Below are 144,179 nucleotides of genomic sequence, written 5' to 3' on the forward strand. Positions count from 1 at the left end.
CTGGAGGCCTCATTTTAGGAAGGATGTAGAGTTGCTTGAGCGTGTACAGAGAAGTACAAGATTGGTGACGGGAACGAAGGGGTCCTCTTACCAAGAAAGGCTTAGGTTCTGCAAATTGCAGCGCTGGAAACTAGGCACCTGCGAGGTGATCTGATTGAGTTGTATAAAGCCTTGAATAGGTTGAGTTGGCTCAATTCTGATGGGCTTCTTCCTCTTCCTCAGATTACGAACCTGAAGGGCATAAACTGAAATTAAAGAAAGACAGTTGTAAAACAGATGTGCGGAAATTTGCCTTTGGCCAGCGGTTAGTTGATTGCTGGAAGAAACTTTCATCTGTCATTATGGAAGTTGATAGCTTAAATAAATTCAAGGAAGAAGTGGACAAACTTTTGGAGCGAATGGTTGGGTGAAGTGGGAAGGATTATTTTATTTATTATTATTCTTTTTTGGCTGATGCTGTATAAACTTGTTTTCTTGCATCATATGCCTTTACTAATGCTATAATACTAACAGCGCCACATATTTCTTTAGACAATGTTATATCTGTAACCATGTTGGTGCAAAAATGTGAACAAAAATCGTGGCCAATATCCTTGGTAAGGAACAATAAAGTACAACTACAATTTGGTCAGAAGGCAAGTTTTCTAAATTAGGACTTTATGTATTTATTAATAATTTCTATATAACTATTCTGCGAATGACACTAATTATATTAAGGATGACACCAATGATTTCAAAAAAGAAATCAAATTGATACAAGTCACTTGTGATATCCTTCATACTTATTTCGAACAACACTTTTTATGACGCTTTTTGGAAGGAAAGGTTTAAATAAAGAAACAGATTTTAAAATGTGGAATGGTCGTCGGGGTCGTTATTTCCGATTAGTACCAAGGTAACTCGAGTCACTAAGCGTCAATGTAGTGTCTGTGAATTGAATGTCTCAAAGCAGATTTTTGTGTGTGGAAAGCAATATCTGGAAATACCTTAATTCCTGCGGATATATAAGCATCCCTAAACCAGTTAACATGATTACATGGTTTTTATGATGACCGAATCCAGAGTCAGAAGCAATCACAAGATAATTTAAAGAATTCTATTAAAAAAAAAAAAAGGATTAAAATTGTTAGATGGTACAGCAATACTAAGAAGACTATTGTTGCTGTTGTTGTTGTTTGAGAGTTTTAGGAGCATCAGAGACTAAGGCCATATTGCTTCGTGTAATATTGCCTGTAAATTGCGTGTGCGTCGAAGTCGAATTTCTGTTTGCTGGACGAAAAACCCATGCTACCCTCGCCTGAGGCCGACTAACTCAGCCACGTTGTGAAAAAGGCTCACAAAAATTCCTCCTGTCATCGACGAAATTCCAACTCGGGTTTTTTTGTTTCACCCTGTGTCGGGAGGACGGTGATTCTACCACTCACGAGGTACTAAGAAGTCCTATTCGTATAGGTTACTGAATAATAATTTGTGTTAAGTCATATTTAATAACACACAGTACAGCATGTAAAACAGACAGCCAGTATAACCAGAAAAGACAGCAAGCTTGAGCGATTGTTGGTTTCTTGGAGTCCTTAGCGCATCGACTACTTTCGTCATAGCGTGCTGTTTTTATAGTATTTTAAGATCATATGGTCTTAATTCTTAATTGTGTGCCATATCTGTACACGTGGGCGTTCACGGACAGATTTACATGCTGATGAGCTAAAAAAAAAAAAATTTACAATAATCGAGGTAAGAAAAGTACTCTGTTCGTCTGAGATCAGAGACCTTCAGCCTCCACCGAGGCCTTTAAGAATGCCGTCAGTCTTCGATGGGATTTGAATTCATATCTCTTCAGAGAAGTGACAAGTGGTGAGCGTACTACACTGCCACAGAACATAGTTGTAGAGTTATGAAAATTTTAAATTACAAAGAAAAATGATTATATTGTTAGCACAGTAACTGGAAAAAAAAATCAAGATTTAAGGAAAGGAAATCAAAGTTCCGAGTGATTTGTAGAGTTGGGAGAGCGATAAAGATAGCAAATAATTTCAATGGAACAAAGATTTTGAGGGAGGTATCTCATAAATATTAATAATGAGATAATGCAATGATAAGGTACTAACCTAGCTCATACACTAATTTATCATATGTAGCTCATTTGAGTTAAGCTGGAGTGTGTGATAATAAGATCACTTCTTGGGGACTTGAATACATCAGGTGATCACTTAATGCATGAATGATCTGTCGTCACGAGAAAGAAAACTTTCACATCGCCTGTGACGTCTAATGAATTGCGGTACTTTCTTTGACGCAGCTCCTAATGGTACTTCAGTGCCTCTTTTGTTCTTCGACGTAAGGAGTTTAATGTCCAAAGTTGATTCTTGAATATATTTCACACTTTTTTGAATATTTTATTTTTTATGGAGAGCGGAAGAACATGATGATTAATAGAAGAGCGTCTGAGATAATGTTTTATGAAATCCCAAGTATAATGATAACGGACATAAAATCCCTAGTGAGCCAGAAGCTACTTGATATCTTCTTCCATATCCTGTGTTTTGTGAAACAACAAAGCAATAAAGGGGAGGCTAAACTTTGTTCGCCGACCGGGCTAGCCAGGTGGGTAAAGTGCCTGCCTGGCAACCCAAAGGTCGCGGGTTCGATTCCCGCCTCGGGCTTGGATCAAAGTACTGCAAAAACCTTGGGAGGTGCATTATGGCCACAGAAGCCTATGCGCCAACAACTACCAAAAAAAAAAAAAAAAAAAACTTTGTTCCTTTTCATCTCAGTAAGTAATAGCGAGTAATCAGTCTTGTGTACAAAGCTGAAGCTGTATTGATTACGTTGATACACAATTTATGTATATCCTTAGACTTAACCCGATAATTATAAACTTAATTCGAGCTGAAGCGTGGAATTTTAAGGTGGGATACACCCACCATCTCAGTGAGCAACTAAACTCACATTATTTATCAAGGCTTTTGGCTACAAGCCCCCAAGAGTTAACGCCTTACAGCAACCCCTATGGCTTAGATTTAAAATGTAATTAACTAGCCATCAAAAATCATTTGCTAAAGTTATGCTAATCGTTTAACATAGCAAATAAATATTAATAAAGCTGAATCATACAAGCTCTAGTTGGTCTCTGGAGATGCCAACTAACTTGGCCTTTTCCACACAGCTTGAAAGATTAAACGACGTTTTTCACAGTGCTACGTGTAAGGATCATATCTATATAATATCCATAACCTGTAGGGGGCCATCCATATAATGTATCCATCCTTTGGATTTTTTTATTTTTTTGCGCTCTCTAAAAGTTGTACACTATTTTCTCAGCCTTCCTCATCTGTTTGGAGCTTTTCAAGGACGCAAAGGGTACGGTTATTACCCATTAAGTTTGTCCAATCTTCAATGAGTAATAAAGGTAAAGAAATGCACAAAACTTGGCAATAAAAATAAAAAAAAATTGAAGAACTCTCCGTTTTATAATAAAAAAAAAAAAACACGAATCAATGTTTTACTCAGAGTTGTGTTTCTTTTTTTTATCGTTAAAAAATAAAAGTCGGCTTCCTCGGCAGGATACATACTTTCCTACCAAAAATCATTGGATACCCTTTCTGAATGCAAGAACTTGTTTGTGATTAAGAAATATGAAAGTATAAAGTTCAGTGGTTAACCCAGAATTAATTTCAAAAGACTATGCCGAACGTTGTGCACAATGAAAGAGCTAACACAGTTTCAGATGGAAATGACAATTGGGCGCCATTTGGGGAATGTTTGTGAGTGCTACTGTTCAGGAATAATTGAAATGACACCAAGTGTATCAACAAAATGTTCGTTCAAAATATACGCTGTACGCGTGAATTCAAACACACGTCATGAGTAAATCTAATAGCACAGTAGCCATTGGATACTATATTGGAAGTGTTCGAGGCTGCAATGAGCGCAAGGAGTGACTAGATAGAAGAAAATACCATCTAAGAGAAGACGAAGTGCTTTGAGATAGCTGGTTACTTTATCTCGCAGTCAGATGTTGAGAATCCAAGTTTGCTGCTGCGAGCGGCTACAAGTAAACCTATAATTGTTTACACAGACTTTCAATATTTCGTTAAATTTATATCCACCACACACAGTTTTACTTGAAATTCTGTTGGAGCGCTGGCAATTCTTTGAAGGTACATGTCGTCGTATGTATGTTAAGCGCCAAAACAACTAAGGCTATGAGGCGTCAGCATATTGTATCTGAAAATATACACTATGGACAATTTGGCTGTAAGATGAATTAAAAACCAGCTTTTCAGGGAGATAAACATCATACAACTCTCGTCCAAGACCAACTAACTCAACTACGTTGAGGGGAAAAAAGCCCATAAAAGTTCTCATGCGATTGACGGCTATTCCAGTGTCCAAAGGTGAACTTCGTGAGTTCCAACTTTCAATTATTCCCCGAGATTTATATTTGTGCTTCACGGTTCTTATCTCATCTAGGAGGGAGAACAGCCCTCCTCATTCATTTTACTCAACCAGTTCAGCGCTTTATACACCTAAATCAGATCTCCCATTCGACATGTGTTGTGTGTTATGTAGGGCGGTTCCTAACAGTTAGTTCAGCTCTGCCATGGTTCTCTGTGATGACACACAACTTTGTAAAATCGCCAGAAATGAGTAGTGCTATGTTTGTTCAGAGAGAGAGAGAGAGAGAGAGAGAGAGAGAGAGAGAGAGAGAGTTGTTGTTGTTTGGTTTTTAGGAGCATTAGCAACTAAGGCCATATTTCTCTGGGAATATGCGGTGGTCATTCCCTGACCTTTCCGCATCCTCCGTATATGGTGGTGACGGGCTCGAACCCCGGTCTAATCAAGAAGCGTGTGCTTTGCACTGCTGCTCCTTCCCACCTGGCTACGGAGGTGGGTGTGTGTGCGCTGTTTAGTTGTTCTGGCCACTTTGTTACCAGTAAGGCTGCTAGTTCCCGTCCAAGGTGGCGGACTACAACCATACATGTACTATCCTAAATAGATCTCTCTTCGATGTATAATTGTTAAACGTTGCAGTCCACACCTTCTAAACCATTCTTCATATGCACATTACATTGCACTTACCACTAATCAGGTCTGCAGACCCGAATACAATGTTCTAAGTGCAGTCTAACCATCGTCTTGTATAAGGGACAATGACATCCTCCCTGCAGGCAAAGTTCCTATAAATCATGATAATATGTGCCTTCATAGCTGGCGCCTCCGTAACCAGGTGGGCAGGAGCAGCAGTGCGTAGCACACGCTTCTTGATTAGACCGGGGTTCGAACCCGTTACCACCAAATACGGAGTATGCGGAAAGGTCAGAGAATGACCACCGCATATACCCGGAGCAATATGGCCTTAGTTGCTAATGCTCCTAAAAACCAAATAACAAACAAACAACAGCCTTCATAGCTGCTTGGTTGCAGTGTATTGAAAATTACATCAGATTGAACCATAACACGGAACTCTTTTTCGTACTGAACCACTTTTAGCTCCTCCTGCTTAAACATGACTCTAGAATGTCTATTCACCAATGGCCTAGCCTCATGTTTAAAAGTATTAAAAAGAAAAAAAAGAAAAATAAACTGTCATAGAAGCACCCGAGAACAAAAACGGGCAAATCCCCCGGAAACTTGGGATGTAAAAACCCTTGTTATCCATGCCTGAGACAAACTAACTCAACCAGGGAGGAAGAAGTGGGGGGGTGAGAAAACTGATGGGGTTCTAACTCTGACCTAATCTACCAGGTGGGGGTGACGGTGATCATAACAACTGAGCTACACTCACAGATCACTTTAAAATATTAAACTGCAGGGAGATCTGATTGAGATACTTAAAGCATTGAATGAACTGAGTAAGCTGAATGTTCATTACATTCTTCCACTTGCTGACACTACGCACATGAGGGAGCATAAATTTAAGTTGAGGAAGGATGGTTGCAGGATAGATGTGCGGAAGTTTTCCTTCAGCTAGTGGGTAGCTGATTCCATCTATTGTGGAAGTGGATGGGTTAATAAATTAAAGGAAGATATATAAAAATTCTTGTAAGGTACGAATGGGTGTAGGGTTTTTTTTTTTTTTTTTGCCTGATGCAATATAAGCTTGCATCATTTGTCATTACTACTACGTCATTATTTACTCATGGAGCATTCTCTTACTGTTGTGCCCCGTAGCTAGCATAGGATTACGAGCACCTTTCTTCAATACCCTGTCAAAAAAAAAAAAAAAAAAAAAAGAGAACAACTTCGATTCCCTTCGTAAAAAAAGAGTACTTTTATGGGATTTTTTTCCACATCATAGTGAACTCAGTTCGTTTCGTGAGTAGGCAGCATAATTTCATTATCCACAAACTTGAGTTTTTCACCCAGCAAACAGGCAAACCAATCAAAGAGTGCACGCAATTTAGAGTATGCTGGGACTCGTGGCCTTAGCTGTCTTTCAGCTCGATCTAAAATGAAAACGTGCCCTATTCCTCTTATTAGCTTCAGGCATTTAGTCAGTGAAGGTAGCATCGCCGAAATAACTAGAAAATCTTAACACTTTTTCTGTGAAAGGACCAAAAATCATTCTTTGAATACACAAGAGAAATGCTCCTCGCTTTCTTCAGACCAAAATGAGGGTCTCTATTAACGTGTTAGAGCTAATAAAGAATCCAAAGAATTTACCCGTAGTGCCATACTATTGACCGAACTCTGCTCTGCGACACAAACATCTTGCGATGCACTGAATGATATTTACAGGTAACAGAACAAGATGTTATCTTGGCTGTTAGATCGCAGAACTTCCAATTACTTAAACCTAGTATAGATGAGGGAAGAATGCAAAGCACTGCACCACCACTTCAGCGAAATTTTCTCTGTAATCGTTTCTAGGCAACCAGTAGTTAGCTCTGTGGTTAGATCAAGCATTTAATTTGGATTAATGGCGTCTGGTGTCTTTGTTCAGAGAAAGAAACTGAACTGGTTTCGAGTATGCTTGCTTGCCTTGTCCTTTGTTCGTTATGATCGTACAGAGCTATAAACGTACGACAGTAAAAAAAGAAACGCGCAGCACCTTCATAATAAATTAATCCAAATAATCTTCGGAACAGTCGATTAAATGATTAATGAAAGTTATACCTTACAGCGTCTTCCGAGCTTAGCGAAACGCTGTAGGGTATAACTTTCATAAATTAACACATTTACTTTCTAAGAACAGTTTACAAGTTCTAAAGTACGTCACTGTACTTTGTGTGTGTGTGTCACGATAATGAATTGATAAATGAATCTGACGCGTGGAGTTTAAAAGCCTGCCAAAATTTTTCAGATTTGAATTTTAAATACTTGTTTGCTTTTACAAGGACACGAAATCAATAGATTAACGAAAAGATGATGGATGGTTAAGGATAGGCTTGAGTGAGGATTGTAGCTAAGCTACCTCTATTTAAACCCAGTGTGCTTCTAGAATACCTCTTTCATTTACTCACTCTGAGGAATGAAAAACCAAAGTTCCCAGGATTTAAAAAGTAGTAGGCACGTTAAAAACAACACATTTTCTTCAAAAACTGAGTGAACCTAAAAGAATAAAGTAACAGAGCTCAGATGCGTTGTATTTATTTAGAGAGCGTTCTGCAAACAGTAAATCTCAAGTTTGTTTATATTGTATACATGTCTGTAACGAGCCGTTCGGCCTCCGTGAGAACAGCCATACGATAGACATTTCTATTCCGTGCAGATTGTGTCAAATGGTTGACACTGGAATCGCATTTTACATATTTTTATTGAACTTTACCCCACTTGGCTGCAGTGCTATAATTCATATTTTCCTAAACAAGTTATTCATAGACACAGAAGTAACTGCCAGATGTTATTAGGCCACACACTGCAAAACCCGATAGAAAGTGCAATCTTCGAAAATGGAACAAATTTATCAGAACTCTTTTATGGATTACTGTAAATTTTACTTTTATATAACGCAATAGAAAGTCTTTTTCGGAAAGTATTCGGTTAAGATGAGGCAGAAACCTTTGCTTTCTTCTTCTCTTTTTTTTTTTTTTTTTTTTTAATCAGCCATCTGCAAATTTAAACGATGATTTGGGGGGAACATAAATAACGTGCTTCATTAAATTCATCTCGAATAGTGAAGCTGTTCCATTCCTTTTTACCAATTTATAATAACTTGGAAGAGTTTTTCTCTACCAAGGTGCTACCAGAACCTTAGCAGAAAAACTGTGTACAACAACACACACCTTTATTAGTGTGTGTGACAAAAGGATGAACATTTTCGTAGGTCTTTTTATTATTATCCCCTACTTTCTGTTTTCCTATCTTTCTTGTGAACTTATCTCTTCCCTAACACCGCAGCTATAAATTCCTTATAGATTGATTTTCTCTGGAGGAGAACATGAGTTAGTCTCATGTTCTCCTCCAGAGAAATATAATACTGTATTAATTATTATATTCTAGTCCTGTCACCGAAATCCGATCCAACAATGATCAATGTATAAATTAATCTTCGTTATTAAAAATCTAGTTATTGCCGCTACTGGATGTGCTGTATTATTATTATTATCTCAAATGATCAGTGTCTTGTAAAGTCCCTATCACTAAACAAATCGAGATAACTGACCTTTCAGAAAATGTAACAAAAATAGGAGCTACTGCTACTCAAGGCACAAAAATGGTAATTGATCTAATCTTTTAGGATTATAATCCACTCACTCCTCGCTTTTCCCTTTACTGGACGCGTTTTGTTCTGAAGAGAACAAAACTTCATTAACAAGACTGATGTTTACATGTACATCATAGCGGTTTTTGAGACAACTCAAAGGTAGCGACAAGTTAAAAGTGCCTCACACCCCATAGCCCAAGATATTCAAAGTGCCTGTGTTTTAGTGAGTGTATAAACGGAAAGATTCCAAACCCTCCGGGCGTCCCGTCCCCCCCCCAAATAGAGTGGAAAAGTGGCTAGAAGAGCAACAGAAAGACACGAGAGAGAGAGAGAGAGAGAGAGAGAGAGAGAGAGAGAAACAACAGAAGTTGGAGAGAAAAAAAAACGGGAGCATCCTTCCGACGAGCAAGAACGCAGACGACGTCCGCTACTGCAAGATTAAGATACACCAGCTTCCGCGCAACCGTGTCCCTCTCATCTAATATTCAATTGGTAAGCATACTTTTTTTAATTCAACGATAAGGGGGGAAAAATCAAGGGCGATATTAAACAATAACTCTGAATTAAAATTAAACATTGTTTTATCACGTATATACATATTACCGTAACTGCAGCAAGTGTTGTTTGCCAGAACTACTGTTACGTGTGGGCAAACAAAAATAAAAAGTAATTAATTAATTGCTAATAGAAAAATCTCATCGGTTAAGATAGGATATTAGGGCTGGAAAAGGAATTAGGAAATGTGAATTGGAATAGCATCGGTTTTGGCTGAAACAAGAAGAAGAAATAAATTATAAGTTTATCAAGTGGAAATCTGCTGTACACCAATGGAAACAGTGAAAGCAGTGAAGGTGAAGTTGGCTTTCTGGTCCATAAAGATATAAAAAACAACATTTTGGAATTCAAAAGGTACATCACCAAGGGTATCAAGACGACTACTACTCAGTATTTCTAAGAGGTACAAGCTAAAGGTTATAATGATTTATGCACAAACATCGAGTCATGATGATGAAGAGGTTGAAGAAATGTACACCGAAATTGAGTCTTCTAGATGAGCAGAAAAAACCAGCTACATATCATTATGGGGGACTTCAACGCTAAGGTTGAAAAGAGACAAAACAGTGCAGAAAGGGGAATTATAGGAAATTTTGAAACTGGTGAAAAATGAAAGACTTGTGGAATTTGCAGAATCTCGATGAATGTAAAATAAACACGTTTTTCAAGAAAAGGATGAACAGAAAGGGGGCATGAAAGAGCCCAAGTGGATTAAGAAATCGACTTCATCCTCACTAATGTAAGATATATCGTGAATGATGTTACGGTCCTGAACAAGGTAAATGTTGGAAGTGATCACAGAATGGTAAGATGCACACTTGATATAGTGTAAGAAAAGAAAGGAAAAAACTGACTCGAGTAAATAATAAGAAGGTCTTTGAGATAACAGAAGAGATGAAAAAACAGTATGTACTGGAACTTAACAAGTTTCAGCTTCTGCAGACGAAGAATACTACAACTTTCTGAAAGTGATAAAACCCAAGAAACATATGGGTAAAAAGAAATCCAAAGAAGAAAAAATTAGTCAAGAAACACTTGTCATGATGAACCGAAGACGGCAAATGAAGAGGAAGATAAATACTGACAAGAAGAAAAGTGAGTACACTGAGTTATGCAAAGCCATTAGAAAGAGACTCAGAGAGAACATAAGAAGATTTAACACAAGAAAAGTAGAACAAGCATTAAGGGAAAACAAAGCACTTAAATCTGTAGCCATGAGCAGTAAGATAGAAAGACAAATGATACTGAAACTGAAGAATAACGATGGTGTACTAATAAATAGCAGAGAAGGCGTAATTCAAATAGCAGAGATGCTATTTGAATTACTGGATGCTATTTAATTTATAAGAAAATGAAGAATCAGAAAGCCCCGGGGGAAGATGAAGTTACTGTAGAATTGTTAAAATTGGGAGGAAAAGACATAACACAAAAACTGGCAAACTCTTCACAAAATGCATTAGAAAAGGTGTGACGCCTAAGGAGTCGAATAATGCAATCAAATTTTCTGCATAAGAAAGGAGATAAATCAGAAATTATAAACCAATTAGCATGTTATCCCACATGTACAAGTTGTTCACAAGGGTCATTACTAACAGATTAGAAAGAATACTTGATGAGAATCAACCGAAAGAGCAAGCTGGCTTTAGGACATGATTGTCAACTATGGAATCACCTGAGCGTAATATCACAGCTAATGGAGAATGCAAATGAATATAAAACACCATTATGCCTGGAATTTGTGGATTATGAAAAGGCATTTGACTCCATATAGCACAAGGAAATGTTTCGGGCACTGGAAAGAGAAGGCACAGATATTCCATATATTATGATTTTGAAGAAAATATATGAGAACGCTACCTCCTTTATTAGACTAGACAAAGACAGTAGCAAATTTAAAATTGAAAAAGGAGTTCGACAAGGAGACACTATCTCCGAAGTTGTTTACTGCTACCCTTGAGGAAGCTTCCAGAAGATTAGACTGGTCGCAGAAAGGCGTCAATGTGAATGGAGAGTGCCTAAACCATTTACGATTTGCAGATGAGATTGTGATCATAAGCCATGATCCCAAAGAATTAGAGGAAAGTCTTAGTCAGTTTTGCAGAGTTACTAAGGACTTCGGACTAAAGTTAATATGGCTAAAACAAAAGTAATGATAAACAAGTATGCCACAGAAAGGAATGTAATCATTGAAGGAGCAGTAATTGAAAAGGTGGATTCATATACTTAATTGGGACAAATCATTAGTTGTAATAATGATAAATGGCTGGACGTCAAGAGAATAATAAATTTTGAATGGATAGCATTCAGGAAATATAGTCACACACTGAGGAGCAATATCCCGATTGCTCCTCAGTGTGTGACCAAAAAATGGAAGAGAAGCTGAGAACTACACAGCGAAGAATGAAACGAATTATATTAGAAATCAGACTGTTAGATAAGAAGAGAAACACATGAATTAGGCAGCAAACTCACGTAAAGGACATTCTTATCAAAACTAAAAAGATCTTGGGCAGGATACATAGCTCGAAGACATTATGACAAATGGACTACGAAAATAGCAGAATGATATCCAAGAGGAGCTAAAACAAAACCTGGAAGACAGACAACAACAGAGATGGACAGATGAAATTCACAAGTTCGTGGGTAGTAAATGGATGGCCATTGCACAAAACAGAAGGAACTGGAAAGTTGCTGGAGAGACCTTCATCCTGCAGTGGATTGAAAATGGCTGATGATGATGAATAGAAAAACCTACAATAAAGATATAAGAAATTATAAAATCGGAGAACCTACTATCACAACAGGTGTACTATTTTTAAGTTGTATTAAGCAGATCGCAAAATCTGCCTATCCCTGATCTACCATACATGTCATATGTGGTTGAATCCTCACAATCTTATTACATAAGAAATGCAGGGTCTTGGGTGTGCTCTTTATTGTATGTGTTTTTTGCACAAAGTATATTAGCCTGAATGTTACTGATGAGCTACTGGATGTATTTAACTACACTCCATGTCTTATTTAAACTACTAATTAGATGTGTAGTAACTGTAATCGTACGTGATGCAAGGTTCAATTGTTGTTTTGTTAAGATCATTCCTTACCTCATTAGTTTTTAATTAAATTTTTGTGCAGCGATCAATCTATCTGATGCGTCCGAAGAGAGCGAAGCCAGCGCTGCGATTTTGCAGGAATACCCTACTATTATTAACCTCATGTCTTTGGGGGCCATTTTTACTGCGACGATTTCCTGAGTACGATATGGCATAAGGTAAAAGGTTCTACCACACTAAATAAATTTTAAGATATTGAATTTTCTGCTTATACTCCGGGACGACCACAAAGTCGTAGGAGTTCCCAAGATAAAGAGATACATGAGCATTGCCGTATTTCATAGTCAGGTGAGCTTGAACTACGATTACTCAAACACGGCGTGTACTTATCAACCCTCTCGTTTGACCACTTGGCTATGTCGACGGTCTTATTTGACACTCTTAAGAGTTTGAGAAGAAGATAGCACCCTAAATTAATTACACAACCAATATCCTTTATTCTCTCCCCTCGCGCGGATGCTCTCGATTGCTAACCAGGTAACTAGTTTAGTTCTCCATTAACAGTTTGTTTGTTACAGGGATCGAAATTGAAAATTTTACTTAGAGGAAAGCTCGTTAATAAAATATCTTATTTTTAGTAATCAAGTATGTACATGTGCCTGTGACGAACTATTCAACTATGCAATAGTTCCGCTTCGTCACGCGCATTCCAAGCCCTGAATTGTCAACGAGCTGCCACTTATTGAAACAGTTTCTAACAAACACCATTCAATGAGAGCAGAATATCGCTATTTAATTTAAAAGAGCGTCACTGCTGTAATTCAGATAACTGTCTTTGACGAGGTAGCAATACTACTGAAACAACCGTTAGAGCAGATTGAATTGTCAGAAATGTGTGCCCTGGTGGTTAGCACAGTTCCTATAATCACCATCCTCCCCACTCCGGGTGAAACAGACCCGAGTTAAAATCATGTCAATGACGCGAGGAATTTTTATGGATCTTTTTTACAACGTGTCTGAATTAATCTCAGGAGAGGGCAGCATGGTTATTTTCCCCGGAAACTCGGGTTATTCGTCCAGCAAACAGATCACAGAACACACGCAATTTACAGACATTATATACGCAATATGGCCTAAGTTGCCTAAAACCCCACAACAATAACAATTGGAATGTGGAGTGAAACCTGGAGCGTATGGTTGGTTTATCCCCCCTTCATTTTTTATAACTATTTAACCATTTAAGAAATATTTTTGGGGTCTCTTCTGTGTCGGACACCAGGTGCACTGCATCCAGTGCGTCCCCCTTTTTCGTGGCCTTGTAGACACTTTCTTAGAAAGATATTAGAAACGTACCTAACAACAAGTTGGTCCTACACACCATAGCGAAACGATGAGTGCCAGTTCTGCGTCGCATGGGTTCAACTACGTGTGCACTGGTAGCCCCGCTGTTATTCATTTCCTCTTCAAGAAGTGACAATTAGATCCGTCTTATTCTGAGGCCAATCTCGAATGTAGCGTTCCGAAACACACACTTTGCAGTAACAACACGCCATTGTGAAGGAATGGACTGATGTGTCGCTGGTGAAGGCTCAAAGTCAGGAACATTTGATATAATATTGTAGTTCGCATACGTGGAGATCAGTTACTGAGTGTCTGTGAGGAAGAATGGGCCTGTGTGTCTAGATCATTTCGACTTCTAACGCGGAATGATTGTTTGGGGGTGGGAAAGACATTCCAGTATCTCGATAACGACTAAAATGCTAAGTGCTCCCGTTATGTCGCGTTACGAGTCAATCGTGATTGTCTCAACAGCGGTCCTACCAGCCAAAGGTAAGACAGCTACGTGTGGTCGACACCCACGGTGTCCCGTCTCGTAACACAGCAGCGACGCAGCACAGTGGCCCAATTAACTACAACGTAGGAACAGCAAGACCAATATCCACACGTTGACTATGCGCCCTGCATTCGCTCGTATAGGCTGTGGCAGTCGACGGCCATCACTGGTACCCATGCTCACTGCGAGACACAAGAAACTGCGCCTTGAATGGGCACGTCAGCCAACCACTAACTCCCCCACCGACTTGTGGAAATCTGTCGGCCAGTCTGATAAATCCAGTTTTCAACTTTATCATACTGATGGGCATCCACATTTGGAGAAAAAAAACATGAGGCTATAGTACCTGGATGCATTGTTGGTGTTTGGCAGACTGGAGGTGGTTATGATGTGCTGAGATGTTCCCGGATAAATATATATTTTTTAAATTTTATTATTTATGGTAGGACAGTTTATATCCCTTTTAATAACCTTTTTGATTATCAGTTATTTTATAATCACCATTTTAATATGTTCGCCAGTAATTGTAACCGTTATTACAATAATTTGCAATAATGGTTATTTTAACCATATTTTCTAAAATATAATACCGAACAGGATATTTTTAGCATTTATCATTCCAAATTAGCAGTTCTTGAACTAATAATAATCAATTATAATTGGATTGTATTTTAAATAAACATTATCTAGACGCTTGTAATATTGCGAAAATTCTTTCACAATATATGTTTATCATCTAGGCCTTTTCAATTTTACTTTAATGTGAACTTTTTAATTTCATTTTATTGGTGTATACATGCATTTACTTGTATAATTTTCGATCAATTATAGATTTATGGAACAATAAAAATAACATACTGCATCGGTATCGCTGGATACGTTGCGCTGCGTACTGTATTTTACTTCGGCTACGGGTAATCCGATAAATGATACAGTTCGCAGAAGCCGAGTGATCAGTCGAGAAGTGCACAAGTACACGTGCTTTGAGTGACCGTGGTTCGAGCTCGTATGACTGCTATATACAATGCTGTTTCTTGTATTCTCTCTCAAAAATTCCTCTGACCGTGTGGTCGTCCGAGTATAAACAGAAAATTTATTTATAATCATGGCCTATTAGCATTTAATGTTGTAAGTCAACTTTCTTTTGTGCACAGGTCTGCTTGGAGTCTGATGAGATATCAAACGAAGTAAACTTCATTCCATACATTACTGAGTTTAATTACTACGTCGATCGACTGGAAACCCTTAAGTTTAATACATGTGAGAAGAAAAATTGTAAAACTTGTTCATTTATGCATGCAAAGCACAGAAAATGATAGCCCGAATGAACATTTTTTTTTTTTTGTCACGTTAGCAATACCATTTATATGATTACTTCTATGATATATTAGGCAAAGCAAGTTGGGCAAATAGCTAATGAATTACACATTAAAATGAACTTACATCCCAAATTATGTTGTATTTATCTTATTTTATTTTCTTGACTTATTTGCCTATCTACATGCTTCGAAGAAATTTACCTCCTGTTGCAGCTTGTACTGTGTTGTCTATTGGCATATTTTGTAATACCCACAAGGAGCAGCAACGCCACAAAATAAACATATCTGTACAGTATCTCCAAACAGAAGTGTTCAGTTGTTCATATCCAATGCGTTACCTGATGAACCACAATGCTATTCGACTCCATTATTTGGTACGTTTCATCTTTAACTTAAAGTCTGATTGCATTACTCAATTTAAGAATCTTTTCAGTTACTTAAATATCCTTTCATATGTTCAAAATTGTTATATTTAACAAAGTTAAATAGCATTTATTTACTTGGAGTTTAACCAGACTGCGCTGATATTAATTCAGAATTTTAATCCTAACATGTAATTATCATTTCTATTTGTTTTCGTTTTAATCATTAAGGTTTTTCCACAAAGGATAAAACAAGCGTATCCTAAAATAATTTTACATTAAAATCTTTCCTTCTTGGTTTGTTGAGACACTCCATCTTTCCATCTTTAAATTTATCAAACATATCTGAACAACTTTTACCACTCAGATGTGGACCGTTCTCCATGGGGGACAGCTGAAACTATAAACCTCTCAAGTAAAGTGCTGGCATTGAATTTTTCATCTTTATTCAGATGACACATGCAATATATAATTCTTACTTGGTGCTTTCTCCGAAACAAATGATTTATTTCCACAACTGTATTTCAATGCAATTCAGAGCTCTTGTCCTTCACGCATTGTGGAGCTGTGAAAGAAAGAAAATTTCTTTTGTTGACTTAAATAAACGAGTACTTTCTTATGCTCAGCAGTCGCTAGAGAAATGAGAACAGGTGTAAGAGCTACTATTCAAACACACCGTTTGATCCGGGAAAAGCTCTGAATAATACATGGCGATGCATTTTTGTGGAAGCATTCACTGCAATATTTCTGGCAGATGCTGTAAGCGTGAAAGAAGGAAGTCAGTATGGATACCTACAAAGAATGTAACGTAATAAAGTGGCATTTGCAGTTTGTTGTTACGAGAGCAGAAAGCAAAGCCAGTTTGCTTAAAACAGAAAGAGAAGATGTGAAATTCGTTTGGGATTGTGTTTGTTGACCGTAAACTTGACACTCAGGTTCATATAAGCTAACCAGAGCGAGAAATGCATCAACTGGAAAAGAAAAAAATAAATAATTTATGTCCCTTCTAGTAGTGTGTATTTGGTGGGGCATCTTTCTAGGTGTGTTTCAAGGTAAGTCAGCGTTCTGTATGGGATTGAAAATAAACCACCTAAATAAAAATATGATAAAGTAATGGATCAATTCTGGAAAATAATACAGGTAAAAAGCTGATTTAGGAACTTTAAGTCATAGAAATGACGTTTTGAAACTTGACAATAATTGTATTTACTCTACTTACGACGCATATGAAGGTCACCGCTAGGGATAATATTAGAAGTGTAACAGTAGTCATTTTGTTAACCGTACCATACCGAAACACTCAGGCACAAACCGGAAACCCCTAAACGGCCTTGCAGCGATAAGACTCAGTGAAACTAGCTCGGCAACATAACCAAACATCGATGAGAAATACAACAGCTAAAATTTCTTAAAACAATATACGAGACAGTGGCGCAGCTACCATGTACGTAAGGCGCCTCCGTAGCCAGGTGGGAAGGAGCAGCAGTGCGTAGCACATGCTTCTTGATTAGACCGGGGTTCGAACCCGTCACCACCAAATACGGAGGATGCGGAAAGGTCAGGGAATGACCACCGCATATCCCGGAGCAATATGGCCTTAGTTGCTAATGCTCCTAAAATCCAAATAACAACAACAACCATGTACGTAGGCAAGGCAATTGCCTCCGGGCCTTTTAGGGGACCGGCGTCTTTGGCTGTCTCCTCTTTTTGGAATTTTCATTAATTAAGTAAGGGCCTCGAACCCTTTGCCCCCGGGCCTGAAAAATGGTAGCTATGCTACTGATACGAGATGACAATAAATGAATAGATTAACAACCAAAAAGGATTCCATAATGTTTTTTAAATGATGCTAAAAACTTGTTCGATGATGTATTCGTTTATTTTAAGTTTATTGCCGAACATTTATTTATTTATCAGTTTAGTACAAGATTTTCATCCTAGGACGACAATTTTACTAGAAGGCTGTTCATTCTCTAACAATTTTTCAGCAATATATTTTACATAAAAAAAAAATGTCCAAATAACATCATATTATCAATACATATATAGGTTGCTCTGTCTCTTCAAATATTGACAGTTCAACGTTTAGATAATCTCGTGACACAGAGTTTATTCAATCTAACAAGCTCTTAAGTTATAAATGGCAGAGTCGCTGAAAATGATCAACGGGAGGTATACAGTTGGATAAATTGATATATTTCCTGCAGTTTTCAATACATATATTGCCAAATTACCCCGGTATAAACAAGAATTAATAGGGATGACAAACCAAAAGCTAATAGTGCAATACCTCTTAATGTAGTGTGTGTTTACTCCATCATCCGAACATTTAAATATATTATTACCAAACAACGTAATGGAATATTTTAATTCTCTTCAAATTGATCCCGAGAGCTTTTGTTCCGACAGAAAATGGCGCCTCCGTAGCCAGGTGGGCAGGAGCAGCAGTGCGTAGCACACGCTTCTTGATTAGACCGGGGTTCGAGACCGTGACCACCAAATACGGAGGATGCGGAAAGGTCAGGAAACGACCACCGCATATCCCTGGAGCAATATGGCCTTAGTTGCTAATGCTCCTAAAAACCAAGTAACAACAAGTATCCTGTATTTTTTGTCGGTTACTTGGTTTTTAGGAGCATAGCAACTAAGGCCATATTGCTCCAGGGATATGCGGTGGTCGTTTCCTGACCTTTCCGCATCCTCCGTATTTGGTGGTCACGGTCTCGAACCCCGGTCTAATCAAGAAGCGTGTGCTACGCACTGCTGCTCCTGCCCACCTGGCTACGGAGGCGCCATTTTCTGTCGGAACAAAAGCTCTCGGGATCAATTTGAAGAGAATTAAAATATTCCATTACGTTGTTTGGTAATAATATATTTAAATGTTCGGATGATGGAGTAAACACACACTACATTAAGAGATACTGCACTAGTAGCTTTTGGTTTGTCATCCCTATTAATTCTTGTTTAAGGCTACAGTGTATAGCATAAAATTTGTTTTTTAGGTCATTGAAGTGATAAATAAAGTTGAGGTATTTGTCTCAGGTTACGCCCAGATCCTTATGCCAAATTACCTTGTGGATTTGCGCCAAGTTGATGAAGGCAAACTGCATTATACATTAGAAGGTTAATTTTCTACATGCTTCTTCGAGAACGTGAGTAGTGCCGATTTTTCTTTATTTAGGTGGAGTTCAATGGAATGTAGATCATTATTCAGGTCAAGCATTACTTTTTGGACCTCTAGGTTGATCTTTTGTACAAAGTCAGGAGTGTTGGAATGAACAAGGAGCTTAGGGTCATCAGCATATACCAAAAAATTAGGATTTTTCTAACAAGAACGGTTCAAGTGCTGCTGCAACGGTGTTGAGAACGAAACAGCCCTTCAGAACTCCTCTAGCTGCTCACCGCTCTGGTAAACCGGCAGAACCCAATTGCCTTGAACAGTTTGACAAACTGCATTATACTGTATATTAGAAGGTTAATTCTGAAATCAATGTATAGCCAGGAATGGAACCCCAGTTATCTCTTTTACCATTTGTGCCTTTTATCAATTTATAATTAAATGAATTGGTAAAATATAATTAAATTTATCTACCTTACTTCTGCATTTCGAAAGTAGCTCCAAGGCCTGGGGCAGATTTATCCAGGACTGTGTACGACAGAAGTAATTATTATTGCTGTTGATTGTTATTTTATTATTATTAGTAGTAGTAGTATTACTACTATCAATTTCTTATTGTATAAGAAATTAATAGCAGTTTTGCATGTCCAGCACTATGTACCTAGAATAAGAATGCGTTCTTGATTATGAAGGTTCTCGGAGTGCCAGCAAATTTTATCTGGGATGCAATTTCCCACATATAACTGCTCATTGCTTGGAAAATTGCTCTTTGGAGCAATTAATTCATCCCGTGATTAGTAATGATCTCATTGCTAATGCATAAACAGAAATAGTCTGAATAAGCGAAACATCTAATTAGAAAACGCAAATGTGGATTGGATAAATTTCACCGTGAAAGATAAAATGCTCTCTAAATAATATACTGCAATAGGTTCTCCTTCTGCTTATTAAGATGCACCAGAATTTTGCTATTAACTTTTCGTATAAAGAAGTATAACAGACAAAGTTCAATAAGTTTCACTATAGCAAAAAAAACTATTAGACATGACAAACTTTTTCCAGAATTCAGAATAAAAAAAATAAAAAAAAGACATTTAAAAATGAGGATGTGCGGCATATGCATCACTGGACGATGAAGAGCAACAAGTGCGATTCTCATTACTGACTGGCTAAAAATCTTGCTGAGCGCTTGTAGAAGTTCGGAAAATTTCTTGGATTAATAGTCCAGGAAGAACTGTCAAAATTTCGACAAAACCAACAACATTTCTACAACAAAATCGCGTGCTTACGTTCTCATTTCATACATTTTCCAGAAATGAAAAATTGTTATGTATGATAACAGAATGTTAAACAAGTTTTGCCTAGCAGTCCATTTAATTCAACAGAATTTAATCAAGCATTTCTGTGCAAACATCGTTCAAATATGAGCTAGCTCTCTCTCTCTCTCTCTCTCTCTCTCTCTCTCTAACACACACAGACAGACAGACACAGAGAGAGATAAATAATATTAGTACATTCCACAGTCTACCTAAGAAAAAAGCGAAACTTAATTACATGCACGCTCTCTTAATTCAGTTTGTAAAGAAAATTCAGTTTTCGGCCGTTTCTACTTACGTCACTGCTCTTTTCGAGATCTAGAAATCGACGTTCGTAACTGTATGGCAAAATTTTCAAGGAACCAATTACTGATAATTGATTCCATCGGAAAGGACCCAAAACTCGATGACGCCAGTGGTAGTTAAACGTTTGAAACACGATGCGTCGTAACAGTTCGGTAGTCTTTTGAACAAATAGTCTTCTAATTAAGATTGCAATTAAAAGAATTTAATTGGGAAAAAAAAAAAAAAAACCTCCGCGTACCTGAAGTTCGTCCAAAAATACTTTCCGTGAAACTCTTTAAGCCGACTTCTTGAAACTCTTTAGATAGGGAATTCATAGCAAGAAAAAGAGATCGAACTTGCAAACGTTCCGAAAGTACTTCATTGCCTTAATTTCAATAGTTAAAAAAAGGTTAACTTCAATCATTCCCTTTTTATTTAAAGAGGGAACGAATAAAATATACTAAGCAACATCTGAAATTTAACATTAGTACTGGCCATACGCGCAAATAAACCAGGCTTTTACTGAACCAACCAGGAGAGAGGGGAAAAAAAAATTACATATGTGATTCCCTCTTTCCATAGGTACCGATTCATTTGGTCGTTAAATTTCCCTAAGCTTTACTGTCCTCTCACATAGTCTTATAAGATCCTATCTAAAGTACGTAGTTATCAAAATATATCACATATTCCAAGTCTCTCCTCGTAGGGGTACCCTTTTGCCAACTCGCCTGGCGAGTTGCCGTATCCGGAGAGTTTCAATTTTTTTTTTATTTTTTTGTTTCCATACCTGACTACAGTATCCCAAGTATAATCTGATAATCTCCTTACACAATAGAATTATAACCTCCCTGTCTCTACGAACAATCGTAGAGATAGTTAAGAGGAAAAAACGAGCTCATCCTTGTCACTTGTCTACACTGCACAGAGAACGTCGTATATGCCTGGATTGCAATCTCCAAATCACCTTTCTCTTTTTAATTCAACCCCTCTATGTGTACTTTAGACAGAAAAGTAGAACGCAGAGAAGCGGTTATTATTTAATAAACCCTCCTTTTGTACAAGTTACTTTTTTAAATTATAGTATGAAGAAGAACTCTTTATTGCATACAAAACGCACATGCCGTACACAATACCCTTCACGGCTAAAAGCCAGGAGTTGTGGAACCACCAGTGCCGCATGACCGTATATACCCTTCAAGGCTAAAAGCCAGGGTATATACGGTCATGCGGCACTGGTGGTTCCACAACTCCGCGATCAGTTCTCTTATGTCGAATACTGTACCCCCTGTAAAGGTCAGATAGTGTGAGTGATATGTGGTTTATGTAATATAGTGTAGGGGTATGTTGTTCATCCGGCCTTTTAGCCTAGTTGCCCATGGAACACCACCGACCCCTAATTACCATACCACGCGCGGGGAGCTGGACCAGGTAGTAAGGATTAGATGCTCTGGCGGGACAGACCTTGGCCAGACCAGCTGAAACCAGTGTAAGCATCCCCCGCTTGAGAATTGGCACCAGCAGAACGCAGTGGGGAACTTCCTGGATAGGCTGACCCCCACTGCAGTCATGATCGGAGAGAGTACTTGTCTACTACGAAGACGTATCTCATTCACACTAATCAATCATACACCTATCCTACGTACACGCAGGACTTTTTTTAAGATAAAAAAAACACATATTACATATATTCAGGATTAAAATATATTATTGGGACTAAGGAGACAGTTACATTTATCTTCCTTTTATCCTCACTCACGCGTCTTCCGTACAGACTAGGCCACAGCACCCTGAATATGAACAACACATTTCTATTTTTTTTTTTTTTTTAAATCACAACATATCAGTCAACTGGTCACCGTACAGTTTACATATATGCCAAAAATATTCATATTGCAATTACCCTCATCTTAGCCTGCAATGATAACATATTTTTTTTCCTTTTTTTTTAATACTGTACATGTATATCATATTGCGGAGGGCAAATTTATAGTAACATTTCAACGTTTAATGGGGCAGTCCATTCGTTCTAATATTCGTTTTCACTCATCACAGCACTCCGAATATGAACGGCACACAGTTTTTTTTAAATTCCTCTTCTTTTTTTTTTTTTTTTTTGTGCAGGCTAAGGTTACTCAGATTCTGCATTCACACACAAGTAGATTCGCGCAGAGTAGGACTATGTTCCCGCTTATGAAATCCGAACAGTCACACAAAATTTTCGCACTTGTATGCTTGCCCCTCAGTCATTCATGCTAGCCTGACATGGGAACTAGAAGTAGGAAAGAAGGTATGGCCTGAATTTTGTATTTGTAGTCTTAGTCAGTGGCATAAGTTATCCCTATAATATATTTTTCAGCTTGTTCCACGTCCTCCTTAATCGAATCCGTACAAGGGCATCCCTCCGGTATAACCATAGATGAGTATAGAGCCGGAAGTAGACACTGGAAGTAGAGGAGAAATTTATGGGCACAGTCTGAATCAGCATCCGAAATCACCCCCTCATGGAATTTGGGTGCAGATTTCAGTTCCGTCGTGAGGTTCCTCTGACAACAAACTTGGCCAGTGGCATCCTTCTCGTTATCATAGGTTATTATGAAACCGGAAGTCGTAGAGACGAGCATCAGACTGAAAGTACTTCATTGCCTTAATTTAAATCGTTAAAAAAAGATAAACTTCGATCATTCCCTTTTTATTTAAAGAGGGAACGAATAAAATACACTTCGCGAATGATTTGGAATGATTCATTGAATAGAGGAGGTAAAGGTATACCAGTCCACAAGTTTTTGATCAGTTCCCATGTTCCTCTCATTTCAATTTAGGCCTAAAATCATTCCCCCCATCCTAGTGTTAGATCTATGGATAAAACTTGCAAGTCAAATTTGTATTTTTCTCCTAAACTAACTGCCCTACAGGCCAATGAAGGGCAACGTTACGTTCATCATTGCCTGTTACCCCTTTCTGGGATAATTTTAATTCATTTGGTCTAGTACCTTGCATTTTCCCCCAAAATAATTTCCTCCCCACCCAGATAGGTCCAGGCCCGATTGGAGGAGGGTATTTGGGGCCCCTAGCTTTTAAAGAGAATGTCCTAAGGAGAGGTAAAAGCACCTCCACATGATCGTCTTGAGCTGACTTTGGATTTGATATAGGTTCTGCTCATTTTAGTTAATCATTTGGAGAAATTCTTTAAACTCGATTTTAGCAATCCTAATGACTGCCATGGCTGGGGAGGGTGGACTCACATCCCCCACATGCGGGAAAAAACACGCAGACATAGGTTATTCACTCTGACTATCACACTACAGACGTACAAATTGCATCTAAGAAGACACTTGTTTAATCGAAACGGCCATGCTGACACATTCACAGAGCTCATCACACACTACTGGCAATATATTACTATTAGTCACACTCGCATTATGAGCAAGCAAACCACACGCGCGCACACACATAGAAGTCCCCTTAGATCGGTTCAGCATAATGTCATGTCGTTTGCTGAGTGTCGCATTTATTTGGTTGTCATTTCAGGTGTCACCCAAGGTGTTGTCATTTCACTGCCAACAAGCAAGCAAATGGAGGAAGAGGTTCGACTCCTTGATTATACCTTGCCGGAAGGACCGGTCCCAGAACAAATCCTATTTCTCAGAAATGAGCTTGAAAACTTGCTGAAGGAACAAAACAACCGAATTACTACATGGCTACGAGCAGATATTGTGTCCCTATGGACTAAGATGGAAATTATTCTCCTCACGTCTCATATCGAGTCCGAAAAGGCCAACGCTAAATTGGAAGCATTCCTTCAAGGCGGGGAAAATGAAATGCTACGAGGCTCCCCGACCTATTCTGAAGCGTTGAGGACAAATGCCTCCCGCCAGATAGCAGAGACAAACAGCCACTGAGAAAGACTTTATTCCCCAAAACACACTTAGTGGTGCTCAAGCCCACTACACCGGACACACACACAAATCAAGTGAAGATGTTAAGAAAGCTGTGATGGACTCTCTTACAGAAGACCTAAAGAGCACAAGAATAAAGTTCATTAGGAAAACCCGAAACACGGGAGTGATAACTGAAACTGTGACCAGCGATGACGCTAAACGCGTCTTAGAAAATATCAAAATACCCACCCTTGGATTGGTACCTCTAGCCACCAAGGCAGAAGAGCCGTTCCATCGTGGTGTATGACCTGGAAAATGACACAACATCAACCACCATTATAGAAGAGATTTACAGACGAAACGTGCAACATGACCTACCAGAGATTGACCCAGCAACAGAGGTACGGCCAAAATATCAGACAAAAAGCAGCAACGGTAGTGCCATAAATTGGGTGATTGAACTAACCCCGGTCGCCTGGAGAATCATAACGAGGCAGCCCCGAATATACATAAACTGGGGAGAACATCGATACTTTGGGACAATGTAGCGGTCCCAAAGTGCTTCCGCTGCTGCCGACTTGGGCATACAACACATGTGTTCGCCAAATTGTGACCCGCGGCCACTGCGAGGAGAAGGGACACAGTTTCAACTCCTGCCCAAACAAGGATAAAGACCCAGTTTATGTGAACTGCAGGGACCTGAAGATGCCGCATACATACTCCCTTCGCGATACAAACTGTCTCGCTTACCTGAAACACAAACTGTCACTTTCTTGGTGCCCTTGGCACCAGGAAAGAATCAATTATGGGAACTCTGAATAAAGGATATAACAAGAGCCTAAAATTTATGCAAACAAACGCCCAAAGAGCATATGCAGTCGCAGGCTAAATCACAAAAAAGGGAGAAGAAGAAAACTGCGATATTCTACTAATTCAGGAACCCTACACAGTTGCAAATAAAGTGCGGGGATATCTCTTAAGATACAAAATTGTACATGCAGATGGTGTAACCCCCTGGGCAGGCATCATTGTGCGGAACCCGGACCTAACAATCATCAAAGTCACTCACCTCTGTTCACCTTGGGCTGCCTGCACCCACACTGTGTCGCCTATGGGAGAGATGTTCCTTATCTCCCACTATTGTCGTCCGGGAAAAGACATACCAGCAATCCAGTACTTCAACCAAGCGCTAACCGAGCTCCCAACAAACAAAGTACTCATCTCAGCCGACGTAAACTGTCATTCCCCCCTTTGGTTCAGCCGCACCCAGGAGCGTAGGGGAGGTCCAGGAACGGAGTGCGCTTGGAAAAATTCTTCACTGCCAGTGGATTAATAGTCCTGAATCGCCCCCAAAACTTACCAACTTTTGCCTCCACCCCCTGGGAGGAAACACTGGATGTGACATTAGCTACCAGGTTAATCACCAATTATATCACGGATGAGTGGTTCACAAGGAATGGACCACATCAGACCATCGTACAATTACCTTCACCATTCGGCGAGCCCTGCAGCAGCCACTGATACCAAACTTCAAGCAGCACAGGTTTGCGGTGGATCGTGCCAGATGGGATCAGTTCAAAGAGCAAATCATAATAAATACGCAGAACCTACACCAGGATGGTACTCGGACAAGAAATCCTGACACTCATCAGCGTGCATTGACCAAAGAGATTATGAATGCAGCCAATCAAGCCATAAAAAAGAAAAACCCGAAACCGGAAGCGGTGCCATGGTGGTTGAGAGAATTAGACGCTCTATGCAACCAAGTCCAAAAGAGAAGATGAGCCTTCCAACGGGCAAGACGTACAGGGACCCCTCAGGATGTTTAAATGCTTAAGCAGCAATACCGGGAGACAAGAAACGCCTACACTGCAATGATCAGGCAGCGGAAGAAGCTGTCCTGGGAGCATCTTGTCTCCTCGGTGGGAAACCAGGATCCATGGGGCACTGTGTACCGGATTACAACGAATAAGATGCCACGAGGTTGTTATCTCGGTGAGGACACCCCAAGGACATATGACCAACTGGGGAGACACCATATTCACTCCCCCAAAAGACCCAAATACCCCTGAACAGGAAAAAATCTGTAGCGACAATAATGAGTACAGCACTACTGGCCACGAGGCGCCCTTCACAATGCCGGACTTGCATCTAGCCATCAGCAAACTGAGAAATAGGAAAACGCCTGGAGAAGACACGATTGAACCTGAGATTTCAAAAAAGGTAGTCGAATTTGCTCCAGACCTTTAGTTTGTAACCTCGAAACACCTAGAGAAACAGTGACCACAAACAGCTTCCTCTCGACCCAACAGTTGACTCAACAACCACAACTGGCCACAATAATTAGTGACAACCGGCACTGTACACCTGACTTAAAGCAGAGATAACACAAAATGAAATTGATCTCAAGGAAAGGACAAATCATACTTGACCAAACACATGGATGTGACAAACTGCCAGCACCACAAGGAAAGGACAACCAAGATACTGGAACAAAAACCAGGACAGCAGCTGATCGCTGCCTAAGCCATATGGCGACTAAGGTTGGACACCTAGCTCAGCCTGCTTCCAACCCCTATCCCTGGCAGGGAGAGTTAACTTTTAGGAACCTCCCCAATCTGCCATCCAACCTTCCCTCTGGTGTGGCATGGGCATGCCACACTGCCTAGCAGGGGTCATCTCTCCTATCGACCCCTTACTTCTACCCCCCCTCCCACTATTATCTTTCATCTAGCATATAGCCTAACACGTCTAAATTTTATAACATCAAAATTTTGCCCGACCTATTAGGCCTTTTAACACGTCTCTCTAGCGTTCAACCCCAACCAGCAATTTCTTAACAGCAATCTCATTAAGCATTAACGTCAAACGCGTGAAATAATTTTTTTTTTTTTTTTTTTTTTAGGTCCTAGCCACTGAAATACCAGGAAACTAGGTGGCAGGACCTGCCAGAGAAACTTGTGATACTGGACACACCCGGCTGGCCTCCACGTGGAGAAGTATGGGCAACGTCGAGCCCACGGGGCCTGGCGGCCAATAAGCCAGACAAAATGGGCACAACACATTATACTGCACAGACAGGGCCCACACACTTTCAAGTCTCCGGCTTGGCAGTGTATTGTCCTCGATACAGCGAACACACACGGAGATGGGAGAAATCCCAGGTGCCGTCTGACACGAACATACCTTTTACGCAAATGGAGGACAGGGCCACATGTGGGATAAATCCTACTGTGAAGGAATTTAATCTGCCGAGATTAATCTGTTGAAGAAACGTTACTATTTTGTTATTATTTGCCAACTGGCAATGAGCTGCTTGGCGCACTGCAAAAACTATTTATGCATATTCTGATAATGCCTTATAGTAGATTTATTCTGTTATAAATTCTCATGATTTCTTGGCAGAGGGGATCAATCTTAGTAATGAGAAAGCTTCTCAAGTTGTCTTAATTCGGGCGGTAATACAACACATGAGTCCAGTCCTTGTTTGCGCCGCTGGTGCAGTAGAGGTCATCATCTATGCCAGCGTTCCCAAAACTGGGGACCGTAGACCAGTTCCAGGGGGTCCACGAAACGTTCAGAGGGTATCAAGTAATATGTGTTTGTTTTCTTAAAAATATACTAATGGAATCACAATGAATTTAGTTAAAGAACATTACTTATTTTCGATGCGATTAGTATATATAATTGTATGCATATTTCAAATTATTGGTTCTATGTATAGCAGATTGATGATAAATAAAGTTATTATTACACATATTTTATATATATATAATGTAACGGTCCGCAAACATGTTTTGATTTTTGATGGGGTCCATAAATCTCAGTAGTTTGGGAACCACTGATCTATGCCAAGGACAATAATTTAACCTTGAGTGAGCCATGCACAGTCAGCATAAAAATGAAAAGTCAGTAGAACAACTGAAATTGCCATTTTTAACATGCTTGAGCTAGGAGTTGCAAGTAGCTAAATAGAAACTTGCACTCTTAAAAATCTTGCATAAACCGGGAAAGCCAAAAACAAACCCCAGAGCATATAGGCCAATCTTGGCAAATTATTTGAAAGGATGATTACCAAGGATTTTAAAATTATTCACAGAACATCAACTCTCCTCTGATTGCCAGTTCGGATTCAAAAAAGGACGATCTACTGAGGACGCAATCTCAACCTTGCTGACTTACATTCAGGAGGTAAACAGCAAATATGTTCTTGCTGTTTTTATTGACTTTGAGGGCGCTTTCGATTCCATCTGGTGGGAGAGTGCCCTCAGGTCACTGCAAATGGCAAAGTTTGATGACTATCTGTTCAAAGTCCTTAGACCTTACTTTAAGGAATGACAAATTAGAGCATGTGTAAAGCATTTATCATACACGACTACCGTTTCCAGAGGATGCCCTCGTGGTTCAGTCTTGGGACCTCTCTTCTGGAATGGAGTGGCTCACAAAGGATTGCAAAGGGCTCATAAAAGTTGCATATGCAGATGACCTGGTGGTGGCTGTGCGGGGAGGATCAAGACAAATTCGCGAACAAAAAATTCAGTCAGTTTTGAATGATTTATTGTCATGGTCTGGTTTAAATAAACTAAGGATTTCTGTCACCAAGACCAATTTCATGGTGTCTAAACACCACTTCGATTATGGAAGGCTGCCAAAGGTAACCCTATATGGTATTCAAATTCCATATGTACAGAACACCAAGTTTTTTTGGTTTAACTTTAGATGATCGTCTCAGGTTTCATGTACATGTCACTAAAATCAATGAAAAAATCAAAAAGTTTGTAGCTACAGTTGTTAGAATTTCCCACAAGGAATGGGGTTTATCCAAAAAAAAAAACAAAAACCCTCTGGTATTGTACTACAAGACAATATTTCTTCCCATTTTGGTTTATGGTGCTGGTATTTGGTTTGCAGCTGCTACCAAGGTTACATCTAACTAAGTAACTAACTGTCCCTGCAACGTACAAGCTGCTTACAGTTATATGGCGTCAGGTCAGGACAGTGTCGACCAATGCCTTGCAGGTACAATCCCCTGAGATTTACACATTATTTTCCGAGGTATTGTATATAACTTAAACAAGGGAAGGCCGTTACAAATACTCTAACCCAAATAACAACATAAAGGAGGAAAAATGTGGAATTTGGGGTGAGCTTGTGAATTGCTGGCAGCAACGTTGGGATGTCAATGAGGTTGAAACCATTACAAGAGGGTTCATTTTAGCTATAAGCTTTGCAATGAACAAGAGGGTGTCTTCTTGGTTTGCTCCCACCATGACGACGAGTTACTTAATCACTGGACATAGCTTAAGGGCCAAACTATTTGAAAGATTAGAATCTGACCGCTAATGTTCGTACGGTGAGGTTAATCTTGGAGACATGTCATCCTTGAATGCGGACTGTATGCTTCAGACAGGCAGGAATTGCTAAATAGGTTACCAACCTCACAGAGAATAATTTACTTCTCTTGGTTCAGAGCTGGGACATCTTTGCTTTGCTTCAGGAATTCTCGGCCAAAGTTCTTAAAAAAAAAAAAGCAGGAGTTAAGAACTCTATTGCAGAATACCAATTAACGGAAGTGCTGCACATTTGACGACAGAATGCTTGCTGTACTTCTGGATTATAGTGAGAGTTGATCTTCCGCTCCTGGATACCCAAATGCAGGCTTACATTTTTGGATGGATTCTAAATGGAGATAATGTTAACCTAAGTGTTAATGTTTTCCTAAGTGTTACTGTTAATTTAATGTCATTCTAAGTGTATGTATTTGCTATTTACATGTAAATAATTGTATAATGTTGCTTTTGTTTCAAAAAGTGTACATTGTTCCTAGTTGGATTGATGTTTTTTTTTTTTTTTTTTGCTGGCCTCTAAGTCTGGGCAGCCTTGGGGACGACATTGTTGGCATCTACCGGTATAGCACTTCATCCGGTGCCACAACCCTTTTTTCAGGCCTGTTTTGCAGAGGTTCTGAGCTATCACAGGAGTAATACGTGGAGATGGGCTTATGTCTAGGAGCCACCCTTCAATACCAGGACACACACACACATGCATATGTACACAAGGGGCACGTCAAATACAGGGTGTCTCAAAAATATTGGTACAAACGTTTAGGGGAGGTAGGTAACATCTGAAGGAATGTGAATCGCATCGGAACCCATAACCGGAAACGTCACGGGAAAGTAGTAGCAGAGGCATAAGAAGCAGAAATGACACAAGACAGTAATTAGTGGCAAGCATTTATTTGACATAATATTAACAATGGAGTACGAGATGGATGCATTTCATGATGTTACAACAGATGCTCGAAGGTTCCACCACGAGACGCGATGCATGCGTGACACCAAAGCAGCATGCATTGGCGGCCACGGTCGAATACACCTGGAGTTTCTTTGACAGTAGCAGCAGTGCAGACGAGTCTCGCCAAGAGATCCATTTCCGTCTCCACAGGCGATTCATACACGATAGATTTTAGGCCCCCCCACAGAAAGAAAGAAATCAAGGCTCGATAAATGAGGTGAGCGTGGGGGCCAGGCAACGGGTCCACCACGGCCGATCCATCGACGCCCAAAACGCCTGTTCAGATGATCACGAACACACCTTCCATAATGGGCAGGCACCGTCATGTTGAAACCAAATGTTGCATCTCACATTTGCTGGAACATCGTCAAGTAACCCTGGTAGAACTTGTGTAAGGACCCAGCCTTACAATAAATTATAAAGTTTGTTAATTATTGGAAGAATTAATTGTGGCATATACAGTTAGTTTCAGTCAAGTATCATTTGTTAAGAAACACTGAAATTCGAAGGTTAGTCCAAACACTCCCAGTTAGTTAAATCTCGGTTGTATGGAAAAATTCCTTAAGCGAGTCAGTAAAAGCAATCATAATGGACCGAAACAAATCCCACTTAAGACAGGAGCACATACTCTATAGAAAGGGCACTGAGTGCGGAAGTGGCCCTATTATAGATTTCACGGTTCGACCTCTAGCAGGTGTGGGCGACTAGAAATGGATATGGGGGTGAGGTCACAAAGAAAGCCTGAAACTCTCTTAGCTGACCGGAACTTACGTTTAAATTCTAGAAATTTCCAGTAATTTCCAGTCTATCGGAAGTTCGGTCACACTAGGAAAAAGAAAGCACGCCCACGGAAATGAAGGGAGACGAATAGGATCACGAAGGAAAGGATAGGGAAGTCAACGATTGGCCAGGAAGAAAGCGGTGGGAAATTTGAGAGAAAGGAGAGAAGGGAAGAAAAAATTGATACTGATCATTCGGAGAGGAGTTTTTGTGGTGGAAGCAGTCCTGGGGAGATGGAAGCTGTAGTGGGAGAATTGATTATAAGAATTTTTTTTTGTGAAAGTCTAGAGTCGGAAGTATCGTTCCCTTGAAGAAGTTAATGCAGTCAATGGAGGAAGAATGGTGAAACGCCCTAGAGGCAAATTTCTCGATTGAGCAGTTGAGTGACTAGTCGACCCGGAAGGTATCCCAGTCCTCGGACGCAACGCAGATGGAAGAAGAAAGGAGATAAGATCCGGTATTATCTTCAGCCGTGCCGTACCCGGTAGAGAAACCCAGGATAGATTACTGTGTTCCCCGGATGAGCAACCTTTCGTTTTCCAGTCCTCACCCCGAGCAGATAGGAAGAGAGACCGAGCAGGGAGGAATACCAGACCATTGCGTAAGTTCTAGAATAAGTACTGAGAATATAAGAAAAAAGGGGAACTAATTTAATAATGAAAAGGACTCTAGGAGGACGCTATAAGTTTTAAGAGAGAATGTCAAAGTACTAACTATATATATATATATTTGTACGAGTGTAATACTTAAGGAGTGATAATTTAAATTAGTACAGAGATCAGAGTAATGCAATTTAAGAGTAAGTTAATCTGTAGTAGGAAGTAAAAATTTTGTCCTTGAATTATTGTGAATGTTAAATTGCTGTGAGTATGACTTATTTGGGGTAGAAAATGATTAAACAAGTAAACAATTAAATGAGCATCTAGCCCTAATTATGAAATAGTGGATTAATTGAACGGAAAGGTAACTAAGTAAATTGGTTGGATATTGTTAACTATTGACATGTTTGCAAGGAAGGATTCTTGAATGAATATATATGTATTTCCTAATAAGTTGGGAAACGAGCACTTATGAAATTATAATTTTGTCTGTTCATTGGCTGATGGTGGTTTATTGACTTACATGGACTGTTAAGGAGCAAAGAGACAGATTGTACGTTGTGAGGGTAATAAATGCCCGGACCTTCGGAAATCTTTGTAGAGCAACATGAAGAGACACAATGATATATGTATATATATATGTAGATATATATAAGTATTAGGATTGAGTAGTTCTTTTGATAACAAGGTTGACTGTAAATTACAAGATATATACACATTTAAAAATTAGAATAATAACAAGTGTCAGACTAAAATACTGTATTCTGTTAAAGGTTATTGTAATTTTCTTATATATGATATGACAATAAAAAAAAAATTTATATTCTACATTCATGTGTGTGTGTGTCTGTCAATTCTAAACTCAGCCAGTCCAGTGGAAGAATACCTTATTATAGTTGGGGTCCCCGTGAGTCTGGGATTTTCTGAGATCAATCAAGTCAGGTGTTAAAGTGGGGAGGGGTTAAAATAAGGGGATATAAAAAAAAAAATATAACATAATATAATATAATTGGAGTTCCCCTTTCAGAATAGGATTTTCAAAAATATAAAGGTAACAAATCCCCCCCCCACACTTGTTCATGAAAGATCCGATACTTAGCGGAGTTCATGCGGGATGGTAACAGGTATGGGCCGACTAAGCAGTCACCGACCATACCTGCCCACATCTTTATAACGAGGCGATGTTGTGTCACATGGGGGCGCACTCGTTGTGGGCCCACACATGAGCCTTGTTCTGATTGAATAAGTCTTCCCGAGTGAAATAAGCCTCATCCGTGACCAAAACATAGGCTGGAAAATTCAAGTCTTGAACACTTTCTTGGAGAAACCACTGAGCAAAAGTCACAAGTGCAGGATCATCCCTTTGGAGATGAAAGGAATCGTCGTGCCAGACACGCTGTACACTGCAACGAATCTCCTAAGGCAGAAGCAGCAACAGCACGTGTGCTGGTAGTAGGATTATTCTGGATGGCATTCAACACACTTTCTTCGATGGCGGGAGTTCGCGTCGAACGTGGTCTGCCCGCACTACTCCTGTTACCTCTAAATGACCCATAATAGCATAACTTTTGATGCACACGCGCAAACAAACGGTGGTCCGGTACATGTCTGTCTGGGAAGCGTTCTCCATAAATTCGTCGAGCTGCTCGTCCATTGCCCTCTGCTAATCCATACACTAGGCGCATGTTTGCCAGCTCACAGTTCGTATATCGATGCATGCTCTTCGTGCGGCGACTACTGCTTGAATGAGTAAACCAAAATTTTCCCTCCCGCGAACTGATGAACAATGACTTACGGTGACGTTTCCGGTTATGGGTTCTTATGCGATTCACATTCCTTTAGATGTTACCTACCTCCCCTAAACGTTTGTACCAATATTTTTGAGACACCCTGTATAAGAGTATGTATATAAATTGATTAATATGTATTTTGAGAATTTATATACAATCGTGTGTTAATAAATGAAAAAAAGTGCCAAAGTTGTAGTTTGTTTGTTATTTGGAGCCTTCCCTGCATGAAGAGATTTTTAAGGATGAGGGTTATCAAGGAGGTGGCGAGAATTTGTTACTTGAGCCTCCAATAGAGACCATCTTTTACTATCTTCAGGTGGAGCTGCAGGGCAACAGCCAATACCTGCAGGGAAGGGACACTCACAATGCAACATACTCTTGTTATCGTAAGTAAAAGAATCCTTTGAACTATATAATTTATTTTTGTTCCTGATTATGGCTATCCTATGAAAACAGGTGGCAGCTCCATAGATTATGACAGGGAGTAAGATGACACTGTAAATCGGGGTCACAGTTTTTATTTTTAGAGCCCAATCAGTTCTGCTGATTCGGGCAATCATGGCAGTTTAGTTGCGGACCTTTTTGGCGAGGTGATTTGTGTGGAAAGAAGGGTAGCTTGTCAAAACACTTAGATATTTCACTTCAGTTACTGCTTTGATCGGAATTTCTGCTAGTCTGCCATTCAATGTTCCTTTGGTAAGAATTTGTTTTGTTTTGGTTACCAATATGATGAGCCTCCCAGTCCATCGCTGCAAACTCTGCATAATAATACAGGCTTTCTCTACTAGCACAGCTCGGGAGTTCTCCTCGTTACATTGGGGTTATTTCCCAAGTTTCATTTTACAGCATTAAAACACAGTTGTCACTAATCTGATCACCAGTGAGTGGTTTTGAAGGAGCTCTGCTTATGCAATTTACCTTCAGAGCTCTTACCTGCCTTCGAGAAAAAAATTGATCTTTACAGATCAATTATGGGCTTTTTGTCTGTAAAGATCAATGCAAAGTATTCATTAGCTACATCAGCTGAGTTATCAATAACTATCCAGCATTCATTACATAAGCGTCCGATCTGATTTTCTCTCTTTTCCATTGTATTTACATATGCGTAAAGCTTCTTGTTCTAATCAACGCAGATTTTCCATCCTCTTCATTTATAATTTTCTATTCATAGTGAAAACTGCACTTGAGCATCACAAATGATCACTGAACGAACCGCAATCTCGAAATACAAATGTACAGAAAGAAAAGTAAAACAATGAATATACAGTGATTGGGGGGGGGGGGAGACTCATAACTTGTGCAGCTGATGCCTGCGGTAATTTTAGGTAAAAAAAATTCATATAAACACGTGTTCTATTCCAAATGGTTACGGCGCCTCCGTAGCGAGGACCTGCAGTGCGTAGCACACGCTTCTTGATTATACCGGGGTTCGAGCCCGTGACCGCCAAATACAGAGGATGCGGAAAGTTCAGGGAATGACCACCGCGCATATCCCCCCGGAGCAATATGGCCTTAGTTGCTAATGCTCCTAAAAACCAAATAACAAACAAACCAAATGGTTACGAAACTAGTGTCCGAATTTCAAAAAAATATATCTATTGAATTTCAATGGTAAAAAATAATAAAAATAAAAGGTAAACAAGATTTAGCAGACGCGTAACTAATAAAATGTCTTTTCACTTTAATGAGTGGGAATTTCTCTGCGATTTGCTTTACTTAATCCTTGTACCGTATGAGATGTCTAAAGGCTACGTACTTTTCCATCATAATCTATAATGAATGTGTGTATGCAAATTAATTCTACAAATCAACTACCTTTAAAAGTAAAATTACAACAGTGGACGTGACCCACAAAATGAATACAGATAATTGTGAAATCGTATGATAGGAAGTGGTGGACAGTTGGATTGATCAGAACTATACGATTGCTCGTATATCCCAAACCATTTGAACACAAAAGCTGTGCGTGCGCTATATCAAAAATCAACAAACAAAAAAACTTGTAGTGAAGCCATTTTAACACATGACTCTCTTTAGTAGTGCCCTCGCGGCCAACCACGGCCGGTTCTTAGAAGGATGCAGTGGGTGCAGTACACATGGGCCTCGGCCGGAAAAGGGCCTCAAATCGCTACAAATGGGACGCTTATCCAGGCAAGGAGAACTCTTTACTATCCTTTTCTTGCACCCTAGCTTCCTAAGTGCCCAGGGTCAACCCTGTGGCCAGCACAGCAATCACATTTAACTATGTGCGAATCCCACAAATAGTCAAACCCTTAGGAGTAATATGAAACGTGAACCTAACCTTCAAACACCATGTTCAATACTTTAAAGTCTTAAGAGCTTTCCGGGAGGATATAAAATTAGATTTGTGTAAAACTCACAACAAATAAATCATCCGAAAATTCATCGCTACTTACTTCAGTGTGTGCACTTCTACGTTGAGTTCAGTCTGCAGCTGCTCCCAGCATACTCAAGAAACTATGGGGACTGGAATTATGGGTGCTGAAATTAGCTAACGGGTGGTCTTACCAGACCTATACTACATCCAAGGCTGCACTTTATTTCAACCTTAGGTACACGCCCAGAGTCCACTGGGCCCATGTGCTGAAAATAAAGGCATTCCTACAACTATGCTCGTCCAAACATGATCACTTGAACATCTGAAGCCCAGTGGGTTGGAGGTTGCTAGGACAACCACCTCCGCAATAACTCCCTGTTTTTGTTGGGTTTTTATGAGCATCGGAAACGAAAGCCATGTTGCTCTGTGCAATTGTCTTTAATTTCATGTGTTTGTGGTCGATGTTCTGTTTTCTGAACGAAAAATCAGAGTTTTCGGGAGAAAAAACCATGTTACCTTCTCCTGAGACCGACTAACTCAGCCACATTGTGAAAAATGTCCCATAAAAATTCCTACCGTCTCCGACGGCCTTGGAACTCAGGTCTTTTATATCCAGTGTGGGGAAGACGGCGATCCTACCAACTGTGCTACCCACGAGGGCCCACCTCCTTGTGCTCAAAGCTCCATAAGTTGCAGTGCTTCTATAGACACCTCCCAAATGTGACCCTTGATACCAACTCGTTGAACATCGATCCTGAGCTATAGTCGATTTACAAATCCTATCGCAACAGCATCCTGGACTCTGTATATAAAGGGTGGCTTTATCATTGCCGGTTCTGGCCTGATGATGTAATCTTATTATGTGATGGACTTGATTTTTTTTTTTATTCATTTATTTAATTTTAATTCATCTTTTTTTTTTTATTTATTTATTTATGGTATTTTTGTTTTACCTTTATTTCTTTTTTGTTTTACCTTTATTTCTTTTTTGTTGTTTCCTATTTATTATGCTGGTTATTTCAGTAAATTAGCATAATTGGACGCCTACTGACTATATTGTATTCCCGTATTGTTCCATTTATAGACAGATTATTGTAAGATTCCTCTGGTCATCTGTGTAAGGAATCACGATTCAATATATTAATAAAGAACTTTATCTCTAAGGTTACAAGGCTTTCTCTTTAATAGAAACTTGTTTTCATCTGCAAGGCAGAAAAACTGACCATAGAATGAACGCAATTTACAGGCACAATGCATTAGTACCTCATGACCCTATTTGGATTGGTGCTAAGTTAACAACCAGTCTCAAAATAAATTCTGAACAGCCAAGCTTTCGTACATGATTTCAATCCGATTGGATAAGGACATTTCATGCAATTTGTGAGACGCCATCATAGGGCTGCTAACGTGCACGGAAAACTCCTATTTTGCAATGTTGCTCTGGAGCGACTGGCGTGAAGCGACTACATGCGAGGTCGTTGCTGTGCTTTCCCCAGGAGAGAGTAATTGTCTAGTGTGAGGTGATTATGTAACTACAGACAGCTCTCAGAGGGACATACGTTAATTGAGTTATCACCTCTCTCTCTTCCATCAGGTGTGCGTTTCACAGTAACTTCACACTTCGTAGTTGTTTTTCGGGTTATTCTAGATTTCACTTCTGCCATTCTCTCCTGTAAAAACTTCACTGTAAATGTCACAAAATTCTTAGTTAACGATGTCTTTACAAATTGGAAACCCCGAAAGTGTCTATTATACGTTATCTCGTGGATATATGCAATTGTACACTGACCGCCCTGCTAATATTGCGAAGGCCCAAAGTTGCGATGTATAAAGCTATTTATACATCTTAAGTTTATGCATGCATACATTATACATACCTGCGCGAAGCCACAGTCGCTCTGCTCCTACCCTATTTATACACACGCAGAACCAAATGCACAAAACTAATGAACAACTAACCCAGCACTTGGGGAACTTAACTGTTTGTTTTTCCATTAATTGGTCAGATCAGGACTGAAACATCATTACGCTAAAATAGTTAATAGAAGGGCAAATTTCACGGAAGACCGACACATAGGATACGTAAACGTATTAACAGTTTCGGCCAAATGTATACGATATATTCCACTCTCAGCAATCCACAGCGATCTTCTGAGAGTAGAATACAATCCTGCGCAATAAAAAAATAATAATAAAAAAAAAAGTCTCCCTATTCACAAAAACAAGAGATTCCACCATCACCAAATAATGTAAATAAATAAAGGAAGACAAATATCCCCCATCTCTTTAAGCAAAGATTTGACACGGTAGTTCGTTTGAGTTTACTGGAAAAAACTGGATCAGTACGAATCCAGACTTTAGACTTGATTGCAAATTACTTGAAAGAATTCTCTGGCTCAACAAAATACATGTTTTCTAAACCAGTTGAAATGTAAATTATGTCGCTTCCACTTGAATCGTGAAGTTTGGTCTTTTAATCTTCGATTATTATTACATTGAAAATTCTATTATTGAAAGTACTGACACAATTAAAGATTAAGCGTCTTATTCAATCTGACCTTCATCCCTCGCGCCATATTGATTTCTTAGACGTTAAGCGTTGTTGTTGCTATTTTTTAGGAGCATTAGCAACTAAGGCCATATTGCTCCGGGAAATGGAGTGGTCATTCCCTGACCTTTCCGCATACTCCGTATTTGGTGGTGACGGGCTCGAACTCCGGTCTAATCAAGAAGCGTGTGCTACGCACTGCTGCTCCTTCCCACCTGGCTACGGAGGCGCCTTAAGCGTTGTTGTTGCTTGATTTTTAAGAGTGACAAAGTTATAAATTCTTCTCTACAAGCAGCTTATACTTTCGTTTTTGAATATTGTGATGTCATTTGAACCTCATAATAGGAATACCGGTCTTAAAGATTTGAGAGAATTCAAAACCGACGAAACTTTGAAGAAATTGGCCATCTTTTCAAAATCATCCCTCTTCCAGACGACAACCCTGTGTGCTACTTTGTGTACAATAACAAACTGTTATTGATGCTCCAATCTTTTCTCGAACAAATACTTTTCACTATACCTCTCTTGAATTCTCGTTATAAAGCTTTTTCTCATTGCCTGTCCCTCGTGCCCAACGTATACTTGTTAGCCTTTGTTGAGTTTCTTTAAGGTAATAAATGGTCACCATAGTGATTATAAGCTAAACCCATCTATGTATAAGAAAATGCTTTTTACTCTATTTCATTAATTTTATACAAATTTTAATGTGTGATTTTCTCTAATTCTCAGTTTTCTCACCAAAGTTTGGGATCTGCGTGCCTAAGTGGGCGAGAAGTACGTAAGTAAATAAATTAATTAACGTCTATAGTATTATCGATGTATTTCTTTTAATGTACACAATTTTGTAATCTCTTGTCATGCAGCATTAGATTCTTGCAAATATGTCTCTCAGCTTATGCTTTTTTATTGTTTATCATGTTCTCTGACTAAGGTGGAGTTTTTTTCTTTTAATCAGTTAATTAAATTTTAATGATTATTTTATCATTATTATTAACCTTACCGGCTATAAACCGTCAAGGACATTAAAAGATGTATTCATATCTTTGCAATAAAGATTATTTATTTATTTAAATCATTATAATCACCTTAGCTGAAGGAGTTTCACAAAATGATACATATTTCCATAAGTGAACGTAGTGTTTTAAATTAAATTTTATTAACAGTCTGCAATTATTTTTAGAGATGCCTACACCATCAGGCATCTCTCATATTGTGGAGTTATACTTCGCAGCTGCCTTGCCATCGTTGCAACACCAGAGTGCCTGCCCACCCACCGAAGAGGAGGCAAACAGCTCCGAACCGGTGCCGTCTAGGTGGTGGCATCCCCTGAAAATAAGTAACAATAGTCTTCTCCTATGGTGAAGAGTTACTTATTCGCGGTAGTGCAATATTATGGCAACTCGTTGTGAAGGCACAATATGAGATATGCATAATGATGCCAATCTTAACTATTTAGTAGTTATCTGTGAACATCTGATGCATTTGCACTAAATTGTAAGCATAAAACTATATGTTCTCGAAACTTAGCCGTTCAATTCAATTACAACTGTATAATATTTATTGTTCTTTATCCCACATACTTTTAAGTCTCTTTTGTCTACATATACACCATGCTGTCACTTTATTAGGTACACCTACCTAGTAGCGTGTTGCGCCTCCTTTAGCCTTCAAAACAGCCTTAATTCGTCTAGGCATGGGTCGAACAAGATGCTGAAAACGTTGTGCAGGAATGGAGTATCATGCAGACATGAGTGTGTTACGCGGTTCCTTGAGATTCGACGGAGGTGTAGGCCTGCAGCGAACAGCCCATTCCAGCTCATCCCAAAGAGCTTCAACAGGATTGAGATTCGTGGATTGAGCGGGCCGCTGCAGCAAAGAAAAGTCATTGTCATGTTCCTGGAACCATTCCATAGCGATTCGGGATTTGTGCACCGGCGCATTATCCTGCTCAAAGTAACGATCTGACTGAGGATAAACTGTTAACATGACTGATGCACTTGGTCAGCTACGATGTTCAAGTACGATGCACCAAAACCTTAAACAACTCCAAATTAACTATGCTCACTTTCGGCCTTTTTACATCTAAGCGATATTTTCCCACGCAATTGAAGACACGCGTATATGTATATATTACACACGCATATATATTTTATATGTACGTGTGTGTATATATACATATATATATATATATATATATATATATATTTTTTTTTTTTTTTTTTTTTATAAGGTCGCCGAAATCTCAGGAAATTAGGCGGCAGGACCTGCCAGGGTAAAGATAGTCTACTAGGTTCCTGGTCTGCCTCCACGGGGCGTAAGTAGGGCAACGTTGGGCCTCAGCAGGGGTCTAGCGGCTAAACGACCAGATGAACAACGGTACACAACATAGCACAAATTCAATACCCACACACTTTTAAATCTCTGGCTTTCCCAGGTAACTGGCACACCCACCATATAAGCAACGCGGAGATGAGGGGAACCCCTGGTGCCGCTAGACATCAACACACTTTACGATGTGGCATTCAGACGTGAATCTATGGGTATCAATGGACCCCAACGTGTGCCAAGAAAACATTCCCACACCATAACACTGCCCCCACCACCTTGCACAGTAGTAGTCGTCGTCAGACATGACGGGTCCATGGATTCATGTTGTTTTCGCAAAATTCTGAACCTTTCATTAACATGATGCACCAGGAACTTCCACTCTTCAGACCAAGCAACTGTTTTTCAATCCTCGATAGTCCAGTGCTGGTGTTGCTGTGCCCACAGGAGGCGTGTTCTCTTTATTCATTGATAACAAAGGTACGCGATGTGGCCGTCAGCTGTTGTAGCCCATTCGCGACAAAGTGCGTCTAGTGGTTCGTTGGGATATTTTGTTCTGTGCACCAAGGTTGTATTCTGACGTGATGTGCGACATTGTGGCCAGTCTATTTGCTTGCACAATTCTAGCCATCCTCCTCTGACCTCTCTCATCAACAAGCGATTTTCTTCCACAGGAGTGTCGTTGAGAGGATGTTTTCTTTTCGTTGCACCATTCTCGATACACCCTTGAAACTGTGGTGCGTGAAAAGTTGAGGAGAACTGCCGTTTCAGAGATGCTTTGTCCAGCATGTCTTGCACCTACTACCATGCCACGTTCGAAGTCCGTCAGATCACTCCTTCCCATTCTTACTACGGTTTGTACGCTTAACTGATACTAGAAAGGTTGTTCTACTGCATTTTTTTCCACAACTGTGGTCATGTGACTTGCAACGTTGTGGTACGAATCATTTGTGTGCGCACTTTATTAGGCGTGTACCTAATAAAGTGGCGACACAGTGTATATCTTTCTTCACAAGCAACATCACGTTCACAAGTCTTACAATAACAATAAACGAGAAGCGTGCACGGACTGTTTTAGAGTTTACAATACCGCTTTAAAACTACATTTAATCTATGAATTTCATTTTTCCATACAAATTGCTTGGAAAATAAATAAAATTATTACCCCATTTCCATTTGTCCGATTTTAATGAAATTTGTGATGGCTCGACAAATATTTCTGTATGAGCCAAATATAAAAATTTCATGAAAATCAATCCAATGGCAGTGCCCCATGCGGAGGCTTGTTGGCATATAGGCTAACAAGCCTAAAAAACTGAAATTTTTGGTTTCATAGAACTATAACAGAATATTTCTCTGTAGTTGTTAAATTGCGAGACGTTGATTAGCTCGCTACAAAGACAGAAACAAATTATATTCCTCCTGAGATTTCCCAACATTTCAGTTATTTTTGTTCGTCTAATATTTCAACAATAAATATCTATCAGAGGTGTACGCGCGATATGGAAGCGGCGGCTTTCTCCGTAATCAAGGCGATTTTCTTGTAATCACATATCTGTGCAATGGTATGAGAAATCATCTACCTCTTCCCACTGGTCATTTTGCTCTTCTTTTTCTCCGCCAGGTTGCTCCCTTGATACTCACTCTCTCCCTCTCTCTCTCTCTCTCAAACCACCCAATGTGCTGATTTGATTGGAACCTAGCACCGCTCTACGCACGGTAATGGCAGCTGTCACTGCATATAGATGACGAGAACAGTACGCATCCGTTTATTAATAAAGATCTGCACGTGAAAGAGCATTCCCTGCTTTCTTAAAGATGAAGTTCCAGTAGCTTCGTACACCGGGGACGGAGAAACATACCAGAAGAAAAGTTTCCCCCCCACTTCGTCCTGTCTCAGACTGTTTCTTTATTGGTAGTTGGTTTCAGACTGATAACAACAAACGGTTCTCTGTGAGAGTCTCGGAAACATCCGTGTCATTGCTCAACAGAGTGCATAAACTTGGTCTTACATACGATCTTAGAACCACAACAAGTGCAGTGTACACAGAGTGACTTTGCCACTCTCTCTCGCAAATATTGAATTATCCCAATCGATTTTCGAAGGACTGCAAAAATCGTTCCGCATCTAGCGTTTTCCACATTGGTAACCGTGTTGAATGATATGCTATTAAACTGTTACGGGGTATTATTATCTTATAATAAACACAAAGATAAAGTTTTTGTTGCAGATGAAAGTGTAAAAGACGTATTAACAATGGTAGCACAAATGTCAAATATTATTAGAATTGGAGATGTTATGAAAATATACTAGGATAGTTCAAATACGAATGAGAACATTTTTATAAAATATAAATAAAATCTTATTCGCAAAAGTATCAAAAATACAAATATTGTTATCTCTCGAGATAGCCTCCCCTTAATCTAAAAATTTAGCATTTTTTTTTACTGATTTCCGAATGCCTTTTTCGAAGAAGCTTTTTGTTTACTGTTGGAACCAGAATAATTTCGCTATTATCCTAGTTATCTTCAAAATTTTTAATCGCCTAAAAAGCCTTTAAAGAAGTCGGAGATCTCTTGTCATTTGTATCAGATACTTCCAGTGAACTCAATCTGCGTATGTTTTCCAAAACTGTATAGCCACTGAAGGGACAAATGAAACTCGCAGCAAACAGCGGCCTTCTTTCTTGCCAGTTTGGAATATCATTTTAATTTTCCCTCCACATTTAATAAGGTTTTCAGGCAAACGATACCTGCCGCATGGTTTTCTTTTCTTACCCTTCTCTAACACTTCCGTGCGGTCCAGTTCAGTCGTGTGCGATAGACCGAAGTCACAAATCCCTCTTGAATAAACCTGATGAAGAACAAACAGATGCACTTGGCCCGTCTCTGGACAAATTACTTTTATTGCATGTCGTTAATTTTTCCCTCCCCATTAATATTGCCGTTCAGTGTGTCTCTCAACTGTAACTTTCCTTCCAGTTCTGATGCTCCAGATTACTCCCAGACGTATCTTGGTTCCGATAATCCTCTGATTTCCTTCGCAATGTTCGTAATGCATAGAATTTTTTTTTTTTTTTTTTTTTAAATTACTGCGATCATTCGCCAATCTTCATTATTTACGTTATGTATAGTTGAAATGTCCAACCTCTTGATAATTGTTCCAGATTCCCACCCCAATTTGAGTGTTCATCGCTGACCAAGTTTCAGAAATGCGTTTGGACCATTCGGTAACTTGCTGGATGCCTTTAATCAAAACGACTTTAGAGGTCTGAAGGCAGAAGCTTCCAAATCGCCACTTTACTGTAAGGCTGGCTGGTATTCAACACCAAGAAAACGTCACGTGAGAATAAAGACAAAAGAAAAGCACTTTACCGAGCAATACGACGTAGTGTGTCCTCGTACATCTGACGGAACCATGTCCATCTCTTCGTACTACTCGGAGATAATAAGGTAAGGGATGTAACCCCAATGGTTTCGTAGCATGCAGAGGGCGACTCCGTAGCCAGGTGGGCAGGAGATCAGTGCGTAGCACACGCTTCTTGATTAGACCGGGTTCGAGCCCGTGACCACCAAATGCGGAGGATGCGGAAAGATCAGGGAATGACCATCGCATATCCCCGGAGCATATGGCCTTAGTTGCTAATGCTCCTAATGAAAAAAAAAAAAAGCACGCAGAGCTTAGTTTTTGCCACCAACTAATGATTGTTGAGAACAAACGGAGATCATCAATATAAACGAGCTCACAGCAAGGTAATGAGTTTTCTAATTCTGTGAAAAACTACCGACGCTAACACTTCGGTTATTTTCTTTACTCCAGTCTCCAAAAAAGTGGGAGGAGATACATATTATGTGGTAACTGCGTCTACTCCTGTAACTATTGAGTTAATTACGAGTTCCTGTTTAGAGATATGCGAATGGCAAGTTTTTCTTCAATAAATAAAGAAAGAAATAAGATTATCATATCTTGATGGATGGGCCTTATACAAACCTACACTGTGTTACCAAAAGTATTGAAACGCTAAGAGGAAAGCAACAACTGCTTGTAGATCAGATTTCAAAATTTCTCTCTGTCGGCCAGTTAACAGTTAGTATTTTCTTGGCTGCAAAAGGTGTCATCTCGTTTATTTGATTAGAGAGCGAATGACTAATGCACCTCGCGGGCAGCATAGTGCATGTACGCGTCATCCTCTCGACACCGGGCTTTCCAAGGCACGGTTCAAATCTTGTCAACGAAACGAGGAATTTTTATGGGCTTTTCCACAACGTGGATGAGTTAATCGTCTCAGGCGGGGATAGCATGGTGTTTTTGTCCACCAATCGACCACAGAAAGCACGCAATTTAAAGACATAATATGTATGGTTCAATGTGGTCTAAGTCACTGATACACCTAAAATATACCACAACTATTAAAACTGTTTACTACTGAAAATTACTGATGAAAAATTAAAGCAGGCAATGTTTTCAAGAAGGCATGTCCCATTAGAACAATGCAATGAATATCTCGGGTAATTGACTGTCATTGTGACCGTATGAAACTGGAGGCGTTTCCTTATCCCCTCAGGTCCAGACTTGCACATTCTGGTTATCATTTGTTCGGATCATTAAATGACAGCCGCTATAGTTATACATTTTTTACATTAATTTAATATTTATAATAAATTCATTTTTGCCCATGCTTCCTGTGAGTTACAACCATGCAGAAAACTGCATTTTTGAACCTCATTTAACCGTTTTCGAATTTAACGAACGAAAAAAAGTGACTGAAATCAGAGTACTGTACTGTATATTCTTAGGCCCTCATGAAACAGAGTAAACTGGAAAGTAATGGCGAGCAAGCGTCTCAGTCTGTTTATGGATAAGCTTGCTATCACATCATTAAGTGCTCGTCTGTGCCCTGTTTCTTTAGTATAAATCTTTAGTATAACTTCTAACCTCATTTGGAATTTTTTACAAAAGCAGTGGCCCCCAAATATTTTTGGTCGCGCACGCTTATTTTACTTAAAATGGTTACCTGTTGTGTATCTTGCTATTAATAAAATAAAAAAAATAAAAAATAAAAGGATTAGCGCGCACCCCGGAATAAAAATTAAATATAAGTTTAATATATTTTTTATTTATAAATCATTAATTTATTAAATCATTAAATTACGATGTAGTTTAGGGCTAAAGCCTCAGGTTACGTAAAGAGTTTAACTAACGTACAAGTTAGTGCAATTGCACATTTCAGTACATAGCCAACTACCTAAGTAGTTATAAATTGGCATCATTAAGTACCGTATTTCCCCATGTATAAGACGCACTTTTTTTCGACAAATTTGGGGTATAAAAAATGGGTGCGTCTTATACAATGGTTGTAGATTTTTTTTTTTTTTTTACTTGCATTTCCCGCTTTTTCGCGCTGTTATCTCTGCGCTCATTGTTTCGCACTTGTTACCGGTATATTAGGTTACGTTTTTCCACGTTCTGCCCAGAAATGGCTCAGAAAAGATTTTCGTACAGTGCTGAATTCAAGTTATAAGTGATCGTTTGCAAAAGTGAATAGAAATCGTGCTGCTGAACGTAAGTTTGGTCCTCCTCCAACTGAGAAAACAATCCGAAACTGGCTACGGGAAGAAGAAACCCTACTGAAAAATGCCACGGCAGAAGAAGGCCAGTACTAGGAAGGATGTAGTTTACCAAGATCGTCGATTCAAAAGTTAGAATAAAAGTAGGATGCCAGTAAGTCAGCTTTAGCTGAGAATACGATAAAAACCATCAGGTTTCAACAGGGATGGAAGTATAGATAGGCAAAAGTTGCGGCCAATAGCTTTGGTAAGAGACTAGAATGCTCCCTGCGGTTTGAACAAGAAGCAACTTTTCTACTTTTAGACTGTTCAAAATATTATTATTATTAGCCAAATGGTGCAAGGAAGCCTGAGGCTTATACTGCACTAGCCAAAAAAAAAAAAAAAAAAAAAAAAAAAAAAAATTTAGTTATCCTGAGAGAGAGAGAGAGAGAGAGAAATCATCAAGAAAGAGAAGAATGATGATATCCAGCTAAGGACGATAAAGGCTGAGATTTTAAGGTGGAGTGCGGAATAAAGGATTTCATCCCTACAAGAATAATTTCGCCGACACAATCTGAGCAAACACTGATATCACAAGGTTTAAAACAGTAATTCAACCAAGGAAAAGAAGAATAGCTATCTCGCAGTTCATATTATCAAAAGGTTTGAAATTGGTTGGAGCAAAAGATAATTGGGATTCTGCCAAAAAAAAGTAAGTGGGGCTTGGCAGACTAAGTGGAAATGGACATCATTAATATTGGAACTTAGACTAGGTGTATTTGTGACATGAATGAGGAAGGAAGTGCTTGGGAAATTTAGATCTGTTCGCAGATAAGTGTTTCTATTAGTTTGACTATTCCTGATTCATCCAGTAGATAAAGTAAAAGTAGAGGGGGGCTGTTATACGAAGTAATGAAGTTTGAATGCGGTGTACGCACAGCAAGAATATACCCAGCTCCTTGACATAAAGTAAGTGGTCTCGGCAATGTTCCCCGCTTACACATAATTTGGAAACCGCCACCACCTTCCCCAGTCACTACGTGGCAGATTTAGAGGCAGCGAGATTATACTAGCTGATCCAGATGCGATACCTCCTAGAGTTACCAATAGGTTCGTTCTGGTGGACTATCCAGCGGCCGGCCTGCGAACACTGTTTCAGAGCTGTACCCTCGAAATGTAAGGAAGACTGGATCTCACAATGATGCGCATCCTTAAAAGAGGAGATTCCAAATTAAAAACCTCACCTCAAAAGGCATCATTCATGCTGCATGGCCGAAGAGATGGGGATTGCCAGAGCTTTTCTCTGGAGAGAAAATATGGATTTCAGCACTTCAATTCTCCAGTAAGCAAAGTTAGTGGTATTGCACCAGTTGGTGAGAGTCACTTAACACGTAGTATTGCCTGGTGACACAGAAGAGTAGCATTCCTCTGTACGGTATGGTATGGGCATCATACCTCGACCCCTGCTTACTTTGGCTCGCAACTGGGTAATATATAGTGTGTTTAGGGTCTAACGGCACCAGGGGTTTCCCCCATCTCCGCGTAGTTTTACCTTGTCGTGTGATACAGTACACTGCACAGGCCAGAGATTTAAAAGTGAATGGATATTGTGGCGTGCACCGTGGTTCTTCTGGCCATTTAGCCGCTGGGACCCTGGTGGATCCCAACGTTGCCCACACTAAGCCCCGTGGATTCAGACCAGATACACCAGTAATTTGTTTTACTCTCGCAGGCCCTGGCCACCTAATTTCCTGAGATTTCAGTGGCTAGGGCCTATAAAAAAAAATAAATTAAAAAAAAAATAAATAAAAAAAAAGGGGGTGATAACACTAGAATTGGAAAAGCCAGGTGAGCGCGGTTTAATTTTGTAAAATTTAAATTTGGATGTGTGGGACGTGCGCTAGTGTACAGATTGAGTAGGGGAGAGAGACTGAAGGCTGGGGGAAAAAGTCAGAAGTATGGAGCCGAAAGAGAATACGACCCCAATGATTTCCAGTGGGGCAAGCCCCTGCCTCACCAGGAGAAAGTGGGTGGGAGGGAGGAAGGAAGGAGACAACAAATCGTTCCCTCCCCCACCAAGATAGGGAAAGAAAGTGGGCGATGCTAGGTGCCCTACCCAGATCGCCAACTGGCGAGGTGGCAGCTTAGCTGCACTCTGGGTAGCGCTGTCCAGTATATTAGGTGCAGTGTTTCAGAACTTGCACACGGAAAGGGGATGGAGGGAAGATACCTAGCGTTATTAACAGTCTCGCCATCGTGAATGTGCAAGCAGAGGTTTGATTATAGCAGAACGATCGGACTTCACCGATATTCAGTCCACTTGACAAGTATTATTTGACTATCAGTTCCATCAACGTTTTATATTTTGAAGTACAACCCCTAGCTTGTCATACCTGAGACAATGTATATGACAAGCTTCAGGGACTAAGGTGATAAATTAGGGGGAACTCCCCTACCCCTTCCATCCCAATAACGTTTCATATTTACAAACTTTTAAGAGCCAAACTTCATAAACTTAAGCGGTTGCTATTTTCTACCTATATAGCTATCTAAAAAAATAAAATAATGTGTGCGTGTGTTCTAAACCATATTTCATATAAAACTAAAAATGATTCAAAATCTTAAATACCATACAGTGCAATAAAGTTATTAGGAAGCCGGCAGCTCGCCATTGAATGCTTGAATTCACTTCACAAACAATAAACCAAATAGGATATAATCCATTAATTAAAACTAACACAGAAACTAAGGCATGAAGGCGTTATTCTAAAAAAATAACTGTAATATTATGTTTTCGTTATATAGATACATGAGCCAATAATACCATACATTCCTCAGCAGTCAACTGCGTCCACAGAAACATTTTGTTTCTAAAGTAACACTAGTTAGTACAGTTCTCTATTCTCGTATTTCTCTATACATTAAAAAAAAAAAAAGTTTTCCTTCTAATGATATTTATTCGAGCCAATGGGAGAAGAGGGCGGTGCAATTACGTCACTACAAATGCTCAGATAAATAATTACATAGGTCAGTTACTAATTAGATATCGATCAGTGCGTTTCGACAGGTGTCTCTTTTACGTAGGAAAGATTCGACTTACTCCGTCATACCTCTACATTTTACTTAGAAAAGCGTGCGCGAGGTTTGGCGAGTAAAGCGAACAGGGGGCAAAGCCCCTTAGTTTATATATTAATTTTATTATTATTTTTTTTACTTATATTATTGTTCAATTTTTATTATTACCAAAGTTTGGTCTTACACTCTACTTGTGTTTCAGTTGAGGTGACTTAGGACAGCACTTTAGGGGATTAATATTTTTTTTTCGAAATGAGACTAGGGTTGCCACTTCTCTGAGTAAAACAAGGAGACTCCAACTTTACAACCTAATCTCCGGGATCTGTCATCACATCTCGAGGTCAGAGCGATAGAGAAAAAATAAAATTTCCATTCCATACTCAAGCAAATGTGAAAATGTTGATAAGGTGCTAAACTGAAAATAAGAAATCTATACGATAAATACTTACCACAAAAAAAGTATTTGTTTTTCTACGAAATAACAGTTGACAATTTTTTTTTTCGTTAAAATAATCTAAAATGTCAGAAGCATTTCAGATAAATTTTTTACCCGCACCAGTTGTTGTTATGGAGATTTGATGGCGCATAAGCTGCTTTGGCTATAATGCGCCGCACCAGTTGTATAAATCACTTTTAAATAACTTTTGGTTCTGCACAAGCTATCTGAAAAAAATTTTTGTAGAAATGCGCATTTTGTGAGTAATAAAAAAAAATCTTTAAATTACATAAGTACAAAAATAAATTAATGAAGGGTAATCCGCGAGCCAAACAATTTTTTTTTTCTTTTTTTTTTTTTTTATGCGGTGGTTTTTCGTACAAAATTATGGTACGATATTTTATAGAACAGATACGGTACAAAAGATACTTTAGTACGTTATGGAATTAGGTGCGATAAATATTCCCAGTTAGAATTACGAAAAAAATTTTTTTTCGTAACGTACCATACTATACTATACTATATCGTATCTCCTGCCTTGCATGCCATTTCTTGTATTCACTTAAGTGAACGACCGCTCGAAAATTACCTTATTAAGGTTAATTAGCCTCGTGGTAAGTTAGAATTGCTCATCTATTACAAGCTGTCTTGACACCTGAAACTTAGACATCGCCAAGAATTCCATGAGGGAAAGGCGAGGGCAAATCAATTTAATTAAAACAGGAAACTTAGTAATGATTACAAAGGGTGTACTCTGCCTGGTCAACACTGATCAAACGATGTTCACCGACGGCTCATGCAAAGAACTATGAATGTTCTGTGCAAGCAACGGCATACAATGTCAGCTGTATGATCAGGGTTGTATTGTATCTCCACGGTTACCTTGAAACGAAATCGATTTCTGTCGCCATGGTGTCATATTTAAATAGCTGTCAGTGTTATGCAACGATCATAATTAAACAACTTGTGTGGTGTCACCTGATCTTATGCATTAGTAAATTCTCACAGCCAAAAGGCAGAGGCCGTGAATTTTATGTCACCTGATCTCTTTAACAGCTGAGCCGATGCGTTGAAGTTCTTTGCCAGTGTAAATTGGGTTGGCAGCAACCCAATTATTCGTGAATTGGAGGGACAGTAATCGGCTCCATTAAAAAGGATTCTCATTTTAAACATGAGGGTTATGTACTGCATCAATATAAAACAATAAGTGAATGGGTACTGTTCAAATAAGAATCTGTTATCTGGTGCAAAAGTAATGTTCATTTGTGTGTCGCCTGATAGTTCCGCTGGGAACTCGCAAGACCGGATTGCAGTAGAACTAAATGGATGCTTTGTTTTATACAAATCGTAAAATTCAGGTCTATCTTATGTAGCTACTGAATAATGTCCTTGAACGTCCGTGACACGCACAGTAATGGTTGAGTTTCCGTCAGCGTCCAGGAATCTAACGGCTTGAACCGTAAGTTATCGTTCACTTGAGAAAAGAAAAGCATTACGGAGTAGATACTAGTTACGAGCTAGTTCCGTCATCGCCCAAGGAAAACATCAAAACGTGGAAGGAAGGGGAAAAAAGTCTCACGCATGAAGAGACTTGGAAAGACAGAAGAAATAATACTTCCTTTTTCTGCTGCAAATACAAGGGGAATGATGTATTAGAAGGGACAAATGGCAGTTCGTCAATTTATAGGCAAGAGATCATCGAAATCTAACAGGAGCATGCGCTTTCTGGTTCCATTTTGCGAATGATTGAGAAGTGGCTGCGCTCACGAGGCCTTCAAAACAAGATAACTCTTTTAACGAGAAACGATGTCGAGGCTGCGACCTCTGTGTTATGAGATGACGATGATGCATGATTGGCCTCCGCTTCTCAGCGCTACCGGTTACCTGAAGTAAACTGCCTAGTCACACAGTTTACGGACACTTCCGCAGGGCAGCGATAAGTGCACGACACTTTTTCGCAAACAAGTAACTTGAGTATGTGAGTCATCCTCAGAGGCTGCTCATTTCACCACTGGAATCCTGCTTCAGTCGACTCTGCGTTTAAAAGTATTCAGACTTTCAGGATTTGATAACAAGCGTATTTAGTATTTATTTCTTTTATTATTGGTTTTTAAATGATTACTGACATTATGAACATGTGACCCCAGGGGCGCACATCTGGTGAGTATGGGCTTGGTAGACCCAGGGTCCTAAGCTGGATATCATCATTCTTCTCCTTCTTGGTGATTCCCTTCTCTCTCTCTGGCAACAATTTTTTTTTTTTTTTGGCTGGTGCAGCAAAAGCCTTAGGCTTCTTTGCACCATATGGCTAATTATAATAATATACGGTATTTCAGGTATTTTAGCTTGTAGTGCTGAGTCAGAGGCATGTCCAGCGGCGCCTGGTTGAACCGCTTCCAAAACTTTCATATTATCATGGCCTGCTTTTACTACCACTATGGTAGCTGTAATATCCAGTGTTTTCTAGGGAAATCCAATAATCAGAATAATATCTTCGTAGTTCAGGAGCAAATCGCTTTGTAAATTGCATCATGGGAAAAATTTGCCTGTAGCTGGTTAGCGATAATGTCTGACTGCACGCTTCGTTGTCAATCAAGCTGCGTGCTGAAGCTTCTTGTTGGTTTCTATTAATCTAGTTGGCAGCTACTATCAATCAAAATCATTTCCATTCGAATCGAGTCTTCACTAATTATGCTTTTGGAAATGATCTCATTAAAAACTAACGACCCATTCAAGAATTTAAGTGTCTTATTGCAGTCTTGTCAAATTGGCACCTCCAGGTGGGCAGGAGCAGTAGTGCATAGCACACGCTTCTTGATTAGACCGGGGTTCGAGCCCGTGCCCACCAAATACAGAGGATGCGGCAGGTCAGGGAATGACCACCGCATATTCCCAGCCCGGATAAAGGGTGAGGGTTGGCTTCAGGAAGGGCATCCGGCCGTAAAAATTGCATGCCAAAACAATAAAAATGCTGACCCCATATAATAATGGGAAAAGGCGAGGACAAAAAAAAATTGCAGTCTTGTCATCTCTCCTGCCGCATCAATCTCAATTCAGACTTCCAAATTTCTCGCTTAAATTCAGCGTTCTTCCTCAGTTTTTAAGACAAAAGTTATAATCCTTCTCCACAAGCAGCTTATACTTCTCGTTTTTCACCATTGTTTTATCATCTGGTCACCACCACAACAATGCCTGTATACAAGATCACAGAAAATTCAAATCAGATTTGTCTTTCACCAAAACTATGAATCACTTTGCCTCGTTTCCGACTGGTCCATCTTTCTCCATCTTACTAAAACAAATGTATCCCAACTATTGAGATAAACAAAACAAAAAAATGAGACATCCAGTTCTTCTTGTAGCGCAAAGAAGGGCAATCTGCTTGTTGAGATCTACAAAAGGGCACAGGAAAGAGTACCGAGTTGTTAATTACTGGAATATGTTACCCCAGTGGGTGGCTGAGCCACACAGCTTGGAAATTCAAAGGTCAAGCTAGTGAGACAGCGTGGGTGTGTGCTAATTGCCAAAGTTTAGCACACACACCCACTAAGGCGACAGCATATAGGGTCTTTAAAAATTGCACGTATTCTGTGGACGATTTGCCTGTTTTCTGGACTAAAAACCGGAGTTTCTGGAGAGAGAAAAAAAAAAAAAAAAAAAACACGCAAGCCTCGCCTGAGACCGACCAACTCAACTACATCGTGAAATATCCTATAAACATTCCTCTTGTCACTGTCGAGATTCAAGCCCGGGCATTTTTAACCTGGTGTGTGGAAGACTGTGTTTATCCACTAGGGCAGGGGTCGGCAAGCTGCGGCTCTTTAACTTTTAGCCCACATGACGCACAATTTGAAATGGAGTTAGAGGACTTAAAAATCAAGGACATGTGGAGGGCAATACTAAAATGCCTTAAAACTGAAATTGAGGATTTTGAGAGGCAAAAGGCTGCCCTGGCAATTTACACAACTAGATGGAAATAGATGAGTTGGAAGAGCAAGACCAAATTATGTTCCATGCCCGGAGCAGCTTACCGGACACGTATACAAATTTAAAAATACTTGCGTTTGGTCTTCTCAACTTTTTAGTTCGATGAATTTCTGCGGACAAATATTTTCGAACATGAACTATTTTAAAAATAAATCAAGAAACCGTCTGAACAATACGAGTCTCTCAGCATGTTTAAAGGCATTGTATAAAAAACATAATAGAAGTCCTGTTGTCACGAAACTTTACTAGACATGTTGGATAGACAACGTGTGTGTGATCGAGACCCGCTAATATTTTAAAATCGGACAAATGCTAAATTATTGTGATTTTCTCTTGTAGAGAATCTGTTTGCTCATTTTGAATTTAAATCAATATTTTGAATTTAACCTAATAAAAATAGAATATTAAATATAATAAATAGGATATTAAGGAATATTAAAATTTTGAAATATTACACACACACACAGTATATACACCGATAAGCCAAAACATTATGACCACCTACTAATACACTGGTGTGCAAAACTTAAGGACCAGTCAGGTTTTCGCCTGTAGCTTCTCATAGGAGTACCTGAATATGGGAAAAGCATACCAAAGGAATCTAGTGAGGTACAGAAATGAAGGAAACAACACCGAAAACAAAACGGTACAGAGGGACTTTATTCAAAAATGGCAACATAGCAATGGCTGCCATGATACAGATGCATCACTGCCAAAGATGGAACAAAGGGAAGAGGTGATCCTCAGTAGGAGATATGGCCACCCTTAATGTCGATGCAGGCTTTGCACCGCCTGTCCATATTTAGAACAATGTTGTTCATAAGTTCTTGCGGTAACGTCGTCCATTCCTCTGTCTGCGCCATCTTCAGCTGGTGAACATTTTCTGGTGGGTGTGGACGTGCCGCTAGGCGTCTCCCCAGAGCGTCCCATATGTGCTCAATGGGATTTAGATCAGTCGGAACGGGCAGGCCAATCCATACGAACAATGTCCTCACTTTCCAAAAGAATATCAACAGCTGCAGTGCGATGGGGTGTGGCGTTATCATCCATAAACGCGAACTCGGGGCCAATGGCACCTCGGAACAGACGCACATCGGGAAGGATTTCCTCAGCACAGTAGCGTGCACTGGTTATAGTACCGCCTTCCAGTATCTGGAGTTGTGCACGTCCATCCAAGATAACGCCCCCCCCCCATACGAGAACACCTCGACCGCCATATCGATCCTTTTCAGTGATGTTTGCGGGGTGATACCGTGTGCCAACCTCTCGCCAGATTAGCTGACGTCCAGAATCTCTGCTGAAACTGAATCTACTCTCATCAGTAAAGAGTACCTTACCCCACTGCGTTGCTGTCCAGTCCTTGTGTTCGATGCACCACTGTAAACGGTGTCTCCGATGGGCAGGTGTTAAAGGAAAACAGCGTCCTGGTCGTCGGGCAAACAGTCCACTTTTGTGGAGTGGCCTGGCCACAGTAAACCGCGATATCCTGCGTACTGTGCAGCTGGTTTGCAATGGATCCCACTGTCGGTCCCTCTTGGCCTGTAGGAGTATATAGCAGTGATCATATCATTGGGTGTTGTTTTTCCTAGACGACCACCACTGGTCCTTCGAACAGCTGTACCTGTAGTTCTGAAGGCCGACCACGCACGTGAGACGATGCTATGGGAGATACCGAACTCTGCAGCCATACTCCTCACACTTCGACCTTCCCAATTATTCGACCCTGGGTAAAGTCATCCAGATGTTGTCCACTGCCCATTTTGTTGTCTGTAGCAGTGTATGAAACCAAACGAGCGTCTGTAACAATCGTGCTCACCATTCGGTAATTTGCACATAACTGCTGCTTTTATTTGTTTATGTAAGCCCTCTCATCACGATTCAAATTTTTGCATGTGCACCAGCTTTCTACTGAACAGCCACAGTCAAATCGCCACAGGCTGTTTCGTTTGATTTTATGGTTGTAACCTTTAGAAATAGTGTTGGTCCTTAAGTTTTGCACACAACTGTATGATGTTGGTTCTCCACGTGCAGCCAAAATAGCTCTACCCAGCGAGGCATGGTCGCTACAAGATTTCTAAATGTGTCTTGTACTATCTGGTACCAACAAGTAACATGAGGGCAGTTAGGTTAATTAATGAATTCATCTCTAACAGAGTCTCTCCACTCGCTTTCTCATAGACGCACTGTTTCTGCTGCATGCCTCTTCTACAGATACTTCCATGGGCAGTGTTCTTCTGAATTGGCTTCTATAATTCCTGCTCTCTCTTTCAAAACAGTCCGAACACGTGCCGTCACTAGCCAACATCCATTTACTGTCCAACTTCAAACCCACAGAACCAACTTTTCATCTTCCTCATTTATTCATTCAACTGCCGTTTTCTGGAACAACCTTCCTTCATACGTATTTCCTGAAAATTACAATCTACAGAAGTTCAAGTCCAATGTCAACAAATATCTTCTTTCGTCTTCTTAACCTCAAACCCAAGCACGGTACTAAGTACTATAGGTTATAATACTTCTCGTGTTTGGGGTTCACATAAAAAAAAGTAACCAGCAGATCCTTTAACTCCTGTAAGTTCCGCGGTTGAGACACCGCAGATCGAAGTTGCTGTTCCAACACAAACCACAGATCCTCGATGGGATTGATGTCTGGGGAATTTGGAGGCCAGGGCAATACCTCGAAGTCTTCCTCATGTTCCGCGAACTAGTCTCGAACAATCCTGGCAGTGTGGCATGGCGCATTATTCTGCTGAAAGACGGCACCGCCAGAGGGAAAGACCGTTGCCATGAAAGGGTGTACCTGGTCAGCAATGATGTTTAAGTAGGCGGTAAACGTTAGAGTATCCCAGCAGAACATCGCCCAAAGCATAAACCGCCACCACCGGCTTGTTTTCGTCCCACTGTGCATCCAGGCGCCATCACTCCCCAGTTAAACGACGCACACGTACCCGGTCATCCACATGGTGCAACAGGAAACGTGATTCATCGGACCAAACGACCTTCTTCCAATCACTCAAGGTCCAGTTTCGATGCTCGAGTGCCCATTGTAGGCACTGTCGCCGGTGAACTGGCCTGCGGGTTACCATAATGGCCTGTGTCAGTATTCCACGCCATGCCAGTCAGGAAAAGTTACAGCATGGTGTCAGCTTGGATAACCACGAGGCCCCACAGGGCCTGCATAGTCATCAGTCTGTCCAGTGAAGAGGCTAAGATAGAACATGCAATTAATAATAACTTTCATTCACTCAACATTCACACAATTTTATAGTTTTTTCTTACACTTTTTCTTTTATATATTAGATTAGATATCGATCAGTGCGTTTCGACAGGCGTGTCTTTTACGTAGAAAAGATTTTACTTACTCCGTTATACCTCTATATATTACGTAGGAAAGCGTGCGCGGGGGTTGGCGAACAAAGCGAGCAAGGGGCGAAGCTCCGTAGTTATTTATTATTTTATTTTTGACTAGAGTAGCAAAAGTCTACAGCTTCCTAGCACTATATGGCTAATAAATATTACAAGGCGATACAACACAATATTACAAGACGATAGTTAAAGCCGCATTTGGAATATTGTATTCAATAAAGAAAATCATTACGGAGTAGATACTAGTAACGAGCGAGTTCCGTTCTACAGACCGCACCTAATAAAATACACACAACTTCTGGAGAGGTTCAAACAAGGACAATCAAATTAGTTATCAGCGCAAAACGATGCACGTACTTAGAAAATATGGACTGCAAAGTTGACGTCTAGACATGTAAGGGGCGATATGATTGAGTTGTATTACGGCGTCGGCGGGTTTTGAGTAAAATGAATAAGGAAAGTCTGTTCGCCCTTGTATATGAGATGAGGACCAGAGGGCACGAATATAAAATATCTGAGAATAACGGAGATTGGATATCATGAGATTCACCAAGGGGAGCGGGTTGTCGAACAAAGGAATAAGTTGCCTCGCAACCTGGCAGAGGCACTGTCTGACTAAATTCAGAGGAATTAGATTATTAACTTGTGGGAATGGGAATACACTGTTTGTTATTTTTTTATTTTATTTATTTTTTATGCAGAGAAAGTCTTCTTCCTTGCATAATTTGGTCTTACTAATACCTGTCACCATTCAGGCGCCTCCGTAGACAGGTGGGCAGGAGCAGCAGTGCGTAGCACACGCTTCTTGATTAGACCGGGGTTCGAGCCAGTGACCACCAAATACGGAGGATGCGGAAGGTCAGGGAATGACCACCGCATATCCCCGGAGCAATATGGCCTTAGTTGCTAATGCTCCTAAAAACCAAGTAACAAACTATAACAAACCTGTCATCAGAGCCGCACCAACCCGGTGGTGCAAATGGTGTACTGCACCAGGGTGGCAAAGACTGAGAGGCGATAAAGACCAATGTTTTGCAAACACTAAAAGAGACGGCAAAAACTAAGGAGACTAAAAGTTCGATGTGTTTTGTCGTATATTATATTAACAAAAAATGAATTTTAAACTTTTTTTTTTTTTTTTTTCAATATTGCTCAGATGTCTGACGGAAGTAAATGACCCTCTCTTGTTATGAAATACAGAAAAAGAAAAAAAAAATGAAAAGCGACCAAATAAAAAAAAAAAGCAAGTTCGATTACCAGGTTTCTGCACATCCAGCCACAACCAAGAACAACCAAAAATACTTTACCACTATTCATGAAGAAACTGAAACACGTGTATTATCACCTGTCCAAGATGTTGACATTCCAATTCAGCAAGAAACGCCGGGTGCAAGTGCAGCAAATTCGGGTGACGAGGAAAGTGAACGAAGTCAGAGGCAATCGTGCAGCCTGCAAATTAAGCCACTTTGCTCTAATCTAAACTCCATGAAAAGTTTAAACAGGATGTTCCCATTAAATACCATAAACCCTAAACTGGTTTCAGGTTAACTGTGAAAAACTGTGCTCCAATAAGGCCTACAGAAAGACTATCTGCCAACAAACAACACTACTAGTTGGAACCCACAGTCTTTTAGTACATACTCTGATTTATGCTTTCATCACAACATTCGAGTACGAAGTTAATAAATTTTAGTGTTGCGAATGCTCTTCTACGAAGACATTCAGAAATGAAGAACAAAATTTTTATATTAATTCACATTTCCTTTATTACTAAACTGTAAATATTTTTGTAAGTTTATCCTCTGCATTGTAAATATACACCTCTGGCTTGCACGCCGTACAAGGGGTGATTTTATCTTACAATAAACTGAAAAATAAATAAACAAGATCACAATAGTGGTATACAAGATCAATTAATTTCACTTAGTGATCCCAGTAAATGGCCACAGAATTTAAATAATAAAATAAGAATTATGTTAGCTGAAAACAAACCAAAACAATTTAATTTTCCAAAAGATAAAAGATAATAATACAAATTTTTTTGCATAAACTTTTCTATTGAATATTACACTAAAAAAAAATTACAAAACGGTGAATCACTTTCGCGTAATTGGTTACTGTATTCTATTTCGCAAAATGCTGTCCTTTGTTATAATTGTAAATAATTTTTAGCTAGTACTGTTTCAGTTCCACTTGGAAACGGTGAATTCAAAGATTGGCAATATTTAACAAGACATTTGAATATTCACGAAAAAAGCAATATGCATTCTGAATGCACTAACTTGTCTGAATATACTTTATATTGTCTACAGCCAAAGCAATATAAATATATTTTCTTTATTTTATTTTTAACATATTTACTTTATGTATCATAATATACGTTATTTTGTGTTTAAAAAATACTTATAAATTATATATTCTTTTGGAAATATTTTTTTTAATTCGCAAAATAAAATTAATATAAGAAAAACGACAGTGGGGGAAGGCAGCAATAAGGAGTTTGCACCAGGGCGACTATATAGCCTGGCGCGGCCCTGCCTGTCATCTTCAACCCACTTGAACTCTCGTCATAAAACTTATTTCACTACCCATCCCTCATAATCATCTCTTGATAACCCCTGGCATTGTTGCTGTGAAGGGTCTATTGTATATACCATGTTTGTATACAATAAAGATAGCACAAGGCGCCTCCGTAGTCGGGTGGGCTGGAGCAGCAGGTCGTAGCACACGCTTCTTGATTAGACCTGGGTTCAAGCTCATGACCACCAAATACGGAGGATGCGGAAAGGTCAGGGAATGACCACCGCATATTCCCGGAGCAATATGGCCTTAGTTGCTAATGCTCATAAAACTCAAATAAACTTGATAGCACTCTGTTCAGTTTCCTTCGGGTAATCAATAAACACAAACTGATTATACATTTAAGGCATCCATTAAGAAAATAAATTACTCTTATCTTGCTTCATTAAGCTTAATTTTGTATGAGTTTCAATCAAGAGCTGTCAAAGATGAGGGACTAAAGGAGCTATTGCCCCATAATCAAAATAATGGCAATTTCTTTACCTGTTACATAATGATTCCCCGGAACAGTGCTTTAGCCTGCCCCCCTCCCCTTTATAAAATCCTAGAACCGTCCCTGATTAAATATACTTCTGTAATTCTCAACTTTTTCAAAAATAAATAGATACTGTATTTGTCACACACTGGCTAGTAGAATTTTAATATTGTACGTTAAGTAGACAAGACATACACATTCGGGTTGCAAGTTTATCGAGTTTAATTTGGAACAAGGCGTTAGTGGTTAACTATCTTAAAGCTGAATAACTCTTATATTAAGAAATTTTACTTAGAACATCTCAATACTATTGAGATGAGAACAAACTATTAAAAGGCTACGTTTCAAGACAATACAGTATACTGTCGAAATAACGGCACATTCAGATCGGATGTATACATACAGCGCAGATGTCTTGCAGTGCCGAAAAAAGAAAACGGCAAGTCACGTGATTACCGTATTTGTTTACGTTCGCCATTTTCAAAGTGAATTCTGTACTGATATCACGGATTATACAGCTGTTTTACATTTATTTTAAATTAAAAACCCCCTCACTATGGCTTCTGAAGTTAATAAACCTCGTACAGAGATGAAAAGTAAAACAACATTAAAGCTTAGTGACAAACTTGATATAATCCATACTATTACATTACGGTCACCTGGAATGTTAATTCATATATCCATGTATATTGTCTGTAAATTGCGTGTGTTCGCTGCTCGATTTGCCTGTTTTACTGGAGGAAAACCCCCAGTTTCTGGGGGGGGGGAACCTTGTTATCTACGCCCGAGGCCCACTAACTCAGCCACGACGTGAAAAAAGCCTATAAAAGTTCCTCGTGTCATCGACGGGATTCGAAACCGGCCTTTTCCATCCGGTGTGGGAAGGACGGTGACGATACCATTGTGCTAAACCCGCGCAGACTAAACAATACAATAAAGAAAATAGAACTGGGCGTAAGCAGAAGTGTATTAATGGCAGAATATAACATTGTATCGTCAACATGTTTGTGTTTTTTTTTTGTGTGTAGTTAATAAAATTGCATTCTTAATCTCTATTTCTCATTTGGCCTCATTATTTCTGCATTAAATACATTAAAAACAAAACTTTCTAGATAACGGCACCTTGAATACCCGAAGGTGCCGTTATTCTGAAAATATACTGTACTACGTCGCAAAATCAGGGCTTACTAATATGGAAAGCTTACAGTTGCCGAACAGATCCGCTATTAACTGACATACTGGAACAGTAACGAATCTCCGGCAACTGTAAGCCTGTTTGAAACGTAACTTGAAGCCCTTGAAACGTAACTTTTTACTCATTAAAAAGGTTCTATGGAAGTGTTCTCAATAAAATTTTTAATATAATAAGAATTAATGACTTCATTATTAATCTTTAACATAATTGCTTTCATTATTATGAAAGCAATTATGTGGATTTAATATGGCATTCTACAACATCTTGTGAAAATATTCATAAAAAATCCTTTTAATGAGATTTTTGTTACTTTAATCAATATTATAAATAATAACTTAAACTGCATTTCGATTTTGTTCTGTTGAAATGCTGTCATAACACTGACACACCCTATAAACACAGCTGTAAACTAACCTTACTTATATCAAAAGGTAAGGTTGCTTTAATACTTTTAAAATTTTCTGTTTATACTCCGGCACGACAACCAAGTCAGTAGAGTTTACAATAAATCGTCAATACAAATATTTATCGTATTTAGTAGTCACGGGTTTGAACCCCGGTCCACTCAAGAAACGCGTGCTATGCACTAGCGCTCCTGACCACTGGGCTACGTCAGACCTTTTACTACATACAAGTTGTTACCTTGATGACACTGCGCTTCATATAATTCGTTATACTGAAAATTGGGATTCCTCATTTTCTATGTGGAAACCACCCTGGACTCACATGCACAATTTAACAAACTTCAATAGGTCAAGCACGTTATCGTAAATAGAATGTAACTGCCAAAGAGAGAGAGAGTTGTCATTTATACGGAGTAGCATCCACGACAATATGTGTATTATATTATGTGAGATTTGCTAACTACAGATGCGACTGAGAAGGCCTTTCAGAATTGTTATATTCTCCAAAAGGAATTGGAACCCAAAAATTGCCCTATCTCCAAAGGAATTCGAATCCAAAAATTGTCCAATCTCCAACAGAATTCGAACCCGATACTATTATACTGTCAAACAGCATCTATCGTTTGAATAAGTTGATAGTTACCTTAATAACTGAGTGCTTATATAAAAAGAATTTCTTTACTTGAATAAAATGGGTCCACATAAATTCGTTGCATGACAGTTCAGTGTACGAAACAATTTGGCGAATAACATTTCCCTGTATGTGACAATTTGCTGAAATTGGTAGCTACGACAACGTGTATCACAAAGATAAGAAATTAACAAAATCAGTAAAGTTTAAATGTTTAAGAAACAAGAGAAATTTTAACGACTTAGGAGAAATGCAGAAATTTATAAAAAAAAGAAAGAAAATAGTATATTTTTTTTTATCCATTTATTTTGTATAAAAGGATTCACGTCGATTCTTCTCATAGGTCCAGAAGACCTATGATTGGAAAGTGAGTACTTGCTTATTTCAGCAGATTCAGTCCATTTTGTAACACCTTTAATGCTAACTAATATCTTTTGGCATATCATCCCTTAGTCAGGAGCGACGAGAGCTGCCACAGACCCTAGTGAAAACGCTTAACTGGGCCAAAGAACTTTTTCATGTAGGGGAATAGGACTCCAATTCCGACCCGTACACAATCTCCAGGGAAGCTTACCCTTAACCCATCCAAGATACTAACAAATCGAACGCACGCCAGAAGATGCGCATTACCCAGCCGCATCCATTAATGATCTCAAATTTGGGTTCTGGAACTACTCCCCCCCCCACATGTTCATTTCCTAATAAAAATGCAACTTACAAAAGTGAAATGAAAGCGCGAACAAGGTTCTCTTGTATCCCAACCTTTAATCTGCCAGTGTCACTTTTTTTTTTTTTTTTAACAGGATCTCCTTTAAAAAAAAAAAAAAAAACATGCAGAATGTGCATTAAAAAACGAAAATGAATAGTACGCTCCATCAAAAATATCAAGAACAGTATCGTGATCACTAAATTCACCATTTACAACACGGAGTGTTAAAAAAAAATTGCATTTTCTGTCTTGCTCTGCCATAACCCTGAATACTACTACCAAAGAATTCGCCGAATCGTCGTAGCCACCAAATGTCATTCAACGAATCGTCGTCGCCACCAAATAAATTGTCTCATACACAGTGTCACACACAGCATACAACGAATTGATCCTAAATAAAACATGGTAGCATATATTATTCTTGAGTAATTTTTTATTTTTATTTCTTACTAATCTGATGTTTACTTTCTGACTTGGCAGTTTTCATTGACAAAGTGAATTCCAATAGCCAATATGTCGTCTGAAATTTCCACCCATTCTGACATCTCAGATACCGATAATTCGACTCCTGTATACGAGTATGATTTAGATGAAGCTTTCAACACCTTCTTCTTGGAGGATTTAATTCCAACAGCTGTTGTGTACGGAGTAACCTTAATTATAGGTTTGCTGGGCAACATACTCATCATCTACACTGTCATCAGTTACAGACGGATGCACACGATAAGCAATATTTTCTTGTCCAGTCTGGCATCTGCTGATTTGTTGGTGATTTTAATATGCGTTCCAGTGAAGGTAGGTGGCGCTCCTGTTTACTAAAAGTTTATTCTAAAAAGTTAAAACGGTATATTTTTTTCGTATAATTAATTACAGATATCACTTTATCATTTGATTAATAAATAGGAAAAGATTCAATTTATGACAAAGTTAATAATTCCGAAATGTTGGAATACAAAACAATGCATCAAATGACGATATAAAATACACGCATAACGCTAAATTATAGTGAGGCCTTTTTTTTTTATCCCCTCTCGGTTCTTTAAGAGAATTCGGATACTCCAAGAATAATTAGACTCAGAGCAATTATTAATATTATTATTCAACTAATTATAGTAATATCTATTTTTTTACTATAAATTGTCATTTTATAATAATCATATCTAGGTATAGTAATATTGAACGTTAAATATAAAAAGCAAATTTCTGTCAAGAAGCCAATATTTTTGAACAAATAATCGTAATTTTTAATAACATCCAAATTGCTTTCTATGAGGTGTGATCAAGAAGTTCGGGGACTGAACTAATATTTGGCAAGTTTACCGGTTATTCGGCTAGATCTCCATTGAACTAGTCCTACTGATACTTTATACCAGGGCTGGCCAACAAGTCGATCGCGGCTTTAATTTTGGTCGATCACCAAAAATTTTTCAATATATATAAAATATAGATTAGTCAATATATAAAAAATAGATTAGTCAAGATCTAAACGTTGTTATTATTATTATTATTATGCGCCCCGCTGCATATGCTTATTACAAATCCGTTGAGGCATGTGACTACCTTGTCGCCGCACAGCCGCTACGCTTGTCTAGTAAAAATTCACGCAGTTACGTTGTGAAGAGCATAGTTTATGTGTCGAATTCTTATTTAGCTCACTTAATATTAATAACTGGACAATACTTATACGTTAATTTAATACCCTTTGATTTAAAATGAATACCACGAAAAAGAGTACAACGTATCATTTTCATCAAGAGTAGGAACTAGATTACTTTTTTGTAATGATAAAAGAAAAGTGTTTGATTTGCAATGCTTCCGTGGCTATACCAGGCATTTCCTTTTTTGGCTATACCCAAAAAATGAAATTTAGAAAGGCACTTCAACACTCCATGGTAAATATCAATCGGATTTTCCGCCTAATAGTGACTTTAGAAAAAATAAATTAAAAGAACTTAAATCTAGATTATTCGGACAATAAAATTTCTTCGTGACACGTAATTTACAATCTAAAACAGTAACTGTAGCATAATTTAAAGTGAGTCATCTTTTCTTGCAAAAAAATGCAAACGGTTTTCTGATGGTAAATTCATCAAGGACGCATTTTTAGAAAAAACATTCTTTTTGAAAATTTTAAGAACAAAAATGAAATTAAAAGTGCTCTTCAAGAGCTGCAATTATCTCTGAAATACTGTGATACAAAGTGTCGAAAAATTAGTAAAAATGTGAGCGAACAATTGCGTGTCCTTTTCCCTCCCCCCAACTAGATGAATTTACAGACGTCAGTGATACAGCTCAATTGCTCGTTTTTATTAGTATGGTTTTCGATGATTCTGCCACTAGACAAACTGCTGGGTAAGAACTAGAGGTCTTGATATATTTAACGCATTCAAAAATTTTATTGAAAAAAAAAATTAAATTACCACTATTTAAGCTCGTATCAATAACACCAGATGGAGCTAAAGCAATGACGGGGCATCTTAACGGATTCATTGCATTGTGCCAAAAGAATTCCCAGATTTTTTTTTTTTTTTTTTTTTTTTGAGTTATCACTGTATCATCCACCAACAAGCGTTAGCCAGCAAAAGATTAAATACTAAGTGTTATGGACACAGCTTTCAAAATCGTGAATTCCATCAGAGGATAATCTCTTCAAAGGAGACTTTTCAAAATGCAACTCGATGAAAAAGAAACAGATCTGACTCAGCCACCTGACACAGATGTCAGGTGGCTGTTTTTTTGGCAGATTTTAGCAGTAAATTAAGTGATCTGAATTTGGAATTACAAGGAAAAAATAAGTGTGGGTGACATGATTAGTAGTATTTTTGCATATAAATATCAATTTTTGACAATGGCTAAGAATTTCAAAGAAAAATAATTCGAGCATTTTGCAAATATACAAGATCATTTGCAAAAATATCCTGTTTATGAATTTAATAGTGAGAAACATGTTTCTGAAATTGAGAAAGTTGTGGATGATGATTTTGAAACCAGATTCAGTGATTTTAAAACAATTGAAATATATTGAACATTATTCAATATATTTCTTATCCATTACTTGATAAGAAATATATTGCTTGAAAAATGAAATTATTACGTTGCGAAACGATATCTTCCTAAAAGCCAGATCATCAGAAAAAGACTTTTGGAAATATGTTTGACGAGAAACGTACGCAAATGTAAAAAAATGCAGTAAACTTTTAAATTCTTGTTTTGTTTCCACATATCTACGTGAATCGGCTTTTTCGTATTTGAAACAAACGAAGATGAAGAATTGCTCTACCCTTACAGACTTGCGCATACAGAAGATTCTTTCCTGTTGGCCTTATATATCCCCAGTATATCCCCGATTTTGAAAGCTTGGAAGATGACACAAACTACACAAATTAAAAATTTAAATACGCATGATTTTAAAATAAGAATTCGGAATTGCATTTAATTTTAAAATGTATAAACAACATTTTGCATAATGTGTTGATTTAACTTTTTTAACCACATGCAATGAACTTCTTGAGAGGATATATCGCGGCATATTTTGAAGAAAAAAAAATTAGATCGCATCTCAAATTAAGTTGGCCACCCCTGTTTTATACCAATTCCAACACTTCTGCAAGAATTCTTGATAAAGTTATTTTGTATTGCTAATAGTTCCTGTGTCATGTTCTGAATAATTTCCTCAGTCGTTGCAACTCTATGCCCTTTCAAGGGAACTTTAAGCTTTGGGGAGTGGATCACAAGAAGCTAAATGAGACTAGTATGAGGCGCCTCCGTAGCCAGGAGCAGCAGTGCGTAGCACACGCTTCTTGATTAGACCGGGGTTCGAGTCCGTCACCACCAAATACGGAAAGGTCAGGGAATTACCACCGCATATCCCGGAGTAATATGGCCTTAGCTGCTAATGCTCCAAACGACAATCAAACAGTTCCAAAAGATTCTATACTCCAGGACGACCATGCGGTCAGAGGAGTTCACAAGATAGATAGAATACAAAAAAAAAAAAAAAAAGGCACCGTATTCAGAAGTCACGGGCGGGCTTGAACCCAAGGCACGTGTACTTATTCACCCTTGTGCATGACCACTCGGCTACGGCTAAATGGAAAGCCGCTGAGTGTGCAGGGGTGTTGTCATGATGCAAGCGCCAATTGAAAGAAATCTATTTTTATTTTGTTGTCTCTAAACAGCAGCGCGCAACCGCCATAGAACTATTTTATAGTATTCCTGGTTCTGCTTTAACAATGCGACATAAATTCATAATGCACGTCTATGACTCAAAAATTAAGATTAGCATGATTTTCACATTTGATCAGGAGTCTTTTTCGGGCCTTGGAGAAGGGCTTCCATTGAGAGCACTGGGCCTTTGGGGTATGTCACAGACAACACCGCTGTAGCCGAGTGATCATGCATAAGTACACGTGCTTTGAGTTACCGGGGATTTAAGCCAGTGGCTACTAAATAAGGTGCTGTCTCTTGTATTCTCAATCGTGTGAACTCCTCTGACCATGTGGTCGTCCGGAGTGTAAAAAGAAAATTCATTTATTTATTTATACCCCCATGATTTGTCATAAAGCAATAATGAAGAATAAAAAATAAAGTCAGCAGTAGCACTTTGAAGGTCTTGTCGCTCTCACGTATAATCATCGGTGAGGACGCGAGGCACAAACGACTCGGCTGAAATACATCGCATTACCCACCCAAACGTATTAAAATTGATTGATTTTCCAAAAGAAATAGCAATTTCATTAGCAACTCCGCGGATAGTTAAACGTCGATCATTCCTGATTAGACCACTAACACAAGCGATGGAATCCTTGGTTTTTGAAGCTGAAGGGCAGCCAAAGCAAGGAACATCTTCGGCGGACAAGAAGACCTTCTTTAAACTTTGAAAAGTAATGAAAGTCTTCGAATGACACATAACATCTTCCCCAAAAGGTATTTTAACATTTCGTGGATTTCTATGCCGCCGTAGCTGAGTGATCAAGCGCACAAGTACACGTGTCTTGAGTGACCCGGGTTCAAGCCCGTGACTGCTGAATACGGTGCTGTTTCTTGTATTTTCTCAACCTTGTGAACTCCTCTGACCGTGTGGTCGTCCCGGAGTATAAATAGAAAATTTATTTATTTATTTTTATAGCACTTTTCCCTTTATGAGCAGCCAATTTGTATCAAATTTTGATACAAATTCGTTACGTGTAAACTACACGTAAATTACGTTACATGAAAAATGCGACGAAATCCATAAAACACCTATTCGACTGAGTGACTGACTGCAAGTAAAGGGGTAATCCATACATTACTATGTCTACTTGAGTCACCGAACATATTGCAACAAATAGCAACTTGCTACGAGGCTACAATTTCAAGATACAAAGTCAGTCCGCAACCGTTTTGATCACACCTTGCATACAGAGGAAGTGTACCCATTGCCAGTCAACCTTTTTTTTTGGCTAGGGGCCAAAACAGATAAAATGCTAAAGTAAGCAGACCACATGGATTCTCGCTGGAAGCCAGTCGCAGGACGCAAGAACAAATTTCCTTACCACTATTTGGGCACTTTTCGAATCTTCATGTGTAGCAATTTGTGTTACACGTGCGGATCCAGGCTGTTTTTCTGGAGGCATATAAGGATGATGATATACTCTCAATGATCAATGAATTATGACCACCCCATCTATAATAGACTTTGCCGCAGAGTTCGCAGTATAAACAGACGAACAGCTTCGTACGCACCAGCAGCTAATTTTCATCTGGTCGTGCAAGTCCAAGTGATAAAGTAGCAGTTATGGGACGTAGTCAGGATATCACGGAATTTCAAAAGGGCATGATGATGGGAACTCGTGCGTCGGATTCTTCCTATCGGAAACGGCACGTCTTGTAAGGTTTTTCATGGCCCACTTTGGTTAAAGTGTACAAAAATGATATCAAACGGGTCAAACCACCTCCTGCCGACATAAATGTAAAGGATTACGCAAGGTGAATGTTCGTGGTATGCGAAGGATCAACGCAGGTCACACCGCAATACAATATCCCAAATGACGACGCGCCGCACACTCAGACGTATGGGGGTTTCTACAGCAGACGACCCAAGAAACACCCTCTACTCACTAGTGATCATTGTCGAATGATGTGGTGTCAACAACACGCCTGTTAGACATTGGAGAACTAGAATGAGTGTGCTGGTCGGATGAGTCCAAATACCTGGCGCAACACGCCCACGAACGTCTTCATGTGTGACGCAAGCAAAAATAGTCCATGTACCCATCGGGTATGGTGGACTATCCAGGCAGGTGGCGGGCTTACTTAATATGGGGCACGTTTTTCTGGCAAGAACTGGGACCTCTGGTGCATACACAGACCAACATTTCACTGGTGATGTCTACCAGCAGCTCTTAGGAGACCATTTGCACCCTACCATGCTGCATTTTTTCCCCGACAGAAACGAGATCTTCCAAGGTGATAACGATCGGCATCATCGGGACCACTGTGCACAAGTGGTTCGAGGACCACAGTGAATATACACCCATCTTGATTGACCAAATTCGCCTGACTTCAATTCAATTGAACACTGTCGGATGTTTTGAAACGGGAAGTGAGGCGCATAAACACGCAATGGCCATCTGTTCCAATACTGTAGAAAATCTTGCATACATCACAGGGTGGAGATCTATACGAACGTCTTCAGACATCTAGTGGAGTCAATACCTAGGCAAACAGCAGCTGTTATCCGTGTGCGAACGGTGGTAGGTGGTCATAATTCAGTGATGACTCTGTGTATATAATCTACAACCAAAAAATTTAGCTAGAATTAATATCGAATTTTTAACCAGTCTTTATACAATGTACTGTACTTACAAAATGAATAGTTGCCATTGAACTTAATATCATAAAATATGCAATATTTGTTCCAATTTACTCAACTTCTGGGGAGGAGGATGTTTCTGAACGTTCTTTCCGGATCTGCCACTAAAACTTTTGTTAAAAAGGTTTATATGTTTACAGTTTTTATATATATAGCCCATTTTTTTTTTTTTCAGATATATTATTTAACATTGACTGTCAGCGGTATGGTGCTGCCATGTGGGTATTAGGAGTAATCGAACCACAATTGCAATCCACTGCAATTGTGGTTCGATTGGTGTATCGGTTCGGTGATGAACGGATTTGTCTAATGTTCGAAATGCAGTGTTTGCCTGACCATTATTGGCGTTGTGGTCCTCCATCGAAATGGAGCATAATGGCCGGTCTATTTTATTTATTTAATTTTTTGGTCACGCATTGTAGTTAGTTTTAGTCTGTTTTCAGTGATATTTCGCGTAATTTGGACCTGGTGGTTCAGGGCTCCGCTAAACTTGAATTGGCATATTAAAAATTTTTGTTATTTGGTATTTTATTAATTGGCTCTCCCCCAGACACTTTTTCTTTATTATGTAGGGGTTTTTTGTTTGTTTTTTTCCTCGCTCTACTGGTTTGTCATGCTACTGGCATCTGTTTCATTTCTTTTTATTTAAATTATATATAACATTTAAAAATAAATGCTGAAAACCAACAGTTATTACAAACACTAATAAAATTCTTATTGTATTGTTATTATAATACCGTTCACTATTCTAGGTGGTAGTTCACTCTCATCAACCGGTGCAATACCACCACTTTGCTTACTTGACGCTTGAAGTGGTGAAACCAATGTTTAGTCTCTACAGCAGCTTTTCTCAAAGTGCGGTCCACGCACGGCTAGGCCGCAAAGATTTCCTGTTGGGCCGCAAATTTTATTACTAAATAAATATTTGTTATGGTCACTTCATGCTAAGCGCTGTTTATATTTGTGTCATGCGCCCGACGGGGTCCCGGGATCCCCCGACTGTATATTAGATAAATCCGCTAGGTGGCGGAGATGACAACAGTATATGAAGTGTGCTCCGTCTTTTTATCTATTTTCACTTACCTATTAGTGATTTACTAGATATAATTAGCATTAGTAGAGACATACGATGCAAGAAAGCAAGCTTATGCAGCATCAGCCAAAAAAAAAAAAAAACCTCCCATTTCACCCCTCCATTCGTTCCAAATCTATCCAGCTCAGACTTAAATTTATTTAGGCTATCAACTTCCACAACAAAAGATGGAAGTCTGTTCCACCAATAAACCATCCGCTGGCTAAAGGCAAACTTCCGCACATCTATTCTACAACTGTATTTCCTCAATTTGAAACTGTGCCCCCTCAGGTTCTTAATCTGAGCAAGAGGAAGAATCCCATCAGCATTGAGCTTGCACAAGCCATTCAAGGCCTTATACACCTCAATCAGATCACCTTACAGGTGCCTACACTCCAGGCGCTGCAATTTTCAGAACTTAAGCCTTTCTTTATCTTCAAACAGGCCTATGGGGCTGGGAAATTCCATACTGCAATAATTAAAGACAAACACCAGCCAAGGAATTAAAAATTTACTATAAAAATAAAATATAAGCCTTTCTTGGTAAGAGCACCCCGTTGTTCCCCTCACCAATCTTGTCATTCTTTGTACTCTTTCTAGCAACTCTACATCCTTCCTAAAATGAGGCCTCCAGACCTGCACGCAGTACTCAAGGCGTGGCCTGACCATTGCCTTATACAGAAGTACAATCACCTTTTCCCTCTAGCAAAATTCCTATATATCATTGACAAAACCCCATGACCTGCCCTGGCAGCCTGTCTGCATTGCTCAGAAAACTTCATTATCTGACTGCACAATTACTCCCAGGTCTTTTTCATTTTCTACCACCTTAAGTGTAGTACCATACAGTTGGTACGTTTCTCTGGGGTTACTTCTACCCATATACTTTGCATTTGTCAAGGTTAGACTTCAGTTGCCACTTCTTAGCCCATCTGCCCAAATTATCTAGATCCTGTTGCAGTAGCACACTGCCATTACTGTCATTAACAACCCTGCCAACCTTTGTATCATCTGCAAACTTCGACACTAAGCCTGATATACCTTCATCAATATCATTGATAAATATACAAAACAACAGTGGACCCAACACCGAACCCTGTGGGACTCTACTAATAACATTAATCCACGAAGAGCAGCACCCATTGATTACCACCCTCTGTCTTCTCCCACTTAACCATCCTTTTATCCACTGTAGCAACTTACCCTTAATACCATTCTTCTCCAATTTGTACAATAGTCTTCCATGCGCAACAGTGTCAAAAGCTTTCCTGAAATCCAAATATATGATATCAAAATTATTTTTTGCATCCAGTTCCTTTGTAACCACATCATAATATCCTATCAAATTTGTCAGACAAGACTTTCCCTTAACAAACCCATGCTGCGTCTGAATTATTGCTGCAGTCTTGTCTAGATGATCCTGCAATGCATCTTTAACCAGTGACTCCATTACTTTACCCGGAACAGAAGTTTAACTAGTCTGTAATTACTCGTCACCCTTCGATCCCCCTTTGTGAATTGGGGATATATTTGCACATCTCCAGTCCGTGGGAACCTCCCCTGAGTCCAAGGATGCTCTCATAATTATGGCTAAGGGTTTGCTTAGTTGCTTTGCCGCCTCCTTTAATATAACTGGATAGATCCCATCCACCCCAGGTGCTTTTCTTATGTTTAACTTCAACAATTTCTCCTCCACTTTGCTCTCAGTTATTACAAAATCATTAAGTATCCTGCTACAATTTGATAACCTTCTGCCATTTTCAGCTGTTATCGCGATTACGTCAGAGTATGTACTTTTCGCTTCAACTTGATGAGTCTACCGATTTGGTTGGCGAAGCTCATTTCCTTGCATATGTCAGATTTGAATATTTAGGAAAAGTGCACCATGAATTTTTTATTCTGCCGAACTCTGTCTGGTAGGACTACAGGAGCGGATATTTTCAAACCATTAAATGAGTTTCTGATAAGTAATAAATTCGATTGAACACGATGTGTCGGTCTTTGCACTGACGGCGCTGCGGCAATGACTGGCGAAAGGAAAGGCCTCTCTGCATGCGTTAAATCTGTTGCACCATTGGTAACAGCAACGCACTGCAACATTCATCGTGAACAACTTAAAATAAATAAATTTTCTGTTTATACTCCGGGACGACCAAACGGTCAGAGGAGTTCACAAGATAGACAGAATTCAAGGAACAGCACCGTATTCAGCAGTCACGGGCTTGAACCCCGGTCACTCAAGGCACGTGTACTTATGCACCCGCGCGCCTGACCACTAGGCTACGGCGGCCTCATTGTTGCTAAGAATATGCCAAATGGCCTTAAAACAGTTACGAATGAAGCAGTAAAAATTATAAACTACATCAAAGGTCGCCCTCTGAATGCACGTATTTTTAAAATATTATGTGACGAAATGGGTAGCGAACACACGCAACTTCTATTTCATACTGAAGTTCGCTGGCTTTCGCGTGTAAAATTACTTACCCGTTTCTTTGAATTGCGAGACGAGATCAAAATCTACCTCTATGATAGTGAATGTCAAGTGTTTCACTTTTCCGATCGCATGCATATCTCCTGCCTTGCTCAACTAGCATACCTAGCCAATATATTCAGCATCTTGAATGGTTTGAACCTTACTTTGTAAGGAAAAGATGTCACCATCTTTAATGTTCCAGATAAAGTAAGGGCAATGTGTATGAAAATGGAACTATGGCAGAAACGCCTCGACAAACAAGACTTTTGAGTTTTACGCTGAATGATTTCTTGATGACATCTGGCGAAAAAATTTCTGATATGATCATCAGACTTGAAATAGCACTTACGAGGCCTTAGCAGCCAGTTCAAAAAATATTTTCCAGAACAAGAAACAGAATTTGAGTGGATCAGGAATCCTTTTACATGCATGGAATGCATAAAACAATGAGGGGAAGCAGCGTTCGTCAAAAGAGATAGACAATCTTATCGAACTGGCTTCAGATATGTCATTGAAGTTCGTGTTTAGGGAAAAAAAGTTTGATGGATTTTTGGCTCCACGTACGGAATATCCTGGACTCACCGACGTAGCACTGAAGTTCTTACTGTCATTCCCCTCAACTTATAACTGCGAAGTTGGTTTTTCAACACTTGTGAGAGTATGAAAACAAAGAACAGAAATCGGCTAAACTTGGAGCCGGATATGAGATTAAAAAACTCTCCAGCTTGGAACCAGATATACCTTTACTGGTTTCTGAAAGTAAACAGTGCCATTCTTCACGTTAATTTATATAATATATTTTGTTCTTAATTCCTTGAATACATAATTATATACTTTACAATTGTATCACTTCTTGGTATTATTCTCAGTCTATCCCAACTTCCAATTTTCATTCGACGTAATTTTTAGTTGGAATCAGTTCAGGGCTGACAATAAATGCGAAGCCCACAATTTTTCACTTCGATGCTGCATTTGTAGGCTCAACTCTGGCGGTAAAATATGACATATCTTTAAATGTGAATTATGGGAGGGGCTAGTGGGCCACGATCAGAAAAGTTTGAAAAACACTGCTCTAGAACAAAAAATTTCCGGCATCACCTCCCCGCCTTCTCCTTCAAACCCATGCACGACAGTACTGGTAGTAAATAAATAAAATGTTCTGTTTATATTCCGGGACAACCACACGGTCAGAGGAGTTCACAAGATAGAGATAATACAAGAAACAACACCGTATTTATCAGTCACGGGCTAGAACCCCGGTCACTCAAGGCACGTGTACTTATGCACCCTCGCGCCTGACCATCCCGCTACGGCAATACTAAATCACTACTAATACAAAATAGCACTAATAATATAATATAATGCGTACTAGGTGGTACGCATTATATCACTGGATGTAAAAAAAAATTTTTTTTACGTCCAATTCCTTTGTTACTGTGCATGGGAGCCTGCAGCATTGTGCAAGTGCACCACCTTTGGATTTCGAAGTAATACACAATTTTTAATATTTTAATTTATTTATTGAAACGTAAGACATTGCATGTATTTGAAAATTTGGTGAACAAAAAATTTATTCCCACATGCACCACCTTGCAAAATATCCTGCAGGCGCCCATGTTACTGTGACATAGTATCCAATGAGTTATGTAAGACAAGATCGTTCCTTAACATATCCAACTTACACGATTCATTTAAGCTGCGTGAAAATGGCCCGCTTTTCGCGACCCTGTATCTGAAGTGCTGGGTGGTGGAAAGCAGTCCACCAGAGTTCTGAATGCAAGTTAGCTCACCTCCCCTTTCTTATCTTGGAAATTAAACAAATGGCTGAATTTAGTATCCGGTACCCTTGGGCGTTGACGACGAACAGTCGAAGTGGAGTATGTGCTTGCTGCTCCCTTACGTGTGATACGTGACGAGTTTCAGGGAAAAGCTACATGACGAACCGAATTACAAATCCTTAATCCTTGAATAGACAAGATACAGCGACGTCTTATGTGCCTTAGCGCTTAGTTTAAACAGCGTATGCTATTAATTTGTTTTTAAAGGACAAGAGGAAGGGACTCATTTGAGTTCAAAATATTCCAAAATTTTTCACTTAGTATATCACCGAATGTGTGGTTGTTTCGTGTAGCATGGTTTGTGAGGAATATTGTGTTGTTTTATAATTAGTAACCTCTGAAGCTAAATAAGAAAAGTTCCTCTTTCATTGCAGTTCGGAGAGTTGTTTTCCTTTACGTGGACGCTTGGCGAGTTCTGTTGCAAGTTCGTTTACTATGTGCAGAACGTGTCAACTATCTGTTCCGTACTGACTTTAACATCGATGAGTGTCGAGAGGTAAGATCACTTGACCTTCATTAATTAACTTAACTGCATTAACTAAGATCAATAAATAATCAACGAGATTTGCCAGTCAGTGCATCTATTCAGCATCAACATTTTATTGCATCCTTTGCACGGTTACCTAATACTCCCGCTTTTATTCAAAGTGGAATAAGGGTGAGAATTAATAGTTATCGCCCCTGTCCACGTGATTGGGGACATAACCAGTTGTTCATTGCGCTGTTTACGTGCTGTATGTTTGCTGAATGTCGAAAGTGAAACCATTTTTGCATTTCAGTTGTGATCACAGAATTGTAGTTTACGAAGCGTTCGGTACAGAACCGGCTTAAAGAGTTGCGGTACCCTGAGTCAACTCTGGTTTGGCACCTGGACCCCAGAACCATTCATAAGCATAAAAAGGTTTTTCAGTTCAAAATTAAAATATAAATTTCATAATTTTATAGTTAATTTCATTCAACAAATAGAACTGGAACAACAACAGAACTGGTTATGTTCTCAATTACGTGGACAGGAGCAATAACTATTAACTTTCACCCTTATTCCACTTTGAATCAGAGTGGAAGTAAACTGAGGTAACCGTGCAATGGATGCTATAAAACGATTATGCTGAATAAATATACTGACTAGCAAATTTAGCTCAGTTCATTTTACTAAGATGTTAAAATAAAAATATAATTTAATATATTTAAATTGAATAAACAAGAAGCATTAATTATAACATTCATAAAATTTTGTTTCAAATATTAAGTTGCCCGTCTTAATATTAGCGTTCATGTGGTGTCGCGGAACCGGAGGTGGAGGTAATCAGCAGCCTACGTACTCCAATTTCGATACTAATGGTTTTAATATATTAATCTAATTAATATATTGGGCTAAAACCAAACTTTATTGTAACTTTCCAGAGTGTACCAATTAAATTCTACGAACCGCCAAACTTTAAGTGAGGTATTATAAGGCAGGGGTACCTAATTTACACCCAGTTCTGTAGTCGTAAAATTAGCATAAGGTATACGCTATGAATGTTACGAAAAGGTTCCGCTAGGGGAACGATTGTGTCCGGCTGTTTGTATGATGTGCTCCGTAAACTTTTCTTGATTTGTGTGTTTTTTAATTAAAGTATTAAGTTCCTATTAGTGCCACCACATAAAGATAGGCTCTTGGATTGCCAGGTGCAAGTACTTTATTATTTGAGCAGACAACAGATCAGTATTAAATGAATTTCTGCATGTTCATTCTGCTACTCTATTCAAGCGCTTTCAGCCATTATCTTGTAGTTCAACTCATGCATGTGTCCAACAGACACTTGACTTTGACCAGGCATTAGTTTCGCATAGCCGCTCTGCTCTCCCCTCCCTACTTAAGACTCCTGCTACCTGTGGATTTCACTGCGGGACAACTAAGGCGACCGGCTGGTCACAGTGCCAATTGCTTGCAAAACCAAACAACTGGTGGTGATATTAAATTGTCTAGTAACACTACAATAACTGAATTCAATATGAAAAATTCTACCTTCTGTCAAAATTCTAGCGTCTGCACCATCTGTGGGACCACTTTGACCCCATTGTCCAATTGAGTGTAAGCAATTAATATGCAATGACTGTACCCAATCTGACCTGAAAAAATTAAATAAAAGTCGTCGGAAATCATTCTGTTGTGATAGTTGTCGACTCAGAAAAGGCCTATAACTGTTGCAACGCAAAACAGCACAGAACCTGTTACACTTGCCTCCTCTTCTGCTAACAAAGTTGAAATGCCCTACTCTAGTTCATTTGAGACAAATATCATGCCAATAACTAGAAATAGTGACTCTGAATCGTACGTGGATGAAGCCTCTAATCCTTCTTTGTTGTCTTCGGGGTCGCATCAACTTTCAGATGCATCAACTCAAACATATATTTGTGCTGTCAGAAGATCTCAGCACTAACTCCCTCCCTATTGAAACTCTGAATCCAACCTTTTGTATTCTGCAATCAACTGAATTTAATATTATGCAGAAAATCCTCATTCAAACTCAGCTAATCAGCGTACCTCATACTGCAAAATCTGATATTCCCTTGGATTCTAATACACTCAATGAAGGAAACTGCGAGCTATCCACGGAGATTCGTGGTATAAAAACAATATTAACTAATCAACAGGCTGAAATTTCCGACATTAACGCCCAAATTAAAAATCTCAAGTCAATTATGTCTTGCCACTTAAGGGAAGCTAGGAAGAATTCTGAACCTACTCTTGAAACTAATGGGCTCAAAGTGAATAAGAATCCTTCATTACCTGACGATGCCTTTAGTATTGAGACCAGATCTTCATCTTCCACCGGCCTCAATACTCCTACTGCTGCAAATATTGATTTGCCAAAGCCTGCTTGAAGTCAGGAACAAAAGCATTGATTTTTGAGAATTATAAGAATCAAATGCTCATAAATTTATTTTTAATTTTCAGTAAATATTTTAATAATATTTGTTTCTTCAAGATTTCAAAAACCAGAAGGTATACGCTATTCACCTAAAAAAAAAAATCCAGAGGATATACGTCGTATACATTCCATTACAGCTTTGCTTACACTACCTTATAATATGATGTACTTCGGGATTCGTTTCTAACAAACAGGATGGAGAAACCACTCTTTGTAATCGACTGAGGGATGTTTCTTCTTCAGTTTTGCTTAAACATTGACAAACAGTTGCTAAACGCCAGTGCCATTTTGCAAAACTAAATACCAGCATGTGTTGTAGAAAATGGGGCTGTGGTTTTTTTCTATAATGGGCGAGATTGATTTTATCAAAGAGCCTTTTTATTTATTTTTATTTTTTTTTAATTTGAAGATATAGACAAGGATATGCCATGAAGAACAACTTCAGCGGTTACAAAACGTAAACAGAAGATAAGTAATTTTTTAACGTTTAAGTCGTGAAGCATGGCTTTATAAAATCTCTTAAGTAACGGCCAAAAATTCTTCCATTTTTTAATTGCTCTTACATTAAGAACTTGAGACGAGCACTACTGCTTTATTAGTTGGAATAACATAGAATTACTAGACTAATCATCGTATATAGAATAACCAGGTAATTTTGCTAATTTTTAGAGATATTCTGCTCTACGTGAGCTCCTGACTAAAGAAATCAAGCAAAATTTTTTTTTTTTTTTTTTTTTATTGCGGATTAAACTTTCTGTGAAAACTGACTAGTACGATATCTGCATCTATTCGCAACCCATGGAACTACATTAGATTTTACCGCTCCCAGGTACGTATTTCTCAGCCAGGATGAGGGTGTCATGACAGATGTACCCCTCCTCTAGCGGCGCAAGTGTTATGGGATTTAATGGTTTAAAAGCACTTCCAAGTAACTTTCTCGGCTGTAGAAACACTTCGTATTGGCCCTGTATATGCTCTATTTTACCTTTAAGGAAAAGGTCTAAATGTATTCGGCAAAAATGTGAAGTCACTCAGCTGATGAGGAAGAAGTAATTTTCACTGTTGTTTTTCTTTATCTCTTTCACCTTGCAGGTATTATGCCATCATCTATCCTGTCAAGTCGCGCTATCTTTGCACCGTAAGCCAGGCTCGAAGAGTCATCTTAGTTATCTGGACTGTTTCACTGATAGCAGCAGTGCCCATTGTATTCGCTCAGGTAACATCACAAGTCTCTCTCTCTTTTTTGTGTCTTCTGCTGGCTTTAGTACTTGTTTTATCTTTTTGCTTAACTAAGGATCATAAAAATAGGTAGAGTTCTGTTTGTAATGATTCTCTAATACGAGAGAGAGAGAGAGAAAGATAAACCCAGGAATAAATATTAACCAAAAACTTCTCATTCTATGGACACTATTTTGCCATTTCTGATGTACGTTTTTTGGTGCTTTTCAGATCCATATGGAGGTTGGAGTGAGGTACACAGGTTACTGGTGTATCAGAAACTGGTTTCAACCGACTTTATGGAAAGCTTATGAAGTATATATGTTGCTTCTAGTACTAGTAATACCTTCTGTGGTTATGGCATATACTTACACCCGAATTTGCCATCAGCTATGGATTGTGGTTAAAGAGCGAGCCAGTATGACTTCAGGGGAAATGTAAGTGTGGATGTTTGAGTTCACTTTCAAAACTGATATTTTATATAAGAATGTATGAATTTTACTGCAATACACTGTTTCCAAATAAATTTCTTTGTAAACAGGAAAATATTCGTTCCTGGAAAACCAGTAAATTAATGTTAAAAGGGCTTTTAGTTTGTGTTATTTTAACCATTTAAATTTTTATTTAATTTTTAATCTTTCGTGGGAACTCTCAATGACAAAATGCGTAGCTTGTCTTCAAGGATGTAGAAGTACGCAGGCTTAAATCTAAACGGGAAAGTGAACTTAAGCAAAATGACATGAGGATTTTATGAGTTGAGATTTTTAAATTTATTAAGGATTGGCATCAATAGTGCTATCATATAATATAAAAGGCGTGCTTTAATTCTATACAATATTAATGCCGACCGAGCTAGCCAGGTGGGTAAAGTGCCTGCCTGGCAATCCAATGGGTCGCAGGTTCGAATCCCGCCTCGGGATTGGATCAGAGTAAAATGCAAAAACTTTGGAAGGTGCATTATGGCCACAGAAGTCAATGTGCAACAACAAAAAAAAAAACACACACACACAACAATATTAATAAAAGAGTAGAGGGCGAGTCGAAGGTGCCACCAATGTGAATGCTAAGGGGAAACTATTTGGCTTCATGATTCTTTCATTATGGTGCTGAAGTTTAACATTTGACTGATAATATAAAATCAATACAGAACAAAATTAATCAACTGTTTTTGTTACAGACACGACACAGTACAGATTGTACACCAAATCATATTAGTCATGCAAAACTGTGTAAAAGTCATTATTGATTCTCCCGATTTATAGTGTGCGCTATTCATTTCAACTGCAATGCAGGGTTGGATCATTTGACTGATTTCTTCAAGCTACGAATTGCCAGGATTAACCCTATTAATAAACTTGCAGTACACTCAAAACAGACTCGTATTGACATACAAGTACACTTTCTGTGTATTCATATATCTTATTGCAACGAAACTAAATTATTTTAGGGAGGGGTTGGTTTCTCTCTTCTATTTGACAGATACTGTATACAAGCTGTCTGTAAAAGAATTTTAATTTTATAAAACTCTGTAATTTACGAAGTAGAATAAATAGGCAGGTGAATATATATTTTTAAATGTATACGTATAATATGATCACAATATAGAATCCCCAAATACCAACCGGCTTGGATTCTTGGCTTGCGATACTCATCTGTACATAAATCCCATTAAAAAATATTAATAAATTCAACAATTTGTTTTAAATAAAACATTTAACACTATCACGTGGTGTAACAGTGTTTTAATTTCCTTTAAATCACAAATAATTCCTTGATTCTGTCGTTGAGGGAAGGGTGAAGACAAGACAGTCTGCGATGTTTCGTGAATTCATCACTCGTACAAACCACTCCGGCCGTGCTATTATTTTATTGGCGATTTTTCATAGCTATTTAATGTATAGCCACATTTCATGACTGAAAGTAGAAATTTTCATAAGGGTAACGTGGAACCTTACCAGATCCTACATGTTACTTTATCGAGCCAACTTCGGAATTGCCTTCATGGGTAATACAGTTAGTAGAATCGCCTTCTCCCCACACCAGGTGGAAAAGACCTGAGTTCGAGTCCCGTCGACGACGAGAGAAATTTTTATGGACCTTTTTCACAATACGGCTGAATTAGTCTGAGGAGAGGGTAGCATGGTTCTTTTTCCTCCTGGAAACTCCATCTTTTCGTCCAGCAAACAGAAAATCCACCTCAGGACACGCAATTTACAGACAATATACACGGTGCAATATGGCCGTCGTCGCTTATACTCCTAAAACCTTACAACAACAACCTCAAAATTCAGTATTCTGCTGCATTATAGTATTAATTTGTAATTAATAGTATAATGCAGTATAGTATTAATCTGGATTAATTTGTAAATATGCTGACCGTGTAGAGGACCGTAATATCACCCAATATGTGGCAAAAATTTTCAGAACCTGATTTAGTATTAGCAATATGCGCATAGTGTAAGATGTAAAATCTTACAAATATAATATTTTGTGGAGGAGTGAGATTTATTTAAAGCAAAACTTATAATATGGCAATATGGGAGAGCGAACCTTACAAGCCAAGGGATTAAATTAGACAACGTCCATACAAGGGGAGCGGTAAGTAGAAAGCTATTAGCAAGCTAGGTACACTTCGACTCTCAGCTCACACAGGCAAACCAAAACAATAGAAACGAGTAGCAACTGCTATTAGTAAAAGGTGTCAACTCTGGTAAACAATAGCGCGGTGGACCAGTGCTGTCGGGACATTTCTTTAATCGGTTACTCCCGGACAGTAAAAACAGAATAAATGCTGGGAATTAGATGGAAGTCTGGCTCTGACTGTCGGTGATGGCAAGTTTTTAGATCGTGGGAAATTAGTCTGCTACAGTATAACTATTAGCGGCTGACTTCAAAAGGTACTGACAGCCTGAGAAAGTTTACAAATTTCTTAAAATAAGAAGTTAGATGGAGCAACAAGGAATCAGCTTGAGAAAATTAAAATTAGCGAATAAGAAGAGAGAGAAAGTTGATAAAATGAGTAAGATTGGTTAAACAGAAAACTAGGGCGAGATTTAACATATGTAGGCTGTACAGAAAAGGAGATGTACAAAAAGTGAGTGAAGAGGGGGAGACGGAGTTAGACACAGAGTTGAGTTTTATGTGTGTGTGTTTATGGAAATGAATTAGAACACACACAGAGTTGAGAATTTGGGAGTGTTTTGCGAAGATGAGTTAGTGACAGATCCCCGAGTTGAGTATTGTGGGTGTTTAGGAAAATGGGTTAGTGGGATTCTAAGTTGAGTTTTTGTTGGTGCTAGGGAAAATGAAATAGTCAGCGGACACAGCAGTCGAGATTTTCGTCGAGATAAGTAAAATGAGTTAGTAACATGGACAGTTGAGGGTTCTGTTGTGGTAGGAAATATGTGTCAGTTAACAGTTGAGTGTTTGGTCGTAGTGGGAAAAGAGAAGGGTAGCGCCCTGGGAAATTTTCTTCCTGAAAAAGTTCTTAATAGGTGGAGCAAAAAAACGAGGGTAGCACCCTATGAGTTTTTCCTTGTGATAAGTTTTAATAAAGTGGAGTGGAGAAGGAGTTAGTGTGAGATGCCCTATGAGTTTTCCTTGTGGTGCCCAGACGGCACCTCGAGAGAAAGGTGGAGAGAAGGGGAGCGAAATCCGCAGAATCAGTAGCTCGAGGGAAAGGAGCGAAAATGCGAAGTTAGTAGCTCGAGGAGAAGGAAGGAAGCAACGAATGGAAAAGATAGAAGTAACCCGAATAAGGTGGAGAAAGAACGCCAGTCCCAGTGCAGCAAAGAGTTCCTAAAAATTACCTGTAGCAAATTCAGGTGTAGCAGATGAAGGAGATCCTTAGAGAGCCAAAAATGGAAGGTTGAAACCGCCCCGGAAAGCAAAGGAAAGAAAAAGGATAATAGTAAGTACTGTAAGTTAACAAGGACTGTTAGTTAAACAGTATAGTGATTAATTAACGAAAAACAGAGATAGCACTAGAAGTAACTTGATAGATAAATTATCTCTTAAGTAAATTATATATATATACACTAACAGAGTTTAATTAATTCAAGAAGGTTATTGTAAAATGCAAGAGAAAAGAAAGATAAGTAATAGATTAAATTGTTGTTCAGATGATTATAATATGTTAGAAGGATAATAAAGTTTATAGTGAGAATCTTGAATGTTCTAAGGATAGATAATTGAATATAGTGTTTGTATTAAAGAAAAATTGTTGGTCCAACTGAAAGACTAATAACAAATAGAGACTTTAGGAAAGTTAAGATTAGTCTTCAGTGTATTGTAACAGAATGGCAAGAACACAGATTATAATGATGAAAATAGCATATTGATTGGTAATATAAGAATAATATATGCAAGGTATCCTTGACTTAACCTTGTATGCATATTACATGTTTTTTATTCAATTGTATATTATGTTGTATATATATATGTAAATAAACTTTGTTGTTTGTTAATTTGTGAGTTGTTATTCTTGAACACTCAGCCTTTCCGAAGGGAATTATACACAATTGAGAAGTTCCCACGAATCTGGAATTCTCCTAGGAAGTAAAGTCAGATGCGTAAGTGGGGGAAATAAGAATAAAGTGGACAAACACATAATAGGGAACAAAACAAAACGAAATAAGAACAATAAAACAATAACTAAAAAATATGTAATACCAATCATCATTGTTTTCCACCCCCCACAAAGGAAGCCTATGACTAATGCTGCACCAACCAAAAAAAATAATAAATAATAATAAACTAGGAGGTTTCGCCCCCTGCTCGTTGCGCTCACTTCTTTTGATAAAATAAAAGACTTACAGCTTTCGCCTCTCTGTGTGTCTCTCTTCCTCAGCTATGAATACATAAATACGTTACTATATCTATATAAAATCGGTGTAGATACACCATAGACAACTCTAAAAAAAACTACGATCGTAGTGTGAAAGGCATCATTTCATCTGTATCGCATATTGTGCTCATCCTTCACAAGTTACCATGTATTGCACTACCTCGAATTAGTAACGCTTCACTAATAGAGAAGACTTGTCACTTATTCTCTGTGGGTACCATCACCCAGACGGCACCGTTTCAAAGCTAGTTGGCTTGTCATCGGTGGATTCCTTTCACACTAAGATCGTAGTTTTTCTTAAGAGTTGTCTTTGGTGTATCTACACCGATATTATACAGATATAGAATCTTAAAATACCTGCTGTACATCAGGCCCCCGTTATAACTGGGTTCGCTTTACGCTGATTCGCTATAACGCTGTTCTTATATTATAACCCGTATCTGACTATAACGCTGTCTCAGATCATTATAACGCTCTTTTACAGATTGAATTTTTTGCATATTTAACGGAATCGTTTCATTTGATGGAATCGATAGCTTGAAAATGAATAGCAAAACAGCATTAAAACGTTTCCCACGCTCAGTGAAAGTTTCTCGCACGCTAATTTAATTGCAGTACAGTGACTTGTCACGTCGTTCCGAGATCAACATTTTAAAAAATGATCAAGTATATTGCTTGTAATATCAGCGTTATATGCATTTATCCGAAGTCTAGTCATCACTCAGTACCGTATTAGACATCGTGTAAAACGGACAGTTTACTTGAACATTGTATCATAATTAATGCAACCAACGCAGTTACATTTTAGAAGAGTTAATAATGGCCGATACGAATGAAAAAGCAACGTCTGAGCGCAGTACGAAGACTATAATTGTAAGAAAAAGACTGAATTTGAAAATTAAATTAGACGTTTTGAAACGAATCGATTCCGGTCAACGACAAGCGGATGTGTGCCATAATTTAGGACTTTCAAGTTTAACTGTAAGAACAAATATAAAAAAAAAAAATAAAGAATTAAATTTTAGCAGCGGGAAAGATAGCTGTTCCACTGCAAGCAACTAGGGCTAGGCCGGCTATTAGGATTGAAATGGAAAGACTAACTAATTTTATTGAAGATAATATCCAATGCAGAATTCAGTTAAATTAAATATTATAAAAGAGAGAGAGAGATTAACCAATATGATTATCTGAAGAAAACTCACCTAAAAAAAAAAAAAAAAAGTGGAACCATTTAAAACTGGTAAAGGCTGGTTGAATAGATTTAAAATCCAGGGAGAAGCCGCAAGTGCAGATCAAGGAGCCGAAACTTTCAAAAAAGAAATTTCATATTGAAAGAAGGAAAACCCATGCCAGGTTTCAAAGCGGCGAAGGATCGGTTCACTTTGTTGTTGAGTGGTAACGCTGCGGAGGATTTAAAATTAATACCCCTTTTAGTTTATTTAGAAGAGCGCCAAAGTTCAACCCAAAATCGATACATTATTCATGATTAAATTCATCAATTAAATTAAATCAAATCAATCAAAATCAATTAAATTCATGATTTTAATTGGAATTTTAAGTTTAATTTTGATACGTAAATAGTTACCACATAATTATATACGTATGTAATGCAGAATATTTTATATGTACAAATATTTGAATATTAAATATTTTGACTTACATTTGTGCATCTTTTCACTACCGTTTATTATTGATTATGAAATATCCTATGGCACCGACCGCAACTGACAAATACACGTTACCTTATGGGAATCCGGAGCTCGCTTAGCGCGGGTTCACTTAGCGCTCTGTTTTTCCCGAACGAATTATCAGCGTTAAGCGGGGATCACCTGTATTATGCCTTGTTCCATTTAGTTTATTTAAATAAATACGTTACATATGGAAAGCAAGAATGGTACCGCGTGACCACGCTTAAGGAGAAGCTTGTTTTACCCCAGTAAAACAAGCTTCTGTTACGTATTACCAAATAACCAGCATCTCTCTTCTCCCACTGGCTGAACAAATATCATTAGGAAAAAATTATTTTAATGTATAGAAAGATAAATAAAAAATAAATAAATAAAATGAAAAAAATAATAAAAATAAAGTAAGAATAAAATTTTAAAAAATAATAAATAATAAGAGAAAAGTAAATAGACAACCTATGCGTTTTCCTTCTCCCGTAGGATATTATCCAGCTGACCATTGAATTTCCCCAAACTGTCAGCCTCTATCACCCATGTAGGTAACTTATTTCAGTAATTTATAACTGGCTGGCTAAAATAAAATTTGCTGCAATCCAGTCTACACAGCTTCCCCCGTAACTTTAAATTATGGCCCCTAGTTCTAGAATCATTTATAACCGTGAAATTTCGTCCACATTCATTTTATTTCAACCTCTCAGTGCCAAACACCTCAATCAAGTCTCCTCTAAGGTGCGCGGTTTCCAAGCTCTGCAATCATCCCGGGGGCTCACATCTGGTGAGTATGGGCTTGGCACACCCAGGGTCCTGAGCTGGATATCATCATTCTTCTCTTTCTTGGTAATTCCCTTTTGACACTCTCTCTCTCTCTCTCTCTCTCTCTCTCTCTCTCTCTCTCTCTCTCTCTCTCTCGGGGTAACTTGGTAATTTTTTTTTTTTTTTTTTTTTTTGCTGGTGCTGCATAAGCCTCAGGCTTCCTTGCACCAAATAGCTAATAATAATAATAATAATAATAACCCACATATTCGAAGTCTTTCCTTGTATGGATGCCCTTTTGCGTTCATATAATCTCACCAGGCGAGTTACCTGTCTTTGTACCCTTTCAAGAAGCAATGTCTTCCTTTAGGTGCGGTCTCCATACTTGAACACGATATTCCAAGTGTGGTCTAACAATAGCCTTATATAATGGGATTATGACGTCCTTATGTCTACTAGCAATTGTTCGATAAATCATCGATAGGACACCATGGACCTTCCTTGTACCTGTCTACAATGCTCAGAGAACTTCATATCGGACCGTATCGTGACACCCAAGTCCCTTTCCTCCACTACCGGCTTTAGTTCATCTTCACCAAGTGTATAAGTTATTTTAGAGTTGCTGTTCCCCAGGTGTAATATCTTACACTTTGTTGATTAAAGCATAGCTGTCACTTTTCTGACCATCCCTGAAGTCTGTCAAGGTCACTCTGAAAAAGCTCTGCTTGGCGGTGATCATTAACTACTCTACCAATCTTTACATCATCTGCAAATTTAGACATCACGCCCTCTGTCCCTTCATCGATGTCATTTATGAAAATAAAAACAACAGTGGTCCTAATACTGATCCTTGGGGAACCCCACTGCTTACATCAACCCAATCTGATGAATAACCATTTATCACAACCCTCTGCCTCATACCCTGAAGCCATCCAGCTATCCATCTAAGAATTTTCCCTGCGATTCCAACCTGTTCCAGCTTATAAAGTAACCGCTCATGTGGGGACTCAGTCAAATGCTTTGCTGAAATCCAAATAAACAATGTCGAAATTATTCCCTAAGTCCAGCTCTTGAGTGACCCTGTCAAAATAGCTAACCAGATTTGTTAGACATGATTTTCCCTTTACAAAACCATGCGAAATATCCTTCAGAATTCCATTTCTATCTAAATGATCCTGAATTCCACCATTGATCATTGTCTCCATGATTTTCCCTACTACTGAAGTTACCAGTTCACTCTTAGAACTGCACTTATGTATTGGAGATACATTGGCAGTTTTCCAATCCAACGGAATCACTCCCGAGTCCAGTGATGCTCTCATAATTAAGCTCAATGGTTCAGTGTACTCACTTGCCACCTTTCTTATGATTCTAGGGCATATGCCATCAAACCCAGGAGCCTTACTGGCCTGCAGGCTCGCAAGTTTTTTCATTAAATAAACACGTGAAATTAACATCATTAATTAAATTTTTTCCAGCTTCACTCCCATAATTTCTTATTGACATGAAAGATTTTTCTTCTGTAAATATCGATGCAAAGTAACTGTTGAGTTCATCTGCAACCTCAGCTGGGGTATCTAATACTATCCCACATCCATTACATAAGGGTCCGATCTGGTTTGTCCTTCTCTTCTTTGCCTTTATATATGTGAAGAATTCCCTGTTCCCCCCCCCCCCCACTTTGCTGTTTGCCAGCGATTTCTCATAATCTGCCTTCGTCAGCCTAACCCTTTCAGTGGCATTATTACAGATCAATTTGTAGCTGCTATAGGCGTCAGTACTTTTTATTACTCTAACTTTTCCATGCAGTCTTTTTCTGAAGTAATTTGGCAACTACATTATTCATCCAACTGGGAATCCTCCTCGTGGAGGATTTTTTTAATGGTATATAAGCATTCAAGTCTTCTGTGATTAATTTTTAAGGGTATACCATAATTCATTTGTATTCGCTCTCTGTAAGATATTTTAACCGTTTAATAGATGCCGCGTAGCACCTTAAGGCATCGTAATTTCCTTTTCTGAAATTATACCCCGTTCCTTTGCCTTTAACCACTGCTACCTCTCTCTACATCGTCCGTCTCCCGTAGAACTCCGTGATCACTTCCTGCTACTGGTTCCTGTACTGTCAGCCCTATTATGTCATTCATCTGATTCATGGTGATGAGGTCTAGAGTATTCTTTCCCCTAGTACTTTCCCTGACATGATACAAATAGCAATCATCTAGTTGATTTAAAAATTGTTGTCCCCCATGTCGAGTTTCTTCCCATTTGCTCCAATCAATTAGAGGCAAATTGAAATCACCCATAAGACATTCACGCTTACTTGCCCCTTCCATTTGCAGAAGAGGCTTTCATCATAATCTTCACAATCACCTGGTCTGTAGATTACTCCCAATATCATTATACCTTTGCTTCCAACTATTTCAGCATGCGAAACGTCTGAATCCAGGAAAGCTTTCGTCGCGCTTTTGATAAGAAGCATGACCCCATCACCCCTTCTATCTTCCCCGTCCTTCCTAAATACATTATACATACCATACTGAAACTCATCATCTGTTACCTCCGGGTGGCACCATGTTTCTGTAAGCCCTGTTATGTGAGCGTTGCTTGTCCTAACCAGCAGTTCGAATTCGCTCATTTTATTGACACTTCCGACATTATTGTATAAACAATTAAGACTTGGTGTTCTTGTATAGTTAACTACCCTGACACACCCCTTAAAGTTATTTAAAGTCGCTGCCCAGGCATTTGCTACCCGCTCATTTGAAACGTTTTTGCCTTCAGAACATCTTGCTACTACGTTCTGTTGCGATAACAAACAAATACTCTTGAGATAGGTGCAAGAGTTAATTTGACCAATACTATCAGATAAATGCGTATCTATATTACCCTTGTCCACCCCAAACTAGCTGTTTTCCTGAAACTTTAAGGTATCCTCAATAATACTGGCAAAAACGTTTGCACCACCTTTGTTTAAATGTATCCCGTCTTTACAAAACAGATTTCTTCTACCTACAAGCGCGGGTCAAGCTGATAGAAATATCGCCCCAAAAGCCTTGCAAAGTCCTTCAAGTCTTGAGTTAATCCACAAGGCTTTCAGCAGATAATCCCTCCTATCGTGCCTGGGCATAATTGCAAACACAGACATTGTGACCTAACGGCGACATTTCTTCAGCATAGTCCTATATTTGTTTAACAAATCGTCAGATCGTATATGCTTAATGTCATTAGTCCCCACATGAATAATAATACAGTATTCTCTTTCTCCCCTTCCTTAAAATAGTTGTAAAAGTCGCACCACCTTACAAGCGGTCAACTGACGGAAACCTCACCGCAGAGGAACTGCTTGACCTTGTGATATAGCCCGAAGCGAACAGTCGTTAGCCAGCAGAGTGGCGCCTCCGTAGCCAGGTGGGCAGGAGCAGCAGTGCGTAGCACACGCTTCTTGATCAGACCGGGGTTCGAGCCCGTTACCACCAAATACGGAGGATGCGGAAAGGTCAAGGAATGACCACCGCATATCCCGGAGCAATATGGCCTTAGCTGCTAATGCTCCTAAAAACCAACAACAACGCAACGCCAGCAGAGTAGGCCAACAGAAGTGAAGTTTGAGTTCGGGCCTCCAGACAAGTAAAGATGGCAAGGATAGTGCGCGTAGCTACGAAGACTGTCTACTCTTGTGCTCCTCGAGTTTACAGTGTTTTCAAGTATTTATTTCGCGAGTTACACCAGTATTTTTGCATAGCGAGTGCCTAGTGGTAATACTGTGCATCCTGTGGAAGATCACTACCGTAACCTTTTAGGTAATTATGATTTTTGCATGATCTGTTTCTTACCTATATTCACATTTGCCATCTTTGCTTGTCTCGAGGCCTGAATTCAAACTTCACTTCTGTTGGCCTACTCTGCTGGCTAACGACTGTCCGCTTCGAGCTATATCACAAGGTCAAGCAGTTCCTCTCTGGTAGCAGTTTTCCTTCAGTTGACCACTTGTGAGGTGCGACTTTTACAACTCTGACACCTACTTATGCATCTGTTTAGCTTAAGGTATTGCATGTTAACAGCGAGTTAGAAGGAACTTAGCAACCTAACTTTGACTATTTTTGTCTACTTCTACCTGGCAATCAAGTATTCGATAAGATGACCGCTTTTTGCTGGACACACTCATCAGCAGGTCTCAGATAGCCAAGCTGCTCTTTCAAGACTTACTTAATTTGTGCATCTCCGGAATTTAGCCTACACTTTAAGCTGCCCGATTGCAGCAAGACTTGGTTGCATCTTGCTCTTCAACTACCCGATTACTGCATTTCTCGACGTGCCATTCGCCCCATTTTCAGCTCAGAGGCGCCTCCGTAGCCAGGTGCGAAGGAGCAGCAGTGCGTAGCACACGTTTCTTGATTAGACCAGGGTTCGAGCCCGTCACCACCAAATACGGAGGATGCGGAAAGGTCATGGAATGACCACCGCATATCCCGGAGCAATATGGCCTTAGTTGCTAATGCTCTTAAAAACCAAAAGCAACAATCAGCTCAGATCCTTCACTTCCAATTCAACTGTATACAATGAAAGATAGAACAGGCGTTCAGCAAAAGTCCTGCGCCAAATGTGGCTGCAAACCGGAGGCCCCGGCATTACTTTGTGTTACGTGTCGTAGAATCTTCTGTCGTGATTGCCAGCCACCTAAAGCTAAAAAGGTTGAACAAACAACGGAGAAGAAAATGGACCTGCAACCTTTGCACAAGTAACTCAAAAAGCGCAGACATCACGAAGGAAGAGATATCCGCTATCACTCTTGCAGAAGAAACCCCATCCAACCCCTCTGGACTTCTTGAGGTGCACGGTTCGATTGAAGGTAGTATTGCTTCGTCTGCGTCGAGAACACCTGGAGATTCAAGCTTATGCTTTGGGAAAGAAGTTGCTTTTTCGGATAGGGAGTTTGATACCACTCCTGCCACGGGTTTGCAGGTTAATAGCCTCTTTGGTAGTTTGTCAATTAAAAGTGCTTTAAGTGACAACACGTCTATACTGAACGCCCTCCGTAAAAGATTCAAGATCATTTTTGGGGAGGTTCTGTCCCCAATAATCGACTCTCTTGCCTGCCTGAATGATGAAAATAGAAAACTCAGATCCCAAAATACAGAAATTCTCGACCAAGTGCTCGTACTGAATGAACAACTCGGAGATCTCAAAATATTTATTAGTGAATGCTGTTTTTCCTCTAGTCGGACGTCAGTGTTGGACCATCTGGAACCTCGGGAGCAAATGGTCCATCTGCTCCGGAGTTACAAGAAGCAGATAATGCACTTCCAAGACCCCCAACACAAATTGGGAGTGTCCATCAAGGAAGAACAGATATCAAAAATTTGCACAGTTCACCTCTTTTTGCAGACAGAACTCAACAGATCGTAGCTGTGGTGTTGAACCTTTTGGGTCCTCATCCCCCGCACACCGATCCCCATGAGCACAGTCCGACCTTCCAGGCCGACAATCCTTTTACCCAGGATAAGTGCATGATTCCTGGTGAATCTAACCTGTATCAACTTTGCAGAAGACATCAGGAGAAGCCTGGTGGCCAGGTTCTGAGCCAGACTCGTCACTGTTACAACATGGAGATGAGAGAAACCCCACATCAAAACAGGGAGGAGCAGATCTACACTCAAGCGGATGCCTTCTGTCTCTCTGATCAATTTAACTCTCATGAGCAATTTCCCTGGCATAACCCACCGATGGCTTGCACACAAACCGTTTTGACTGTGAAAACACAGGGGAACAGAATTCCATCCCAGGAGTCTAATAGGTCAGTTCTAACAGAACCTACCTCAGTCCCTCTGTCAAGGAGACTTGAGGAGATATATAATATTTCAGCTGTCCAGACCCGAGAGAGAATTTGTTTACAGACTGGGACCAGCAACAAAAGCAGAAAGTATCAGGGGACTCTCTTTGCCCAAGAGCTTGGGATCAACTTAGACACAAAGGATATCAAAACTAGACATCCAACCTATTCTTCCTTTATCATCTCCTGCTCTGTGAATGCAAAGCATATTGTCTTGGATTCTCATAAACCGTTCAAAGAGAGGAGCAGATCGCTCGCCTACAATCGACCCAGTCGAAATAAACAGCCATAACTACAAAAGGATAACATGCTACCAGGTTCACATGAAGGAGAGATTCTTTGGTTTATGCAGAATGTATGCAGCTTAAAAAACAAGCTTCGTTGTCTCCAGACTATTTCTTAATGAGTTTGATGTCATCTGCCTTACAGATACATGGTTAACGGCAGATAGACAGCTTGATCTTACCCCTTTTAACACCCCTTACAAACATTTAGGGAATCATAGGATTAGCGGGCGTGGCAGAATTGTTTAAATCCTATTTAACAATCGATACCAGCCAATAAGGACACGAGTGAGCCAGTCGAACAACTTTGAAGCAGTCTGCATGACGCTGAGGAGTCCCCTTCACCAAATTCAATGCTGCCTAATTTACATTCCCCCAGACCACAATGAAGACTCTAGAGCGGAGCTGCTCACGTGATTAGCAACCAACTTAGTCCTTAAATTCCAACTGTTGTAGCAGGTGGTTTTAACTTGCCACTGCCCAGGCATTGGGGATGCTCTTGTTGGCCTTGAGGCCACCCTGCAGGCCTTTAATCTTACTCAGTTAGCAAGCAACCAACTAGAGTGAGTCAAGCGCAGGACCTAATCTTCCACAGCTTGCAAGACATCAAACTACTATCTAGCAACTTTCAATTCCAATCCAAATCACTCGCCAACTGCATGTAAACTATCCTTATAGATTCCCTTGGGTTCCCTGCCGAGTACTCCACTGACTTGCCTAAGATAGCCTTCTCTACTAAATATCTGAAGCCAGAGATCATTCTCCAATGCTTGATTGGGTTTGACTGGGGAGGTCTCTATTCTAAGCCGTTGGAGGATGCCATTATGCTCTTGTCCGAACAACTGAAGTTAATTGCACTATGTGGTGCAGCCAGAATCACCAGAATTGGTAACAGGTCAAATCGGGGTTTTAATAAGGAAACTAAGATGGCTTTCATCAGGAAGCAGAAGGCCTACCAGAAATGGCAGAAAACCCATCTCCCCTGAGACCGTTTCATCTTTAAGAAAGAAAAGCATGCTTCTGGAAAAAGAAAAGGCAAGTCCTTAACCAAACTGTTCTGAATAGGATGAAGAGGGGTAGAAGGATCCTTCTGCATCAAATTCATCATCTAGCCAAAGCTTGTCCAGGAATTGGCACAATTCAGCTTTCTGCAGGCAGATTTTCCTGATTCCGCTCTCCCACAGGAAGACTGGTTACCTAGGACACACTTGACTGACATCGAAATAACTAGAGACTAATTGATGGCATTAATAAACTACCCAACAAAGCTACTGTGGGTCCAGATGGTTTCTCACTCTTTATTATCAAAATTTGCAGCCCATATATAGTGACCTTCTCCTTCACCTTTTTAGACAAATCCTGCAATCTGGAATAGTTCCTTCAATTTGGAGAACTTACTATGTAAAGCCCATTCCCAAGATCAAGAAACTCAAAGCTCCGAAAGACCTGCGAGAAATCTTCATCAGTTGTTCTTTACTGAAAATTTTTTAAAAAACAATTCAGCCAGCAATTGCCCAGCATTACTTTGGACACAGGCCTGAGTACCTGCATACCGTTCTTCATAGGAGATTGACAACTACCAATCTTCTTGATACCTTCTTGAGAATTCAGCAGACCCTTAACAGCAAATCACAGGTTGATGATATATTCCTGGACATTAAATCGGCTTATGACAGAATACACCTTTCAGCTCTTTTTACCATTCTGAAACACTACTTCGGCCTGGCAGATATCTTACTTCAAAATTTGAAGTCAATTTTACTTCCTAGATACCTGTTTGTGACCCACAACGACTTCCAGGTAACTATTGACATCTCAAGATGCATCCCGCAAGGAAGCGTGCTGTCAGCTATCCTGTTTGCAGCAGTTTGGAGCCTTTCCTAGCTCAGAATCCTAACTTTGTCTCTTATGCCGACGACCTAAAGTTCTACGTGAGCTCAGATCATAATCATCAGATTTATGATATCAACCAACAAGCTTCAGGGCAGATATTGAGCTTGTAAAATTATCTTGCTACAATTGGGCTGCATCTGAGCCCTTCCAAATTAGCTGTAAGATGAAAAATCTTACACGTTTAGTATTTTAGAAATGAGGGAGATTTATTTAAAATAATGCTCAGGAAATAGCAAAATAGGACAGTAAACATTACCAGTCACTAATATTATTCTAGGTCACTCACAAGGAATTAAAAATTAGACAAGGTTGAATTAGAGAAGGGAGCGGTAAGCTATTAGCAATTAGGGATACATTTCAGTTCCCACCGTGGCAAAGAACAAACAATAACAACGGGAATGATGACAGCGACTACTGGCGTGCAGGGGCGAATAACTATGGCCAGAAAGAACAAAAGGGCTGTAGACTGAACATTGTGGGACATCCCTTTGTCCGGTGACACCGAGATATCGGCCAGGTATTTGCGTCTGACTGTCGGCGATGGCAGGGTCGTTAGAGCATGTAAAATAAATCTGCTAAGTTTAACGAGGGGTGGCGAAGGTGACGGCGAACTTCAAAGCAGCGGATTGCCTGGGAAAAATTTGGAAATTTATTAAAATGAGCTCTGAATATACAGCTTGAGAAATTTTAAAGGACGAATAGGAAATGATGAAAGTTTGACAAAATGAGAAGATTGGGTAAACTCAGAAAAAGGCATGTAGGAATTATGAGGGGCGTTGTGAATTGAGATGACAAAAGTGAGTGAACGGGGAGAGACAAGGAACACACACAGTTGAGATTTCGTTGGTGTTTGTGGAAATGGGTTAGTAAAAACAGAGTTGAGTTTTTGACGGTGTTAGGGAAAGAATGAGTTAAAAGTTACTGAGTTGAGTTTTTGTTAGTGTTTTGTGAAAATGGGTTAAAAAGAACAGAGTTGGGCTTTTGTTGGCGGTTTGTGGAGATGAGTTAGGAAAGACAGACGTGAGTTTTTTGACAGTGTTAGTGGGAAAATTGAGTAATAAGTTGTGTGGGGTTAGATAAGTCCTGTCCTGTCAGCCAGTTAGGAAAGATCTGACAAGGTAAGATGGAGTAGTGAAGGGTTAGATAAGTTAAGTGCAGTCAGTAAGTTAAGAAAAGTCAGTGGAGTTTCATAATAGAAGAGAACAGTCGAGTAGTCCGTTATCGGAAGGCAAGGGTAGTGGCCTGTATGCAAATAAGTCAGTCCGTCGTGGGAAGGCAAGGGTAGTGGCCCATATGCAGATGAATGAAGTGTAAGGAGAATAAGCCTGTCCGTCGTCTAAAGACAAGGGTAGTAGCCCGTATGCAAACGACTGAAGTGTATGGAGAGATAAACCTGTCCGTCGTCTAAAGGCAAGGGTAGTAGCCCGTATGCAAACGACTGAAGTGTATGGAGAGATAAACCTGTCCGTTATAGGAAGGTAGTGAAAGTGGCCAGCGTGAAAATAATTATGGAGAGATAAACCTGTCCGTTATAGGAAGGTAGTGAAAGTGGCCAGCGTGAAAATAAGTAGTGTAAGGAGAAAAATAACCCTAGCCCATCATAAGAAGGCAGTGATAAAGGCCAAGGAAAGAAATAACCCTAGTCCATCATCTGAAGGCAGTGATAAAGGCAAGGCCCAGATAAGTGAGCTGAGAAGATAAAGTTGTAATTCCTAGTCCGCCAGAATAGCTGAACCGAAGGTTAAGTAGCAGTATCGAAGAAGAGCCCATGATTTCCTAAAAGACACAATGATGCCCTATCCAGACGTAGACTACAGCCCATGGAGAAACTTGAAGTTCTGAGATGAATGCAGTTGGTAAACGATGATGCCATCCCCAGACAAGGAGCTGAAGGCCCCAAAACGGAGAAATCCGATTCGTAAAATTAAGTAAGTGACTAGTTATATAGTATTCTCCCTCACAAATAAAGGACTGTTGGAACTCTAATATACAGATTAGTATAATGTTTAGAAAGTTAAGAGTGAAATTCCTAAATCAATACATAAGGTAAGAATTTGATTTAAAGTGGAGAAAGGGTGTACCTAATCCTCTTAAGTAATTATTGTTCATGTGTGAAGAAGCTATAGCAGTTTTTGTAAAGATATTTAGTTTGTTGTGTATAAAGAAATAACCCTTCTAGTGTAAAACCAATGTATTTAATTGCCATATATAACTGATAATACATAGGCAAATTTGAGTAATAATAATAATAATAATATGTGCTTGAGAATTGTTAATTTTTATATTGTGTATATAAGTGTAAATAAATGTTATGTTATATATTAATGTGTGTGTTTGTCATTCTTGAACACTCAGCCTGTCCGAAGGGAATTATAAATAATTAAGAAGTTCCCTTGAATCTGGAATTCTCCTGTAAAGTAAAGTCAGATGTGTAAGTGGGGAAATTAAAATAAGGTGGACAACAACTCATATAAGGGAACAAATAATAAAAAAAAAAAAAACAAATAATAAATATAAAGTATAATCTTGTTATTTATTCCACCTCCCACATAGCGCAACTGCCAATAACCAAGAAGCGAGTCAAAAAAAAAAAAAAAAAAAAAATGATATCCAAATCCTTGTTAGTGGAGAGCCGCTGAAAAAAGTGACCTCCCATACTGACCTTGGCCTCACCTTTCAGCCTCACTTTGCCAAGGTGAGGCAGAAGACGTACATGGCTCTTTGGGCAGTGCGTCAGGAGCGTGTTGGTATGCATTAGCTAGCGCTGCTTGTTTGGCACATTAGCATTAGCATTAGTAGAGGCATTTGATGCAAGAAAGCAAGCTTATGCAGCATCAGCCAAAAAAAAAAAAAAAACCCCACTTCCACTTCACCCCTCTGTTCGTTCCAAATACCTGTCCAGCTGAGCCTTAAACTTATTTAGGCTATCAACCTCCACCACAAGGGATGGAAGTCTGTTCCACCAACCAACCACCCGCTGGCTAAAGGCAAATTTCCTCACGTCTATCCTACATCTGTCTTTCCTCAATTTGAATTTATGCCCTCTCAGGTGATTTTTCTGAGCTAGAGGAAGAATCCCATCAGCATTGAGCATGCTTAAACCATTCAAGGCTTTATACACCTCTATCAGATCACCTCGCTGGTGCCTAGTCTCCAGACACTGTAATTTGCAAAACTTAAGCCTTTCTTCGTAAGAGCACCCCTTTGTTCCATTCACTAATCTTGTTGCCCTTCTCTGTACTCGTTCCAGCAGCTCTACATCCTTCTTGAAATGAGGCCTCCAGACCTGTATACAGTACTCTAGGTGTGGCCTGACTATTGCCTTATACAATGGAATAATCACCTCCTTATCCCTGCTGGAAAAATTCCTGTATATCATTGACAATACTCCATGAGCTACTCTTGCAGCCCGTCTGCACTGCTCAGAGAACTTCATATCTGCCTGCACAACCACCCCCAAGTCCCTTTCATTCTCTACCACTGTCAGTGTAGTACCACAGAGTTGATACGTTGCTCTGGGGTTGCTGTTTCCCATGTGTAGTACTTTACATTTGTCAATGTTAAACTTCATTTGCCACCTCTCAGCCCATCTGCTCAACCTTTCCAGATCCTGTTGCAGCAGCATAGTGTCAGTAGTGTCCTTGACAACCCTGCCAACCTTTGTATCATCTGCAAACTTGGACATTAAGCTTGATATACCATCATCAATATCATTTATAAATACAGAAAACAATAATGAACCCAACACTGAGCCCTGAGGGACTCCACTAATAACATTAGTCCACGATGAGCAGTGTCCATTGATTACCACTCTGTCTTCTCCCCCTCAACCACCCCTATATCCATAGCAGCAATTTGCCTCCAATGTCACACTGCTCCAATTTGTGTAGCAGTCTTCCATGTGCAACAGTATCAAAAGCCTTTCTAAGATCCAAGTATATAATATCAAAGTTATTCCCTGCATCCAGTTCTTTTGTGACTGCATCATAATATCCAATCAAGTTGGTCAGGCAAGACTTCCCCTTAACAAAACCATGCTGTGTCTGAGCTATAACTGAAGTCTTGTCTAAATGATCCTGCAGTGCTTCTTTAACCAGTGCCTCCATTAATTTTCCTGGAACAGAAGTTAAGCTCACAGGTCTATAATTACTTGTGTCAGCCTTTGATCCTCCTTTGTGAATTGGGGTCACATTTGCACATTTCCAGTCTATGGGTACCTCCCCTGAGTGCAAGGAAGCTCTCATAATTATGGCTAAGGGTTTGCTTACTTCCTTTGCTGCCTCCTTTAATATAACCGGATAGATCCCATCCACCCCGGTGGATGGGATCTATCCGGTTATAATACACCTCGGTGTAATATACCTCAGGATATACCCATCCTGAGGTATATTACACCGATCCCTCTCTATGCATCAGAAATTGGGTCATCTGCCTCATACCTTCACAAGTATCTGTTTAGAGTACTGTTTGCTTAGTTGGATGAACAGGGTGGTAGTCCACCCTGTTCATCCATCTAAGCAACTATCTCCAGATTGATACTAAAGGAAATCTGGGCACCACTCGCTGGAGACATATCATGACAAAAATGTCCTCACGCTTCTAACGGAGCGAATTAATGCTCCATCGGTATCCACATTAATCTCGGGCCCGAGGGCAGCACCCCGACTCCTGTCTCCCTCTGCATCTTACGCTGTCAAGCATTGATTCCCTGAGGAACATGTTTCCACCCAATTGTCTTTGGATCTTCAATAAATCTAGAATCCACCCTGTTAGGTTCTGTGAAGACAAGCTCTACAGAAAGGAATACTAATGAATCTATGATATTCACCTGCTCGTGGACATGACTGACTTTTTTTTTTTTCTTTTTTTAACTTGCCTATTTGTATTTCACAAAGACCTAGTTTTGTCTTAATGCAAATGTATATTTTGTATATTTAATCCTGCAAATGTCTCGGGTCGAGCATGCATGTACTCTTGTATATGGTACATGTGTTCCTCGCACCTGAGTCTGTAAATTTTCACACCATTCTGGCATAGAGCCGTCCCGGGGTGACACAAGGTTTCTTGGGAAATAAACTGATTTAATAATAATAATAAAATTTGACAGTCTGTTGGTGACATCATTAATAGTTGCTCCCGGCAGACATACCCTGGTTCTAGTTCACCTATCGCCGACCGAGCTAGCCGGGTGGGTAAAGTGCCTGCCTGGCAACCCAAAGGTCGCGGGTTCGATTCCCGCCTCGGGCTTGGATCGAAGTACTGCAAAAACCTTGGGAGGTACATTATGGCCACAGAAGCCTATGCGCCAACAACTACCAAAAAAAAAGTTCACCTATCCTTATTACAAAAAATATTTCCCCTTTCTCTGACAATGGAGTCTCCTAATAGAACCAGAGTAGTTTGCACTTGGTTATTCTGTTCTGGGGCCCGAATCAGGAGTACATCATTTGGTAGGTTGCTAGAGTCTTGAATCCCTGACGAGCTCCCAGTTACATTATTCTCGAAGGCAAGCACCCGTTTTTTCAGGGACTCAAATTGTTCTAGCAATGATCAAATTGTAACTTAAGATCGGGTCACTCCTTATAACGGTGACAAAGAAAAGAATCTCCAAGTGTGCTAGGATTATCTTGGAACACATGCCACAGGTTCTGCAAAGGATAAAATCATGACTCACCCGGAAATTGCCATCGGCTATTTCTGTATGAGTACCCTCTGACGAAGTATTCAAGGCAGATCTTGTAATAACCATTATGAAATTTACTAATTATTTTAATAAAAGAAACTTTCAAAAAATAATATAAAAAATAAATGAAATTATTACGAGAGAAAAAAAAAAAAACTTATTAAAATAAACTTTACAATATACTAAAACACCTTTGAAATCCTGCTCTACTTCACTAATCCTGCTTTAATCCCCTCTTATCTTTTTTTTTTTTTTTTTTTTTTGTAGTTCTTGGCGCATCGGCTTCTGTGGCACCTCCCAAGGTTTTTGTCGTACTTTGATTCAAGCCCAAGCCGGGATTCGAACCTGCAACCTTTGGGTTACCAGGCAGGCACTTTACCCACCCGGCTAGCCCGGTCGGCCTCTTATCTATGCTTCTTTAATGTCACTATGAAGAGCTGTAATAGGCACGTCTGCTCACCACAAATGCCAATAGTAGAATGTCTTCCGACTTCATGGTAATACCAACGGAGTGATATCACCTGGCTCTTTCTAAATGAAGCTGGATTTTTTTTTTTTTTTTTTTTTTTTTAATTCTGACAAAATTTACTATAAAAAACCTTCTTGACTGTGAGAAGTGTCCCATACAACACTTTCACCAGCCCTCTAGATTAATCAAGCCAGCTTGTGGAAAGTACTTACGGTGCCTATTAACATGATTCTCTTTAGAAAACAGGCCTTGTGCGTCAGCCTGTTTTCTTGATCCCCAACGGGATATTGAAATCGTCGACCATTCACATGAATACTGCCAGCGCTCATGGCTTGAAGTACTGCACATAGTCACCAATAATAGTACTATGAATCGCACGAGGGGAGTACGCTTACACCTTATTATAGAATGTACTGTATTGCAGTGCGCTGAGCACTGGCGATCATCACGTGTACGTAATTCTGCTCTACCGACACCAGACTCGTGATACATGATCATGCCCAGCTGACCTGTGCTATTGTAACCATCAATATATACTGAAGTACACCATTCACAGACTAGCTGATGAAGAGGCACTTCGCTTCGAAAGCTACTCTGTATTTTAACACTTATCTTATTGTATTTTAACGCTTTTATTTTATTTTATTGTATTTTAACGCTTTTATTTTAGTTTATCTTATTGTATATTAACGTTTTTATTTTAGTTTATCTTATTGTATATATCATTTTTATTTTAACGAGTTAGTCGGCCGTCGCAAGAAACTTGGATGATATGATTTTCTTTCTCAAAAAAAAAAAAATCTTGTATCAGATGTCTAAAACTGAGAAGTGCTCATGGGCAACAGAGAAAAGCGCATCGAGCAGCATAGGAATCTTCTAGATGCTCGCTGATGCTTTTATTTTACCTGTTCTTAAAAAAAGGGCTGAAAGCCTCACTAAGGGAAATTTACCAAATGAACAAGTTAGTTCAAAGCATCATTTTAGTTCGTAGTAAATCACTGTAGTGGGCGAAATTGCATCGTTTTTGTTACATCTCATATTGTGAACGCCTTCACGAGTTGCCTGACTTGTTATTGCACTACCTCGATTAAGCTTCCCCACTACTTTATTATCACACACCGTCTGGCATCTCTCATATTGTTGAATTAAACTTCATAATTGGGTTTTTGTTCATTGTATCACTAGGGTACCCACCCGCCTACCGATGAGAGGACATAAAAACAACCTTCGAAACTGTCATCTGGGTGGTTGTATCCGCAGAGGAATCAGTACCATTAGTTTTATCCACTGGAGAAGCGTTGCTTAGGCCTTAGGTAATGCAGAACAGGCAACTCGTTGTGAAGGCGTTCACAATATGAGATGTAACAAAAACCATGCCATTTCACCTATGTCGGTGATGCTTTGCACTAACTTATTCGTTTACCTGTTATTTTAACAAATTCTAAGTTTACGTATCCCTTGGTTCCTTTTTCTTAAAATTCTATTTCTTTTTAACTTATTCATACTTCCCTAATTATAAGACAGCCTTCGCTTTTTGAAGTTTGAAATATCAAATACTTCATCCTCACTAGATGCGTTGGCTGTATGTTTATCTGTTCGTTTTACATTCATTTTTCATGACTTTTAGTGCAGTTGTCAATAGTGCCGGGGCTGCAGCCGCTCAACTCAAGACTTGCTGAGTCCAGCAGTTATCGAGACAATACATTCTTCCTTTGCCCAATTGAGTGCCTTATAAATTTTACCCTCGAAGATATGGTGCATCGGCGGCCGCATTCCTCTTTCTACTTTGTCCCAGGTATTTCCATTTATTCTACATGGCAACTTTCATTTTATTCTCTTGAAATTATCATTTCAGGTTTTCTTCGCTGGGGCGTTCAACTCACTTTGGTGGCCGAGCGTCCTGGCGAGGCTGCGAAGCCAACATGCCGGAAAACCTCTATAACACCATCAAAAGTTACCTAAGCAACAGAACCATCAAAGTCACCAATCAAAGTCATCCATCCTCCTAACCATCACCACCTTCTATGGCACACTCTCCAGGCATGTCCATTGGGGCTGCCCTCAAGGTTCGGTCCTTGGCCCACTACTGTGGAATATTATCTTGGACACCTTTCTTAACATCGATCTCCATGAAGTACAATCTCAGACATTTGTGGACGATCTCATTCTGACAATACAGGCAAACTCAAGAGCCGCGTTAGAGGTATTCGCAAATCGGGCCCTGACCACTCTTCAAGAATGGGCAAACTGAAATCAACTCAAAATATCCCCCACAAAAACAAACTCCATCCTACTAAAGGGACGTCTTGATCTCAGGCGGCCTCCGCAAATAAAAATTGGACAGGAAACAATCAAATTCTCCAACCAACTGAAATACCTAGGCATGATATTGGACCAAAACCTGTCATTTGAGGACCATCTGAAATATCTCCGTGAAAAATAAGATGCTACGCAGACATGGTTGCCAGGGTCATGCGTAAAGAATGGGGCTTGAAAAAGCGAGTCCTCCAACTGTTCTACAAAACTATCTTCACTCCGATCGTCACTTACGCATCGGGCACATGGTTTCAAAAAACAACAGCAGGAAACAGACGTATCACAGATCCATCCTCCTAACCATCACTTGCGCTTGCTGCATGGTGAGCACCCATGCTCTGCAGGTGCTCGCCGGCACTCTCCTGCTGGACTTAGAAATCATACGACACGTCCTACTATACTACTTAGACAAAAGGTACCCCACAGACTTTTCTGGGGTTCACTATTGACCTAATGAGCAACAGAAATGTGGAAAAGAAGAGGATATAAACTCACCTGCAGCAGGCATGGCAGGAAAGGTGGTTGTTGTTGGTTTTTTTTTTTTTTTTTTTTTTGGCGCAAAAGCAACTTCGGCCATATTGCGCAGGCAGGAAAGGTGGAGCAACTCTCAAAAGGGAGAGATTACAAAGAAGTTTCTACCCAATGTTGAACAAAACTACCCAACTGGTTCTCCCCAGGTCTACAAGTAACTTACCTCTTAACTGGACACGGAGCGATTAATGCTAAACTGTCTCTACTTGGGATCCAGGATGATCCAACTTGCACTTGAGAGGGGGATGGACGGCTGGCAGCACCTCATGTATGACTGCCGGCTCTATGAAGACCTAGGTGGCGTTTTACTCACCAGAATTCACTACTTACCACAGGGACAAGAACATCACCTCCTAGACACGATGGAGGAGTACCAAGCCTTTTCGGATTACGCACAGTCACTGTTCGCGAGGAGGAGGAACCAAATGGCCGCAGCCCACAACCCACTACCATTATAACCAAAGAACATCTGTTCTTCAGTTTGCTTGGACTGGGACACCAGAAATGACCCACCCCCAAGAATTAAAAAACTCAGGAAACAAACTATACCAAATAGACGGGACCCATGTCCCATGAATGACAAATGGAGATGACTACCAAACTTAGACACCCCACCAACTGGGTCTATGTGAACAAGACACATTCCTGAGAACTGGAAGGCTTAGGAAATAAACCACACTAAGGTAAAGAACTAACAGGGACAAGACCCAGGTCCCACAGATGACAACTCTGACATGACACCACCAACAGGGTCAACTGTATAGTTTTCCTGCAGACGCCTGTTGGCGCTCGCACTGGGCTCCCTTGCCACCCCCTTCCCCTGCGCCGGTGGTGGGACAGCCCCCCTGGCTCCCCCTACTTTCTCCTGTAAGGCATGGGCCTGCCTCACTGACTTCTGGGGTTGCCTACACTATCATCCCCATATTTCTACCTTACCCCCCCTCAGCCTTCAGTCTCCCACCCACTCTTATCTTTATGCCAGCGAATGCCCCACACATAAAAATTTAATTATGTCAAAATTACCATTCGCCCATTTTTTCGGCCTTTATTATGCAAGCGTTATCCCCCTCACATAACGATCATCGAAACCGACGATGATGGATATATGTATCGCATATATATGGATCTGTCTGTACGTATTTGCATATAAAATAGCGCGCGGGCGTTTGTTTTTTTTTTTTTTTTCCTAGCCGCTGAAATCTCAGGAAATTAGGTAGCAGGACCTGCCAGAGTGAAACAAACTACTGTACTGGGTTCCTGGTCTGCCTCCACGGGGTGAAGGTGGGGGCAACGTTGGGCCTCAGCAGGGGTCCAGCGGCTAAACGACCAGATGAACAACGATACATGACACTATACACATGTATCCATACACTTTTAAACCTCTGGCATTTCCAGCAAACTGGTACACCCACAATGAAAAATACGCGGATCTGACACTAAATACACCTCACACCTTCAGTTTGTGACACCATCAGCCAATCAAGGAGACGCGTTGTTTCACCGGCGTTCCAGAGTTTTCACGTCAAAAATTTTCGTCCATTCATTCTATTATCTTCATTCGTGAAAACTCCTACGATTCACTGGCTTTTTGGAATTTTCTTTCTTTCTGATCATTCCATATTATGCTGACTTTATTTTACTACTTAAAAAAAAAAAAAAAAAAAAAAAAACCTTGTTTGGTTGGCGTAGAAATGAATAATATTGTCCTTATTTTTGCTTCTAACTTTTGGATGTCTCATTTACTCATTTGTCATGTCTTCATTTCTTGGACTAGATCCACAATGAGAGTTTCTTCTCCATCTCAGAACAAACTCACTACACAAAGCGTCCACCTTTCTGAGCAGTGGGTCACGATACTTATCATATAATAAAATGCGAGATGCATCGACTAAGTTTCTGTTAAGTGATATTATTATTAAAAAAAATAAGTTTTGCAGCACATTATTATATAAAATAAAAAGACAGAAATAAAGCTGAATGAAAAAAAAGTAAACAAATGGGCAAAAAATTATGAAACAGTTAGAAAATAATATATGAATAGTCAAAAAAGCTTTATTTTTTCCCTTATCAATTTGTTTTTTGAATTCCACCTAGGCCCGGAACAGAGATGACCGTGAAGGAATCCCACCCGAAAAGCCAGCACTCTACTAACAACAGCGTCCAAAAATCCAGAGTGTGTATCCAGAAAGTAGAAAGTGATAACAATACTGTCAAACAGGTTGGTATTAATCTGTCCAGTTTCTTTGTTTGCTTGCTTGCTTGCCTTCCCCCCCCCACCAATAAACTTTATAGGGAATGCAGAAGCATATATACGTGCCTTGAGTGACCGGGGTTCAAGCCAGTGACTGCTGAATACGGTGCTGTTTCTTGTATTCTGCGTATCTTGTAAAACTCCTCTGACCGTTTGGTCGTCCCGGAGTATAAACAGAAAATTTATTTATTTATATAGCATATCGACTGGGAAAAGGGAAAAAAAAAAAAATTCGTTTTCACTGAAACTGAAAAAGAATCACAAAACTTGTTCGAAAAGGTTTCATAATTCTGCGAATCGTTCAGTTAATTGGACCTCTTTTGTAATTATTTGCGTGCAATTCAACTTTAATCTATAGGCAGAAAACGCTGTATAATCATACAAGTATGTTGTCTGTAGTTCAATTCCACTTTGAACCTAATTCAGACTTCCTGACTATTCGATACCAGCCGAAGATTATTCAATATTAGCCGAATGTACTCATGGTTGCTGAGAGAAATTCAATATATATGAATTTATTTATTTATTTATAAATAAATAAATAAATAAAAGGTAAACTGCAGTCATTATCAACCTACTGCAGGATGGAAGTCTCCTTAACAATTCATGTTGAGGGAAATGGGCCATAATCTGCCAGGCTGGTCCAGTGCGGGTTGGCAGATCGACCGTATTTAGCAGCCAGGGGCTTGAACCCCGGTCAACTCAAGGAGCGTATGCTACTGCAAGTCCTGCTTCTGACCACTCGACTACGGATGCCTCTTATAATACCAGTTTTTGACAATATAAACTCCGAAATAATGAACTATTTCGGAGTTTAAAAACATTTGAATATTTTTTAAATAAAAAAAGTATATCTTTATGATAAAATGTTCTTGATGAAAACTTGATAAAACAAGCTAGTTAATGTACGCAATGCCTCACATTTCAGGCGCGTTAGCAAATAGTAATAATTCAATTTATAACAAAGTAAGCCAACACTTCAACATGAATATTTGATACAAAAAGATTCATAAAATATTCTAAGTAAGAATTGAAATTTTGAAATGGATCAGAGCTCCTGTTCCAAATTTACAATAATATTTCTGTAGGGAAAACATTTTATGAAATCGGAGTTTAACTTAGAACCACCACAGGGGCCAGCAGAATATGTTGAATATTTGATAACAATTCTAATTTTTCTTGTCGAGTAACGGAAAAACACATTTTTATTCAAGCCGATTTTTTGAAAGGGGGAAGGAGAACAAGGGCTGTGAAATCGTAACTGGGCCTGAAAATTTCCCAAAGACTAACAGAACTTGGGAAAAAAATTTTGGCCTCGATCCGAATTTTCATTCTAGATTAATACGCGAAATATATTTATATGAATAAATTTCTGTGGTTGATCTCAAAATCCAACCACGGACCAACGAAACATATGTTGTAATGTTATATTGATTGAACTTTTCTTATTAATACTGTAATGACTAAATATCTGATAACATACCTCCATTACAAGTTCTTTTTTTATTCTATTTTTTTTATTTACTCTACTTTCTATTTTTTTTTTATTTAAAATTAATTGAATTTGTTATTCTTTGTCTGTGGTGAATTGATGTGAAAAGTAAATATAGTTACCTTCTTATCAATTAATTACAACTCCACAAAACACTTAATAAAACTATAGTTTTACGTTCTCGAAATTTTTCAGCCATTCAGTTTAATTACAAACTATATTTATTTTCTTTATACCATATACTTTAATGTATGTATTCTCCCTCTCTATACTATAAAACCAAGAGCAACTAAGGCTTAATATATCTTATGCTTAAATAAGATTTTTAAAAATTGCATAAGAGTTACCTCAATCTTTTATCCATAGGATTACTTCTCTTCGAAACTCTAACTTTAAAATTATTAAAATAATTAAAATTTTATACTCTTTATTAAAATATAATTAAATGCGTTCAATTAATTGTATTTTAATGAAGATGATATAATTTTGATCATTTTAAACCGTGCGTAATAAAAGGTCCGAGTTGGAGAGTTTCGAAGAAGTAATCCTACAGATAAAAGACTGAGGTAACTCTTATGTAAATTTTAAAAATCTTCCTCATATATATATATATATATATATATATATATATATATATATATGAGGGCTTATGTAAATTTTATGTAACCTCTTATGTAAATTTTAAAAATCTACCTCATTATATATATATATATATATATATATATATATATCTCTTTATAAGCGACACCACATTCCCGAGTCTTACATAACAATACAAGCGAAAGGTACACGAACTGTCTAAAGTTAACAATACTGCATTAAATACAAACTGTAAAAAAGTAATAATAAGACGGATTTCTGTTTGTCACATTTTAATGAAATTTGGGATGGCTCAACAAGTCTTTCTACAGAGTGATTCACTACCAGTGCGACAAACTTGCAGGAGGTGTAGGGGGCACAAAGACGAATTGGAATCACATAGCATTGCAGGGTCCGAAATGCCTTCGTCATGCGGGAGGTCGCGTGAACAAAGAAGCAAAGAAAAACAACAGAAACAACAACTCGTTAGTGTAACAGAAATCATTTTAATGACAAGTTTTACATTGGCAAAAAGCCATGCTACAGAAGGTGTTCGAAAGTTCGACCAGAAGCAGTCACACAGGCTTCACAGCGCCGCCGCATGGAATCCTAACGTTCTGGAAGATTCCTGGCGTGTCTCGAATCTCCCCGGCAGCTACAGAGATGCGAGCGACGAGGTCTTCAACTGAATCAACGGGGGTCTCGTACACCAATGTTTTCATTTGATCCCAGCAGAAGAAGTCCAGGCATGATAGGTCCGGCGATCTAGCAGGCCAATGAACCGGACCACCACGAGCTATCCAATGCTGTCCAAATGTAACGTTTAGGTGTTGGCGGACGTCATTGGTCTAATGTGGGGAAGCCCTATCATGCTAGAACCACATTGAGCGGCGCAACGACTGAGGAATATGTGCTTCTTCAATAAGTTCGGGCATTTAATTCAACATTTAACTTTTAATAGAATTATTGATCGCGGTTGTCCACAAGGATCTGTGTTGGGTCCTATTTTATGGAATCTGGTCTTAAACCAGTGGTTAAGTAGAACAGTCCCTAATTGTTATAAGGTGGCTTATGCTGATGATTTGGTTTTGTGCGTGACAGGAAGATCTAGAGCAGTATTAGAAAGTAGAATGGAGGTTATTGTTCAGGATTTGACTGATTGGGCTACATTAAATAAACTAAAAATTTCATCTTCTAAAACTGTCATGATGTTATTAAAAGGAAAATTAGACTACAGCAGACCATCTCTATTATTAGTAAACAAATTCCTCTTGTTTCCCAGGTAAAATATTTAGGGGTTATCTTGGATGACAAGTTATTATTTTCTCAACATTTGAATTATTTAAGTAGGAAAATAAAAAATTACACTGCTTCTATAGTTAGGGTTACCAGAAAAGATTGGGGATTAGGTAAACGCATTTTGTATCTATATTATAAAGCTATTTTTATTCCGATTGTGTCGTATGCTGCATCAGTTTGGTACGTTCGTACTGTCAATGTAAAATTTAAACAAAAACTATTATCAATACAAAGAATAATGTTGTTAACTATTTTGCGTGTTTGTAAGACTGTTTCGACTAATGCTCTACAGGTGATTCCGGGGGTATTGCCTTTGGATTTAACAGTCGTGTATAGAGCTTTTTGTTATTTTATAACTATATAATATCGGTGTAAATACACCATAGTTAACCCATATATTTGAGCTACGATTGTAGCGTAAAGGCATCGTTTAAATTGTATCTCATAATGTGGTTGCCTTCACACCAAGATAGCTACTATTGAATTACTTCAAATAAATAACGCTTCTCTAGTAGAGAAGACTACTGTTATTTATTTTCAGCGTACCACCACCCAGACGATCGTTTCGAAGCTTTTTGGCTTCGTCATCAGTGGGCGGGTAGGTAATACAATATGCCATCTCAGTTGCGAAGTTATATCCACATTATGAGAGATGCCAGAAGGGTGTGGTGGTAATGTATTTGAAAATTAAATGCACTAGGCATAATCCTTATGGGTTTTGATAATTAACTATATAATATCGGTGTAAATACACCATAGTTAACCCATATATTTGAGCTACGATTGTAGCGTTTATTTATATGTAAGTTATTTTATAAGAAAAGGAATACAAATTACATTTCTGGGGATTACTAATGAAGTTTCTTCTGCAGTCAGCAAACAGAAGAAAGAAATTTTGGTGAAATTAATTAAATTATGGCAGGACCGTTGGGATTCCAGTCGTACTGGTAGAGTAACTTATTTATTTATACCTAGTGTTGAATTTAATTTTAATAACAAATTGCATCGCTCGTTTTATCCAAGTATGGAATGCTCATATTTGATTACGGGGCATGGTTCCTTAAAAAGTAAGTTGCATCAGTTTAGTTTAGTGGAAGATCCTTACTGTGTTTGCGGAAGGTTGGAAACATGGGATCATATCTTATATGAATGCAATTTGTATGATGAATTTAGATTAGACTTATTTAATTTGGTACCTAATTTTATTAGGGGTTCTGAATTAATTTGGCTGTCTAATGAAAGGAATTTTGTAGAATTTCAACGGTTTTGCAGGTTGACATTTAATAAAAGGAGGAGTATACATGTTGTTACTAATACTGACTAAAGGCCTGCTTTTTTTTTTTTTTTTTTGTCTGGCCTTGTGGAATGACCATGAGGCAGGATTGTTGCACTCACTAGTAAGATGTATTCTCCTAGTTGGTGCATTGTTTTTTTTTTTTTTGGCTGCCTCTTGGGTGTGGGCACCCCAGGAGCAGGACTGCTGGCACCCACCAGTCTTGCACCCTTACTGGTGGGTGCGGGATTTAGGTGCAATATGCACAGCCAGAGTTAATAGATCCAGGCATAGCTCCTCGTGCCAGGGATGGGCACCAGGTGGTAATTGCCCAATGGACTATCACCTGGTGGCAGAGTAGCCTGTTTGACTTATAACACATTATACACACACTTACACTAACAGGCCATTATGAGAATATGATATTATATGATAAATTGGTGGAGTTGGATGTATGTCCGGGTGCCACCCTTCGACAGTTAAATACATACAATAAGTTCGGGCATGACTTGCTGTAGAAAGATCAAGCATGTCCTACCGTCCAGACGAGGGGACAGAAGGTACAGTCCAATGAGGTGGTCTCCAACAATGCCGGCCCAAACATTGACAGAGAAACGGCGTTGAGTTGCACGTGTTCGCGAACCATGGGGGTAATCCAAAGCCCACAAATGGGCGTTATGTTGATTGAAGGTTCCCTCTCTAGTGAAACTTGCCTCATCCGTGAACAATACGGACGCAGCAAATGCGCTGTCTGGCGCACTCTGTTGAAAAAACCAAGTAGCAAAAGTCCTCCGGAGTGGATAATCCGCAGGCTCCAATGATTGGACGCGTTGCAGATGGTATGAACTCATTTGGTTTGTTGACAGTATCCTCCATACAGTGGATTGGGAAATACCCAAACGTTGGCCTATCGCTCGAGTACTCGTACTACCTTCTGCAAGACGTAGGACATTCTCCTCATTGTCTGGCGTCCTCGTCGTTCACTCTCGATTCATGGTACCTTTCGTGAAACGAAAGGTACCATGAATACCCGTGGAATAGCAGAACGATGGTGTGTGTGTGTGTGTGTGTGTGTGTGTGTGTGTGTTTAATGGCGCACAAGCTGCTTTGGCTAGTCTCACGTAACCTTCTGTGCACACGTGCGAAAATCGTATGATGAGGAGCACGCCTGTGCGGGAAACGTTCCTGGTACAAGCGCAGAGCGGCGCGCCCGTTACAGTCCGCAGCTCCATACGCGAGGTGCATGTCGGCCAGTTCAACGTTTGAATACTCGTCCATCCTATTGCCTCGGGAACCGGTTCGCAAATGCTGACTTCCAGCGGGATCGCTGTTCACGCGACCTCCCGTTCAACGTCCTCTACCGCATGACGAAGGCATTTCGGACCCTGCAATGTTATGTGATTCCGATTCGTCTTTGTGCCCCCAACACCTCCTGCAAGTTTGTCGCACTGGTAGTGAATCACCCTGTATATGAATGAAATGTAAAATTTCATGAAAATTCGTCCACTAGGAGTCTGTCTGTTACATGCGGACAGACTGACAGACACAGTGAATACGACACGCGCTTCTGCATATATGCTACAGTGCCTAAAAAAAAATATATATATATACGTTGGTCGGCTATACTTTGTGTCCTTAAATTATTATATAACAGGAACTAAAAGAGATATCGGCAAATAGTCTTTTTCAATAGAAAGGACAAAAAGCTCAAAAAGTCAAGCTTCCACGTGGGTACCATTTGTAGCACGTAGGATGTCCAAACTATTCGCCAAGTGTTTTATAGTATTTCAGGTGTCACCATGGAAGCAATTGCATCAGTGATTCGCTCGCGAAGTTCTTCCAGATTCGCAACGGGCGTACGATACACCCAATTCCTCACATAACCCCATAGAAAAAAAGTCCAGCGGGGTTATATCCGATGAGTGAGGTGGCCAGGGAATGGATTCTCTCCATCCAATCTATCGGCCTGGAAAATGCTTACTGAGAAATTATCGCACAGTCAAAGGCGATGGCAGAGATATCTTGTGAATGGTCTGGGGCATTTCTAGTTCGCTGCCAGCACAACGAATAGATTTCCTTGGGCTGAGTGTAACATTTTCACGAACGCATTCAACATTCTCGATACTTATTACACCCTTCTTGCAGGTTCCCTTAAACTGTTCATCGCTTAATGGACTTGCCTCCATATTCCCAGCGGTACCGCCTTTACACTGTTACTACCGTTTGCACTGTAATTAACGATTTAAACTCGGGACCACAATACACACATCGCTATCTGTTGTACCGTCGCTGTTTTAATGGTTATTCTCAGGCCCAACTGTTATCAACACTAGCGACATCTACACAATTCTACATAAACTCTTTGAGCAGCTCTTTCAAATGACAAACATTATTCATATACCAACTCTAGTTTGCGCTTGTAATCGTTTATAATGTGGTCATTTTATTGACACTATTTTATTTTTTTAATTCTCTGTGATATACTCTGTTTGTAGCACTTCTGTTCAAAATTCGAAGGTTTAGTGTCAGTCAACGTTAACTACAAAATTGCATTTTTGTTGTTGTTGTGATGTGTGTTCCAATTATAGAAGCATCACACTGACATCACATGTGAGTAAGCTGTATGAGAGAGTGTTAGAGCGGAAGATAAGAGGAACGATTGAAAATAGGATGGCCGGGAACAGTATGGCTTTAGGCCTGGCAGATTCGACGGTGGATCTAATTTTCTGCATCAGGCAACTGATGGAAAAGTGTTATGAACACAATAAAGAATTATGGATGGCATTTTTGGACATAAAGAAAGAGTTTGATGCAGTAAAGAGAGAGAAAGTGTGGGAAGTTTTGAGAAACTTGGGGATAGAGAAAGGCCTTGTGGAGAGAACTGAGAATATGTACACCAACACAGTGAGCAAAGTAAGAACAGTGACGGGGTTGGCGGAGAGCTTCGAAATGACATCAGTACTGTTCATAAATGATGTGCAATGTAGAGTGGTGGAACAACTTGGACAGGACCAGATGAAAGACATGCTCTTCACAGATGATCTCTGCATATGGGTAGAGAGCAGGGAACAACATACATATGGGCAAGTATGGCCAATGAATTTGGACTGGTTTTCAGTCAGGAGAAGAGTGAAGTAATGGTTCTAAAGAGGTGTGGCGAGCCTGACGGATACACTACAATAGAATTTCTATAGGCAAACAAGAGATGTAATCTGGAACAGGAACATATCACTGAAGTGTAAGAAGGCTATATATCAGGCCCATTACGTACCAATTCTGACGTATGCATCTGAAACTTGGACTATGAGGAAAAAGGATGAAAGCAGAATTCAGGGGGCAGAAATGAGATTTGTAAGGAGCATAGCCAGAAAGATAAGACGCGACAAAATCAGGAATGATGTGATTAGGGAGAGAATTCAGGTTGAAAAACTCCAGAATAGGATTGAAAGGTTCCGTTTGAACATGTCAAGAGGATGAACGAGGGGAGTTTTCCAAGAAGAATGTTTGATTTACAATTAAGGGACAAAACACCAAGGGGGTAGACCAAGAATGAGGTGGCACGACATGATAAAGACAGATATCATTAAGAGAGGAGGAAACTGGAGTGAAATCAACGACGGAGAGAAGTATACGGACAAGGCATGGTGGCGCGGCTTCATACGTCGACCCGTGGAATAGCAGAACGATGGTGTGTGTGTGTGTGTGTGTGTGTGTGTGTGTGTGTTTAATGGCGCACAAGCTGCTTTGGCTATAGTGCGCCTATTTTTGTTTTTAAACAACTTTAGTTTTATTTTATACAAATAACAATGCGCATGTCGTAAAACTGTATCACTCGAGTAGTTTACAGGTTAGCTTGGACTATAAACACATTTCCGGTAAACCAAGAAAATGTCAAATTACTTTTTCTTGGTTAATTACAAAAACGTTCACTACAAAATGATTTTGTAGTTAGAAAGTTGTCTGACACTAAACCCTTGACTTACTTTTAGATAATATTACCGCCGTAGCCCAGTGGTCAGGCGCCAGGGTGCACAAGTACATTTGCCTTGAGTGACTGGGGTTCAAGCCCGTGACTGCTAAATGCGGTGCTATTTCTTGTATTCTCTCTATCTATCCTCTGACCATGTGGTCGTAGCGAAGTATAAACAGAAAATTTATTTTTACTTTATAACATTAAATTTTCATTATACAGTTGTCCTTCAATCGAAGGACAACTGTATGGACCAAGGAGGGTCGAATGAATGTACCCGAGTTTAAAAAAATAATTAACCGAAAGTATCCTAAATGTCTTGCAAGGTGATTGTTAACTATTATTCTAGTAAATTTATTTACCCCTTCCAGGTGATCAAGATGCTGGTGGCAGTCGTGTTGCTATTTATCATCTGTTGGGCCCCAATTTTAGTAACAAACGTCCTGACTGCGTTCGGCTACTTGCACGAGCTCAATTATGGCTACCTGAAACCAATGAGGACAGCCTTCCATCTGATGTCGTACTTTAACAGCTGCGTAAATCCCTGTGTCTACGGCTTCATGTCCCAAAACTTCCGTAACAGCTTCCGGACTGCGTTAAGAACCTGCCTGTGTGGTGGAAGACAGCGAATCCAAGGACAGATTTCTCTAGGTCGTACCCGTACCACATCAATTAGTTATGCCAGGTCAACCTTCATCACTTGATGTTTACCAGTAATCCGCCATGAAACCGGGCGGATTTAAAATTATACGATGGATCGCGCATGGACTGTGACACCTGAACTAAAGCAGTCAATCACAGCAGAAATATCTACGAACTATAATTCACATGAAGATTGCGACGAAGTGTTTCTGTAAATCAGATCAGGCCTTGAGACCTTTTGGACCGAATTTTTTTTTTTTAGTATATTTCACGATGGACAAGCATATGCCTATCTGTTTGTGGATTCTGCAGCTACCTGCGTGATTTTTTTTTTTTTAGGAGCCAATGAGTGTAGTGTAGCACAGTTTCACACCACCAGCAACTGAATACGTTCTTGTTATATTCAGACTTCTTCACTGTGTGTTGCACTTCTAATACAAAATGACCTAAACAAGTTGTTCCACAGCCAGAATATAATCTGAAAATACTCTTCAGTATTTGGGGAGTCACTTTGTAGTTTAGTGGTAACATTCTTTCATATTATCCACGTAGTCAATATTCCAGTTCAGAATTTTTCAACAGGGGTGCTTCGAGGATTATGGCGTGCCCAGTTCGTATTCTGCTCCAGAAATTCTCAAAGGTGTTGATGGATCACATACCTCAAACAGAAAGAAAACAAGAATGTAATATTATTTCTCAAAATATTTATGATATAATATGCGAACTTTTATTCATGTCTTTGTGTCATGTTATTTCATCTTGATCAGTCCAAACTAATAATAATAAGCTGTTATAATGCTTGTGTATGATAACATATTAAACTAGTAATATATAGCCTTTGGCTGCAGAATATTTTGTTGCTTTTACTATAGTTGCTACTATCTTTTTTAATTGTGAACTGCTTCATTTTAGATTTTGGCTGAGCCTGCCCTTCGTGCGGCCATACTCCCTGCACCCCAGTAGCTATAATCCTAAATCCCAAGAAATCACACCACATGAGCAATAGGGTTTGAGGGCCGGAAAAATACTGCAAACAGTAGCAATAAACGTCTTCCCATCCCTCAAATTCAAGTTGCGCACTTTTAGTCTCCTAAGTACTGTATCTCTAAATAGTGTATATCTAAGCACTACTGACCAATGTTCTCTAATGGAACATTGGTCAACAGTGCACATGAATAAATAAACAGGCAGATGCCTACTGATAACGTACACTTATCTTTAAAGTACGTATCCAATGGATGCCAGAATTCGGGGAAATATTTTAATACAATTTTGGAACGACCTTTTTACGCTATCTGTCTCTATAAAATAGAAGTTTATTGGTTAGTTAGTTGCTGTTTTATGGCACACTGGCAGTAAAATAGAAATACAACACAGAAGCTCATTCCAAAAACAAGTTATTTTACACAAGTTATTAGACTTACACAACAATGCTGGATCTCATAAAAGTTTTTACAGTATGTGAACATTGCTCTACTGAAATAAGCTCATAAGATAATATAGGTCCAAAATTATTCATCTTAAAAGCTATGAATTAAGTAATTTCGACTTTATTTACTTATTAAAAATAGTAAAGTAGATTCAAGTTTATTATTTAAATAAAATTCAAATATAATGTACCGTAGTGTATAAACAAAAATGTAAATATGTAATGGACTGACACCTAAAAAACAAAATAACTAAAACAAAATAAATAAAAAACTAAATAAACTTCGTTAATCCAGCTTGTTCACAGGATATATAAGCATGTATAAGCATAAATTATAATAAGCCATAAATTAATATTTTATTCTTAAAATTCTATACATTAAACGAATAAACCTTACTTTCTTAGCATCCAAGTTTTTGGATGCTGAGGAAGCAAAAATAGCTTATATCAAGAAACTTTTTATTTATTTATTTATATATATATATACACACACACACACACACACACACACACACACACACACACACATTTCTCACACACAGGGCACACAGACCCTAAATAAAGGTGAGAAGTCTAGGAGTTACAGAAAATACAAAACTAGATTTAAAATATATACAATATTTACATTAAGAAAACAGAGTAAGGAGCAAATTCTTATAGATAGATGGATTAAGAGTAAAATCAATATTGTAGTTATTCATTACCTGAAGGAAACGAAACAGAAGAGTACCAAGTAAGTGATGAGTACGAGGAACAAGCAGTAAGAAATTAATTTTATAATGAGAATTCAAATGGGGTATAGCGAAAGGCATTTGTTCAAGAAGAGATGGAGAATCGGTAACGGAGTTTGATATTGTAGACAAAATGAGACCCATGGAAACCAAAGAGATTAGTATAATTCCAATCAGAAAAGGGCGTTTGTCTATAGATACAGGTATTTTCAAAGGCAAGAGCAGTTAAATAAATTTATATTTATTTATATATATATATATTATTTGAAAGGAAGATGGAATAGAATTTAGTTTTGGATGCATTAAAATTACAGTTTTACCAGACTCATTCACGAAGAACAGAAAGTTAATGGAAGAGGATACATTTGTGCAGAACATGATTCATTAAAGTAGAGACAAAAATATTGATTTGCACACGAATAGGATTTGTAGTCAGTGTAAAGAACATTACTCATATTTATTTATTTCAATTTAAAATATGAGCGACTACTTGAGCTCTCATTGTTTTCAGTCAGTTTATGCTAGCAATCCAAATAGGTTATTGACAAACTAGAAAAATAAATTAAAATGATCTTTATTGATACTGGTAATCAAAATATGGTATACAATTCCGTTGTGGTGGTGGCCAGGGTTTTGATTTTATAAGACTACAAAGATAAGCTTGATGGTAGAAAAAAACAAATACAGTTATATAAAAAAAATAATTAGATAGTATGAATCAGAGCTGTACTACTCAATATGTTCTACGTTGATAATAATATTAGTAAAATATTAAGAGGAGTTTACCTCAATATAGTGCGTAGAACACTTCCGTATGATACCCTCCAGAAATTAAAACGGAAAAAACGAAAAAAATGGACAACTTACCGGTACATTAGAGTAAAAGATAAATAATTAAATAAACAATTTAACACAATTCAACTCAATATAAAACAATTAAAAATCAAATTAACGCAATTAAAAGAATCAAACGAAAATATTCAAAACGATTTTTGAATATTTTCATTTGATTCTTTTAATTGCGTTAATTTGATTTTTAATTGTTTTATATTGAGTTGAATTGTGTTAAATTGTTTATTTAATTATTTATCTTTTACTCTAATGTACCGGTAAGTTGTCGATTTTTTCGTTTTTATTTCTGGAGGGTATCATACGGAAGTGTTCTACGCACCATATTGAGGTAAACTCCTCTTAATATTTTACTAATAAAAAAATAATAAGAAACCTTAAATCTACGATCATTGGTGGAGTCTATATTGTTTAGTTAATTAAGTGGGAAATTTCGTAAAAGTTCAGAAGCAACTTATTAATAGATATTTTCTTTTACTTTAGAAAAAAACTGAAGTAAAAAAATATCAAGATCAATTATGATTATTTTAATCTCCTCTCAGCAGAAACACTAATAAGATATTTTCCAAGATTTAATGCAGCAGTTAGAGGAATAACATGTGAAAGTAGCTTTCTGTTTGGGTGAAACTGTAGTGATACTATCTAACTGGCGAAGATGAGAACAAGGATGAACAAAATCAGTGACATACAGTTATAGTAAGAGAGACTGTTGCTGTTTTTTGTTTAATTTTTCACGGAAGAAACTAAGATTGTGACGGAGTACTGTATCGCTAAACTAAGTATACTGTTGGTTGGTTTTTCAAGATGGAAAAGTTTCAGAGCAGAAAAATTTTCAACCTTCGCCCGAAAGCAAAAACTTGGGCACAATATGAAAATACACAGCGAGAGAGGCGAAAAGAATTACCGCATATATAACAATGTAAGATAGTTGTGATGTGAAATAACTTTTATACATTTGCTGGAAAACGAATAATTAAAAGATAAGAATTTGAATTATAATGTAGGATAAAAATGTAATCCTATACTCGTATGAATGGCTTCAATTTTAAATTCTGAGCAAGTGCGTGGATCTTATTCAAAATAATAGTCCACTCACGCAGAAAAGGTGCGTATCATTATTATTATTATTAGCCATATGATGCGAGGACGTGTGAGGCTTATGCTGCACCACCCAAAAAATAAATTCCCAAGTTACCCTGTGAGAGAGAGAAGTAGAAAGGAATCACCAAGAAAGAGAAGAATGATGATATCCAGCTCAGGATCCTGGGTGTGCCAAAAATCATACTCACCAGATGTGAGTCCCTGGGGTAAAATAAGAGCATATGCACAATAATGCCTAAATTTAAGGGAGACGTAGGTAAATTGAACAGTGTGTGAGGCTGGAGACGGTGTTACTTCACCACTGAATCGTATGGTTTTCAAAGAGCACGAGGACCTTTCGTAAATTTCGTGGAGCAAGGAGAAAAGGACCAGAATTTGTAGTAGCGTAACTACAAATTCTGGGCCTCGTTCCTTCAACAAGGGGGAAATCTCGCTCACAAAGGTAAGTAGATCACGGGAAAAACTCTGGCTGGCCACTGAGATAGTGGAACCAGTATATCTACCCCGCGCATGTGCAGTACTGATGCTCAGTAAGTTACACAGCTCATATTCTTTACATAAAAGAAATTCCTCACATCTGGAACACGGGTTAGTTGACGTTTACCAGGAAGACACCTCCGCAGTACCCCCTCCTTGTTCTTGAAGCTTCAGAGGTTAGAGTTCAATAGACACTTCCCAAATGTAACTGTGGATACTCTCAACTCACTCAACATCGACCGATGGTCTATTGGCAAGTCATATCGAGATGACATCTTGGCCTCTCTCTCTGTATGCAAAGAACAGGTGTGTAAGTGCCGGGCCTAGTATGCTGACGTCATGTTATGTGTTGCTCAATTTGTAATCTTGTGTGTTCTAATTCCTGTCGATCCTCTTTTCTAAGAATTGACTTGTTTTTACAGTATATTTATTTATTTATTTATTATAGCTTAATTTTGTAATGCACCTGTACGTTGTATTTCTGTATTCAGTCACTTGTTTAGACAATACATTGTTAGATTCCTCTGGGTATCTGTTTACAGAATCACAGTATGTATACGATTTATCAATAAAGAAACATTATTATTATTATTGTGCTATGCTACGGAACAGAATGAATTCACTTTAGTAGACGTGATATTCTGTTCCTGAATTTGGGAAGGTGTCCGCTTCCGCTTCAAATTCCACTTGCTTATCATAAATGTTTTCTGTCTACAACAGACATTCTTTGGAGGTTCATGGTGCTGTCAACAATGAAAGAAATTGCTACAGCATCCCTTTTTGCTATTCAGACAGTTCCTTATCCACTGCAACTGCAGATCCTTGTGCTGGTATTTCTGTACTCGGTAGTTCTTTGTGCTGCTGGCTTTCCTAAAGGGAGTTCCTGGTACCGATAAGGTCTGATCAGGTATAGATTTTTGAGATGAACTGAAACCAGAAGTTGGATTGTCTATTATTTAACTACATTTATTTTTGTCTAATTTGATTATTTTCAGTTTTTCATTTGCATCTGTTTTGGTTGTGGCAGTTATTCACATCCTGTAGTTGGGAGAAAAGGAGAGAATGTATATTGAAGTACTGCTAAATTATCTGTAAATGACGGCGGGGTTGGCTAGGACCGCCTTAATAAATTTTTTAAAAAAATCGCACACAATACCGTTTTATACTACTGTTTTGTAAGTTTGGATCCATAAGGAACTGTTAGCCCTTCTGGTAGCATAGCCGTCACGTTATTTTTAGCTCCGGTATTATTGTGTCAAACTATGGATTTATTTCATGTTAAAAGTGCAGTTTGTTACCAAATGGATAATTACAACTTGAGGATTCTGTTGGTAAGCATAGTTTTGTGTTATTAGAGTTCTCTTTCGAGTTTTTTCCATTTTCTTCTCACCGCTATTGTTCTTTGGTCACTCCACTTAGGCGCCATAGCCAAAGCTTTAGGGAGGTGGCCACTCCTTTGCCTGACCACCACAGTCAAATGTATCCTCATTTTTGCCATACGAAATAATAATAAAAACCACCACAGTCTCTATCCTCGCTAATTTGACAGGGGCTGTTTTCCACCTTCCATGACCTTGGAGGGGCGTCGCATCGGAGCTACCAGTTTCACCGTTTTGTGCCTCCGGTGTTTACTTCCTTCTTACACTTACCCAGTGCCAGCAGTGCTTGTTTCAATAGCACGCATGCGTCGCAAATTTTCGCCATCTGCATAAAGATCTGTACAGCACATCTTTTTTTTTATGTAAACCCAAAACACGAGAGGTATTAAAAGCTATAGTACTTAGTATCGTGCTTGGGTTGGAGGTCGAGAAGACGAAAGCAGATATTTGTTGATATTGGACTTGAACTTCTGTAGACTGTAATTTTCAGGAAATACGTATGAAGGAAGGTTGTTCCAGTAAACGGCAGTTGAAAACGAGAAGATGAAAAGTTGGTTCTGTGAGTTTGAAGTTGGACAGTAAATGGATGTTGGTGGCACGTGTTCGGACTGTTTTGAAAGAGAGAGCGGGAATTAGAGAAGCCAATTCAGAAGAACAGTGCCCATGGAAGTATCTGTAGAAGAGGCATGAAGCAGAAGCAGTATGTCTATACGACAGCGAGTGGAGAGACTCTGTTAGAGATGAATCTAACTAATCTAAATTAACCTAACTGCCCTCTACTGAATGGAATCAAGAAGCCTGAGAGAGGTTTTGGGGGCACCACCCCAGTTGTGGGAACAATATTCCATGGCAGGGCAGATTTGCGATTTATACAGAGTGAGCAGCTGTTTGGAAGAAAAGTAACGCCGAGAGCGAAAGAGAAAGCCAAGTTTTTTAGATGCAGAGGAAGCAATATTTGTAATGTGCTTGTGCCAAGAGAGATTAGAAGTCAGGGTAATCCCCACAAGAGATTTATCATTTTGCCTAGAAATCGGAGTGTCACTAAAGATAAGCATAGGAGCAGAAGAATCCTTTTTGCGAGATATAAGACAAGAGTGAGTTTTAGAAGGGTTGAAATCAACTAAGTTGTCTTTGCCCCACTGGAGAATTACCTGAAGATCGGCATTTAAGGAATTGGTAGCAGATTTTCGAGAAGTTGAAGCTGATTGAGCAGGACAAGGTTTCTCAAAATAGAAAGTGGAATGCAGTGTGCTATCATCGGCAAAATTATGGATAGGATTACCAGTCAATGGAAGAAGGTCATTAATATACAAGAGGAAAAGAGTGAGGGAAAGAATTGAACCTTGGGGGCCACCGGCATTAGTGGAGAAGTTAGAAGACAGAGAGCCATCTACCATTACCCTCAGTGAGCGATCAGAGAGAAAACTGGATAACCAATTACTAAAAACAGTTCGCAAACCATAAGATGGAAGCTTGTTTAGAAGACCTTTATGCCAAACACGATCAAACGTTTTTGAGATGTCAAGAGCAACTACTTGTGTTTCACCGAACCTTTCCATTGAATTAGTCCATAAAATGGGTAATATAAGCCAGAATATCACCAGTGGATCGACACTGACGGAATCCATACCGGCGATCGTTGATCAGACGGAAGGTTTTTAGGTATTTTAAGAGATGGCGGTTAATTGATTTCTCCATTACTTTAGAAAGAGTAGAAGTAATTGCAATGCGACGATAACTGGATGGGAGAGATTTGTCACCCTTTTTAGGAACTGGCTGGATTTGAGCAAATTTCCAAGCAGAAGGAAAAACACCTTTGGAATAAGAAAGCGAAAAAAGGCGACAAAGAATAGGAGAAAGTTCAGGAGCACAGATTTTGAGAACAAGTGTAGAAATACCATCAGGAGCTTTCTTAGCATCAAGGTTCGTCAAAATCCTTCTGACATCCTTTTGACGGAAGATCACAGGAGGCATTGAATGGAGCGTGTTGGGAATGGTGGGAGGTGTTTTACCAAGGTCATTAATACATGAGTTGGAAGAAAAATGGGATGCTAGCAGGTCAGCTTTATCCTTGGCTGAAGTGACAACAGAACCATTTGGTTTCGACAGAGATGGGCAAAAGTTGCGGCCAATAGCTTTGGCAAGAGACCAGAATGCTCGGCTACCATTAGGGCAAGAAGCAAGTTTTCTACTCTTAGCCTGTTCAAACTCTAGTTTGGACTGATTAATAACTGCTTTACAATTGTTGCAAGCTTTGGTGTAGGCAGAAAATGAAACTAGAGAATTAGAAACAAACCAATTACGATATGCAATATTCTTCTCTTGAACAGCCTTAGTACATTTATTGGAAAACCTAGGTTTAGAGAAGGACGAGATTTTAAAGTGGAGTGTGGGATAAAGGATTCCATTCCTGCAAGAATAATTTCACTGACATGATCTGAGCAAACGTTGAGATCAGAAGTTTTGAATCAATAATCCGACCAAAGAAAAGTCTCACAGGTCATCCCATTTTGCGTTCTTGTAATGCCAAACACGACGTTGGGAATAGCCATGAGATAAAAGTTCCATTGGAGAAGAGAATCACCAAGTTGTGATCTGAAGTGCCTAAAGGATCTCTCACTTCGACCGTGTACTTAGAAGGGTTGTTTGTGAGAAAAAGATCAAGCGTATTGGCTGTATGATTAGGATTGTCCGGTATTCTTGTAGGTAAATGAACAATCTGTGCAAGGTCATTAGTAATTGCAAAAGCCTCAGCATCTCGACCAGCTGGGTCGGTATGACTTGAAAACGGAAGCCAGCTGGAATTGTGAACATTAAAATCACCAAGGAAAATTACCTCACTGTTAGGAAAGTTGAATTGGAGAAAGTCAAGTTGCAAAGAGAGGAAGTCAAAGAGCTGCAAGTGATTAGTCTAGTTGTTAGAACGGTAGAGACAGATGAATTTGACACAATGAGGTAGAGAGATTTTAAGCCAGAGAAGATCAAAGAGAGGAGATTCCAAATTGCCAAGTCTGACAGGGAATATCGGAACGGACATATGCACAAGTACCACGTGCGAAAGGAATCATACAGCAAATAATTTGGGCATCTGAGATGAGCAGTAGTTGAATCAGCCAATAACTGAGATTCTGTCAGAAAAAGTACATGGGGTTTGGCAGACTGCAAGTGGAAATGGACATCGTTGAGATTAGAATTGAGACCACGTATATTTGTGAAATGAATTAGGAAGAGTGACAACACATCTGTCATCACTTTTAGATATTAAATTTGCACTACGCATATATTTCCGATTTCAGTTAACATGGATGATAAACAACCCTCTGCAGCTGATAACTTTCCTCCGTTGCCATCTTTTGGAGAGATCTCAACACCTCTGACCCCTCAAGTGCCATTGACTCAATCACCGGAACCAACTATTGCCCCTCAGGAAAGCTCATCTCCAAAAGTTGCTACTGATTCTTTTTCACAATCAACTCTTGACAAAGTACGTCAGACGGATCTCCCTTCGAGTAATAAACTTGGAACTGCAGGTACAGAGGAGAAAAATAATTTAACAAATGCTCAGGCAAGCGATCCGGGATAGAATGCTCTTCTTTTATACGACAGAATTGCAAAAATTAGACGGGATCTCTCTAGTTTCCTTTCTTATGAAGGCAACAAGATTACCAAGCAATCAGGCAAGACTATAATGGATAAATGGCTCAATTTGGAGACTTGCGACTTATCTCCTTGTAGAGAACGAAAAGCTAAAGGCCCTAAACATAGAAATAAATACACGTACCAATCTTTTGGAAAGAGTTATAAATACATTTTCCGGTATAATAACAAATATGGCTTGTTTGGCCAAACAATCTGTTAGTGACAGTTCCTCTACAGACAAACCTACATTAAGACGTGATGTGTCCCCTGTCCCGATTCTGATTTTCACACTAATATTCGTTCTGCCAATTACCTATGTTTCTTCAATTAAGACTGAGCCTTTTAGTGCCATCGAGTTGGACACAGCGGTCAAACAAGTGAAAGTTAAGAAATGCCCAGGGATGGACATGCTGGAGAGTACCTTTATTGTACGGCTCGCCAAGATTAAGCCCAGTACTGTATACTTCTACAACTTTTCAATAAATGTTTAGAAGCTGGGACTTTCCCGGATCTGTGGAAGACTGCCCTTATCAAGCTGATTAGGAAACCAGACAAGCCCCTCCTCAGGAACCGAGGTCTTATCGGTCTATAGCCTTATTGGCCAACCTTGGTAAGCTATTAGAACGTTTAATTGCCCTGCGATTGAACAACTTGTTATTGGAAGGGGGACTAATTGCGCCTAATCAATACAGATTCACTCCTGGAATGTCCTGCGAGGACGCCCTTGTTTACTTAATTTCTTCTGTTGAACACTCCAGTTTCAAGTATACTCTTGCTATCTTTATTGACTTGAGGGTGCTTTTGATTCCCTTTGGTGGGAAAGTGTCCTCGAACGTTTACGTCATGCCGAATGTTCCCAGCAACTTTATCTTTTAATTAAGAGCTATTTCTCTAACAGATTTATCACCGCCAGATCTAAGTACAGACAAATTTTGCGTCAGGTCTTTCGAGGGTGTTCTCAAGGCTCCATTTTGGGACCACTTTTCTGGAACTTTGTTCTGCAAGGTTGGATTACCAGAACCTTTGACAACGTGAAGATCATGGCATATGCGGATGATTTGACAGTCCTTGTTGGTGGAATTTCAAGATCTTCTATTGAAATATCCGCTGAGAAAGTTCTATCTGATCTTCAACAATGGACAGTTGAAAATAAGTTAAAAATTAGTTCTACCAAGACAAAAATTATGATCTTGGCTCTAAATTGGACGTTCTTCGACCACCAAGAGTTAAAATAAACAATACACAAATACCTCTAATAACGGAAATTAAACTTTTGGGAATAACTATTGACAACAAGTTAAATTTTCTCCCTCATTTATCCAATCTGCGAATTAAGATCAGAAATTTCACCGGCGCTCTTGTCAGAGTTTCTAGAACTGAGTGGGGGTCTATCTAGAAGATGTTTAAGAATCTACTATAACTCTGTTTCTCTTTATGGTTGCCTATGCTGCTGGCGCTTGGTTCCATACGGTGCGGACTGTACAATTTCAATCAAAATTGATGTCAATCCAGCGTATAATGTTTTTTTGTATTTTGAAGATTTGTCGAACAGTTTCAACACCTGCTTTGCAGGTTTTAGCTGTGACATTACCACTCGATCTCTACGTAATTTTCAGAGGATTATATTATCGCTTGAAACGTCAGATTCCCACTCAGATCCTTGGAATTTCTATTAACACTCAAGTCGATGTTAAAGCTGAACGACAAAGAATTTGGCAAGAGTTGATCAATTTGTGGCAGAGTAGGTGGGATGGCACAACACTGGACAGTGTAACACGTAAGTTTTTTTTCCTGAAGTTGACTCTTATGGATAAAAAAAATCTACAGTCTGGTTTAGCCTTGACTTGTTTACCTCCTATTTGATATCAGGACATGGATCATTAAATAAGAAACTGTTTAAATTTCGCTTGTCTCCTACGGAACTCTGTCATTGTAGCGGTGTTTAAGATTGGCAGCGTGTTGTACTCTTGTCCCTCATACAATGAATTTCGAGTAATTCTGCAGAATGCAGTTCCCAACTTTTCATCAAGATTGGAACCTAATTTCGTATCAAAGGCCACGAGTTACCGCGCTCTTCAGGATTTTGCTAAGGCAACCTTCAATAAAAGGCTTGCAATCCTTTCTGCAATGACTGTACCTACGAATGTTTCAAATTCAGCTCAAGACTCTTCACCTTCACTGCAATGACGTAAATTTTCTCAACAAGATCTACAATTCTGGACTTGTACTCTGTGTGTTGTTTTTTTTTTTTTCTTTGAAACTCTACAAGTGTCCTACAACTACAACTCAATTTGGCGATGAAAATTCCTGTGATCCTTTGCTCGGATGGCTGTTAACTGACTGTGACTGTTATTGGTGATTGGCTGACTTTGCTACTAATGATAATGACTGCAGGACTTAATGGATTTAACCTCAACTGTTTATAACGTTTGTGCCTGCTTCTGGGCTAGAATGCTTGAGTAAAGTTTTGTCGGTTGAATGGTACTGTTATCCTTAATTATTTTCTTTGACCTTTTTTTTTTATGTATATTAATATGCAAAATATTACTTGAATTGTTTACTTTGAAACCTCAAAGTATCATCTGTGTTTACCTCAATCTGCTGAGGTTATCTTATTTAATTTTTGTATAAGTTCTTTTTTTTTTTTTTTTTTTTTTTACTATTTTTGGCTCGTACTTTGGTGGGCTCTTGGCGTCACTCTCTTCTGCTACCACCGGTTGGTTGCCCCTGGTCTACCTTCCCGTGGTGGTGGCGCGTTTCCGACCTGCTGATTCCGGGTAGCCAAACAGCCATTTCACTTCTGGCCATTTGTTTTTTTTTTAGGAGCATTAGCAACTAAGGCCATATTGCTCCGAGATATGCGGTGGTCATTCCCTGACCTTTCCGCATCCTCCGTATTTGGTGGTGACGGGCTCGAACCCCAGTCTAATCAAGAAGCGTGTGCTACGCACTGCTGCTCCTTTCCCCCTGGCTACGGAGGCGCCTTGGCCATTTCTTCAGAATCCTCTAATTTAAAAGTGAAACGAGGCGAAGATGAACTAACGTTCCAGGTGCAGCCCAAGACAAATACATACATACATAAGGAAATGTTACAAATATGTGTACAATACTTACCATTCATACAAACTAAGCACTATGAGCATTTTCTTCCCGTCCACAAAAATTCCTTAGCTTACGTGTGTGTTAAATGCCAAAGCAACTAAGGCTGTGAGGCGTTAGTATACTGTGTCTGTAATTGCATGGATTCTTCGATCGGATTACTATTTGCCGAACGAAGAACCAAAGTTTCCGGGGGGGGGGGAATAAATAAATAGCAATAATTCTAAGTTTCACTGTTACCGCGCTGATGCTGGCAGCGCGGTCACTCGCGATAGGAGGAATGTGTGAATGATATCCGGCGCAATACTTCAGCGAATTTTTGCATTTCAATTAAATTTATATATGCAGCGCAGGCTGAGTTTTTGTTAACTTATACATGCAGAGTTAGTTGAGCTAGGATTTTTTTATTAGAACTGGTTCATTCAAATGCAGAACTTAGTTGTATCTCCTTGATAGTAATTTCAAGGAGATAATTCGGCAGCAAACAGGTGAAGAAATGAAAAGAAACTGTTATTTACTCAATTATAACAATTTTTTTTTTATTTTGCATTAAATTTGAATTTTCCTATTAATGCGCGGATAGCAATTAATGATGGAGTTATACTGCCATACTGTATTTATGCATGTGTGCTTTATTAAAGTTTTAATGCTATTATATTTCTTATAAATAAAATAAGCTTTCAAAACTACGGTGTCCGTACAAATATTTTTCACTTTTGTAATATTTTGTCTTTCGATTTAGTTACTGATTTCAAGTCGATATTTCCATTAAAATATTTAGAAAAGTGCAACAGATTTTTAATAATTTTTGATGATATTCATTTCGACGAATTTCGGTATAATGAAAATGATTTTAATGGAATTTTACGGTAGTAAAAATTATCCTCGTCTTTATGTTAACGTCTTATTAAGATTCATATATCGTATTTCGTACAAACATCGTATATACGATGAAAATGTGGCCATTTTTAACCAGAGCGCAAAATACTCTATAGTAAGAGGAAAACAACAGGTGGCTCAATGTCACTCACTAAGCCTTTTCTTCTAAAGTCTGAAGTAGGATGCTAAATGAGTGACGTTGAGCCTATTTTTTTCTTCCTACTTTAGTATACACGTGAGTACAGAAGTAGGGACACTGCGAATAAGTTACAATCGTATTCGCACAGTCTCCTTATGAACAAAAGTACGTATTCCATATATATACACGGAATTCAGGATGATCAGTATTTTCTGATAAAAAAAAAAATCCTAGTTCAACGTGCAGAAAATTTTACACTTTCTACTAGAATTAAGAGAGGTTAGTCAACAAGTGGCATGCAATTTGGTAGTGTAGGGGCTCAACCCATAACTTCCTTAGTTGGGGTCTGGGAACGCTAACCATTGAACCGCGACTGGCCCAGAAATGAAATATTTTCTCGTGCACTCCATTGCAAGGGCCGTATTTAAGATTTTGGAGGTATAATACGCTCAATTCCCCACTAAAACATATAGCAAGTTACTTATTTTTATGCTTATACGTATATGATAAAATATTTCCATTTTTTAATTGAAACTTAGAAGACGTCATTATTCATAATAATTAACTATTATTATATTCCCCAAGTGTAGTAATAATAATAACTATTGGGGAACAACAACCCCAAAAATAACTTATACACTTGGTGAAGTTGAATTAAGTTGTTAGCGATGCCAATCGGCGCTACACCAGAACTATTACAGCTGGAGTCCCACAAGGTGGGGTCCTCTCTGGTATTTTGTTCTCAGCTGTTCTTCTGCCTTTCGTGGCGGGCCGAACTGATATTATCACCTTTGCTGATGATATAAAGCTGTTCACTACTATCAACCCCGGAGACACTGCTGACTACTACACAAATGTCTTAATCGTACAGAAAATCCAGAACCTCGAGGCCTTCCTCTCCGGTTTCGGCCTTCAGATCAATCCTGAGAAGTCGAAACAGTTGACTTTCTCGCTCAAACGGAACCCAACGATGGTGCAACCCAATATAAGAGGATCCACGATTTCTGCTGTTCAGCAACACACCGACCTGGGAGTTATTTTTGACCAGAAGCTCTCCTTTCTACCACACATAGACCACCTGCAAAAAAAATTCTGTCGACTCCGGTGGATGCTTAAGCAACGACTTATGCATGTCCATGACCAGGCCGTTGGGTGCAGGTATATTAAGACATGTGTCTATCCAGTCATTCTTTATGGAGCAGAAGTCTGGACCTCAACTGCCGCAACGCATCTAAGACGGATTTTTGCAGGCGAATTTCGGCTATTGAAATGGGCCATATGGAAATTCCAGCTTCCCCTTGCATGAAGGACCACCCAGATAGCAGCATCTCTAAACATCAGACGTCTTCCTGCCATTATCCATGAGAGAAGACTCGTCTCTTCTGTAAAAATGATGGTTGGCATTATTTCGGACGCAGTTAGCCCAGAAGTCTGGTTTACATAAAAGTAAACCAGACTTCTGGGATAACTGCGGTTGGAGGATCCCAGTCCCAAGCCTTCGGGCCAATCCAGTCCTTCAGGCCACCCCAAACCGGTTAAAGCTATCCGATCGGTTCTTACCCGTGCAAATGCTGCAGTACGTATACTCCTTGGATGGCGACCTCTACAAGTTCGCATTGGATAAAAAATACAGGCAGAACTTACTCCATCCACTTTCTTCTCAGGACCACGTCAGCCGACCGGGCTAGCCGAGTGGGTAAAGTACCTGCCCGGCAACCCAAAGGTCGCGGGTTCGATTCCCGCCTCGGGCTTGGATCAAAGTACCGCAAAAACCTTGGGAGGTGCAATATGGCCACAGAAGCCGATGCGCCAACAACTACCAAATCAAAAAAAAAAAGGACCACGTCACAGGACATTAGAACTTGCTCCCAAGGACCTGTCTATCACTCCCATGGATCCCTCACTACATTGTTCCAACTTTCTGTTCCTGCTTAGTTCCTCCAGCACTGTAAAAGAACTGCTCCATGAAGAATAATTTAACCTGATAACATGCTGTTGTGTATATATGTTCATATGTAAATTTTTCATTTGCTTTCCTACACTTGTATAATTAGTAGGAATATTATGTTTTCTCCTGTCTCATCCTTGTTTATTACATTGTATTAGCCTTTACTGTAATATTGTATTAGCCTTTACTGTAAACCCCTGGCTTGTAGCCGTGAAGGGTATTGTGTACGGTATGTGCGTTCTGTATGCAATAAAGAGTTCTTCTTCTAAAAACAGTACAGAAAGACAGGGATCTGGGAATTACGAAACAGTCAGATATTGAACAGCGTTTGAACAGGGTAAACAGGCAGCCCGGAAAGCCGATGGTGTCCTATCGACTATTTATCGAACAATATCCTGTAGAGATAGGGAGGTCATAGTACCACTGTATAAGGCAATTGTAAGACCGCCTTTGGAATACTGTGTCCAAGTAAGGCGACCTCATCTGAAAAACGACATTCAGTTTCTTGAAAGGATCCAAAGACTGACCCAGTCTTCCACAACCCGACCAGGCAACTCCACACCCGATCACGTTAACATGCCTGAAAACGGGACACAGCGAGTTCCCGAAACGTAAACCATAAATAGTTAAGGATTTGGCACTTAGGTGGTCGATTCACAAAATTGTGTCATTTCGATAATAAATTACTTAATTTACCACGTGACATAAGTGTAATGTACGAATTCATTAACATAATAATGAACAATTACGTAGACCTCCTTTTTAAACCCCCTTTTCCAAGTAGAAAGGATTGTCAATTGATTACCTTGCATCAAAAACCACAATAACAAGAAAATATGTCAGCCTTAGGACAAAGTTAAAAGGCTACAGTTCGGGGGGGGGACACAAAATAACACAAAAAAATCCGAGTCTCCGGAAGAAAGACCATTCAATATGTTCGAATATCCATAAAAGTTCCTCGTGTCATTAAAGGGATTCGAACACATGCCTTTTATGTGGTGTGGAAAGCCAGTGATTATGCTATCTATAAGAGGGTTTTACCTACCTTAAGAATATTCATGTACACCCTTCATTATTCTGTTGTAATTGCATTTCACATAAAATTTAAAGGATATTTAGAAATGGTTTTTTTGTATCAAAGCAACTAAAGCGTTTATTCTGTAGTCAGTTTGCTTGTTTTGCTGAATAAAAGCCATTAGTTTTTTGTGGGGGAGTGGAAGAGAGAGAAAGAGATTGTAACTCTAGCCCGAGACTAAACTCAGAGACAGCGAGGCGAAAAGGGCTAAAAAAATTCCTGCTCTATTGACAAGATTTGAACCTAGGCCTTTTCCACATGATGTGGAAAGTATCATGCGATCTTAACCACTGTGTTGGTGGAGAGAATTCTCCCAAACTGATATCACTGGTGAACTGTTCCCATTTAATGAGGGTGAAATACCAAAAATTAGCTAAAATCATTACCAGAAAATTAGTTAATAGGCAATGCCATTAAATTTTCAACGGAGCAGATGGGCTCTGCCGGTAAAGTTATGGCCTGTACGTTTACTCTCTAAAAGGAAGTTGCCAGGATTACATTAACGATTACGCAGGTTTACACAACTATAAAATGTTGTTTGAGGCCTCTAAGGTAGTGCAAATAGAATCTACTTAAGACCACCATTCAGCAGTTAATGACTTTTGCGTTTTTCTAAACAAACTGAGGAGCCATTCCGGAAGACAACTGCATCGGACGTAAATCAAATTACAAATCTCTTAAGTGCCGTTTATCACTACTCTGCGTTTCTTAGCATTTGCTAAGAAAACAGCCGACTTCACTTCCACATACGAGCTAATATCACAGCAATGATTTTTCAGTTTGTTTTCACGTTCCGTGGATTCGTCCCATCAACGAAAGAATTCACATGACACGAACAGAGAAATTCATTCTTATGCAAATTTTTATTCTGATTACGAATTAATTTCACGCTTCACTTGCCTTTTCAGTTAATTTTTTCGTGCAGTCCTGTTGTTTGGCTAAACTTTTAACCACACATCTGGTTTATAAATAAAAATTCAATATGTCTGATCGATTAAAAGTGCCTTTTATTTGGTTTCTGTGAAGTGACTTAAGGTATGCTAAACATTTCTGTATGTACTAAATAATCATAATCTCATCCACTGCCGTAGTAAGAATTCTTTTTGTGATCGGCACAAAGCAGAAAAATTCTGCTCCAAAACTGACAAGTATCAGAAACCCATAGTACTAAATGTGAGATGTTTTTACTTAACTTTGGCGCTCTTTTGATTTGACACACGAGGCGATAATCCCTTGCTTGCTTTCTCTTGCTACGTCACTACCTAGATCATTCTAATTATCTAAAACGGGGAGGAGTGATGGAAAGACACACGAAGTGCAGTGGAGCAGTATTACAGTGGAGTTAAAATGCTTAAATCGTCTGGTTCATAATTTCATATTGTTGTAAGAACTCTTTAACAGACAAGCAGGTTCCAAATTGGCTATCTACTTCCTTCCTAAGGGTAATGGATAACGGATAGCTAAAGGAAAATAGATAATGAATACTGTAGTGATATATAATGGTGGAAATTAAAGCATTCTTGCATTCATCTTCACCCTGTACTTCAATAAGGAATTTGGATATACATACTGCAGTTAATATAGATGTGCTGGAAGAGTCAACTGCATTCTCTCCAGACATCTGACTGAATGCCCAAATGCCAAATTCCCAAGTCGGATATGAATATGTTCGTCAAACCTATTCACTTTGCATTTTTGATAGCAAATCTTCGTAACTGTTCCTGAGACGGAGCTCGTTTTGTGTTGTCCCTGAAAGAAAATACAATGGCCCGATGATCAGAGCAGACCCAGTCTGCTCTTAATTGCCAATCATCGACGATACCAGCTGCCCTTATGTACAGATTGTCAAGTCAATATTTGATTCTCCATTAACAGAGAATAAAGTACTGTCTGAACTTGGTAGGTTTTGTATAAGCAATCCAAAACAAGTCGAGAATTCGTCTAGTTGACGACCACGATCATTTGTAATTCTATCAAACCACAATGCTGATCTTGCGTTAGGATCCATCGCAAATATTACTGAATTACTACCCAAGCGATTCTGAACCAGTTCATGTACCTGATGTAGATATTAATGTCTGTTGAGTGATGACAAAACATACAACATAGATAGAATGATGCAAGGTCTGACTCGATCCCTATGCACACCATCTGTGAAGAGCACAACGAATTTATAACAGTAATAACATCCTTATTAAAAACTACAATTGCAGCTCTTAAGTCTGGTTCATCTGCGCAGAGTACACGTGCTGAAAGTCGCGTTCAGCCCGACTCCATCTATTGGACAGGTTCCTCCCTCAGCAGATGCTCAAGCAAACCCAGGCAGTTGACGCCGACCTGAACAAATTCGCCGTTGACCGGACTTACCGGGAAAAAAATATGACTAGTGTGTACCTTGCATCTGCTCCTGTCTGATTGAGCTGGTGCTCTTATCTCGATGTTAAGCCAGCTCGATCAGACTTAACTCTCGTGAGTTCTCTCCTTTGTATCGAAATATGTTTTCATTTGTATAATTACCTTTTTTCATTTTGTAAATAATTGTTCTAGTATCCCGGAAGCTGTAAACCCCTGGCTTTATGGCCGTGAAGGGCAATAAAGATTATCTCTCTCTCTCTCTCTCTCTCTCTCTCTCTCTCTCTCTAAAACCCATTATAAAGTATCACTATCAGGTGTCATGTTCTAAGTTTGAATGGTGTAGCCAAGTGCAACGTTAATACTGATGGGGGGAGAGGAGAAAGCTTATTGTTTCTTCTTTAATTTCTTTTCATTAAAAAAAAATAATAATAAAATCAAAGGAAATTTGTATGAAGCCTTAGTAGCCGCATAATAGAAAAACGTCTGTAGATTAAAGATTTAGTAATTAATTAATTCATTTCCTTCGACTTCAATAAATACTATTTTCGCCCTACCATAAGCTAAAGTAATTTCGAACTTTAGTAGGAGATTCCTTCCCCCCTATTTCTTTTAAATAAAAATATCTCAGAACCTCAGTAATTAAAATTTTGTATCCTGGAGAAGTCCAGTAATTAACCACTCTTACCAGAATTAATTAATGGAATAGGTGAATTTTGCCTTAAACAGTATTGATAATGGGATATGTTTACAATTAATGCATTAATTGTAAACCAAACATAACGTTTGGTTCTGTTTATTACAGGTTTAAAAAAAAATGTTTAACCATTAATAATTTACAATCAGAATAAGAAGTACTGTACTCTTATATGGATGTTTATACATTACGAAAGAAGGGGATATCCATAGCATCAAAAATAGGCTGGGGTTTCTTATTGCACTCGTAATATGTTATGTTTCTAAGTTTGAAACTAAGGAAACTGACATATTATGTAATTACTTGTAGAATAGAAACCCCTGATTTTTAAAATTGAATCCATATGAATAAATAACATCCATTGTATTTAATTTATTTATTATTAAAATATTATTAATATATATAAATAAATAAATTTCATTTATTTATCATTAACTTTATTTTAATTGTTTTCTTTATTATTTTAATTGTTTTCAGTTTTTGTATTCCGTACAGGATTTTTCATATACATATTGGGAAAATGAACAGGTTGTACATATTTTGTAAATTTTATTTAATTTATCCAACATAACAAATTTGTATAATTTTTTTTATAGTAAAATCAACAAAATTCACTTAAAATGAAGAAAATATTAATACAACAAATTCACCAAGGTTCGTTGGGTTGCCATAGCCGAGCGACTAACGTGGGCTCATAACCGTTGTTTATGCAGAATCATCGCACATGAAATCGATGAAATTCATCTCAATTTATTGTGGGTTCACGGAAAACTTCATAATTGGACCATTCCTCTTCGAGGAGGTTCAAGCACCGATCGCTAAACAGTAGCCTAATTACCGATACTGTGATTTCAAATACTGCATTATTCCTATCCTTTGGGCAGATGTTTTGGCAACTTTTATGCAAGATGGAGAACCACCACACACGCTACGTGGCTGATAAAATAGTTTTTACTTCGGACATTTGATGATGACCACATCGTTTTCCAGAAATTTTACCAATGCTCGGGCACTTCGATCTTTGAACCTTAATTAGAGCTACCAGACACCCCCAATAATTGATAACTGTTCTCAGCAGTTACTTGTCCTCGGAATGTCCACTATTTTTAAAATATTCTCCCCCAAAGAGATGACTTACAAGCACTGAAAATTAATAGGTACTTGAAACTACTTTCTTTCCAGGTTAACATTCTACACTTAACATCACGAGCACTCTCGAAGTGATCAACGATAATATATTCGCTTAGCCCCTACTATTCCTGCATTAGTGTGAATTTCAGTAGTGTAAGTAGGTTACGGCAAATGTGGCCTCAACCATAGGGAGTTGTGGAGTTGAAAAATAATAAATTCAAAAGACCCAGAATAACTGAATTTACGAATTATAGTAATGGAGGCATGAGGCAAAACACACACACACACACCAATTTCACATATCCATTCCTCTAAACGGTTGTCCAGTTCCTCCTTGAATTTAAGCTATCAACTTTCACAACGACAGATGGAAGTTTGTTCCAGCAATTAACCACCCGCTGGCTAAAGGCAAATTTCCGCATATCTATTCTACAACTGTCTTTCCTCAATTTTAATTTATGCCCCCTCAGGTTCGTAGTCTGAGCAAGCCGAAAATCCCATCAGAATTGAACCATTCAAGGCCTTATACACCTCAATCAGATCACCTCGCAGGTGCCTAGTCTCCAAATGCTGCAACTTGCAGGCCTTAAGCCTTTCTTCGTAAACGCTACCCCCTTTGTTCCTCTCACCAATCTTGTTGCCCTTCTCTGTACTTGTTCTAACAACTCTACATCCTTCTTAAAATGAGGCCTCCAGACCTGTGCGCAGTACTCAAGGTGTGGCCTGACCATTGCATTATACAAAGGGACAATCACCTCCTCTCTGCTAGCAAAATTCCTATATATCATTGACAAAACTCCATGACCTGTTCTGGCAGCCCATCTGCACTGCTCAAAGAACTTCATATCTGACTGCACAATTACCCCTCAGGTCTTTTTCATTCTCCACCTCCCTGAGTGTAGTACCACACAGTTGGTATGTTTCTCTGGGATTACTTCTACCCATATGCAGTACTTTGCATTTGTCAATGCTAAACTTCAGTTACCACTTCTCAGCCCATCTGTCCAATTTTTCTAGATCCTGTTGCAGTAGCACATTGTCATTAACAACCCTGCCAACCTTTGTAACATCCGCAAACTTCAACATTAAGCCTGATATACCTTCATCAATATCATTGATAAATATACAAAACAACAGTGGACCGAACACCGAACCCTGGGAGACTCCACTAATAACATTAGTCCTCGAAGAGCAGCGTCCATTGATTACCACCCTCTGTCTTCTCCCACTCAACCACCCTTTTATCCTTTGTGGCAACTTACCCTTAATACCATACTGTTCCAATTTATACAGTAGTCATTTTTTAATTGTGACCTAATTTTTATTATCTAAATCATGCATTGGTAACGGATGCCTGATTATTGCATGCTTACCAATATGTAGCAGGTGAGGAGGTTTTCTGCTCCACGCCGTTGGTTTAATACCGTTCAGGAAGTGCTCGTTGTTCGTCATAGTTACGTCTCTAGAACCGCGACAAACAATAGGATCGATCAACCTCCGTATGTATGACTTGTAGTAGACAAAATAATGTTCCAAAGGGGGTAAAATTATGTGCGTGAGAAAAAAAAAAAAAAGCATTAATTTATTTAAGATCATATTTATCAATTTTAATAAATGTATGAAAATATTACCAAACGGGTTAGTGCATCTTCTCTGGATTGGTAAATTCTCTAATATTTTTATTACGGAATTTACCAACCCAGAGAAGGCGCAGTGCGTGCTGTGGTTCAAGGAGTTGATTTATTATTAAAATATTTTCCAATCACTGTTATGAACAGGGCCGGTACTATCATTAGGCCACTTAGGCTGCCTAGGAGGCTAGGACGCAAACCTCAAAGGGACGCAGTACTGCCCTTTGAGAGGCACAGTTTTATACAGATTAGGTTTGTTAACCAGTGTAAAAAATGTAACTGACAATTTATATTTTAAGATAAATACCACAACAGTGCTATGAATTATAATTAATTATAGTCTTATAAAAAATTTCTATACTCTTTTTTTTTTGTTTATCCTTTTTATGTGTTGTTCTATTTTTCTTTTTGAAATTTAGTGATTTTTTTGGCTAAAAAAAAAAAAATCTTATTCTTCTCAGTTGGCAACATGTGTGGTTTACAGCTGGATACGCTATGCCAGCTGTCATCGAGTGAGTAACAGCGTGTTTGTGCAATTTTCGCGTAATTATTTTGCGCCTGAAATTGGAACTTTAAAAGAAACTTTAATTTTAACACCACAAAATTAACTATCAAAAATAAATCAATAAAACAATCAATTTTAACATCAAAAATAATAAATAACTAGGGGGCTTCGCCCCCTGCTCGTTGCGCTCGCTTCTTTTGCTAAAATAAAACAATACTTACAGAAGCTTTCGACACTGTGTGCGCCTCTTCCTCTACTATGAATGCATAAATACGTTACATATGGAAATAAAAAAAAAAGGTACCGCGTGGTCAGATAGATAAACATAGCGCGTGAGCACGCTTAAACAGAAGTTTGTTTTACCACAGTAAAACAAGCTTCTGTTACGTATTTTTGTATTTATTACGTATTATCACGTAACCCGCACCTCTCTTATCCCATTGGATGAATAAATATCACTAGGAAGAAAATTATTTTAATGTATAGAAAAGATAAAATAAAAACAAGATTCTTTAAAATTCACAAGGCTATTCAAAATGATTTGTGTGCTAAAACATTTTCTTTTGTATTTGAGAAACATAATCAAAGATTGTTGTATTACTTATTCTTACAATTTAAAATAAATTAAGCAGTTTCAAGTTTTGTGCGTTTAATTTTTTCTACAAGACAACTGTTTTTGAAAATTTATGTTGGCAATTTTTTTGGGAGGTGCAAGTAATTAGCCTTGCCTAGGGCGCAAAATAACCTGGCACTGGTTATGAATACATTTCGAACACTGTTTAAAACGAAGCCAAATAGTAGACACAGTTCTGCGATGATACGGAAAATTCATAAAGGAATTCCTGTTTGTGCTATCATCCTGGCCGAAGCGGTGATCGAATAAAAATCAGTAAAGTAAGGACGCTGTGGAATAAGTTCGAGGAACTCTTTCGCAAAGCTAAATGGAATCAATGTGAGTGCGAGTCGTGAACTTGACATGTCAAGGTAGGTAGTGTTTAACGTGCTTCGTCGCCGTCTGAGAATGAAACCATACAAGTTACAACTCGTACAGAAACAGACGATCGATGACAAAACCAAGTGGGTGGAATTTTAGTGGTAAATTTCGCCATGATTACAGTTTTGTGATTATTCTGCCATCTACTGCGACGCGAAAATTTTCCGTTTGGTGAATAAAAACCTTAAGATATCCACCATCACCTGGAAGTGGTTTCAGGTTTGTATCCTATTCACACAATGTTTTAGTTTTGTAAAGAAAGTTTGTGTACATCCCGTATTCACCTGTGCCTGAAACGTATCCAGGTACATCGTAAGGGGAGTCATAACGACCATGTTTTTGAGTGTTTTTTAGATAGACCTAGGAACACTTATACGCACGGTTAAGGGGGTGTATTCCCCCTCCCCTGAATACGACCCTGACCTGTGCTGTAGCTTGATCAAATAAATTGTGCTGTATCTTTGGATTATTTCTTTGATAAAGAAAAAATCATAAATAATAAAATAAAAACACTCATACAAGTTTTGAACCCAAAGATGGAAAATTGCGATGAGCAATGTTGTTATTAAGCTATAATATAGGAGTTGAAAGGCAATCTTCCAAACCTTCCCAGACCATCCCTTCGTTCCCCCCCTCACCAACCTCATTACCCTTCCTCTGTACATGTTCAAGCAACTCTACATCTTTCCTAAAATGAGGTCTACACACCTGTACGCAGTACTCAAGGCGTGGCCTGACCATATACAAAGGGATAATCACCTTTTTCCTACTAGCAAAAATTCCTGTAAATCATTGACAAGACCCCATGACCTGCTCTGGCATTGTCTGCACTGCTCAGAAAACTTCATATCTGACTGCACAATTACTCCTAGATATTTTTCATTTTCTACCACCCTAAGTATAGTACCACACAATTGCTATTACGATACAAGTACATAATGCAGGAAAAAGTATTCCCTTGAATAAAAATCAGAAATGCCTTTTTATATCCCTTTCCAATTCGTTAACGGAGAGATGCGAGGGAAAGTAGTAATTCTGACATATGTAACTGTAAATTTTTATTGTAAGAATTTTTAAATTTTAAGTTTTAAAAATTGTAAAAATTTGTATTAAAAATTCCAACTTTAATTCAGATCGATTGCCTTTGTATTAAAATTGGAAACTGTGATGCACTTAAGATATCCTACCTCTATACAAATGATCTACGCATCCATTTCACGTACCTTTCCGATTTTAATCTAAGGGCAAAAGGAAGAATATTAACCCCAATGCCGTTTTTTGTGTTGGGGGAGGTTTAAAAATTTTTATCTGAATAAAAATGACAGCAATTACTCTAGAAGCTTGGTCCATCCAACACAGACCAACAAAAACTGCTTGGATTGCCCTCATCTTCAGGACTCCACCTTGGTAACCATTCCCACCTCCACCTCTTTTGCCAGCACCCTGAGATCCGACAAGAATTCAAGACAGCTTACAACCAATCAGCCGAAGTACCGTCCATTCAATTCCCAAGCATTACACATGGATCACTGCATACGCACACCAGAGCCAATCAGCAATAAACTATTCTGGAGGCCATGATTGCATCGCAGTCGGTTTAAGAGTATACAGCTCTCACAGATGTCCAACTCACAATTTTCTACCATTGCAGCCGCCATAGAGTCTCTCTCTCTGGAAATAAATACGCCGGTACAATTAAAAAAATGAAAAAATCCGTCTTGAACGCATAACATTTCGTCCGAGGGGAGATTACCGTAACCGCTCTCCTCCCTTTACGTTTTCTCTTTATTTCAGGTTTTTCAGGTTTTTACTAATGTTTGTTTAGCTTAGTATTATTCGGTCTGTACATCAAAAATGATGCTCAGTAAAAAATTATATTCTTATTCATGCAGAATAATGTTTACTCTTAATTCTTATTACTGTATATTATAAAGCTATGAGCTTAAACATACCGAATACTCTTCAATATTTATATTTGGGCTACTGTACAAAGGAAAAAACAGCTTATCAATACACCGATATCAAAGTATAAAATACAGGTATGCCTACAGTAAACTGCTGTAACATTTTATTTTAATACTCAGGGACAGCCATATTGATTCAGGGGAGTTTACAAGGGAAACCACAGAACTGCAGAATAGTATTGTATTTGGTGGTATAACGTGGATTCGAATAAGTGCCATGCATAACAATATGTAGACTGTCACTGGCCACTTATGATTTCGTATTATAGTAAACAGGTTATTGGCAACCTCCTCTAAAATGCAAGTTGCTCATTTAGATACTTGAAATTTGAGAATAATATAAAGTACCTACCTTTTATATCTTCCATAATATCCTTATATAAGAGTATCAAGGAACTTAGTTATGATGAAACAAAGTAATTCACCTAACCTGGTACACTGAATCTTGCGAGGAGAGTTTTGTGACGAGATAATCGACCAATAGATTGTTCCTTTTCAAGCGTTCAGTTTTACTGCAAACGAGAGAAAGGTAATTACATCATACATTAAATTCACCACAGAAATATTTTATCCCCACTTCTACCAACCATAACACGAATTCTGCATAGGTATGATTATTATAAATAATTTGCCTTCGCCAAGGCAGCTTTCGTTTGCTTGCTTCTTTTCCGAATGATAAATTCTGTGTTAAGATAGAATTCAGAAGCCAAACATTCCGAAACGCACTAAACATGGAATTAAAAATAGGCTCTATATTTATTCTGGCACCGTAAGCTTTTGTCTAAAACTAATATCCGAGACTGTACACCTCTTACGAGCATAACTAAACTTCCTCTCGTAGAAGATACTCATACACTACTGCTCTCTCTAATATCACAGTAATATTATATCCCTCTCTTCCCGCTTCTTATTTCAAAATCGTCTGCCATGCTTAGCACACACTGATTGGACAGAGAAAATAACACCGCTCTGATATAGTGGCAACTTTATGAACTATTCATTTTAGTGACTACAAAAAGAACTATAAAAACATCAACTATAACAGCACATGCCCATAGGCTGTTACTATCAAGCACTAAGTGTGTGCATACTTGTCTGGCGTTATATTACTGATACTGAATAGAGAATGAGAACTGAATTATGCTTAAGCAGAGTAAATCAATAAATAAACGATTTACTCTGCTTAAGTATAATTCAGTTCTGTACGAAGTATTCAACTGATCAGTTGAATACTTCGTATCTGAAGTTAACGATTCCGATCCTGGCTGCATTATACAGTATATTAAAAAACAGGGGACGATCCTTATTATAATAATTTAATTGGCATAATAATGACAATTAAGCAGCTTAATTTTTAAAAAAATCTGAATGATCGCTCTCATCTTCGGTGTGGTGATGGTACAAATTCGGAATGTATTGGGATTTTATGCTAATACAATTTCAGACAGTGTTGACATTAATAATACATATATTGATGTCAGAAGCAAAAATTATAAAACTATACGGCCAATCCATATCAGATTTTAAAATAAATGGGTTATTGTTAACTCAACTGCTCGAACAGTATCATGTGGCGGGACAGTTTAAATGTAGTGGTCTCTTATCGCTCACTGAAGGATAAACTTTGCCTTCTCAACGAGTTGCCCAGGTATTGCACTACTTTTAAACACATTTGTCGAAAGTACAGTTAGAGGTTAACGTTTTGGCAACGTCAGTACACAGTCAAAAAGTTAATCAACCATTTAAGCAATTGTCTCATCTTTTAAATAAATGCAGATTAATTTTGGCGATGCCATTTGCTTAAAACTAGTGCAATATCAGAGAAACTCGTTGTGAAGGTAAACTATCCTTTGCATAACTAAACAGTTGAAATTCAATTTTAAATCAATTGAAATGGCTGTAAAATTAACATGACAGGATATACCTTCAAACCCATAAATTTTAAAAATTTATTTTCTTTTATTTATAATTAAATTGATATTATTATTTATTAATTCATATTATAATATCTTTATGTTTAAGCAATTCTGTTCCCGGATTTGAAATGGAAAAAATCGCATCCTTAATTTAGGATCCATGTTTTGTGTCGTCTGAGAATGAGTAAATATGACATCAGGGCTTAACAATAATGCCACATTGCATTATTTTGGATTGCATTAATTCAGCCCATAATTTTCTTAATTCATCATAACTTTTAGGATATTAACGTCCTTTCACCTTTTACATATCTACTATACTTCTTTTTCTACTACCCTTACCCTTCTAGTCACTGGTACTTTGTGTAATTTTCACCTCCATCTATGCACACTTTATCTAATATATCTGTTCTTATCTATTATACTTATATATACTTTTGCATCCTTTAATGCTACTTTGAGCTTTTAGGTGCATCTGTTATACCTGACTTATTAATTTTTCATCAACTGAAACCTTTTTCATCCACTGTAACTTTTATTTTAAAATTACATTTAATATATATATATATATATAAGTTTGTATTAATATATTGAATAAAGTGTGCATAAATGGATGTGAAA

General features: G+C 38.9%; 1 protein-coding gene across 1 annotated transcript; it reads left to right on the forward strand.

Moving 5' to 3' along the window:
- Positions 1-39,447: 39,447 nt before the first annotated feature.
- Positions 39,448-115,741, forward strand: LOC150080758 (QRFP-like peptide receptor). Its single transcript, XM_090381166.1, is given in 9 exon segments — positions 39,448-39,497; positions 63,933-64,247; positions 76,063-76,184; positions 79,699-79,822; positions 80,056-80,313; positions 81,618-81,632; positions 90,520-90,535; positions 106,310-106,335; positions 115,353-115,741. Coding segments are annotated over 8 exon segments (1,176 nt in total). The 5' UTR covers positions 39,448-39,497; positions 63,933-63,965; the 3' UTR covers positions 115,686-115,741.
- The last annotated feature ends 28,438 nt before the right edge of the window (positions 115,742-144,179 follow it).

Source organism: Mastigoproctus giganteus, chromosome 9 (assembly GCF_048544385.1).
Source record: "Mastigoproctus giganteus isolate SK-2022 chromosome 9, ASM4854438v1, whole genome shotgun sequence".
NCBI lineage: Eukaryota > Metazoa > Arthropoda > Arachnida > Uropygi > Thelyphonidae > Mastigoproctus > Mastigoproctus giganteus.